This window comes from Dendropsophus ebraccatus, chromosome 10, assembly GCF_027789765.1.
Source record: "Dendropsophus ebraccatus isolate aDenEbr1 chromosome 10, aDenEbr1.pat, whole genome shotgun sequence".
NCBI lineage: Eukaryota > Metazoa > Chordata > Amphibia > Anura > Hylidae > Dendropsophus > Dendropsophus ebraccatus.
Window position 1 is genome coordinate 72,772,770 of NC_091463.1, and position 144,179 is coordinate 72,916,948.

Below are 144,179 nucleotides of genomic sequence, written 5' to 3' on the forward strand. Positions count from 1 at the left end.
ACGTAAACCTCCCCCCGAGCCGCATCCCCCAGTCTCACATATTCTCCTTCCCCATCCACCTCCGCATCCCTACCCTGGGTACCGGTCAACCCCCCTCCGCCCCCAGAGGCTGGCGCCTCCCCAATTGCCCCACATCCACTAGGCCCGGCCACACAAGCTGACACCCCTGGAGCCCCCCTCCATGCAGGTAGTGGCGATCCTCCCCCGCCCCCTCCCGTACCAAAAGCAGACAATAGCCCTTGCAGCCCATACAACAATGTCCCCAAGCCCCCCAGCTGCGCGTTCCCCAGTCCCCCCAACGCAGGCGCTGTTACTGCCGCAGGCGCTGCAACCGCTGCACACTCACCCGGCTGTCTGGGACCGGCGGGCCCAACAGCGGCCGCTCCTGGGTCCGGCTGCACTGCTTCCCTTCTCTCCTGGACCTCCGGTCTGCGTCGGCTGGCTTCCGGCGCCGCTTGATGACCTACTTCCGGTGACCTCTGACGGGCGACTTCCGGTGGCTGACGCAGGGGCACTTCCGGCTGAGGCTGATGACGTCGCCCTTCGTCGTCATTCCTGCGACGCTCCGAACCTGCACGGCTCCGCCCCCTCACCTCCGCCGGCGAGTGGCGCCGATCCTCGTGAGCCTGACCCTGGCTGCTGGCGTCCGAACCAGGGGAACCCTGCTCGCCGTCCTCACCACGCCGAGAGGCCGCCGGCTGCGGCCCCCGCCTCCTTCCCCTGCTGCTTCTCACCGCAGCGGTCCCACGCCGAGCTGGTGCTCTTCTCCCGGCAGGCCTCGATGCACCAGCCGCTCCGGACCCCGATCCACCCGCGACGACATCAGAAGGAGGGGAGAGGACATCTCCCCTCAGCTGCGGGTCCCGCCTGGCAGAGGGATTCCTCCCGGATCCTGCACGCCGGGCGGAAGTGGCCCTGCCCGCGGCAGCACCCGGAGGTCCCTGGAGGGGCTCCCAATTCGGCGCCGGACCCGGGGGGTCACTTCTGGGCTAAGGCGCTCAGGAGGACGGGTCCTCCTAGTCCGTCTCGGAGGGGAAGAAGCTGGCGGCGCCGCTTCCCCGGACCCCAGCAGACCTTGGAGTTGGGTCTGCAGCCATTCCTGGCCCCGCTCATCGGCCATTCTCCTCAGCCTCTCCATCAGCACCTCGGCAGACATGAGGTAATGTATACAGCACAGCAGTACAGGTAAGACGATCTCTGCCTGCTAAAACCGCAAATGGGTGACCACCCCCCCTTAAGACTAACTTTTTATACCCTGGCTCCTAAACTACTCCCCCCACTACCTCCTAACCAACCCCCTCTTCTGTTTATCATTCCACACTCCACTGATCTCCTCCCCCCCTTGTACACGAGCTCCCCTCCTGCTCACCCTGAGCCTGTTGCCCTCTATCTGACCTGCTACTGGTCTGTCAATCCCTGTCATGAGGGACTCCCTTTAAGCTGTGCTTTTGTCCGTCCCCACTTGATTGTTGCGTTTCAACATGTTAAAAGACCATGATCGGCGGGCATGTCGGCTTATCCTGGTCTTTTAACATTGTTGGCTGAAACGTCCGGTAATCGTTCAAGTACAGATGACAACAGTGTCCACAAGATGTATATATCAGGAGAAGACCCCAACATCCGCTGTATACTTATAACAGACGCCATTTTGTGGGATTCAGCTTAATGCAGTGTGAAAATCAGTCAAATAAGGCCTATTCTGAAGTAAAAACATCAATATGAGATTGGCAGGGGTCCAAGTCCCAGCACCACTATCGGTATATAGATAGTGCAAGGTGACACACTGTTGCCCTGTTCATTTGAATGGAACAATACAGCAGTACTTTGCATCACCACTACGACCAGGAATGAACGCTAGTAAACACTGAAGCCCTAAAACAGCTGTTCAATGGGCCTACGAGAACTTTTGTTTTATTTTATTTTAAAATAACTCAATTTCAATTTATATTTGTAATTTACTTCTATTAAAAAATGTCAAGCCTTCTAATACTTATCAGTTGCTGTATGTTCTGCTAGAAGTGGAGTATTCTTTTCACTCTGGAGAGCAGGAGAGGTTTTCTATGGGGATTTGCTACTGCTCTGGACCGTTCCTGTCACAAACAGAGGAAGCAGCAGAGAGCACTGTTTCAGACTGGAAAAAATACATCACTTCCGGCAGGACATACATAAGCTAATAAGTACTGGAATACCTGAGATTTTTTTAATAGACGTAAATTACAAATCTCTGCCACCAGTTCATTTTTTTTTTTGCTAGAGTACTCCTTTAACTGCTAGAACAAAACTGAAACAAAAAAATCAAAGTGCTGAAACATTTTCTTTATTTGAATTCTGCTTTACCTCCATATCATCATCATCAACAACAGCATAAAACAGCAGCATGATCTTAAAGGTCTAGCAAACAGGTTGCCAAAGCGATATCATAAATATATGTAAATATAGATGTTAATGTAGATGTTAATTCTTTGGCCCTATCTATCTTCCACTTTCCTGGATGCAAACATATCGCTCATGTGCAGCGTCTGGTCTCTAGCACCAATGAACCCAGCATTTCCAGATAAAACAAGTCGGTTTTTATAGCAGATAGAATTTTAAATAAAAATAGTTACAAAAAAATAAATTTTCATGCAGGCCTTATACAAAAAAAAAAAAGAAATGGAAAAAAATATTCTTTATGGTAATGCTTGAAGTTTGAACCAAGATGCAGACGAAAATGCATTCAGTATTAGCCTGGAGTTTGGGCCAGTTAACACAAAGCAAAAGTGGCAGAATTCAGTCTGCCACAGCGTGTCAATGGGGGGCTCGCGTGCCTCCACTTTCGTCGCTCTCCGCTTTAAGAATTGACATGTCAATTCATTGAGTGGAGAGACGACGGAAGCAGAGGCATGCAAGTCCATCCCATGGCCGAGATCTCCGCCGCGGAATTCCGACGCTTTTGCTCCATAGGAACTGGGCCTTAGACTAGGAGATGGAAGGTTGAGATGAAAATCAGAAACACGTACTACAACCACAGGATGGTAGCGTCTTATGTGTCCTCCATGTATGGAGTCTAAGAAAGAAGGGGCTTTCATAGCCGGTTATTGTCTAGTGTGTTTTCTCAAGCATCACAGGTGTGATTTGTGCAGTTTTGGTATGGAATGAAGTCATGCCCATTGGGCACAATATGACCGCTGTGGTGGGCAATGGTCTTCTACGCTTCAGTAGACAAGCCTCCTAGCGGCGTACAACATCATAAGTGATGTTCATTATTCTAGTATACATGGTTAAGACTGCATCACAGATCAGGTCAAGACCAGAAACAAAAAAAGAACAAAGAGGGAGTCAACCATATTGCTTGGAATGACTATGAAGAAGGATCAAAGACACAAGAGGTCCAAGTCTGAATGCATTTTGGTGTGATCTTGACAGTTCAGCTTGGAAAGAGAGCACTTGAGGCGTACAGCGCTTCTTCCTGAGGACTGGGAGGTTTCTAATGTTGCAAAGCAAATCTTGCCACTGTCAAAAAAAAGTTCTTAACAGTGCGAAAAGGCCCCGAACTGTCAGGATTTGTAAGCCATACACCCTGGGTGGGTGTCACACTCCTCCTCCATATTACACCCTCTTCATTCCTCGACCCATCAAGCAGGCAAACACGGTCATAACCATTTTGGGCTTCACTTCCACAAGGTCATCTGGCAAGGCGTATACTCTCGCTCCGATTCTTCTGGCCATTGATACAGCGTACCTGGAGAAGGAGCAAAGAATTGATGTAAGAATTAACAGACCGCAAAATGGTGGAAAGGGTTCTCGATAAGTATACTGTCAGGACATTGATTCTGATACTTTTAGACAATAATATATGTAATTTTTTTAAAGAGGTACTCCGCAGGGAAGAAAATGTTTTCAAATCAACTGGTGTCAAAATTATACAGATATTTAAATTACTTCCAATACTTATCAGCAGCTATATGCCCTGCAGGAAGTGGAGTTTGACACAGTGCTCTCTGCTGCCACCACTGTCCAGAGCAGGAGAGGTTTTCTATGGGGATTTGCTACTGCTCTTGACAGGAACTGTCACGGACAGAGGTGGCAGCAGAGAGCACTGTGTCAGACTGAACAGAACACACCACTTCCTGCAAGACATACAGCAACTGATAAGAATTGGAAGACTTAAATATTTTAAACAGAAGTAATTTTTTTCTTCAGAGTACCCCTTTTATGTGATAAAATATCTTAACGGGGTTATAGGATACCTGAAAAAATGAGGGAGTCTTTCAGGTGTTTTCCACGACTAGGATAAAAGCATGCAAGGCTAGATAGATAGATAGATAGATAGATAGATAGATAGATAGATAGATAGATAGATAGATAGATAGATAGATAGATATGTAAATTTTTCAATGCTGGAATGCAGCTATCATGACCATCCACCAAGCTACAGTACATATAAACTGCTTTACCCCCTTACCACTGCAAGTTAAAGGGCAAAGCTAACATAATCGATTGTATTAAACATGAAACAATATAATATTAGAAGGTACTAATTACTCTCAGACATTTCTCACATCCATCACCAAAGACTTACGTGGCATTCTCATGTTTTTCGTCATCGGAAAGTGTACCAGACTTCACCAGGTCATAGTTAATACTGCCAGGTTGGATGGCATCGATTAGATCCACTACAGGAAGACTAGTGCTGATCGCTTTGTCCTGAAAAATATACATAGAAGGTGGTAAGCGGCTGAACTGCACATACAGACTTGAGGTGGAACTTACATATTAATATTTAAAATCCACTTAGGTAATGTTACTAGGATCTGCTTAGTGTCTCTCCAAACACAGATATAGAAGGCAAAAATAATGGTCTTTCCACTTCACTAGTGGAGAATGCACTACCTCAATATCTATATTAATTTTCCCCGGCTCTGTGACCCTTGGCTGGATGTCTACACAATACCACTAAAATATGCACAAGTCAAAAAGACAGAAATGGCTGCACATCGCACCCATGGTTGACACAAGAGCTTGTTCAGCTACATTAAAAACCAACATCAGAAGTTAGTATATAATTTGATCAAACCATATTGCCTCATGTACCACATGCAGGTCTCTGATACACAAGTCCCTAACCAAAAAACAAGACTGCGCCGGTCAGCGAGCGCAAACTCCGCAAAGCGTGCGCAAGCAGGGAAGGGGGGCCACAAAACGGCCCTGCAACCCCAATGTCACAGGACCAAACCCCAAGGGCCCCCCTGAACGCTGCAGGTGCCGACACAGTACAGCCTTCAGTACGACCGGTACTCGGGAATAACAATAGGAAGAATCACGGCACTCACCAAAAATTAATTATGGGTGTTTATTTAATGCAAAACATCATAGGGTACAGGAGGACGCGTTACGGCATATAGCCGTCATAAGCTACTCCAAGGAGCTGATGTTGGCTGTGCCGAACATTCATGTGTATGGGGTGACAGGGGATATAACAGTCTGACCTATTATTAGGTTATAATGCACAGTGTACATGGGCAATACCTTAAAGCTCTGAATAGAGGAGGACTTGCCAGCATCTGCAAGAGTTCTGTTCACCCAGTTGACAATGATGTCATCATTAACCTTCTGTCCATCTCCAAGGTCCTCCAGAACATTGAGGGTATACCTAGTGATACAACACAAAACAAATAAATAAATCTCATATACGTGGATAAATATTTCTATAAAAAAAATTTCTAGAACCGCCAGCAATCAGACAATCTGCAGCAGAATCTGGCAGAAAGTGTTAATTTTCCCTGCATGGCCACCACAGGAGAAATTCAACATCACATGGTACTCATTGAAACACGTCTTTAGCAGTGGAGAACTTGACATGTCTGTACATTACACAAATTGTTCTACCTAATAGTGTCTTTAACAAGAAACCCAATATCAATCCACAATACCCTAAACAGAATACAGTGGTGCCTTGGATTACGAGCTTAACTCGTTCCGGGACCGTGCTTGTAACCCACATCACTCTTAATCCAAAGCAAATTTTCCTATAAGAAATTACTGATATGCATGAATTGGTTCCACACCAAAAATAATGATTTTTTTTTTTTTTTTTTTTTATTCTGAATAAAATGTAAAACAAATTAAACAAACATTTAGAAACAGTAGTGTAGTACAACAGGCTAGAATAGAGAAGTAGTGCTGCTGTGAGAGGTCTGTGTGGTCACATGATAGCAATAGGGAAGGGGTGTGTTCAGCATGGACCAATCAGGAATAGAGAATCACAGAGCTGTGCAGAAGGAAAGAGACAAAAACTTTCAATACAGCAGTGTGAATGGCTGAGTGTAAGTGCAAGCACATTATAGCAGCAGTGTGTATAGCAGAGTGTGAGTGCAGGCACATTATAGCAGCAGTGTGTATAGCTGAGTGTGAGTGCAGGAACATTATAGCTGGAATGGAGAGGATGGGAAACACAAGGGCTGACACTGACAGAGACTGCAGGGAGAATGAAGGAATGAGCAGGGCATATGAGGGCACATAAATGCAGCACTCTCTGTCCAGGTAGAGAGGGGTTACAGCTATGAAGAGATTACCTGTCCTGTCCCCTGATGCAAGCCTCAGCCTAAAAAGGATCTGCCATGATTTGGAAGGTGAGGGAGACTTCCTCAGAGTACAGTGTTGTACTCCACACTATGCAGACCATGCCCCTCCCCCACTTGCCCTCCCACCCAGTATAGGGAGCTCGTAAACCAACAATTTTAAAAAAACTGTGAGCTCTTCTTGCAAAACGCTCTCAATCCAAGTTACTCTTAAACCAAGGTACCACTGTAGCTGAAATTTTTTTTTTCTAAATAAGATAATCTCTTTAAGGGATAGACTCGCACTTACCTTCTCATCAGTTGCCAGACTAGCGCAAGGGTCAGTGTTGAATTGCCATCATTCAGGTCCTGCCCACCAATGCCCACCAGGGAGAACTTGGCAGTGTTTTTTCCCAAGTCCACTGCATAATTACAATTCTCAAGCTAAAAAAACCCAAGAAAGCCAGTTACATAAGGATAACATAGTACTGGTGCATGCCTGACCATAAGCTTTTATTTACCTTTTTCATGTTTGCCCCAAGTTTAGGATATGGCGGCTTGTTTACTTTGCTCCAATCAACTGCCACTTTAATCTTTTCATAGAGCTGTAAAATTACTAGGGCGTCCTGTAGATCACTGAAGAAAAAAAAAAAATACCATTAAAAAAATGTTGGCTCTATCAGCAGGATTCCAATTAAACATAAAAAAAAAAAAAAACTTGCCAATTTTGGCAGGACTGGCCAAAATTATATGTAAAGTGTATATAGTGTATGTGTATGGTGGCTTCACAGCTTCTCCTCGGGAACAGTAGGATCGGGTATGTAGGACTTTTACAGCCAAATCACACAGGCACACCACTCCATTTACTGCCTAAGTTAGCTGTAGCAATATGCATATGCTGTGTATGGCCTCTAGGGGTCTCACTACTTATATAGGTTCACTGTACAAATCACAGTACAGTTGACCTATATGAACAATATAAGTAGTGAGACCTCTAGAGGCCATACACAGCATATACATATTGCTACAGTAGCTGAGCATTTTACTCTCTTTGGCAGCTCTATGGGCAGCTAATGCAGTGGCAGTGTACATGCCCAATGAGGAGGTCAGAAAGGTGCCCCAATGGTTGGACACCCCTTCGACCGGACACTTCTCTAATATCCTATGGAAAGGGGATATTTTTTTTTTTTCAGCCGTACTAACTATGTAACTAAGAATGTATTTGTTTTATAATAATTTCTCATATCAATTTGTGTTGTTTCTCTGTTATTGGTCCTGGAAGTGTATGAATAAACGGACAATGTTACCACGTTGGATACATAACCTGGCTGATATAGGATGATTAAATCCATACATCACTAATTTTCCTGTACACATCAGCGAGCCATGATCTTTTTGCTCCCAACTTTTAGATAAAGATTTAAAACTCTTTAAAATACATCTATGTGTTTGGTATCTGGCATCTGGACGTTCATAGAAGGCACGAGATACATACTTGTACATATGGTTAACATGGGGATTCACACCAAGTGAGTTCATCCAGTTACGGAATGTTCTTTCCTCTCTGGTTTCTCCTGGAGAAAAAAAATAAATAAATTGACAGGTTGAAAATTAAAAAAAAAAAAATCTATTCATTTACTTTCACATTGATGTTAGTTGTGATTTTATTTGTTTTTTCATAAATATTTACATTTCTAGAACTACTGACTTCTAAGCTACAGGATAATCAATGCACATGGGGTTTTGTCTGATCAGAATTAGTGAGATGCAGTACACACAAACTTCCTATAGATGGCAGTGAAAGGCAAGCTTGTGTTAAGGATTTTCCACACCAATAGGCCAACTAATCATTTCAGGAGTGACAGTCCATTACATTTTGTGTGCATGTTCTAACTTTTCCAGGATTTATTTAAGCCCTTACTGGCTATCCTTAGGACCCAGCATGAGGGGGCAGCAGCCCTTGCTGGAGTATACATCTCCTTCACTTTGGTACCAAGCGATGCTGGTATTGGTGGAGCTCAGTACCTCAGTAAAAGCGCTGCTGCCTCTTTATTTTGCTGATTGATGACAGTCCAGGGGGCTGTACTCTAACCTACCATACATTATTGGCTACATTAAAAGGCAACTCCAGTGATTATTTTTTTTCCTTTTAAATCAACTGGTATCCAGAAAGTGCCAGAGATTTGTAATTTTATTCTATTAAAAAATCTCCAGTCTTCCAGTACTTATCAGCTGACGTATATCCTGCAGAAAGTGGAGTATTCTCTCTAGTCGTACACTGTTCTCTGCTGCCACCTCTGTTGATGTCAGGAACTGCCCAGAGCAGGAGCAAATCCCCATAGAATCCTGCTCTGGCCAGTTCCTGACATGGACAGAGGTGGCAGCAGAGAGTACTATGTCAAACTGTAAAGAATACATCACTTCCTTCAGGACATACAGCAGCTAATAGGTACTGGAAGACTGAAGATTTTTTTTTTTAATAGAAGTAAACTACAAATCTCTGACTTTTTGACACCAGTTGATTTGAAAGAAGTTTTTTTTCGCCGGAGTTGTCCTTTAGGGACTGACCATTAGGGTCATGACGCCTGGTGCAGGTATCACATGTAAGAGAGACCCTGTCTGCATATTATTGTATTCTTTACATATCTAGTGCCAAAAAAATGGTCTGTCCTGATTAGAGGGATCATCTTAAGACAATATTATTATTAGTAATAATAATAATAGTAATAATAATAATAATAGTAATAATAATAATAATAGTAATAATAATAATAATAATAATAATAATAATAATAATAATAATAATAATAATAATGTATATATATATATATATATATATATATATATATATATATATATATATATATACATACACACACACATATATATATATATACACATATACACACACACACCACACATACACCTATATATACATACATACATATTCTGCTGAAAACTTAAAGCATTGCTCACCTTCGAGCAGTGACCAATCAATGTCCTGGTTGTCGGGCTTAGTAAGTGCTGGGTATTTATTGAACAAGTTTGCCACAAAGGCCAAGTTCAGTTTAGGATTGCCACTGACAACATCAGCAGGTGTAACAAATTGCCTGCAGCCGAGTCTATCCGCCTGCTGGAGCATGTACTCTGCCCTCTTCAGATCATCCTTCTCCTGTTGGAACAAGCATGACAAATAATATGCAATGTTAAAGGTGCAGCAGGCCTCTCCATGATCAAACAGGTAAAGTATTGCTAAACCATCTGGGTACACTGACTGTTACTACAGTGACAACTAGACTTGTCACCCACGTACTCTACAGAAGTGAATGTCAAACCTTCCTAGTTATAGAGTAATATAGGGGCTACCTGTGTATATCAGATTGTCCATCAGTACTGTAGTGAAGGCTAAGAACCCCTGCTGGGGCTGTCCTTATATCTATGGCCCTAATGCTGAAACATTCCAACATTACTTTATTGTAGATCTCAAGTAACTCAGATATCTGCATTTTACCTCTTTGTGACATTTCACATTTAACCCTTAGAGGGGAACTCTGGCGAAATTTTTTATTTATTTTTTTTACTTTTTTCAGATCAGCTGGTACAAAAAAGTTATACAAATTTGTAAATTACTTCTATTTAAAAATGTCAAGTATTCCATTACTTATCAGCTGCTGTATGTTCTGCAGGAAGTGGTATTCTCTGTAATCTGATACAGTGCCCTCTGCTGCCACCTCTGTCCATGTCAGGAACTGTCCAGAGCAGTAGAGTTTTTTTGGGGGGGATCTGCTGCTGCTCTGGACAGTTCCTGACATGGACAGCTGTGGCAGCAGAGAGCACTGTATCAGATTAGAGAGAATACCACTTACTGCAGGACATACAGCAGCTGGAAGACTTGAGATGTTTTAATTTCTTACACTTGATTTGAAGGGGAAAAAAAATTGGGGAAAAAAAATTGCTGGAGTACCCCTTTAAGCCATTCATAAATGACTAACTGCTCTTTAGACAGGGCCAGCAATGAGTAAGAATAACCACATCCCCTAGACTCAAGAAAGCAACAAGGAATGAACATTAGTACTGACAAAGGGGGATTTCAGGGAGATGGACATGGTATTAGTAAGATTTCACATCTTATAATGCTCCAAGGAATATGTCATGGAAACTGCTAGTTCAGAGGCTGGTGCACATTAATAATAGCATGGCCCGGCCTGTGCTGCATACACTGCGGAGGAGACTTACACTGAAGCCAGACATGTTAATATCTATCTTCTCTTCACCTTCTTTCTGCCCTTTAGGTGCAATCTGGTTGAGCAGATGGAAATAGGCTTTGGAGTCCTGTAGTGAGAAAACACAAGAATTCTATTAGACTTCAACAATCTACAGTATAATAAAGCATAAGTAATAGGCAGGTCATATCGTCTCCTCACTAGTAATGATTCCGCACCGCCGAACCTTCATTTGTCATACTGACATTTTAGCACTTAGCACGATTTTACTTAACAAACACATTACTAAAATTTAGACTTCCAGCTAATGCCTCCCGTCCTCTGACAGATCTATCTATCTATGTTCCGGGACTGTGCTTGTAATCCAAATCCACTCTTAAACCAAAGCAAATTTTCCCAACAGAAATCATAGAAATGTAGACAATTGGTTCCACACCCCAAAAATAATGATTTATTATTCTGAATAACATGTAAAACTAACAAAACAAACGATGAGAAATAGCAGAATATGTGATATTATAAGTTACTGTACAGTAATGGAGAGGATGGGAAACACAAGGGCGGACAGAGACTGCAGGGAGCAGGGAGGAATGAGCAGGGGAGATGTGGGCACATACATGCAGCACTCTCTGTCTGGGGAGAGAGGGGTTACAGTTATGGAGAGATTACCTCCACAGTCCTGTCCCCTGATGTAAGCCCCAGCCTGAAGTGGATCTGCTATGATTTGGAAGGTGAGGGAGACTTTCTGGGTCAGAGTACAGGGCTGTAGACCCCGCTATGCAGGCAATGCCCCTCCCCCTTCCACCCAGTACAGGGAGCTCTTAAACCAAGTCACAACGTTAAACCAAAACGCTCTTAAACCAAGGTACCACTGTGTGTGTGTGTGTGTATATGTGTATATATATATATATATATATATATATATATATATATATATATATATATATGTGTATATATATATATATATATATGATCTGGCATGGGAAATATGTACCTTAACAGAGTTACCAAAGTCAGTAAGCTGAAGCGCAGAAGAGATAGATGCAAGAATCCATATGAAGCATTCAGGGAGAGACAGATAGAATGAGGTTAGACATCTATAAAGCGGTAACTAGCAGAGCATCTCGGTCACGCTGGCAGTAATGCAGGAAGTATTAGCATCTGGAAGCTCAGCCAATGCATGTACCTTAATATACCAATGACTCGGCTTTCCATCAGTGCGGGAATCAGTTCTCCTTACTAGGAAAATGCTATCTGCTTGTGGTGTAATATTAAAAATCCTCCACCATTACAGCCACTCCTCTACTTCTGTAATTGGCTAATATAAAATCTATTACCCAGACATCATCCCAATGCTCTTATAATAGACTGGATTGCAAAACGGGCACATCAGCTGTACATACCTATACAAGCTCATTGCCTTCAAATTACAGTATGGTATCTGGTTTGGTACATCACCGCAGCCAGTGATTGGCTGAGCGGGCTGTCACTGCCAAGACGAGTGTCTCGGAAATGGAGGCAGTATTGTTCAGTGGGACACAGGAACAATTGGGGAGAGCAGATAGGTAAGCGTACGCTGTTTGTTATGTTATCTCCGTAGGAAGATCAGAGATATTTTTAAGCGGACTACCCCTTTAAGCTTGTTTCACATAGGTTTTTTTTTCTCTATTCTTAAAGGGGTATTCCTATATTATAGCCGGGTGAAGAGTACTAGTACTCACTTTAATTCCTGACTGATCACCCAATCCAACAGGAGGAGATGGGCTCCATTATAAGTCTATGGGGCCCTAACTCCTGTAATCATTTAGAAGGGGTGGAAAGTCATCAGGTGAACCTTGAGGCTTCAGGTTCACATAACTTATGACTCAGGACTGAGATCTGGTGCAATCTTGACTTTTGCCACATTTGAAAGACATGTCAAACGCTCTTACAAATGAGAACAACACTACCACAGTCCGAAGCATTATCCACAGCAGAAAACCCACACATCTTGATGAGGATTTTTTTCTGTGGATCCAGGTGCGGACATGCTGGCCGTTATATCTGTGGCCGTAGCCTAATGGTAGAATACTGACATCGGTCAGGCTGAGTTAACACTGCGTTTTTGCAGTCCGTTTAATGGATCCTTTTTTTTTTTTTTTTTAACTTAATGGAAGTCAATGGAAAAACATATCCAAATGGATGCACAAAAATGCATCACTTTTTACATCCATTAAACGAATATGTTAAACGAACTGCAGTGTGAACCCGGCCCATGGCCAAACCTCTAGAAAACTGATGTTAAAGCCCATTTATATTGGCCAATTACTCATTTTCAAAGCAGAAGCCAATGTACACTTTTACTCAAGCAGAGCCTATAGAAGGCGAGAGAACCGAACAGAGAAGGCATAACAGTGCTGGAGATGGATAACCTCAAACATCCCATTTCATTTGGAACAATTGATCTCAGGTACTAGAACGCCTAAAAGACTGAGAATGAAAGTATACTGTAGATTTAGAGGCGGATGACAGATACATCATGAATGAAAGATCAGTAAAGAGGCCTCAATAACAATCCTGTGTAATGCCGCCTCTTCCCAGAGGACAGGGAGAGAACACATGATCCATTATTAAAGAGACCTCATCCTTCATGTTCTGTCACTCATCAATGTCGGCATTTGCTCTACCTTAATATCGGAGCTGAAGTTATTGATTTTCTGCCCGCCAGCCTTCTCCAGATGGAAGTTGGCCCATCTCAGGAGCAGCTCTTCTGGGGACAGTTTCATCATATCTTCAAGGGTTTCTCCATCACGAAGCAATGCAGCCAAGGCTAAAACACATCAGTCACAGGTTATGGTGAGTTGAACCTTAAAGGTTTTTTTTTTGTTGTTGTTGTTGTTGTTCTGTTACAGATTTTACTATTTAAAGGGTACGTTCACACATACCAGATCCGCAGCGGATTTCACGCTGCGAGTTTGCAGCGAAATCCGCTGTGGATTCAGTAGTGTGAAGGTGAATGGGTCCCATCCGCTGTGTGTATGGGACCCGGCCTCTTTAACCCAGCCACAGATTGCAGCCCAGGCCCCCTTAACCCCGCCGTCATCGGCCGCCTGCCTGCAGCCCCCAGCATACATTACCTGCTCGGCGCCGCGGCTGTATAAAGCTCCCAACTCCCCTCGCTCCTATTCAGCCAATCAGTGCACGGCAGCACTGATTGGCTGAAGAGGAGCGAGGGGAGCCGGGAGCCTCACACAGCCACGGTGCAGAGCAGGTAATGTATGCTGGGGGCTGCAGGCAGGCGGCCGATGACGGCGGGTTTAAGGGGGCCTGGGCTGCAAGCGGCAGCGGGGTAAAAGGGGCCGGGTCTCATACACCTTCACACTACTGAATCCGCAGCGGATTTCGCTGCAAACTCGCAACGTGAAATCCGCTGCGGATCCGATACTTGTTAACGTATCCTAAGGGTGCATTCACACATACAGAATCCGCAGATTTGACGCTGTGTTCAGTTATTTAGATCAAATCTGCTGCGGGTCTGCAGCATAAAAACCACTGCAATACCGTGTGTGTGAAGCTACTCTAAAAATAGAAAAAATATATATTTATTAGGAATACTCAGAAACCATAAGACCCTCGATCAGGGATGGGGAAACCTTCAGCTACACTTTACAGCTATACACTTATTGACAATAAAAAATTTAGAAAAAATTAAAGAATTTTAGGAATTGAAATAAAGTTTCTGTGTGTGACTGTATTGATAATTTATGTAAATATGAAAATAATATATTTTTAGTCGACACTTCTTACCTTCATTCCTGCTGAGCTCAATGTCTGCAAACAAACCAATCTTAATAGTCTGCCACAGGAGCCCCATAACCAAATGAGGTTTTCCAGCCTTAATATCTTCTGCGCCAATGTTAACCACATGGCATCCAATAGCGGACGCAGAGTTTAATGCCAAGTTCAGATTTTCCTATAAATAGTAAGATGAGATCATCAGTATAATGAATAAGCATTCGCAAATTGCTCAGCTTGGAAAGAGTCCCATACTATTACATATTATTAAAGAGGTTATCCAACGTAAATCTTTTTCTCTCAAGATTTAGAAAGTTATATGGATTTGTAATTTATTTCTATTTAAAATTTTAAATCTTCCCATACTTACCAGCTGCTGTATATCCTGCAGGAAGTGGTGTATTTTTTCTAGTCTGACACAGTGCTCTCTGCTGCCATCTCTGTCTGAGACAGGAACTGTCACATAAAAAACATTTCCTGCTCTGGACAGTTCCTGTCTCAGACAGAGATGGCAGCAGAGAGCACTGTGTCAGACTAAAAAGAATACACCACTTCCTGCAGGACATACAACAGCTGATAAGTATGGGAAGACTTGAGATTTTTTTAAATAGAAGTAAATTACAAATCTATATAACTTTCTGAAACCATTTGAATTGAAAAAAATATTTTCGCTTTAGGAGTGGTAAAAGTTTTTTTTTTTCTATATATACTTAAAAAAATTTTTGGGATAAGGATGAGGGGGGTAAATGAGTACGCTTCATTAGGCACTATCCTCATGTGGCATTACAACTTGTATTTCAAACAACTCTTCCACTTTTTTGCCCAACACTAAAATGAACAGTTTGGCTTCACTGAGAGATCGGCTTACACTACCCATAGGGGTCTATGGAGAGGGAAGGAGGAAAGAAAGTTTAGAAAGAAACACAAACTCTGCAGACTTGCTTCACAGAGTGTGCAGAATTTACAGATTAGACTGCTCTATAATGTCCTCCATGTTGCTGCTACTTCTGAGGGATTGCTATAAAACAGTTTTCTGTGTGTATATAGTGTAATGGAAAGATCATAGAAGCTAGTCTCCAAGCTGAGCTCCTGGAAAACTGCCACTTAGAGATGGAGACTGCAGGGTGGTAACCAGGGGGAAAATACAATATAGAAGTTAGATAATGGTCAGAAATAATGCATTTCCCTATTTATACACACACAGCTTATCCTGAAAAGGTCCCATAAATGACAACACTTAAACTACTACCTATAGCCGCTACTCATTAATAAACCAGTCTGCAGGAAGCTTCTAGGCGCCTCCTAGTGGTAGCTCTAGGCCACCAGAAACACAGGAGGTGACATTACTGCATTTAGACAGGCCCACACAAATACAAGAAACATGCAAATGCAGTAGATCTAAAAACATATAATCTAGAACACATCAATTTATGTTGCTGTGCAAGGACTTTGCAGGACAGAAAAGGGAAGCGTCTGACAATACAATATATGAAGCATATCTTCCAGTAAGCTCCCAGGGATTGTGTGCACATATGAATCCTCTATGTAACTCACCTGGGCAGTGAAGGGAGTCAGCTTCTTCTTGTTTATTGCTCTTTCATCAATGGTGCCCGGTACAGACAGGTTAATCATTTTACTGCAAAAAAAAAAAAGAAGTACTATCCCTTAAAGCAATTCTGTACCCACAATCTGACCCCCCCCCCCCCCAAACCACTTGTACCTTCGGATAGCTGCTTTTAATCCAAGATTTGTCCTGCGGTCTGTTCGGCAGGTGATGCAGTTATTGTCATAAAAAATTACTTTTAAAATTGCAGCCCCGTCCCTACGGGCGTATCTGTGCCCTGACTTTGCACCACCCCTCCTTCCCACCCTCTTCATCATTAGGAATGCCACTGGAACATTTACTCCTGTTTGAACACTGCACAGGTGTCTTAATGATCCAGCCCATGTGCTGTGGTAACACAGGTGGGGAATAGGAGGCAATCTGCCTGGAGCATTCCTAATGAGGAGGAGGGCAAGGAGGAGGGACGGAGGGGTGGTGCAAAGTCAGGGCACAGATACGCCCGTAGGGCACGGGGCTGCAAATTTAAAAGTAATTTTTTATGACAATAACTGCATCACCTGCCGAACGGACCGCAGGACAAATCTTGGATTAAAAGCAGCTATCTGAAGGTACAAGTGGTTTGGGGGGTCAGATTGTGGGTACAGAGTCGCTTTAAAACGATTCAGAGCAAACCCAAGAGGTGACCATGCCATAGGCTGAATCCATGTTTTCCTGGACCCCATCCAACTTCTTCTATCTCTTGTATTCAAATTCTGAATGATCAGACGCAAGCATGCTCATCTATAGTAACCAACCACCTAGCTGAGCTGACAGGCATAGTTAAAGTGAACCTGTCACATTAAAGGGGTTGTCCAGCGAAAATATTTTTCTTTCCAATTAACTGGTGCCAGAAAGTTATATAGATTTGTAATTTACTTCTATTAATTTTTGCTGGATAACCCCTTTAAATAAACAATCAATCAGTCTGATTCACCAGCATCATGGTATAGAGCAGAATGATATATAGTGTGGTCTAGAAAGATTCTGGGTCAGCTGTATTTTATTCATTTAAATCTATGCCTATTCTGTGCTTAGGAGTCTAGTGGGTGGTGTCTGTATCTCTGTTCATACAGGGAAGGACATCAATCACAGAGTAGGACCACCCACCGGACTCCTAAGGACAGAATGAGCAGGGAGGTCAATAAATAATTTACATGTTTTACTTAATCTTATTCCAAAAGATATATACTGTAATAATCTCTTTAGCTCCTATGACCCATGATGCTGGTAGACTGGACTGATTTTCATGGTATAAGATTCCCTTTAAGAATCTATGTATCTTTATAAAAAGAGAACAAATTGATTTCATTACATCTCCAAGATATTTTCAGCATTGACATGTCGAATTTTTCCACCCATGGAATGAATTCAGACACACTAATACATTCTATTAGTGAAGCCTAGTAAACATGCAACAGGTGACCATAAGGAACCCTTCCTATTATTATTTAGCGGTCAGACTATCACTGCTACTTACCACAGCACAATGCCATCGGCTACAGCTCGGAATAAGTCATTGGTGTTGGGATTCATAGGCACTACATGCTTGCAGTCTTTGTCGTTCTCCAAAGCCTTATTTATCCAGTTGACAAAGGCATACTTTTCCTCCTCTAAAATAAAAAAATTTAATATTTGTAAAAAATATATATATATTTAATAGCAATCTGCTCACTGAATGAACTTAGAGAGGTTAAAGTTCAACTGGTCATCGGAACAATAGGCATTCTAAAGTATTTCCTGCAACACTTGGCAAACATTATGGAAGTGCTTCCAGATCTAATAGGGCTGTGGACTTGGCTGAGTGAAAGAAAACATGGCAAGAGAGGTGTCAAGTGAAACCATGGAAAGGAACTTCTCTGATTTGTGTAGTTAGGGGGCGAGACTGTTTTACATTGATGGGTATGTATGCCCAATATATAACCCGACTGCATAATCCCACCCGTTCATGCCCATCTGACTATTAAAGAAATGTATAAAAGAAATGGCACCAATTCCTCCTCTTCAATAATGCCAGCTTCAGATATTTTAGTGACAATTTCAAGTGATTGCTGTTTGTCCATTACACCATTATCTTTCCGCAGACTTGCCTGAATAGGAGTGCTGGGTGCCCTCACTGGACAGTTCGGAGGTGCCTCCAATGGCGCAGATCCCCTCTTTGCGGTTGATTGCTTTCCGGAAGGTTTTGGCAATGTCACTACTTTTCAACTCTTGTACAAGCTGCAGGGAAAAAATAATGGATGAAAGGACTGAACTGTAAGAATAAAAAGGAAAGTAGCGTAGCATGTTAGCGGGGACTAATGGAGAGTGCATCAACCTCTATATCACTTAAGGCTCCACTATTAATTCCTTTCAAAAGTATCCTGTCTGTATAAGCTCTGCTATAGGAAAAAAAGAGCCAAAGGCCAAACATTTCCATCCCGTACGAGACTGGTATTCAACCCCAAACATTGCAAGTAGACAAGAAGTACAAACAACCAAGGAGAGAAAAAACATATAGGGAAAACAGATAATTTTATTATATCCTGTTTAAAAATACATAAAAACATACAAACAAAAGAGTGATGAAAATAACAATAGAGCCTGATGGCAGCAGAATAAACATAACTGGGGGACCTCTTATGTAAGGGGACTGCATGTAGCAGCACAGAGGGGTAGAGAAAGTAGGCCAAAATGGATGGACCAAAAGGCAGTAAAAACCGTCCCCTTTGGAGGAGATTTATCAAACATGGTGTAAAGTGAAACTGTCTCAGTTGCCCCTAGCAACCAATCAGATTCCACCTTTCATTTTCCAAAGAGTCTGTGAGGAATGAAAGGTGGAATCTGATTGGTTGCTAGGGGCAACTGGGCCAGTTTCACTTTACACCATGTTTGATAAATCTCCCCCATAGTCCCTATTCACAACACACTGCACAAGGTATTACTGTGAACAAATGCATTGGAGACTAGTAAAAGGATATATGGAATCTGGGCCTAGGCATATGATAACTATAAGGCCTACTCCAGGGCTCAACCAAATTTAGTGGAAAACAGCCAAGACACCAAAAACACCAACAAAGTAAATCTAAAGACAGGAAGAAACCCCAGCCAGCCCTTGCACATAGTAGCTGTGTGAACCCAACATTAAATGGGCAAAGTCACTACAACCACACAATGTCTAATAGCGACACAGAGTCTTTGATGATCGCAGCTTAGACCTGCCCCTCCATATCTCAGAAAGTATGAGGTAGTTTCAGCACCAGGTAGCACAGGGCTTTAGACAATTTCTGCTCCCCACCAGACTACCCCTTTAAGCCTGGAACCACACACAGTGTTCTTGGAACAGTTTTTGCACCAAAGCTAAGATTATCTTCAAAAGGAACTGGAAATGTGTTGGAAGGATTTATCTCCAATCCCACTGGGTCTTTCCCCATTTTGGCCTCCCCAAAAAACTGCATGAAAGACTCCACCACAAACTACATCGGAAACTGCATGTGTGTTTTCAGCCTTAGGCCCCTTTCACACATCTGTATTGTGGCCGGCGACTGCAGACCCCGCGACCACGGACTGCAGTACAAATGTGCATCGGTAAAGCACTGAGCACTACATCGAAGATAGCGATCCATGCTGCAAAGTCAGGTCTGCACTAGGACTTTTGCAGCCTCCTACACATGTATGGACGTGTGAACGGGGCCACTGCAATCCACAACTACCGACAACTACCGACAGAACCAAGGAAGTGTCAATAGGGCTTTAAAAGTATTGTCTGTTTTTACAGAACCTTTCTGAAAAAGGAAGGGGGGTCCTGCTTAGAGAACCCTTAGCAAGCTGCTGTATTCTGTGGCATAACTGATAGCAAGTGTTTATTCTCCCTGCAGTGCCCCCACAGGAGAAATGAAGCATGACATAGTGTTTATTGAAATCAGAGGGCATCTTGTGTGATGCATTATCATGCACACTAAACCACTCTCTCTGGTTTGGATCATGGAGCCATGCTATGGTTTGGATAAGTGATTGCGATAATCCAGGAGTGAGTACACCTGCCAACCAAGAAATGGCTGAAACAAATGGTGCGGAGCGATAATTCGCCCCAATCGAATGATTAACAATTTCGAAGTAACAATGTGTTTTATATGACGATCAGCATTCAGACAGAACGATATATCATTTGAAAAAATCGTTATTGCGATTGTTTTAAGACCACTTAAGCCTCTCTCACACGTAGGGTAAATCGGTGAAAGACTGTTTACACAAAGCGATCTGCGATTTTTTAGCGAACGACCAACGACTATTCGAAAACATGTTGACAGATGACAATGAACGATTTCTTGCTCGTCGCTTGAATGTTCGCTGTGTTTATCAGAGCAGATTATCGCTCAAATGCAATCGTTAACACGAAAATTCGAACGATAATCGTTCCGTGTAAGCACACCATTACCTTCAACCTAAAAAAACTCTTAAGCAATGAGGATGAATAATAAGCAGGAATATATTTTATCAGTGATATAATGATGGTACGTGGATAAATTATTATTTGTTTTGATGGCTTGTGCTTCCTCGAAAACTACTATGAAAGTAAACAGAAATCTATTCCTTTCTGAAAACCAACAAGTTCTGTGTTTGTTTTCATCCGAGGCTTAACAGGAGACAAAGGTCGCTCATTCCATGGAATATTCCACAGGCACTGCAGGCAAAGACCATGCTTATACAGTCAGCAAAAGCACAATGGCAGCTTATTGTCACTGCCGGCTGAGAGAAGCAACAAACCCTCTGAGCAATTCTGCTGCATGTGTCTAACATCTCTGCTCCCAGGAGGCTGAAGCCGATGGATTAGTGTACTGTACCTGCCATATGTGCCGCACTACTAAATCCACAGGTTACATTATTCACCACCTGGAACAAAAGGGAACATACTTTCCTTTTATTTAAGCTGCACATAATAGGATTGTGCTGGTTTATATGGTGCCAGTGCTGCGTGTCACTGTGGATTATTATAAGGTAGTACATATTATACCTGGCATTGGTTTTTAAATGTAGCCAAGAGGCAGTAGTGTCAGCCATAGGTGTGAGGTGCAGCGCTCCTTTCCCTCCATGTCCGTAGTACATATTATATATTGTATAGTTCTACTGCTTGTTAGTGCCTTACTTGTTTACGTAAGCTAAGGAGAATCCATGCTTGGTTGAGGGTGCCTCTATATGGGGGGATTAGGGAAGTGTTTGGCCAATGGCTATCTAATGTGTATGGCTAACTTAGTGGGGTATTCCCATCTTCAAAAGTTATCCCCTATCCTAATCGGAGGAGATCCAACTGTTCCTTGGCTCAACCCACTCTATGTATAAACATAATAGAAATGCGTCTTTTTCTCAACAGAGTTTGAATAATTAATAATAGAGATGGGCATGACCCGAGCACGCTCAATTTAGATTTGAATACTGGTGGCTAAATAAAATGGATGCAACCCCAGGGAGTCCTTGGGCCATAGGCTGTATCTATGTTTTCCACGACTAGGACGGCATCCAACTCCTTTAGCTACTGGTATTCAAATGCTGAGTGATCCGAATGGAGCATGCTCGAGTCACGCGCACCTCTAATAGTTAAAGGGATTGGCCACTTTATTGTAAAATTGCTCAGTGTACAGTATTAGTAAGCGTACTCACTGTATATACTGACAGCAGCTCCCTGTGTACCTCATACCGCTAAAATCAGACTCATCTCCATTCTATGCTGACCTGCTCTGTAGTGAGTCTGTCCATAAGATGGCGGACATGGAGCCCCCAGTGTCCTCCATGGGCATATACAAACTCTGTAGAGGACTGTGGGGGCGGGACATGGTCACATGCTCCTCCATGTTGGCCATCTTATGGACAGACTCACCACAGAGCAGGACAGCTCAGCCTGGAGGAGGGGAGTCTGATTTTAGCTCTATGAGGTACAGAGGGAGCTGCATACTGTACACTGAACAATTTTACTATAAAGCGGCAAACCCCTTGAATTCTCCCAAGACAATGTTCTTAGCGGATATCTCAGTAGTGCAGCCTCCGCTTTGGGCCTGATCATTTCATCAATCATATCTCAGCAGATGCTATAAAAAAGGTTTTGGTATACAACAATGACCAGTTCACATTGTCTTCTTTAAAAATAAGTGCCACTATATCCTCTCTCTGTGTGCTCGCAACAAACAGTGCAAAGCAGTGAAGAAACCCATTGTGATGCATACAAATAGAGACAATTCAGCAGACAAACCCTCCATTCAGGCAACAGACGTCTGTAAGCAATTCTTTACATCACATGCAATATTACATGCTCTGTGACAAAACCCAGACATGAGAGCACCAAACAATACCACAGGTGTGCATATGTCGGTCTCTAGTCCTGGGTACAATAAAACAAATACTAAAGGTGTTATCTACCCAGAACTATATAAAAGGTGTTACTATGAATATATCTTGTCTATCCAGAACTATATATAAGGAAAAAGAATGTATGTGTGTGTGTTTTTTCAATGAAAGAACCAATAGGACTTTGGTTCTTTTCTGATTTTTTCCCCCATTATTGATGACAGCCATGTTGCCTAAACTTTCTGCACAGTTTTTGGAGATACATGGCATGCTCAATGGACATAGGTACCTTAGCCTGGAGAAGACCCTGTTCTCTTGTATGGTAGAGTTTTCCAATGTGGGGAATAGGCTAATCTCAGACCATCATCTAATAGCCATATCCTGTTATCTATCCAGGATTCCTGTCTGTAGTGATAAGAGGAGGCTGCTGTAAAGTGATTTGTAAAGCATTGCAGCGACATGTGACACCAGTAGAGACAACAGCAGATTCCTGTGGAATGACCTTTTCAAAGGTCACAGAGCATGCTGAGTAATGTTTCACATTCACCTTAAGGGAGCAGACTCTGAGTCTTGCTGTAACGTATGTCACTAAATGCTGTTAAAAGGGGTACTCCAGCAAAAAGCTTTTTCACAGTAATTAAAACACATTACAAAGTTATATAACTTATAACCACCAGGAAGTGAAGGACACCAAGAGGGAGGTGGGTCTAAGCCCTGTTAAGCCCTGGAGCGATGGTAACACATTTCTAGGTACTTGTGCTAAAAATTACACAAAAATCTGCCTAATGCTATTTTCAGAAGGTTACGTAGAAAGGAATTCGCAGTTACACCCACTGGAGATGACAAATCTCTCAGTGACAGAGACACGGTGGGTGGAACAGGGCAGGTATGATCACATGTGGCAGATATGGTGGAGATTTCTGCCACTGAAAGTCTACTTAAAACGTGTGAAAATTTCTGCAAGGAGTCTGCAGTGTGCAAATATACACTTATAAGTGCTTAGTGTGCAAACACACACACACACGGATATACGCTTATAGGTGCTTAGTGTGGAAAAAAATACAAACACACAAAAAGGTGATCGTGCTGACCACACCAACTTACAAGGAAACCCAGAACTCAACCCCAGCAGGCGAGAACAGAATAAATAATCCAAAAGGAAATTTTAAAAAAATGGAGCTGGAGGAAAAAAAAAACACAAAGACAATAAATACATGAATTACAAGGCAATAAATAAGGAATATAAGAACACTATAATGAAAAAAAAAACACATGATAACAGTAGGGAGAAAAACATAGGTAATGGCTTAAATGTTTTAAAGTGTCCCAGTCATCTGCAGTCATTTAGACATATCAAAAGTTTTCATCAGTTTGGGTCTGTGGCTGTGTTCACACATAGTATTTCCATCAGTCTTTTTTCAACCAAAACCAGGAGAGTGTTAAAAACACAGGAGGAGTGCACATTTTTTCATTATAATTTTGCCCTGTCAGTTCCACTCCTGATTTTGATTAAAAACCCACTTATTATTTGGGAGGACGACAAACCATAGAATGAAGCCTATGGTAGCAGAGGAGATGTCCGTGGCCACCAGCGTCCGTGAGCTGGGGAATCCACGTGGTGTTGAGTCGGGATTCCGTAGTGTGAACATACCCTTAAAACAGAAATTGTAACAAGATGGTGAGCAAAGTGCACAGTTGTGCCCTTCACCCAGCTTGTTCTAATGATCGATGGTGGTCTGATAATGACTGATCAGAACTGTTGACGTGTCAAAAAGGACATTGATGGGGGCGCTTTAACATCCATGATCTAAAGGGTTGCCACACACCTCAAATAGCAGACAACTACTCGCTCCAACCACAACACATAAGAGTGTACAAGTGTTCCTAATCTTAAGGAGAGAACAAGCAGTTGCAAGACACATATGGTGGCAGCTTATCTCGACTAAGAGGAAAGGATAGGACATGTGGAAACCAAGGAACATTTATGCTCAACATTTGCCATCAGGAAACCACAACACACAAAGATGGCAGCTTGGTCAGTACTCATTGAACATCTTAGACTACCTTATTTGCTGGGTTATGTGACAAAGGAACACTCAGGGCCCTCAAATTAACTACTAGACTCTTGGCATGGGCCCCGTCCGAGTATAAAGCGTTAATCTTTGTAAGAACTATTTCCCAGCTCAATCCCGAATACTTGGCCATGATACAGATCTCCTGCAAGGTTTACTAACCCAGAAAATAAACTCCAGCATGTACTATAAGATTACCGGAGTACACATTACCTACACACGTCAGCCGTAACCACAACATGTAACTGGACATTAAAGGGGTTATCCAGCGCTACAAAAACACGGCCACTTTTCCCCCTCTCTTGTCTCCAGATTGGGTGGGGTTTCAAACTCCGTTCCATTGAAGTAAATGGAGCTTGATTGCAAACCACACCTAAACTGGAGACAAGAGAGGGGGAAAAGTAGCCATGTTTTTGTAGCGCTGGATAACCCCTTTAACCTAGCATTTCGAGAGATCAGAACTGTATTGAGACATTCAGCAGAACTGAAGGGTCCTCACACAAAAAAGTTTTGCTGCAAGAATGTTGTGGCAACTTTCTTTAATTACTTCTATGCTGAGCCGATAAAAAAAACAAAAAGACACCATGCTTACCCGCTCACGTTCCTCCGGCACATTGCAGTCTACATCTTTGATTACTGGCTCACCGACAGCCTGCTTTGCCGTCATTGAGCCGGGACCCAAAGAAGCAGATAGGAGCACGTCCAAGGAATGGGAGCAGGGTGAGCATGGTGTCTATATTTCTTACGGGCCCGGCATAGAAGTAACGAAAGTTGACACTACATGATTGCAGTAGAATTAAAATCCGCCGGCAGACTCTAATGGTAACAAGTATCGCAACATTAGGCTGGGTTCACACTAAGTTTTCAAAATCTGCTTTTTCATCCGTTTTTGCAGAAAAAACGGATGCATTTCTGAGAATCCTTTTTGATCAGTTTTTCCATTGACTTCCATTATTTAAAAAAAAAAAATTTTTTTAAAAAACGAACAAAACTGATCCTTTTTTTTTTTTTTTTTTTAACAGACACAGAAATGTTATTGACTACATTTTTGTGTAGGCTAAAAAAAAACGGATATGTTTTGATTAGTTTTTTTTTTTTTTTTTTTATGGAAGTCAATGGAAAAACAGATCAAAACAGGTAAGGTACACACAAATGCATCTGTTCTTTTCATCTTTTTTTTGCGAAAAAAAATAATAAAAATGTGCGTATGTGCGAGTCTACCCTCAATGTTAGAAAGATCGAAAAGCACAAAAATTGAAAAGGGGCCTGTGTCTTTAAAAAATAGTTTATACCAAACCAGTTAAGTTCCTTATTAAGACTAATAAACTCCAGAGGACATTAACACTTTCCAACAACGGTCCGTAAATATGGATGACGTGCTATCATCATTTATTCTGATGCCAGGAGCTCAAAACTGTTCAAATCTTTGCGCTACTGTACTGACACAGCATGTCAATGCCTCCTTAGTATTTGTTAGCCTTGGTTCCCAGCATTCATGACTAGTGATCTTCAACAATGAATGGTTTCCTATGCATCGCTTGCATGCAGATCCTACTTATAGTGCACAGTAGACCAGCACAGTCCTCTCTCCTTGACCAAATAAACAGGAGGAAGGTGCAGAGTAAAGACAATGCTCTGATATCAGGCAGATCCGTTAAACAGAAGGAAAGGCAGCGGGCGGCAATAACAACACAAAGAATGTAATATGTCATACTCACAAAAACAAACTCTTCAAAGCAGATCTTCCCATCTTTATTCTTATCGCCATCATTCATCAGCTTCTGGATGATCTCTCGCACTTTGTATCCGGGAAGAGGAAGGTTGGCTTCTTTAAATAGATCATGGAGCTCATAATCTGATATGTATCCATTGCTGTCCAGATCTACAAGAGCAGCAAACACAATAGATGAGAAAATACCCCCCAATGATGAGCACCTGAAAGGCACTGCGAGACGGACACGTTACCTAACCATATCAATTCTCATTAAAGGGTATTGGATACAATGTCATAGAAAAGTTGCAGGCAAGCTCTAACTTTTGGCAAGTGACCCAGCACCAATGCTTTGAGTTATTGTACAGATCAATATATCCTTCTGGAACATGGCGGTCTGTTATATCACAGGTAGTAAGACACAAGATGTGATGTACACAAAGGATACTGACTTTTAGAGACATCTAGGTATACAATCACATGTACATCGCTCCCATATGTTACCATGCTTCTCAATGTCTGGCAATATATCCTAGTTTATAGGTTGCAGATATAGGCAAGTCATAGTCTAGCTCAAACCCAAAACACTTTAGATCATCATCTTAAAGGGGTACTCCACTGATTTATTTATCTTTTATCAAAACATTACTTTCATAAAGTTATACAGTGGTACCTTGGTTTAAGTGTAACTTGTATTGAGAGCGTTTTGCAAGAAGAGCTCACAGTTTTTCAAAATTGTAACTTGGTTTAAGAACATTGCTTTGGTGTAAGAGCTGTACTGTACTGGTTGGAGGGGGAATGGGGGAGTAGCATAATCTGCATAATGTGGTCTACAGCCCTGTACTCTGACCCAGGAAGTCTCCCTCACTTTCCAAATCATAGCAGATCCACTTCAGGCTGGGGCCTCCATCAGCGGACAGGACTGTGGAGGTAATCTCTTCATAGCAGTAACGCCTCTCTCACTGGACAGAGTGCTACATGTATGTGCCCACATATGTTCTGCTCATTCCTTCATGTTTCCTGCAGTCTCTGTCAGTCCTTGCGTTTCCTATCCTCTAGTTTTCTGCTATAATCTGCCTGCACTCACACTCAGCTATACACACTGCTGCTATAATGTGCCTGCACTCACACTCAGCTATACACACTGCTGCTATAATGTGCCTGCACTCACACTCAGCTATACACACTGCTGCTATAATGTGCCTGCACTCACACTCAGCTATACACACTGCTGCTATAATATGCCTGCACTCACACTCAGCCATTAACATTGATGTATGGAATAGTTTATGTCACTGTCCCCCTGCACAGCTGACTGGTCCATGCTGAACACACCCTCTTCCCCACTGCAGTCCTGTTAGCTTTGACCTGTTACCGACAGTGTCTAAAGTGACAGGCCGCTCAGACAATCACAGGGACAGCACTGCAGCCAGTGATTGGCTGAACAGCCTGTCACTTCAGTCACTGCCGGAAGGGGGATGAAGCAAGCAGGAAGCCAGGGAGTGTGGAAAGGTATGCACAAGTTTTTAGTTTTATTTTACTACATGGACATCCCTAAAGATAATATATATATAATAATAATAATATATACACTCACCGGCCACTTTATTAGGTACACCATGCTAGTAACGGGTTGGACCCCCTTTTGCCTTCAGAACTGCCTCAATTCTTCGTGGCATAGATACAACAAGGTGCTGGAAGCATTCCTCAGAGATTTTGGTCCATATTGACATGATGACATCACACAGTTGCCGCAGATTTGTCGGCTGCACATCCATGATGCGAATCTCCCGTTCCACCACATCCCAAAGATGCTCTATTGGATTGAGATCTGGTGACTGTGGAGGCCATTTGAGTACAGTGAACTCATTGTCATGTTAAAGAAACCAGTCTGAGATGATTCTAGCTTTATGACATGGCGCATTATCCTGCTGAAAGTAGCCATCAGATGTTGGGTACATTGTGGTCATAAGGGATGGACATGGTCAGCAACAATACTCAGGTAGGCTGTGGCGTTGCAACGATGCTCAATTGGTACTAAGGGGCCCAAAGAGTGCCAAGAAAATATTCCCCACACCATGACACCACCACCACCAGCCTGAACCGTTGATACAAGGCAGGATGGATCCATGCTTTCATGTTGTTGACGCCAAATTCTGACCCTACCATCCGAATGTCGCAGCAGAAATCGAGACTCATCAGACCAGGCAACGTTTTTCCAATCTTCTACTGTCCAATTTCGATGAGCTTGTGCAAATTGTAGCCTCAGTTTCCTGTTCTTAGCTGAAAGGAGTGGCACCCGGTGTGGTCTTCTGCTGCTGTAGCCCATCTGCCTCAAAGTTGGACGTACTGTGCGTTCAGAGATGCTCTTCTGCCTACCTTGGTTGTAACGGTTGGCTATTTGAGTCACTGTTGCCTTTATATCAGCTCGAACCAGTCTGCCCATTCTCCTCTGACCTCTGGCATCAACAAGGCATTTCCGCCCACAGAACTGTCGCTCACTGGATGTTTTTTCTTTTTCGGACCATTCTCTGTAAACCCTAGAGATGGTTGTGCGTGAAAATCCCAGTAGATAAGCAGTTTCTGAAATACTCAGACCAGCCCTTCTGGCACCAACAACCAAGCCACGTTCAAAGGCCCTCAAATCACCTTTCTTCCCCATACTGATGCTCGGTTTGAACTGCAGGAGATTGTCTTGACCATGTCTACATGCCTAAATGCACTGAGTTGCCGCCACGTGATTGGCTGATTAGAAATTAAGTGGTAACGTGCAGTTGGACAGGTGTACCTAATAAAGTGGCCGGTGAGTGTATATATAATAATAATAATATTTATTTATTTAAAGAGCACCCTTAATTCCAGAGCGCTATACAAGGGGTAACGAGCAGAAAGACCACAAGATCAAAACACATTACATGAAGGCAAATGGCAGACTGGTACATGAGGTGAGAGGACCCTGCCCGCGAGGGCTTACAATCTATAAGGTACGGGGAGAGAAACAGGAGGTAAAGTGCAGCAGCCAGTCAAGTGTGATGCAGAATTATTATAGTTCTGAATTCTGATATTAATTAATTTTTTCACACTTAAATGGCTCACTTAGAATGGACAAATGACACATATATATATATATATATATATATATATATATATATATATATATATATATATATATATATACACACACACACACACACACACACACACACACACACAGCCCTTACTGCACGATTATCAGGCCATATATAGGCTCAGTAAGCGAGCACCAGTTAAGCAGATCGACGCTCGCTTACACAAAGTCATTGGGCTGTGTAATCCGGCCCTTACACTGGGGAACTGGGCCCACTTCCAGTGCATAAAACAGACCAAAGCGTACATGAACAAAAATAGCGCAGATCGCGGGAACCAGGCAGTGTTTTGAAAAATGGACAGCGCCACTGAGATCTCCAACCTGGCACCAACCAGGCAGTGTAAAAAAAATTAAGTAGGCAAATTGGTATAGAGAGAGACATAGAGAGAGACATAGAGAGAGACATAGAGAGAGACATAGAGAGAGACATAGAGAGAGATATATAGATAGATATATAGATAGATAGAACCAGCACCAACATCAACATCTATCATAGTTGTTACCTAGACAGCTACAAAATTGGCAACAGGACAGCTGTAACCTCCAGTCAATCACCAACATAAATGGGTTGAGATTAATATTTATAGGCTGCACTAAATTTTATCTGAAGTCTGTGAAAGGTTCCAAGAAAGTTTGTTTACACTAAACTACTCTAAGTAAATCGGCACGTGACCTCTGAACGTCTTGGAGGAAGAAGGGTTTACACTGGGTCAATCATGTACCTTCCTGAATGCAAACACATGTTCTTAGTCTAGGAAAATATTATCCCTGTCAGCCAAAAAAAATAAAAAATCTAGTCCACTCTGAGTGTCATACGCTGGGCGCTGTGTTGACATGATCACACGTTCTTCTTAGAACAGACAGGGTTAAAAGTCAAACTAGCCTGAAGGGGACCGGTACAGGTGGTAAGAAGAGGAAAACCATGGCTTGGCTTCCTCTGAAAATGTGCTTGAAATAGCCTAAAAACAGGATGTGAGAGGTTGTTCCATAAAAAAGATGTCCGTCCTGTGCCTGATTCAGCAATGTGCAGAATACATTATGTAAATAAATATTAGGCCAAAACTCCTGGTAATGTATTTTCCAGCGGTGGCGTCACCGAGCCGGCAAATCTCCTCACTAAACTGCTTTTTTTTTTTTTTTTTTTTTTTTTTTTTTAAAGCTAAGGTAATGTTCCAATTAAAGGTCTAGATCAGAGGTCTCAAACTCGCGGCCCTCCAGCTGTTGCCAAACTACAATTCCCATCATGCCTGGACAGCCAAAGCTTTAGCTTTGGCTGTCCAGGCATGATGGGAATTGTAGTTTGGCAACAGCTGGAGGGCCGCAAGTTTGAGACCCCTGGTCTAGATGGTCATCCTGGCGTGAACAATCAACACATTAAACATTTATGATCTCCAATGCAGAATGAAGACATAAGGTCTTAGACTGCTCTATTCTTGTGTTTGCAAATAATATGTATATTTTGTAAAGGGAATATAATAAACATCAATCGATCATCTCCTTTAGAACAAATCCCGTTTATTACAAAATGTGTGGCATCAACTGGCAGGTGCAAACATACTAATAGGGAGACAATCCGGCCCGCTATACTGCAGGGGGGCGTGTATTCAATCCCGTGGGTGGGGCCAAATATCCTAATTTGGGAAGTTTTTTATGTTGGTATGAATATGTTAAAGGGGTAGTCCAGAGAAAAAATAATGATACTACCGGTGGCAGACAGTTATACAGAATTGCTAATTATTTATACTTAAAAAACTTGAGCCTTCTAGTACTTATCCGCCAAACGCCCCAAACGAAGTTGTGTAGTTCTTTCCTGCTATCTAACACACTACTCTCTTCTGCCAACGCTGTATGTGTCAGGAACCGTGCAGACTAGAAGCAAAATCCCAGAGTATAACAGTTGCTGACATGGACAGAAGTGGCAGCAGAGAGCTCTGTGTCAGACTGGAAAAGATACACCACTTCCTGCAGGACATACAACAGCTGATAAGAACTAATCTATATAACTTTCTGCCTTTTTTTTTTATTTCTTTAAAATTGAATAATTTTTCTAGCTATACATGACTGCCCATCCACACTATGCAGTATACAAATGTACATCTATGAAATGTGGAGACTCACAATGATTGATTGGGAGGGATTTCTCAATGTATATAGTGCCCATAAAAGGTGCCCAGGACAGAGCTACCCGACCATTGCTATAAGAGCAGAGTGGTGGTCGGTAACCTAGACAATGAGCAATCAACAATGGGTAGGAAAGAGCAGCATATCAAGAGAAGGAGACAGGTTTGTTAAATTAATGAAGTCTGACTTCATTAATCAAAACTGGAATCCCCTTTAAATTTAAAAAGGTCTATGAGGTACATAAGCCACATAAATATAAGATAAGACAGCAGAGTATCTGCAGCTGCAGAGTTTCCTCCTTCAGTCATTCTTGGATCACCGCTGCTCCTGGCAGGCACTGCGCCATTTAGTGGATTACTAACAGACCACTTGATCCAGATCTTGATCCAGATGGCAGGAACTAAATAGAAGCACTTGGGTGATCACTGAAATTCTTCACCGTATTCTCACTGTACAATGAGATACAATGTGATACTCCTCTTCCTGAAGCCTTTCTGGTCTCTGAACAGTGGAAGAGACAGATATCAGCAGCCATTGGGGATTGCTGAGAATGGGGGAAGGGGGACTGTGGAAATACTGTAAAATAATTTATAGCTTCCTAAATTAATATTGCCAAGAAAATACAAAAAGCGGTCTCCTAAAGCATGCATAGCTTTCACCGCTGTATTTTCAGTAATATGAGGTTTGAGCTCTAAAATGCATATACTCTTAAAGGGGTGTTCTGTTTAGAAACTACGGGGGAGATTTATCAAACATGGTGTAAAGTGAAACTGGCTCTGTTGCCCCTAGCAACCAATCAGATTCCACCTTTCATTTTCCAAAGAGTCTGTGAGGAATGAAAGGTGGAATCTGATTGGTTGCTAAGGGCCAGTTTCACTTTACACCATGTTTAATAAATCTCCTCCTATTTTACTATACTCTGTTAGGCGAGTTTAAATGAAAGGAGTATTCCTATCTTGTTATCCTGTAAGACAAGTCAAGCTTAATATTCTTGCTAATACAGTCATTTACTAAACTTGTCTCCTCCTTATGACATGCTCCTCATTCCCTAGTATAGTTCACAGCTCTTTGTCTAGGTTACCAACCACCACTATGCTCTAAAAGCAGAAGTCAGACAGATTATATATATTGTGTAGATGTAAATAGATATAAGATAAGGCCCTATTCCACGGAACGATTATCGTTCATAAACTCGCTCCAACGACCGCTCGTTAACGATAATCGCTTTGTGGAATTGGTGTAAACGAGCGAACGACAAAGGCGAAATCGTTATACTGTCGTTCAAAATTGTTTTTCAGCATGTCGAAAAAAAGTCGTTGGTCTTTGAAAGATAATTTGCTAATCGGTTCGTAAAATTAGAAATCTTTCAGTCGTTCGTAAAAAGGTTTAAATAAAGTAGGTGTGTCTTATGGTCATGATGACCCCGGCGAACGTTTTAAACGACCATGTAATGATCGCAAAATAATCGTTACACTACATATATCGTTCACGTTATGTGTTATCGTTCGCTAAAAAAAAATTGTTTAGTGATCGTTAACGAGCGGTCGTTGGAGCGAGTTTATGCACGATAATCATTACGTGGAATAGGGCCTATAGATAGATAGATAGATAGACAGACCAGCCAGACCACTGGTTTTAGAGTAGAGTGGTAGTCTGTAACCTAGACATGGAGCTGTGAACTATAGGAGAAAATGAGCAGCATATCGAGTCGATCCGAACCCGTTGATTAGTGGGGGCTGCTGAACTTGGATAAAGCTCTAAGGTTTTCTGGAAAACATGGATACAGCCAATGACTATATCCATGATTTCCACATAGCCTTAGGGCTTTATCCAACTTCAGCAGCCACCGCTAATCAAATGCCGAAAGTTCGGGTTCGGATCGGCTCGAGCATGCTCCAGGTTCGCTCATCTCTAGTTATAAAGTGTATTTCTTGGTCTGGATGGTTTTGAAAAGTAATGTTAAATACATGTCTAATCCCACTTTTGGAGGCAGGCTGTGGTCCAAATGGATGGGAGACCCTGAAGCCCCACAACATTCCCTAAAAGGGTGTCATGATTTTAGAGTACAGCAATGGCGGGAATCACATCTAAAGCACAGCCATGCAGCTATATATGCCTTCTCGCTTCCTCCCACTCTCAGTTGCCTTAGGACGTCTGACAAGTGCCCTAAATGCTGGAATACCCCTTTAACTTAAAAGAAAAAAATCTAGATAAACCAGTAAGCTAAAGCTCTTTACTGGCTGCATATTTGTCTTATATACTCTAGTTTCTGAAATTGAAAGTGCGTTGGGGGCGCTAAACTTCAGCGACAAGTACAGAAATTTTTTTTTATTTTTTTTTTTGTTCTTTCTCCATTTCTGCCATTATAAATGAATAGAAGTGACATTTCTTTATAAGGGGAAAATACTTGATGGATCACATAGAGCATTAGCCAGATTTCTGGTAGAAGTATTGTACTAAGGTTGTGCCAAGCGAGTTCTCCAAGCGTCTTCTGGTGCCGTGATAGACCAGATACTTGCTGTTTCTTATTCCTTTTTGAGTCAGTTCCTGCCATGCCGCAAACTGCCTGCATGTGTTTTCGTTTAGGTTATATTCATCTCGCATTACACCCGTATTTTGTCCAAAGACAATGGAGGCAGCCTAAAAGAATGTTTGTGCAGAAAATGAATTTCCTATGCACAATGCACTATGAATGCTAAAGCAGCACCATGATTCCCTCTGACTTTAAACACAGGAAATGACAGAATTGTGACTCATCCCAAAAAAAAAAATGGGACAGATCTGCCGAAAGTTGCTCACAATACATATTATGGTCATACAAAGTATAATAGCTAATGAAGCCACCAATTCTCATCACCGGAAATTCTAAGTAAAATTTGCCATACAAGGTAAAGAGGTTTGGGTAACGGGATTGGAAAAAAAAAAAACACCTCCTTACCTTTAAAGGGGAAGTCCGGCAAAATTTTTTATCAAAGTATTGTATTGCCCCCCAAAAGTTATACAAATCCCCAATATATACTTATTATGGGGAAATGCTTATAAAGTGCTTTTTTCCCTGGACTTACTACTGCATCAAGGCTTCACTTCCTGGATACGTCACGACCCGACTCCCAGAGCTGTGCGGGCTGTGGCTGTCGGTGAGGATGATGACAGGGGGGACACTGAGGGACACTGAGCATCCCTCTGTCATCATCCTCTCCACAGCCTGCACAGCTCTGGGAGTCGGGTCGTGACATCACCATGTTATCCAGGAAGTGACATCACCAGTTAATCCAAGTGAAGTGAAGTGAAGCCTTGATGCAGTAGTAAGTGCAGGAAAAAGAGCACTTTATAGTCATTTCCTGAAATAAGTGTACTCTGGTAATTTGTATAACTTTTGGGGGGTAATGCAATACTTTAATAAAAATTTCCGCCGGACTTCACGACACGATGAAATACACTGCATTGACTTTGGTTATGAATACCTATATTACCTAGTTTGTACAGTTCTCTCCATACTTACTGACTGTGAAGTGGCTCATATCTATTTTTGACAGCTACTGTTAAAGAAGTAGGTAAAGGACTCTTTATACCAGAACAAGACTGGCATAGGCTTACCATAAGTATTCACCCAAAAATCCCTCACACATTTAAGGTTTTAGATCCACTGTATTTTCCAGAAGAAGCTAAACCAAGAAACTTGGGCAAGCCAAAGACCAAAGGTACCAGGATGCAGACAACGATTAGAGAACGATTGACGGTGATTTTATGGTCAGCTCAGAAGATGCGATCAACAAAATACCAACCACATTTTTTTTAGTCCTTTGATCGTTTCCTGCATACATACGAAAAGCCTATTGTGTAAAATCTGAACGATAGAACGTTTTTTCGGTGTAAAAGGGCCCTTAGACATAGCCATCAGGTTGGGATCAGAGGTCACCAGCTGAGACATCACAACAGGGAGAAACTTAGACCCAGAACAGAATGAAGGGTCAAAGCAAAGAACCGGTAATATCAGTGCTAGAGAAGGAACAAGGCAATGTGGCAGTGATCATCAGGAAAAGGAAGTGATGTCATCAGTGAGCGCCAGTTGCCATAACATGATGGGAACAATAGAAAGATAGCCATACAGAACTGGCATAGGAGAGCAGTAGCTACATCTACATAGGGGAAGATTTATCAAACATGGTGTAAAGTGGAACTGGCTCAGTTGCCCCTAGCAACCAATCAGATTCCACCTTTTATTTTCCAAAGAGTCTGTGAGGAATGAAAAGTGGAATCTGATTGGTTGCTAGGGGCAACTGAGCCAGTTTTACTTTACACCATGTTTGATAAATCTTCCCCAATAGCTCTTCTGAAGCTGACTGTCCAAACAAGCGGCACACTGAAAGAAATTATCCATCAAAATATGGTTTTCTTATCCTTCTGCCGTGACAAGGCAACCAAAAACATTGAAACTAGAAATAGTATAGTAGTCTATATCTACTGCTCACATGTTTACACATATAATATTGGTACTGGTTAAACTGGTGAGAAACCATTAACAGCTAGTACAATGGGAAGCGAGCCGCCTTTAGCGCTCCATGACATAACAGATACTAGATGCCCTGCTCAAGACTTAGCATCAACTTTCTGTAAATCAGACACAATGCCAGCACAAAGTCATCCAGTGCAGGTTGCTGGAGGACAGAGGCGCGCTTCTTGAAGTTATTGATGAATTTAGCACATAACATTTCAAGTGCGATCTGAAAAGGAATACCGACAAAGCAGAGACTGATATGAGAAGTTTAGATACTGCTATCATCTCAGTCTCAGAACGTTCTATTTCGGAATGTTATCAGACGTGAAGAGCTTCTGTGGCCCATTTCTAATTTAGATGAGGGGCTGATGTAAGAGAACAGGACACTTCAACATCAATAGTAGCAAAGATAAAAACAAGAACACAAACTACTCACCAACTTTAGCAAATGCTTCCTTTAACTCTTCTAGTTCGTCTTTAGAGATCTGTGTTGTGTTTGCCATTGTTGGTGGCTGCTGTTACCTACGAGATAAAACAAAAGTCAGAATCTGCAATAAATTTATTAAAGGGATGAAGTAGACTAGAAAAAGTAGCTTTTATCCCTGAACAAGTGCCACTCTTAGCCATGGGCTGTGCATGTTATTGCCAATCAGCTCTACTAGGGAAAATAACCACAGGTTAGAAGAATCTACATTCTCAGGACAGGAAATACTGAGGAACAAGCTAGTTTTCTTACCTTCATCCTCAATGCAAACTTGTACTTCAATAATATGGTAATTATGCAGTTTGGTGCACTGGGGAGGGGGGGTACTACTGCCCCTGGTACACCGTACACCAATCTGCCCTTGATGAATACTGAGGTGGTTTTGTGTGTGGAAGAGATGAGCATTTACTGTGTACACACATTACTGATTAATAAGGCTTGTGCACAGAACTTGATTAACTTCGAATGGTGGCCTCTGTAACCAGACTGCCAGGCACGGAAAAACATCTACTTAAAGAAGCATTCCACCTTTTTTTTTGGCCCCTCAGCAGCAGGCTGGCGCATATACTTACTAATGATGATCTGTGTCCCGCGCCAACGTTCAAATCCAGTGCGCAGTGACGTCACATCTCTTGTGACCGCTCTTCTTTTTCCAGGGCTATTTAAGGCCATAAGTTAGGGTCTCCTAGGCACTCTTATAAAGATGCCTTGGACATCCTGACTTCTGGCCTCCTTTGCTTCGGGACAGTCAGCAAAGAGGAGAGTCGGCAGTCAGGATTTGAACTGCACCACAGGAGCGGAATGAAGCCGCGCCGCGGGACAAATAAATAAGGTGGAAAACTTCTTAAAGCGTCATTAGCAAAAACGTTTGAGCTATCACAGAGACACGTGATCCAACATCACAGTTAGAAGTCTTTGTATGTAGAGATGCACGCTGGATAGACTGACAATCCCAAATGACTGCAAATGGACATGTAGAGGCAAAGGAATCCAACAGCATCCAGTAAATTTGCAAAAATCTAAAGACTTTACTGTATGTCTTTGATACAGTAGCGATGTTTTACCCAATCTTGGTCTTTATTATACGCTGAAACAGATATGCAGTAAAATCTTTGTATTTTTGCAAATTTACTGGATGATGTTGGATTTCTTTGCCTCTACAAGACACAGATACATGTCAAAAGTTTTGATCGGTCGGGTACGAGTGTTCACACCACAACACGACAGGAGAACTAGGAGAAAGGCATCTGTGCTGATATACGTTCTTCACCCTGCTCTGTCTGTGTGAGCTGGATAGCTCAAGGAAATGATCATGTGGTCATCTGAGTCTCGTAAGCCAGACCCGGGAGAGAACACACTGAGCTCGGACTTCTCCTCCTTCGTTCTCCCAACCAATAGCTGTCTAAACGCTCACATCCAGAAAATTCTAAACTTTTGACATATTTTGACAGGTACGCTTCAATTTGCCCAAAAAACAAACACGTACTGCCAAGGTTCCCCCACAGGTAGAAGGTGATCACTAGGGTTCCCAGCAGGGGTACACTTTGTGATGCTTACTGTCAAGATTCTCTTTTAAAGTAGCTAAATTACAGAGATTTTGAGGTCACTATACTCAAAAATCACATAAGAAACTTACCTGTGTGCAATGTCTTCTTATACAATGTTCCCTTCAGAATAGCTTTACACCTAGAAAGCAAGCGACAATGTATGAAAAACTTCATCACAAACAGACACTTTACACAAATCTATAGAATATTACACAAAGCTTCACATTTACATACAGGATTATAAAGCACCAAACTTTACAGAGAATGGAAACCACTTTAAAGTCTTTTTGTCTGCCATTTTACCATCTAAAGGCCGCATTCACACGTTCTGTGTTCCGCATGGAACATGGACGTGGAATGCCTGTAACGGAGTCCCCCCTGTCCGAGCAGCATCTGTGATAAGATGCTAGAAGTGAAATGTATGAATATGCGACGCGCTGTAATGAAGCAGTCATGCCGTGCTGTCATTACAGCATGGTGCATATTCATACATTTCCCCCGCTTTGGGTGACTCCATTACAGGCATTCCTTGTCCGTGTTCTGTGCGTAACATACCTAAGGCTATGTTCGCACAACGTATATTTTGCCTAAATCACGGCCGTTGTTGCAATTTGCAACAACAGCCATTTTTACAAAACATTTGTTGTATTGGAGTGAATATAGTACATATGAACACAGTATACGCTACAGCCAGGATTCCATCATTAAATGGCGGCAGCACAGGACATATCAGGACACGCCCGCACGCTCCTTTGTGTGCAGGGGTGATTTGGGATGCGGGCGCACATGGGTTCGCCAGCATGCGAATTCACCAGAAATAAACATCATTCGGCCGGTACTGCCGGTCACAGAACAGCCAGTGTTTCACACTGTGTGAACATCGCCTAAGGTGTTATCCAGAGAAATATTTCAACATAAAAATACAAAATAAACACACACACATAAGATAGAAGTTGGCCCATTTTCATGTGAGCAAACATGTTGGAATTTTTCGGCTATAACTAGACATGTATGGAATCGGAAAATTACAGCAAATCAATAGCCACTATATAAAAGTGGAGGCAATGCACTTTAAGGGCCCAAAGCATACATTACCTGCTTGGCGACGCAGCTGTGTGAATCTCCCAACTCCTGTCACTCCTCATCAGCCAATCAGTGTACGGCAGCACTGAAGAGCGATGGGAGCCGGGAGCTTCACACAGCTACGACGCCGTGCAGGTAATGTATGCTCTGGGCCGAGGCTGCGGGCGGCCAGGGGTTAAAGGGGTCGGGTCGCATATCTGCAGCGGAATTAATTTTCCGCTGCGGGTATGTGATCCCATAGGCCTTTATAGATCTGCAGCGGATTTTGCTGCAAACTCGCAGCGTGAAATCCGCTGTGGATCCGGTACATGTGAAGGCACCCTAAAAAGGCACCCTTTTTTCAGTCTAATATGTCGATTGAAAGACAACGATCAGTGGACATCGTGCATCTTGGCTAAAAGTTGCCTTTTACTGCACAAAGCGATTATCGGCCAAATATGGATGATAAATCGCTTTGTGTAATAGGGCCTTAACCCAAATCTTATATGTATTGCCAGCTATAAACTTCTGTCACACCCATGTGTGCAGCCAAATAGTTTATAAGTAGTCATTCTCCCGAATCCACCGCAGGGCGATTTAAAGCATAAACAAGTAGGTAGAAGAAAATTTTTTTACAAAACTCTGCATAAGAAAACTACCCACCCACACAGATACTGACTACCCAGGGGAGGATAAGCATTGTCTACCTGCCAAACCATTCCCATGTAAAGGTCTATTCCAGGCGGTGGACAATAATTACCAGTATCTTCCATTTCTGTCCCTTTTTAGCTCTCTCTCCACATAGTAACTATCAATTTAGTCCCTGATTATAGCCGTGACCAGTAAGAGTCCCAGATCTCTGAAAGATTAGGAGATTTCAGCTCATTTTAAGAATGCAACAATCTACCATGACAATCAGGATGTACCTACTTCTGGAAACATGTATCTTCAAGCTCAGGCTTACATAACACACATTCCAAACATCAAGAACTGTATGTGAAAGTCACACACACACCTACTACTATGAGGATACAAGGGTGTATGGGCCAAATTAAAGGACAAAAATATAGATATTAGAAGGTGCACAGGCCATATCTTTGGTCACTGTTACATTTACAAGCCGCTTAGTATTTCGCACATAATACAGTAAAAGATATCTGTTGTCCAGAATAAATTATAATATAAAAGTTTTAAAAATTCTTCTAAAAAAATCTTTACATGGTGTTTTTATGGTTGGTTTAGTTGTCATTTTTCTCTCAGTCACCTACATACAAGTATGGATAAAAACATTCCCATATTCTGTACTCCCCCCAAGTCAAGGGCATCACTCAGATAGTAACACCCCATACCCACAGGGCCTATTTGGATTAGCTCACATGACAGGCCACATTCACATTAGGGGTAAAAAAAACAAAAAAAAAAAAAAAACTTTTCCCAGCCTGGATAAAAACAATGTACCCTTAGGCACCGGAAGAGACAGCAGATAAAGGAGGAAAATTCAGTACACATCATCTACTTCCTGCACAGTAGTAGCATATCAATAAAATGGAGTATGGCTACTTTATAAGCATTCATGTCTTAGGGACCAGTCACATGACAATTTTGGGGTGCATATAACGGCAAGGTACCCTGAAAAAACAATGTGAACACAGTCCTAAACTCCAACTGTGCTACTGTGTAATTACACAGTATACATCTGTAGGGAATACTTATTCCACAATGCAAGAAAGTACACTGACACATAGAATCCCAAAGGATATTCTTGCAGTATATTCCCCATGTGAACAGTGTCTAATTTGAACACATTTAGAACTACATCAAGCAAGTTTCCCAGCAAATATGACAACTCTTGGCTAGAACTATACTGTAATTATAGAGTAATCATGGCACGCTCGATCCCAACTGGTGATCATTAAACCAAACGAAAGCCAAATAAAAAAAAAAGGTAAATTTTTAATTATAGAAAAATTTGTGCCACATCTTATCTATCCAGTTTTGTTCACACCATCACGGTTTCCTTTTTTTTTTTTTTTTTTTTTTACAGAATCAACATGACCTATCAGTTATGATCTGGTAGCTCCACAACCCATTTGTTTTGGAAATGTTTTTTCTCGCTGGATGGACTACACCATTCCGAACATCTCACTGGATGGACTACACCATTCCGAACATCTCACTGGATGGACTACACCATTCCGAACATCTCACTGGATGGACTACACCATTCCGAACATCTCACTGGATGGACTACACCATTCCGAACATCTCACTGGATGGACTACACCATTCCGAACATCTCACTGGATGGACTACACCACTACGAAGATGTCACTGGATGGACTACACCATTACAAAGATCACACCACAATGGAAAAGCACATCGCCAACCATACTGTACTCTTTCCCTTAAAATATACACATACTATGAGTTATTGGCAAATACATTACATGAGTAGGGCTGAAAAGTACCACTAATATACTGACATACACACCCAAATGCCCAGGTAACAAACAACATTCTACGTATAAGCAGTAAACAAGCTGTAGGTTACCCCCTGGTACCCAGTAAGTAGAAGGACAAAGAGGTCTGGGAACATATAGCATATGTAATATTGTGGTCTATAAGGGGTTGCAGATAGACCAACTAGGGGGGGGTCCTCTAATATACTGTAAAAGTTATAGTTAGTAAATCAATGTAAGACTCCATTCATTTAGCTCAAGACATTCTGAAGACAGAACAACAGAACATACAGCAATATAACAGAGCACTATACTTAACCAGCAAAGAAATTACAGGGAAGCATTGAGCATACAAGATAAAATCTACATGTATTTTCTTGATTCTGACAAGTTGTGCCCCTATATACCCCTTCTAAGCAATGACACAAGCATACCTGACTGTAGGACAGGAGTGGCTGCTTCTCCACCTTCACCAGTAAGGAATGAAGCAAATGACATATTTAGCAGAAATGCACATGGTTAGCCCAGGGTGTGTCCTACGTGAGATCACAGCACAGAACAAACTAGACTGGAAATGCAGAAAATTCAGCTGAAGCTAAAGGTCTGTAGGCGACAAGCTACAACATGGTGCACCGTGATGTGGGATGATCCAGATGAACCACCAATCCTATTACACAACACATGCATTCTGTATAGGTGTACTATTAGGGAATTCTGAGCTTATAGAGGCAGGTACAATGATAGTCACTCTCTCTATAGAAACCACAACAGATGGGGAAGGTGAATTGTCACTTTAAGCTAAAACACGTACAAAGGTGTGTCTGTTTATCCCTACAATAGTAGTAAGTGCCCGGAAGGATGTACTCGAGTCGCAGAAGGACAAGCTTTGTGCCTTATGATTTCTGCTCTGGGGAGCTTAGATATGTTTTATACTGACTCAGCCTTTCTTTTCATCTTAAGAAGTGTTCTTATTTATTTATATATATATATATATATATATATATATATATATATATATATATATATATATAGTATCAGGCGGTCTAAGGAAAGTATAAAAGTATACACTATAAATTCACAGTCCTTCTCCTGTAGAGTACTAGACACCAACCATATATTATCTGATTAGGTTAGAATACATATATACCAATGGATGAGAGGCCGCACATACTGTAGGAGCTTTGCTTGCCTATAAGCTGAAAGGAGGGGAAAACATGACGTCATCAAAGCCCAATATGTACAGATGGTGGTCCATGCAGGAAATCTATCATCAGAATACAGAAAACTGGTTCTCAGGATCCATAGACCACCAGAGTTTGTAAAAGACAATGTTAAGTGTATGGGTGATCTTCACGAGACCCCCACCCCATTGTTGGAATTAGTAAAAGGCGCAGTGTTCAGACCCATATTGATCAATCTACGTTTATGGCAATATTAACTTGTTCATTAAATTTTAACACCCATCAAGAATCTATTCCACCCTAAATTTCTATAGCATATTCACAGGATATCATATTAACATCCATTAGGTTGGGACCTTGGCACTTTGACAGTCAAAGACCCTGTTTTTAAGACTAAAGGCCCTATTACAGGGGCCCATGGTGAGGAGCAAGCGAGCACGGTTATAGCCTTCACACCCTGTGTATTATTTTTGCGGATCCATGACAAGCTTCAATCACCTATTTGCAAATCAAGTCCCATGAGGTGTCACAGCTAATCCTCAATCTGACTCACAAATGTGCCAGCCGAGCCACTACAGCACACCGGCAGCAGAATTTACATGGGGACAGCTGATTTTCCTCAGTCCTTAATACAAGACCTGCTAACAAGCAAAAAACACAGTGAAATCACATCCCCCGCAAGCAGCTAAGGGACTATCAGATATCTACAAATGTCCATCGCATCAAACGTTAAGTGCCAGGAATGTAGTCAGTGCGTTCGGCCGGCTAGGGTATAAGGGCTCTTTTTATTGCTTGTTCACTTATCCAGATTAGAAGATACAAATTAGTAAGGTTTGGCAAGTATTTAAAGGAATACTCCACTCTTACCTCATTCTTCTAAAACAAACCTACATCTAGAGAGCAGATCGGAAAAATGTGGCTCCATGGACTGCACTGTGTATATGTATCCAGGACATGGCAAAAGTACATGTGTATATGCCATCTATGGACACAGGTATCAAAGCTGTTTTATGGGACGCGGCTTGTGTATGACTGCTGGGACCCCCAGTAATCACTAAAATGGGGGTCACCAACTACCTTGACTAAATGGACTAAGGGTAGTTTCACACCTACCGGATCCGCAGCAGATTTGACTAAATGAATAAACACGGCATTAAATCCGCATTGTAAAATCCGCTGCGGATCCAGTGTGTGTGAAAGCACCCTAAGGGTGCCTTCACACGTACCGTATCGCTGCGTATTTAACGCTGCGTTTATATCGCTGTGTGTTTGGTGCGATTTTTACATGTGAGTTTTGATTTTCACATGATTTTCACTAGGCTATCTGTCCCCTCAAACCACTTGTACCTTCGGATAGCTGCTTTTAATCAAAGATCTGTCCTAGGGTCCATTCGGCAGGTGATGCAGTTATTGTCCTAAAAAACTACTTTTAAACTTGCAACCCTGTGTCAAATTGGTGTGGCCTAGAGTGTCCGTGCCCTAGGCCTGCGACTTCTCTCTATCCCTCCTCCCCGCCCTCTTCACCATTAGGAATGCTCCAGGCAGGATTTCTCCTAATCATCACTTGTCTGAACACTGCACATGTGTCTTAATGATCCAACACAGGTGCAGTGTTCAGACAAGTGATGATCAGGAGAAATCCTGCCTGGGGCTTTCCTAATGGTGAAGGTGGCGGGGAAGAGGGACGAAGAGGGACGGAGAGGCGCTTCAAGCCTAGGGCGCAGATACTCTAGGCCACAGCAATTTGATGTAGGGCTGCAAGTTTACAAGTTGTTTTTTAGGACAATAACTGCATCACCTGCCGAACGGACCCCAGGACAGATCTTGGAATAAAAGCAGCTATCCGACGGTACAAGTGGTTTGGGGGGGGGGAACAGATTGTGGGTACAGAGTCACTTTAAGTCCTATACAGACTGCATAGAGTGCCTGTCAGCTCATTAGGAAGTGAACACTGGACCCCCATTTTCTTGATTTCGGGGTTGCCCAGAAGTTAGACCACCAGCAATCATACAACTTTTAGCTATTCTGTGCCACAGACTCCCCCTCATTCATGCAATCTGTAAATGCCCCCGCCACACCTGGCTCTTTATACTCATGGAATATCTGAATACCAGGGCATTAGCATTCTAACCAACAGTGCCCAGAACCCTACCAATGCCATCTTCTTACCAAAGATGTAGAAACTCACAGAACCCAATCACCTCTACATAGTCTGATGCAGACTTGTAGACGTTGTAGAAACTTCAGAGGCTATATTATCATATGCGGTGATAAAGTTACACCGCTGAATGCAGCAGCTTCCAGGAACAGAGCTTTTTCAGTACGTGCGGTAGCTGCTGGACACATCTGTAGTTACCGATAATCTGCCCTAAACTGTATTATAGCGGAGAGGAAGGAGTCATTAAAAATAGATCAGGAAATACAAGGCGTTCACCATCTCTGCTGTATGCCAGACAGACCAGCCATTGTCCAGAAGAAGGAAAGCCACCGATTTCTGGAGCTTTATGTATTACTGATACAGCACACAACTCTATCATTTAGTCTACATAAAACAGATATTGGGGTTTCCTGGGATTTTAACATTTAAGTTTCCCTTTCACGTGGAAAAACTTCTGACATATAACAGGGACATATCAGAAGTTCTGATCGGTTAGGAGACTCCCACTCATCAGCAGAACAAGCAGGAAGAAGTGCATGGTAGAGATCTTCACTCTGTTCCACTACACAGCCTCATTACAGGCCTATGGGGCAGTCCAGTTAAACAGGACTGAGATTGATGCAATTCAGCGTAGAACTTGCTACTAGGCGCTTCTTCTATCTTGTTCTGCTTAAAGGTGGGGGGGACCAAGACCAATCAAAACTTTTGACATTTTAAAGTTTTTCTAAGTGACAGGGACGCTTTAGAGGGGTACTTTCAAATCAACTGGTGCCAGAAAGTGCCAGAGATTTTCAATTTACTTCTATTATTAACTCTCCATTCCAGTACTTATCAGCTGTTGTAAGTCCTGCAGGAAGTAGTATTCTTTGTAGTATCTGGAGAGCAGGAGAGGTTTTCTATGGGGATTTGATACTGTTCGACTGTTCCTGTCACGGACAGAGGTGGCAGCAGAGAGCACTGTGTCAGACTGAAAAAAAAAGGGGCCCAAATGGGCGTCACGTCACACAACCACATTGTTTACATATGGCTACAGGATTTAGTAAAGATGCTTAGATGCAAAAGTTTGTGGCATCCATTGTGACCCAGGATAGTGCCAGATTGCCATACATATGTGAACCCAGCCTAGTATCCACCTGTACTGCCATGATGGTGCCTCTGGTCCCATGTACAAGTAGCACTCTTACAACAATTGCCTCCATTGTTTCAAACCTTCTCCAAATTGTGTAAGACCCAACACACTGTTCATCCTGTGCTTTCTGATTTACGAATAGGACAACACTGACGATTCCTAAAGCTACACTGCTAGGAATGCAAACCCTCTAATCTTCTTAACCCTTTCATCATCTGCAGACTGCAAGTTAGATTTGGTGCCAACAGGATGACAGCAGCACAACAAAGAATCCTCATATAGCTGGGGTTTAATTAGAAGCCGGGGATGTGATATAAAAGGCCCCCTCGTCTTCCTGTCTAAATTACATAGAGTTATGTGAAGGGGAGAGGAGAAAAAAAAAAAGTCTTAAGTACAGCATGTAACTCAAGTATGCCACTTTATTAATGTACCATGGGCGACCCGTGTGTTACTATAAATCACATCCCCTCCACGTGTCTTCAGCTGGCAGGGCAGCACTCTCTACACCTTGTCTGCTTACTTCATTCTCCTTCAAAGAATATCCCTCCAGGCCTATCAATGTCCAGTTGTGCTTTGTAAAAAATGAATAAAATTTTTTTTAAAAAATTATATATATACCATATATATATATATATATACACAAATATAATATAATATATTATATATATATATAATATATATATATATATATATATATATATATATAAATAAATTAATATATATTTCCATTCTATTAGGGTGCATTAACACTATGGAATTCGCAGATAAAATCCCACAGATTCCGCTATGAATGGTCCTCCATGTAATACATGGAGGGCTTCAGTCTGCCAGAATGGAAGCCACTTTTAGAGGGTCTCTATCCATTATGTTTTAGAAATGAGGCATTTCTAAGTGAGACAACCCATTTTAGGGTCTAGTGCTTCCTTTACAGTGACTACCTCCCCTGGAAAGGCTGTCAGCACATATCTATGTATACCCATGTACTGTATAAACCTGTGTCACCCATTACCCATGCGAAGCAGAGAAATCAGTACGGATAAGAGGTGCTGTAGCCATAGGATTTCTGTTCCAAGGATTGATTTTATTAACCAGTCTCTGAGCATGATCAAATGTGTTTAAAGGCTAAAAAGCTCCCATCCCCTGTTTGCCACTTCTGTTCATAAAATTGAAATGAATATTTGCTGGCATATGAGACCCTGTAATTTACTCCTAAAAAGAGATCTATTAGTTCACTTAGAGATAAGGTTACATGCTGCCTATACAAGTCTATGGAGAGGCTAGGAGAAGTAAGATGGGAGGGGGAGCGAGATCAAAGAGAACAGGCAGAGAGAAACTGCAGAGTGACTACACTGTAAAATAACATATCAAACCCTAAGACCACAGTCACACATTTGTAGTTTCGCACGTAGCCGCGGACCTGCAACTACGGGCAGGACTACGGATGTGCACCTGCAACCAGTCCAGGGTAGCACAGATCCCTTCATTAACAATAGGGTCAAACGCGGACCCATAACATGTACAGGTGTGTGTATGGGGCCAAAGAAATGGGTCTGCAAACATGTACAGAATTAATGGATGTGTGAAAGGGGACTTAGTGTTTAATTACTTAGCTTAGACTACTCACTATTTCTCCATAATATCATCCATGCTACTTCTACTTCTTATGGCATAAAACAACCGAAGAGCAGGATTAGTGCGTGAGTAGTGTATGGGAGACATTATAGAGGCTAGACTCTAGTCCCACTAGTCAGGGACAACCGAAAAGCATGTGGAAGGCAAAACTGCTAAAAAGCGCTATGTACAAGTTATAGAAAGACCAGAAATGGCACTACTATGACACACCTTATCCTAAATGGTACGCTTTAAAAACTGCAGCCGTCACCTAAAGGTAAAAACTGTATATTATTATATTACTTTTATAATACAAAATGAGGAATGGAGATCTGTGAACCTGTCCGAAATGCGTTAGAACTTATGCAATACTTCAATTTAAAGGGGTAGTGCAGCGTTTGAATTTTATTCACTGAATAACACACATTACAAAGTTGTAAAAACTTTGTAATGTGTGTTAAAGTCAATGGCCCCCTTCCCGGTGTTCCCCCCCAACCCGGAAGTGTTGGTGCATTATACTTACGTGTTCGCTGTCGTTCCCGCCATCTTGTGTCGACGACGTCATCTTCGGGAGGCTGGCCGAACCACTCCAAACGTCCCTCATGCCGCCCCCCCCCCTTGCCGCTTCTTCAGCTGCTCAGCCGCGATTGGCTGAGCACAGTTATGCTCAGCCAATCGCGGCTGAGCAGCTGATGATGCAGCAGAGGGGGGGGGGCTGGCATGAGGGACGGCTGGAGTGGTTCGGCCAGCCTCCCGAAGATTACGTCGTCGACACAATATGGCGGAAATGACAGCGAACACGTAAGTATAATGCACCAACACTTCTGGGGTGGGGAGAACACAGAGAAGGGGGCCATTCACTTAAATAACACACATTACAAAGTTGTATGACTTTGTAATGTATGTTATTCAGTGAATAAAAGTTAAACGCCGCACTACCCCTTTAATCTCAATAAAGTTGAACTATGTTTTTGTAGTACACTTAAAAAAATAAAAAAACACAGCCACGCCGGGACCTTATGCATGCACTAACAATCCTGCATTACACAGTTCTATATTACATGCTCAGCAGTCACCGTCTCTGCTCTTTGGGTTGCTTTGCAGAGCGGGTGGGGCGATTCACCTGTATACCTTCTATAGCATGGGCCTCTCAGACAAGAGACGTCACAAAGAGCACACTGGACCAATGGAGGACTCTCCTCACTAAGGCATGTGCAAAACAAACACCAGCATGAAAAGCCATGATAACAATGACCCTCAACAGTGCATGAAAAAAAAAAAACCTTGGCAGGCGTCCCTGCTGCCCTCCAACGCGTGTTATGGTTGGGGAAAGCAGTTTATTCTAAAGAAGCAGCAGATGATTCTGTTCAAGCCCAAACTGTGCAGCTGTCATCGAGTCCTAATATCGCTGTAATAACACAAGTCTAGACGGAGATTACCGCTTCACAGCGGTGTTACCTTTCTAGAAATGTAAGGTTTCGCTAAATAAAAGGAGCCTGTCCCTAAGTCTTCTTGCGCACAGAAGAGCCATGTGCAGAAGGGTTGTACAACGGCACCGTGTTATCTACCATGTTATGGCACCATGTTATTTCAGTCAGATTCACACGGGATATAAATTGTTGCCTATTCCATCCCTTGCCAATGGCTGACATATACCAACATACGTGGGAGTGAGAATAATAAAATATTCAATTAGAGAATAAGTGGAGCCACAATATTGTGTAATAAACCTGTCTGACTGTAATCATGGCCACCACACCTATGTACAGGAAGACGGGTTAAAAAAAAAATACTTATAAAGAACATTTGCAGCAGGTTTAGGCTGTCCTATCTCAGAGTAGCACAAGCTAGTGGCAAAGAAGCTGAACAGAATGATGTATCACTTATATTGTTCTGTGCAGCTGATCCAGAGATATCGTCCTGAATAACATGGACAAAAAGTAGCCCTCTCCATTATGTGCATGAGCCCAGTAGTCCTCAATATTCATGAGAAGCAGAAAACTCCACCCACCAGCTGCTGATTGGCAGTTATCTATCCATGCTGTGTACAGGCAGTCAACTGTGAATCAGCAGCTGGAGGGCAGGGGGAGGGGTGGGGCAAGACTCCTATTCTCCTGCATATTAGGAGAACGTCTGAACAAAATTATACAAGTAATACACCGATCTGTTCAGCATTTCTGTCACTGGTTTATGCTGCCCTCATTTAACGCGACATAAACCTAGTGACAGATTCCCTCTAAGTTGCAGTGTGGAATAAACAATAGGTAAATGGAATCTGTGTTGATAAGTCTCTGTTCACACGTCATTTAAATCCGCTGTGTATTTCTATGGCAGAAAACTAAGGCCGATGCTTGTATTTCTGCAGAACCTGTTGTCTATGCATGGGACAGGGACTGTCATGGGAACTGGCGTGGAGTTCAGCAAAGAATTCATGCCAAAAAGTCAGACGTGTAAATGATGGCCAGGACCTGGTCAAGGCATGGCGGATTTGTTGCAATTTACAATACATTTAGATAAGGTTTTTCAAACTTTCATCCACATGCAGTGAATTCCACATGGAAATCAAAACATGTCGTGGATTTCCACCATGGATTTTAAGCTTTACAATGCGTAGGGTAAAATTAACAATAACACATAGGCAATTTCAGTTTTGGCTGCATCTTGGCAACTTTGCAACAGCGAGGTGTAAACCTAGCTTTAGGCTGTGTTCCCACATTTGCAGTTTTGTTGTGTTTCTTAGCTTATTAGCGCCTAATTACTTACTTGGGCTTTGCCATGTGATCAGCATTATCAGTCTTCATTACAGGCGTTTTTCTTGTTATAAACGGATGTGACTCTTGGTAATGCTGATCACATGGCAAAACCCTCATAGACAATGCAGCGCCCATATAATCAGTTAGGGCATCATTATGTAAACAAAGCAGCATAAAACAACGGCATATGTGTGAACACAGCCTCACATGGACTGATGAATTAGTAATATCCTCAGGGCTAACCAACTGAAGAGGCAGATGCTGCACCTCCTTCTGCAATAGACACAGCCATTATCCACACAACGCCTTTATCGTTTCCAGAAGAAATCAATCATTGTAATCTGGTCATAAAAATAAGGAAGTCTGCTGGCTCACGTGTGACTGTTCATTTAGCCAACGACCATAGAAGATCTGACTGCACAGACTGGTGCACATGGCCAACACCTTGAAGAGCAGAGCAGCATAAGTATTCCGCAGTGCACCCTATCCTTCTCTGAGCTGGTGGCAGCACAGATGTGGGGATAGGGGGACTTGAAGCTCCTCCTGATTTTAAAGGAGATGCCCGGAAAATTATTAAAGTATTATATTGCCCCCCAAAAGTTATACAAATCCCCAATATACACTTATTACAGGAAATGCTTATAAAGTGCTTTTTTTCCTGCACTTACTACTGCATCAAGGCTTCACTTCCTCGATAACATGGTGATGTCACTTCCTTAATAACATGGTGATGTCACATCCTGACTCCCAGAGCTGTGCGGGCTGTGGCTGCTGGAGGGGATGATGGCAGAGGGACACTGAGGGACACAGGGCACTGGAGGGACACTGAGCATCCCTCTGCCCTCATCCTCTCCAGCCACAGCCCGCACAGCTCTGGGAGTAAGGTCGTGACATCACCATGTTATCCAGAAAGTGACATCACCATGTTATCCAGAAAGTGACATCACCATGTTATCCAGAAAGTGACATCACCATGTTATCCAGAAAGTGACATCACCATGTTATCCAGAAAGTGACATCACCATGTTATCCAGGAAGTGAAGCCTTGATGCAGTAGTAAGTGCAGGGAAAAAAACACTTTATTGGTGCGTTCACACCTACAGGATCTGCAGCTGATTTTCTGCAGCAGATTTCATTTAAATAACTGAACACAGCATCAAATCTGCTGCAGATCTGCTGCAGATCCTGTAGGTGTGAACGCACCCTATAAGCATTTTCTGTAATAAGTGTATATTGGTGATTTGTATAACTTTTGGGGGGCAATACAATACTTAAATAAAAATTTTCACTGGACTTCTCCAGTGCTTCAGTGCAGGACCACATAGACAGAAAGGATATTTCACTTTCTTTTCATGTTGCTCCATCTCACATGTAAAAACAACACAGGTTTTGCCCTGTGAACATTACTACTATTCTACTAGCTTTGTGTGAATGGCCATAAACCTCAGATATGTCATCTGGCCTCAGAGTGCACATTTATAATTCCAATACAGAGACAGGAAGCAGCTGATAAAAGACATTGACCATGGGTTCCAAAAAGCTCAATCCTTTTCTTGATTTTCATTTGATCCTATTAAAATTGTCAGGATCATCTGATCTAGCATTTATGGGCAGTTAAGGCCCTATTACACGAAACTATTATCGGCCGTATGTGGCCGATATCGGCTGTTATGGGCGATAATTGTTTGGTGTAATAGAAGGCAACGATCAGCCAACATTAACGATGTCGGCTGATTGTTGTCTGTCGTCGCCTTTCAACATTTTGAAAGAAAAACAACTAAGATAGCGACGATCTGCCGCTTCATGCTGCCATATCTTCTATGGGCTGCCGGGATGATCTAGCAATCACCTGGGCAGACCCCCGCAGCTTCCACTGACCCCACTCCGGCTCTTACCGATTCCCGCTCGCTGCCGGCGCTGTTAGACGGGTTGGCAGCGAGCGGGAAATGAGGAGCAAATGAGCACAGACACTGCTTGTTTGCTCCTCTACATCGGGGCTATGGTCATTATGGCCCCACTATATAACAGCATTAGCACTTCACCAGTAAAAGATCTGGTAATCTGGCTTGGCTTCCACAAACAGTTGCCCTAAAGTGCCACAGGTCCCCAAACAATCTACAGCCAGACTAAACAACAAGTCTTCCAACATGACCATAGGTCAATGCTAAGTTTACCAACAGACTAAAACGGAAGGGCCAAGAATAGGCCGTATGATTTCTAAGATTTCTAAGTACTTCTCTTTTGTACAGTGTAAAATTTATCTATTTTAAGGCACTGTACGCAGGGAGTGGCATGTATAATCCCACACTAGGGTGAGCCCTTACGGAAGTATCTTTTTTTGGAAACTATGGCTATAATAGTGAAGTAACATACCCAAGTGTCACAGCCCACTGTACTGCTAAAGATCTGTACTTTGCTCCCCTTTGGTATTATGTAGATGTGATTTTCTTATTTAAAAAGTCTTGTTACTTAAATATGCAAAAACAAAACACTAAAAAACATCTGAAATCTACTGATCCATGAGCATATTACTGCTGAGACCCCCTTGTGATCAGTAAAATGAGGGGGGCAGATAAGACTCGAGTGCTCTGCTGATCCTCGAAGTGAAAAGTAGTGTAAAGACTCGTAGAAAGCATATGAGCAGATACACCACTCTGTCCGCATCTGAAAAGAGCCAAGAAGAGAAGATCAAAGTCGAAGGTGTGTGTAGCACCAACCATTCAGTTGCTGCCCCTTCATTTTAGTTAACAGTACGGTACAGTACAGTACACTGTTAAGTCTTCCGGTTATTATTTCTACAAACTTTTGATAAACTGTCCAGGCACGTAAAAAGTTTAGATCGTACTTATTCACATAATCCGTACTTAATCTGCCCAATCTGACTGATGCACTCCACAGAATATAAAGGATCGCATCAGTTATATCAGGCGGCTGGGCAGAGAGTGACGTTCTCTACTGCGCATTTCATCTAGTTATAATTCACAATCAAGAACAAGACCCTATTATTTTAGTAAACGAGTGCCGATCGGCTAGATCGGTGCTTGTTTACTGGACCTATTAGACGGCCCTGATAATCAGGCAGTAAGAGCTGCATGGACATCGTTAGCAAACTCCTGACCCCTTACCTTTCCCTGCTCCCTGTCTTTTCTCCTGTGCTCTGCAGCTTCCCGGTCCCGGCAGCAACATTGTCTGAGTGGCCTCTCAGGTGCCAGGACCAGGAAGCTGCAGAGCACAGGGGAGAAGACCGGGAGCGGTAGAGGTTAAGGTATGAGGTGTTTGGGCAATCCCTAGCCGTTGGCCGTGCATTGCTATTACACGTAGCGATGCACAGTCTGTTCCCAACGATTTAAGGTCCAAACCTAAACCAACAATCATCCGATGATCGTTATCTCTATTACACAGAGAGATAATCCGATTTGGACGATTATCACTCCTGTAATAGAGCCCTAAGAGTACAGGATGTGAAACTGAGATTACAAGTTAGGAAAGGAATTTTGTTTTGATCCAATACCTTGGCTGAATGCCTACATCTTTAGACCTACAGAGATCTATTGGTAATTCCAAGGCATTAGTATAATAACGCACTAAAAACTGCAAGGAGATTGGGGTTTCTGGACGAGCAGCCATGTTGGTTATTCCTATACTTTATTTGAATTGTATAAAATGTAACATCTAAATAAAGAAAACATGAACATATCCCACAAGGACATGCAGCCAATATTACAGCATATAGCAACAGAGAAGCAGAGATCGAGCAGATAAATTATGAATATTTAGTCTAGTGCTGGGGTATCCATCTGGTGACCCTCCAGCTGTTATAAAACTATAATTGCCATAATGCCTAGGCAGCCAAAGCTTTATGTATACATTACATAAATGCTGTATGTGATCCTGCGGGACTGCTTGCCTGTGGTTATAGGCTATGTACTCTGCCAGAATAGTGTCGTTGAGAAGAGAATAAGAAGAAAATTCGTACTCACATACTTGACCGCCTAGAGCCCTACAGGGTTTCCGGTCCCAGTACAAGGCCCCAAGTCCCTGCGCTGGGTAAAGCAGTCTTACCGAATCCTTTTTAGGAGAGCAGTGCATTACGCAGTAGGATACGTAGGCTAGCTGCAGCTTTGTTCTACTGGGGTTAGTGCGCTGTACGGTGTTGAGAGTATCCCTGGCGTGGACAAGGTGATACTCAGAGGACGTCCTTTCCTCCCGAGAGGTCTAGCACTGCATGCTAGCAGACAAGAAACTAACCTCCCTTTAAAGGGTTTGCTTAGCTAGCCTGTTAAAGGTGGGGCAATGTAGTGCAAAAAAAAAAAAAAAAAATTAAGTGCGAGGATAGGATAGAAAAAAAAAAAGGAAAACAGACCTACCCCTGTAAAAGGAGGGTAAAAACATGTGACATAAAAGAGTTTAACCCAGTGTATCCTTCAGCTGTGTATAGAACAAGGCATACAAAAACACAGTAGTGACATCTAGTGGGGAAAACAGAACACCTCCAACCATATCCTACTGTGAGAACCTGATACACGTTACTTACCAAGGTGCAATAAAAAGTTAGTGGCACACCTGTACTAGGACCCTACCTATGTCCTGCAAGCAGTGGTGTATTCTTTGTATTCAGTCTGATATGATGCTTCCTACTGCCCTCTCTGCCCATGGAAGGAACTGTCCAGAGCAGGAGATGTTTTCTATGGGGATTTGATACTGCTCCAGACAGTTCCTGTCACAGACAGAGGTGGCAGCAGAGAGCACTGTGTCCAGGGTTTAAACCCCTAGACAACTAAGGACGTACCGATACGCCCTGAAGTCTGTGCCCGAACAAATCTGGGCGTACCGGTCTGTCCTTTAATAAGAAGCGCGCTCCAGAGCAGAGCGCGCTTCATAGAAGGTGGGGGCCAGCTGCAGTGAGCAGCCCGGCCCTCACTGTTAATGATAGGCTGCAGCGATCGCGCTGCAGAGTGTCATTAACCCCTTAAACACTGCAATCGTTTAAGTGTAAGTGACAGGGGCAGTCCCCCGTCACTTACTGATCGGGACCCCTGCAGTGTGACTGCGGTGGTCCCGATCGTTTTAATGCACCGACAGAGGTCTCTCACCTGTCTCCGTGCGGTCCGATCGGGGCTCCATTGATTAAAGGGGTCGTCCAACGAAAAATGTCTAGAGCAGCAGCAAATCCCCATAGAAAACCTCTCCTGCTTAGGACAGTTCCTGACTCGGCCAGAGATGTCAGCAGAGAGCACGGTTTCTGAATGTAAATAAACAACACTACCTGCAGTACATACAACAGTTTATAAGTATGGGAAGATTTTTAAATAGAAGTAAATTACAAATCTATATAAGCTTCTGACACTAGTATATTTGAAAGAAAAAAAATTTCACTGGACAACCCCTTTAAGTCTGCCATAGGCAGGCTCAATCAGCAGAGCACCTATAACACTGATCAATGCTATGCCTATTGCATAGCAATGATCAGTAAGTTTAATCAAAGTATTGAATATAAAAGTCCTCCAAGGGGACTTAAAATGTGTAAAAAAAAAAAAAAGCAAAAATGTCTTTATAATTGCCCCAAAGCCCCTCCCCCATAAAAGTTTAAATCACCCCCCTTTCCCATTATATAAATATAACATATAAAAATAAACATATAATATACCATAGCGTGCGTCATGGTCCGATCTATAAAAATATAACAATCGTCATCACTAACGGCAAACAGCGAAAAGAGGGGAAAAGGTGCCAGGATTACCAATTTTTTGTTACATTATATATAAATAAATAAAAAGTAATAAAAAGTGATCAAAATGTCCGATCTTCACAAATATGGTATTAATAAAAACTAGAGATCATGGCGGAAAAAAAATGACACCCCATACAACCTCGTAGGTGAAAAAATAAAACCGTTATAAGCATCACAATAGGCCCATTTTATTAAGAATTGCAAAAAGAAAAAGGATTTAATAAAAAATATATATATAACATAAGAGAATATGTGTAACCTGCATATGGTTGTGTTCGGACTGACCTAGAGAATAATAGTATCATGTCGCTGTTACCATATAGTGCATTACGTAGACACAGGAACCCCCCCAAATGTTACCTTATTGCATTCTTTTTTTACGATTTCATAAATTTATATCTTCATAAATAATATTTTTGGGGTTCCATCATACATGTTATGGTAAAATGAAAGACGCCATTACACAGTACAACTATTCCTGTAAAAACCAAGCCCTTACATGGCTTGTAGATAGAAAACTGAAATTGCTAGAGCTCTTAGAAGCGGAGGAGTAAAAAACGAAAACACAAAAATAAAAATTTGCGTGGTCCATTGGGTCATTTTGGGCCTGGTCCTCAAAGGGTTAAAACTGGACCGACAGTGATCAGCCAAATGACCTTGGTTCAAGAAAGGACTGTCGTCATGATGAGCTAACTCCATCCACACCCTGCATGTAGGGTGGATGAAAAAATCCTGTGTGGTGCATGAAATGCAAAAATATGAATAACCATAGCTAACAATACTCCAATAGTGTAAATAAGTTAATGATTAGCTGTCCGCCACCTCCATTCTACACTAATCCATCAATGCACTGTCTAATAAAGCCTTCCCCGGAGATCTGATGACACATTCATGCAGAGAAGTCAGCTAACATGACGACAGGTGTGCGGGTCTGCTCGGTGGAGACACTGACAACAGTCGCTGGGCAAACAATGAGCCAGGTACTTAACAAATGCAAAACCGCCTATAAACCTACACAGATTCCCTGTTGCCATCACAAACAGGTTAAACACAATGACACTGTGGCTGGGAAGAAGTCAGTTCTCAAAGATGAACCATTATCATATACAATATACAGGGTGGGCCAAAAGTAGGTGGATGGTATGTGTAATAGAGTTATGAATCATTGGGGGGAGATTTATCAAACATGGTGTAAAGTGAAACTGGCTCAGTTGCCCCTAGCAACCAATCAGATTCCACCTTTCATTTTCCAAAGAGTCTGCGAGGAATGAAAGGTGGAATCTGATTGGTTGCTAGGGGCAACTGAGCAAGTTTCAGTTTACACCATGTTTGATAAATCTTCCCCGAAATTCATAACCCTATTACACATACTGTGCACCTACTTTTGGACCACCCTGTGCATGTGTGTGTGACCTATTCTGAGAATCCACATTAGTTCATTAAATTAGAGCAGAAGTTAATGCTCAAGAGCTGATCTTCGTTTAAAATTTAAAACCCCAATCAGTCGTTATAGCGGAGCCTGGAGAAAGCAGTCCTTTGTGACCTGATCTCTTATACTATATACAAGTACAGTCTCTGCATATATTGCACAGGCGGAGAAATGACTGTAGGTGTCAGAAGATGATGTGTGTGGCTGAATATGAAGAACGTGCACAGACATCAATAAGAATGAATAAATATACAAGGTTCCTGCAGGAAAATCTGCATGCATTGGCTATACGACTCCTAGCTTTCTCTGACATAACCATGCAAATTCCTCCTCAGTTTTATTCAATGGAGGATACACCCTATACTGTACCGATAACCAATCATCACTATAATGCTAGCAGTGACATGACTGCATCACTTAGTAAAGTTATATGTAGCAGTAAAGTAATGTTTGCATAGAATAACCTTCCCACTATCCAGTTGCACTGGCTGAAATGACTGCACGATTCTGACAGCAAACCTGCAGTGCTCATCACCTCTGAGCACCAATGTCATGTAGCCTCGGATTTAGATAGTAGCATTGGAGTTTTCCCATATATTTAGGTAACAAATTCCGAAGCAGCACAAAATCAATAAAACAAGGTATTGGCATTGTTCTCGCTATTCAATAAACTCCAAGTACGGACTCATATAAGGGATGTTACTTCAAGTTGGTACATGACGTGAGGTATTTTTGACTACTCAACCAAAAACATTTTCTCCTCCAATGTTTTTACAGGTAAAAAACACATTTGTTTTATGTGCATGGCTGTTAACTACCCAATGGTATTTTTTGGGCAGGTTTTTATACATTCCCATAACTTTTTTCTTTTTTTGAGTGCTTTTTTGCTGTGAAGTTTGGTGGTAAATCCACATTTTTGAAATAACAGCATTAAACCAGTGCTGTGTCAGGATCGGTGTGTGTCCCAGGGGTTAGACCCCCACGGATCTTAAAGTGATGGCACAGCCTAGTGATTTAAGATCAGAAAAGCCATTTAAAACCTGCGGCGATCATCAGGTCATCGGCTGAACTAACCCCACAGGGAAACTGAATAAATGTACGATTTTAATTCATCTTAGAAGCCAAGCAGCAATTAACTGAAAGAAAGGCGACGGAACCGGCAGCGACTGCACAGCGGGGGCTTAGGCTGTACCGAGTCCAACCACTTAGTCTTTCTACTAATCTATAGATAAAACTCTTAGAAATTAATGGAGAGGCGAGCTGACTATTTATGTGCCGTATAAAGGTGACTAGATCACATATTTAGCCTGATTTGTAATAAAATTATAAGTATTTAGAAAAAGAAAAAATTGTATAAAAAAAGTAAGCATAGGCTAATAGTTAACCATGACTCATTACCACAATAGATGAGCCACCATTATATACATTATTCCCTTCTAGGCCTTATGCCCACTGCTGTATTCAAGACCAATACAATATGGATCTCATATATGGTGTCTATAAAGATTTCCTATGGCCATATTATACCTCCAACGCATCGTATTATAAAAGACGGACCCAGAAATCTACAATGAGATATTTCTCAAGGACATCTTACAAGCCACGTGGATATGGAAAAATATTCATCAACTTCCATGCGTCCTTCAGCGAAAGGCCGGTCAGGTAATAGAGGAAGGCTATAAGTAAAAAAAAAATACATGGAAAGATAAAATAAAGATTACAGGACTTTAGGGAGAGAATTTCATTGCTGGTTACAAAAAAAAAATTATGTAAGGATACAAGCCAAGTTGGATACATGTATTTTATAAGGGCATATGTAATTTGAGGCAGATGTCTGTAGATTTGGCATACTTTTCCCAAGTAACACCGATCTTCCCAGTCGACAGCCAAGCAGATAAAAAAAAAAAAATCAATCCATGGGTTCACAATTAGTATTTTTAACCAAAATGAAAAGTGAGTCCATAAGGGTATGTTCACACTAAGTAAAATCGTCGGAATTCTGTGGCGGAGCTCTCTGCCGCAAAATCCCGCCAGCCTCAGTGTCCCACAATGTCTCTATAGTAGAGCTTGTGCGCCTACGCTCCTGTTGCTCTCTGCGCAAAGAACTGACAAGTCAATTCTTTGAGTGGAGAGCATCAGAAGCGGAGGCACACAAGCTCTACCATAGAGACACTGTGGGACACTGAGGCTGGCGGGATTTTGCGGCGTGCAATTCTTTTCAATATAGTTTGTCTAAATTGGGCAAAATTACTGACCAAAATACTATGTATTATCCTGAGAATCTGTCACCAGGATTACTGCCAGATGGAGAATGGAAGCATGGCACATGGTCTTATCACCACAATCCCTCTGTGATGCCCTGATCATAACTCAACAGGCTTCCTCTTATTAACCAGCGCAGAAGCATAACGCTATCATCTGTCTTCATGGTTTGCATACAACTTGTAAAATGTTTAATCATTCACTAAGTTATAAAGCTAGGACATGACGGATTATGCGACTTTATTCTCCACAATTCTTTACCCACAGGCTATGATTCCAATCCACAAGGGACATCAGGGTCTCTGGTTAGCGGGGCAGGAATTACAAAAATGCAGCCACATTAGTAATCAAACACTATTCTGTAACCTGATCGTGTGGAGGCAGTAAAGGTAGCATAGTTATATGGAGGAGAAAGCCAGAGGCACAAGCAAAAAAGAGAGAGGATCTCTGGGAACTTCTAACCTAAAAAAAAATGCTCAGGCACCTCTAGATCACTAATGTTCTTTACTACACATGTTACAGGGCTGGATGATCACAGCTATTGTGGAGCAGGTACACAGCCTACAGCTTTAACTACAGAGTCCGTTTTGTGCAGAGATGAGTGAAAGAGAGAAAAGCGCTCCGCGAGCACTTCTCTCCTCTTGTTCTGGCGAGATGAGAGAAGATCCTGACCAATTAAATGGTGTCAAGAGTTGTTTATAAATGACACTTTAAATAAGACGGGCCCCAAAAAAACATTTCCTTGGGCCAGGAGGCATCTGCAAGGTATAGGGAATGATGGCCTCCCTTCACCAAAGCTTAGGAAGAACGCAACTTACTCCTAGCTTTCACCGGAGCCGAAACCGGCTGAGAAGCGCAAAACAAGTGACTCTCATCCAGCACCAAGAGAAATCTATAACTCCGATATATCTGCCCTTATGTGACTCATACTGTTGCCCCTGATTGGATGCATCTTTCCCATGAGTACGTCGACAAACAATTGTTGTTGCCAAACAAGCAAAGCAGTCAGGGAGGACTATGACAACAGCAATGGAAGCGACTGGAAATTAAAGGGGTTGTCCAGCGAGTAGAAAATGTCTCATGCCTTCTGCTTCCCACATCTCAAAAGTATGATTTCTAAAATGAGAGAGGGGGGGGGTGGAGTGAAACGCACACAATGTCGGATAGCTGCGTGACGTCGCCACCCTATAACACAAAGCAATTATCGGCTGTATCTGTCCGATACCCACCATTACATGTGATAATCGTTTTGCGTAATAGAAGACAACGTTCAACCGACATGCATGATGTCGGCTGATTGATGTCTTTCAACAGGCTGAAACGGCAACGATCTGCTGCCATCGCTCCAGCTCATACCTGCTCTGCTGGTCCGAAGATATAGCACTAGGGAGCAAACAAGAGAAATTCTGGTGACTTGATGAATATACCCACTTTTTATCACATATCCTAGCAATGGGCAAAGCCTTTAAAAAGAGTATTCCTAACATTAACAGGGGTATTCCTAACAGCACTCCTTGCAAACAGCAACAATTTTCCTCTGGCAGGGGTCCCAGTGGTCGAACCCAAATCCCTACCCCGCCCACCCCAATAATCAGCTAGCCATGCCCTAACCTGTGTATAGAGTATATACTTTTACGTTGGGAATTAGAGATGAGCCATAGGCTGTATCCTTGTGTTCCCGGACTCCCCAGGGCTGTATCCTACTTCTTCAGCCATTTGTAATCAAATGCTGAATGTTCTGGATTGGACAAACCCAAGCGTGCTCGAGGTTTGCTCATCTGTATCGGGCATCCATTTTCATGTTGGGCTGTGGTGACACAACCTCTGCATTATTTTACTTCTGTTCATGTATTCCTTGGATGTTTGCTCGTACGTTCCATCAGATTTTATGGGTAGAACAGCACGCAGTGCCCTCCTTCCCATCAAAATGACAGACATCACAACTAATGCAGCAATAAAAAGACTACTGAGTCACACCACCGTGCGATGGTTTGTTCGTGACTGTGCCCACATCCTGGACATTTACCTGCGCTGACCCTCCTCTGGGGCTTCTCGTGGTTCCTGTGACCCTTCTGGGACACTCTCCTGCAACTAATGCACATGACACCAAAGGACTCCATAAGTAAAGGGGGCAGTCTGGCACCACTATTATCTGGCTTGAATTAAAGAGTCACTGTCGTATTTTTTTTTTTTTTTTTTGCAGAAATCAATAGTCCAGGCGATTTTAAGAAACTTTGTAATTGGGTTTATTAGCCAAATCTGCCATTATCTGCATGTAAAAAGCCTTTTCCCAGGTCCCCCCCTCCTTCCTCTTTTTCATCCACTCTGAAAAATCTGAAAATTGTGACTTGTTGCAGGAGACGTCCCCTGTCTGGTCTAGGGAGAGGGGAGGGGGGAGGAGGAAGGAGGGAGTTAGCCGGCAGCAGAAAGCAGATAACAGAGGATTACAGGCACGGAGCTGGGTGACAGCTGTAATCCGAGCTCAGACAGGTCACTGGTGACTGTCACAGGAGATATCCCGTGAGGGATTTGTAGATTAACTCTTTGTTGTCCTGTTTTGGTCTTTTCTTTAGCTCTCTCCATAGGAGAACAATGAAGACAGGGGGGAGAGCTTCAAACTGCTTTTTCATGATAAAAATGCATTTTTCGGATAATAAACCCAATTACAAAGTTACTTAAAATCGCCTGGACTATTGATTTCTGCAAAAAAGAAATTCACGACAGTGACACCTTAAGTTTTTCGGGTCCTGTGACAAAAAACAAAACAAAAAACAGAATAGACAATGCAAAAAGAGTCACGGCAGCAGCCATTACAGAACACCTCAGGTGCAGTCAAATTTGTCAAACAATGCTAATGATGATGAGTACTACAGGCATCCAGGTATGTGGTCAACCTATCAAAATTCCAAGTTGCACTATGGTCTGACCACGATGATTCTTGCACTGTATTTTTATGCAGGTTGGAAACCTCCAGCTAAGCACTTCCAGACTGTAGCTGTCGCTCCCACCTTAGCCTTCTACATACGCCATGTACCAGACAGTCTTCTTTTCTGCCTTCCTTCAGCAGCAAACAGGAAGCCCGGCACACATTCCAGGGGGATTATGTAACGCCCCTTACAGTACTGCATTAGCAGACAAGGATTATTGTCCACTGTTATAAGTGGTGGTAGCAGAGCTTAAAGATCAAACCAAATACAATACATATATCCTAATAGCTTTAAAACGAACATTAATAGACACTGGCATCAGATCAGCACTGCCAGGGTCCTATAGGGGTTCTACTGGTAAAGATGTAGTAGCAATGCTTCTATAGGAGAATCAGTCTATATAGCTCATTTATGATTCTGGGTGTCGCCATTTACAGTACAGCCCCACAAACTTCTATTGACCATTATATTTATTAAACAGTCTGACCCAAAATTCTGCTACCTGCACAGCAAGAATTTTACCTTGTTCTGGAATACAAGAAATCCTATTCCAGCCATTGTAACCTTACAATCCAGGACACAGTCACAACACATTTACAGTCCCCATCATGGGTGCACATTGGATTCCCATTGAAAAGGCATCACAACGTAAAACACAGCATAGCCAAAGGCTTCAATGGAATAAAAATATTCCTCAAATAAAACAGTTACTGGAATAAAGCAGATCTAACAGTCACAAGACCAGGTTTCCGTTATTACTACAGGACATAACTGAATAACTTTGCTATAGTAAATCAAATAGGCACATGGTAATGTGAATAGAGTCCTGATATACCTGGAAAGTTGGCACATATTCCACCATGACATCACATAACTTATGGAAAGCTCCCAAAAGCAAAGAAGAATAGCATCAGAGCTATTGGTGAAACCAATGTTCCTGACCAAGGCCCACACACGCAATGGTTACTAGTCATTACTGCTTGGCTACTTATTCCTAGATTAATATTGTTCTATATTTTTTAAACACCTATTACACGGCCAGATCTTTACAGCAAGAGAGCGCTGACCTGTCAGATCAGTGCTCACTTGTTCCTCGTTCCCCCACCCGACTGCGAGTAGGTAAGATCAGAGGGGCCACAGGGATAGTTAGATCGTCCAGGCAGCCCATAGAAGATAGCGGCAATTACCCATCACACGGAGCACGGCAGCAGATAGTTGCCATCGTGGGCATTAGTCTGTCAACACGTTGAAAGACATTGACAGACAACAATCAGCCAAAATCGTGCTGATTGATGGCTTCTATAACGCAAACTGATTATCGTCCGTAATGGCGGATAATCGCTTTGTGTTATAGGGCCTATACTCAGACATGCAATATTGTATTTAATAACAATCATCCATGATTCCATAAAAACTCCACTGAGCAATAGTAAAGATGTCAAAGATGAACAATTGTGGAACTTTTGCAGACATCTCAAACATTTGTCTTTCCTAATATTTTGCAGATTTACTTTAGTAAAAGTACAAAATACAGAAAATGCTGGTCTTCATAGATGACGTGTCCCTTCAGATACTGCATACCTCCATAAGCAGAGAAACCATGGAGCTCAATGTTTGCCATGCTTGCGCAAATACATTCAAACTAATGTTTGTAGTCAAACATAAAACGTTCAGAGGCCTACTACCTACTGAACCACCAAAAAAACCCAACCACATACCCACATTTACGCCAGGCCAATTTTTTATCCAAATTTAAATTTTGGAGAAAGATTTGGATCAAGAACAATTTGCAGGTTCACATGCCACCAAGGATAACACCCTTAGAATGTGAGCCCCAATGGGACAGGAACCTTTGTATGGTGCTGAGGAACTATATAAAATAAAGGAAATATACTGTTATTTTGAGGCCAATTTCTCCCTTATAGCCACAGTCCATCGCAGTGTTGGGATCTTCTTAGATTGAAATTTTTATTAACTGTCCTATCGGTACGGTGGAGTGCAGGAGAAGCAAGAGAACAGTGTGCAGTCTAATCTAGCAGTACTCCTCCAGCCATCTTCTGAAATAACTAATGATGGAAATAAACCAGACTCTATTCACAATCCATGAAGCATACAGAGCAATGTTCATGTGTTGGTATAATTCTTTCAGGTTCAATGAACTCTATAGTTGGATCCAGTTCAATGCTATCCATCAGAGTAGAAGACATGTGGTTGAAGAGTCTTTAGGCTTACTTATAGAGAACCGGTCATCACTATCATGCTGCCTGAACCACTAGTCACTGGGAAGGTCCACCGTGTCTTCTCCCATTCCAACCAGCCTTGATTAATAGATCTCGTCATGTTTGAGATCTGAAGAAATCCACGAATCAAGCCCAGCTGGGCAAAAAGAAGAAACAACCACCTCCATGACCTCTGATTTAAGCCCCTATTACACGGGGCAATTAGAAGGAGCAAGCGAGCGCCGACCTGTCAAATCAGTGCTCACTTGCTCCTTAATCCCTGCTCGCTGATGGTGCAATTACACGCGCCGACAGCGAGCGGGTAAGTGCCCTGGTGATCGCTAGATCGTCCGAGCAGCCTATAGAAGATAGCAGCACCCCATTACACGGGGCGATGGCAGCAGATCGCTGCTATCTAGATCAATCATGATTCAACATGTTGGAAGACAACGATCAGCCGACATCGTGCATGTCAGCTGATCGTTGTCTTCTATTACACTAAACGATTATCAGCGGATATCGGCCAAATACGGACGATAATTGCCTTATGTAATAGGGCCTTTAGGCAGCATGAAAATTATAAGAGGATCCATATAACTTATCACCATGCACACAATGTCTTTCTAGGCCAGCTAACGGCAACACCAAAACTCTTCAAAAAGTACCATCAGGTCTTGCTTCTTTCTCCAAAATGGTGCCAGTCCCACCCCCCGAACCCTAGTGAATTAACTTGCCTAATGACAAGTCACATCCATTATTCATGTAACAACCCTTAAACTACTATATCAGCAAATAGTGACTATGAGTGTAGTTATAGATTAGCAAAAAAAAAAAAAAAGGGGGGAGAAAAGAAAAAAAAAAAATACAAGGTAATGTATTAATCCTGTCAGTGATAAGATAGGAATTTTGCGCTGACACAATCATTTGACATAACTTCACCTTTAGTTCACATGAAGCCACCACAATGTCACTCCATGGGCGGCTGCAGGCTGTATACACCATGAGTAAAGAAATTCCATGATAACAAACACTCTGGTGGTTTAACCATAAACGTGACTTAGAGAATGAGAGGAGGTTGAGAAGCGCAGAGGATAGGATGCCGGGTTACAGGAGGACTTTACGACCGGGATGAGATGACATTAATATGCGCTAATCAGCTTCCCGTTAATCTCATCAAAGCCTCTCGTAATTAAAGAACTGATATCATAATACAGGAGAGAACATGTGCGCACATAAGCTTCCAATATGACAACCTCTGCCAGCCGCAATTACGTTGTAAGGTCCAGCATTTATAGGGTTCTATACTAAATAACCTATCTTGTACCATTTCCCTGGTTTTTTTTCTTTCTTATCCGCTCTGGATGTGTAAAATCCTCTACTCTGGGTCCACTCTAACCACTTTCTGCTCCCTCTTCCCCCCTCCCTTTGTAGTCACAGGACATATGATGTCCTCTCTGGAGGCTGGGTTAGGGTCCATTTACACAGAAAGATTATCTGACAGATCATCTGCCAAAGATTTGAAGCTAAAGCCAGGAAGACTAAGATTTCTCCTCTTTTCAAATCCAGTCCTGGCTTTGGCTTCAAATCTATGGCAGATAATCTGTCAGATAATCTTTCTGTGTAAATGGACCCTAGGTCTATTGACTTGGTAACCCGACCCCCAGAAGACATTATCTGCATCATCTCAATGCACCTGTGCTGCTTCCATAGACTTACATGTATCCTCAAGCCTAGGTTTCTGTAATATGAAATGTTATAGTTCAATCTCTGCTTGCTGTCAATAAATGCCTGTCTTTGTGTCACAGCTCTGTATATTGTAAGCGTTATGGATGTTCTTAGAGTCTGGATGGAACTAGAATGTTTTTATTCACAGTCAGCAAGCAGAGATCTAAACCTACACTACACCCCCTGCAAAACAGTCCATTATGCAGAACATAGCTACACCATGCGCCCGTCAACTCTGCTACATCATCAGCTAGTATGGAATACCAACTGTGGTAATGTGACGTAAAATCAGTGAAAAAAAAAACAGTCCTGTGTTTACTGTTCAATATGAATGACAGCAGTGGGCAGTAAAGAAAGCTAAGGGGGTGAGTACACAAACGGATCAATCAGGGAGATGCATGATGGGAAATGTAATTTCCTATCTTGGATATAAATCTGCTTTTAGGAAAAACTTGTAACTCAGGAATGGCCACAGCTAGAAAGACAGAAGACGGCTCAAAATACTCAGGAGGACTATTTTTTATTTTTTCACTCTTAGGTTGATAACCCCTTTAATAGTTCAACAACCAGTAAGGCATTGACGGCATATCCTTTCAGCTGTCTGGTGAGAACGCTTAAAGTGTTCCTGTTGTTATAACTTTCAACATCTAAACCAAAAGTAGATGTGATATAAAGCAAGTTTGTAATTTACATTCATTGTCCCTGTTTTCTGACTCTTTTTTTCTCAAAGAGTCAGAAAACAGGAAGTACTGTGTATCTCAGGTCACCTGAGCGGTCACAGAGAGAAGGCAGTCATGTGACTGATGGACACATTGAGCCGTGACTCTCTGTACTGGCCGGAATTCCTGTGTTTTGTCTGCATTTTTCAACCAGCACAAGTAAGCAAATCTGCCTTCAGGAGACTGGACCTGGATTTCTGGTAAGTACGGCTTTGTTTTACAGCATAACAAAAAAATAATGAATGTATATTGCAAACTTGCTTTATTTCACATCTACGATCTATTTAGATTTTTTAAGTTATAAGTACAGTGACACTAAGTATTTCCTAGATGCATGTGTTTCATCCTTCAAAAAAGGAAAGTAAACCCATCCTTAATGTCACAGTTATAACTTTCAAAATCAAGATCAGTAGATGCGAAATAAAGCAAGTTTGCAATTTACATTCATTATTTTTTGTTGTTATCATGCTGTAAAACAAAGCTGAACTTACCAGAAATCCAGGTCCAATCTCCTGAAGGCAGATTTTCTGACTTGTGCTGGCTGAAAAAAAAAACAAAAAAAAAACTAAACACAGGACTAAAGACTAAACACAGGAATTCCCGCCAGTACAGAGAGTCACGGCTCAATGTGTCCATCAATCACATGACTGCCTTCTCTCTCTGTGAGCGTTCAGATGACTGGAACTTCCTGTGTTTAGTCTCTTCTTTTTTTTTCTTTAAAGAGTCTGAACACAGGGAGTCCTGTCTTTCCCATGATAACTAAAAAAAATAATCATTTAAATTGCAACAATGAGACTTTAAAGTGTCACTTTTGCTTTAAAAAAAAAAATCTGACATGTCATAGAGACATATCAAAAGGTTTTGATCGGTCAAACCCTTGTGTTCAAATCCTTACCGATCCATCCTCTTCCCACTGTGTGTAAAAAAAAAAAAATATCTGGCTCCATAGACTTACATTATGAGTCTGACTCTTTTCTAACCTAGAACCAGAGTGGATCACGCTGCAGCGCGTCCTCCCAATCTGTACGGGTCTGAACACTCAGACCCAAACCAACTTTTTAAATGACTCGATAACATGTCAAAGATTTTTGAAACGACAAGCACACTTTAAATACACCAACTATCCAATAAGATCAATTAATGGAATGTAGGTATGGATGAATGGATGGAGGGTTTCCGCACAAGTCTTCAACTATATAGAGCAGCAGAGGAGCATGCATCTGCTGCCGGGCCTCAAAGAAGGTCATAAGACTTTCCAGATGTCCTTCCATATCATTCCTGCTCATAAATGTTGGGAATTACACTTTGGATGGTGAACCTGCCCTTTAAACTCCCAGAAGAAGGTAGAGAGCAGCAAGTGATTAGATTACATGGGAAGAAGTCATTTTATAAGGTCAATGAAGTTTGCTGTACTGTCTAAAACCCATAGGTGTCAATCTGAAGTAAAGCGTTCATCATTTACCTGTATACACCCCCAAAGGATCCAAGCATAGGCAACCATAGGAAAGATGTTAACACGCAATGGAGCCCCCAATAGTGGCACAACTCCTAACACTAGAACATGACACAACATAAAACTCCTGCAAACATTTACGGACATCAATTACCACAAACCAAATGTTGCAAAATAACCATATTATCTAGAATAAAAGGGTCACCAACTGGACAATCCCATTCATGGCCATCTAAGATGGTAAGCTTCTACATCATAGGCTGGGTTCACACTACGTATATTTCAGTCAGTATTGTGGTCCTCATATTGCAACCAAAACCAGGAGTGGATTAAAAACACAGAAAGGCTCTGATCACACAATGGTGAAATTGAGTGGATGGCCGCCATTTAATGGAAAATATTTGCTGTTATTTTAAAACAACGTCTGTTATATTGAAATAATGGCCGTTATTTACGGTTATATGGCGGCCATCCACTCAATTTTAACATTATGTGAACAGAGCCTTTCTGTGTTTTTAATCCACTCCTGGTTTTGGTTGCAATATGAGGACCACAATACTGACTGAAATATACGTAGTGTGAACCCAGCCATAAAGTGCAAGGCCCTTTCATAAGCATGTATAAAGAGTAACCTAGTATTCCCTTTAACACTAAACATGGAAAAACTGTGAAAGACACGTGATACAAAGTGAAACTAGAACTGCATTTGTCCCGTTCAGATTCATCATCAATTCAATCCAGTAAAGTATTTACATGCGGAAGGTGTACCCAGTGTTGATGGTGCCATAGATCTCACTAGAGTAAGCCGACAGCTATCATAGCTCATAAATACCTTACTTTACTGGCTTAATCATTAACCAATAGTAGCTTATTTCATAACTGAAAGAGATTGAAAGCTGCAACTTTAAGGTGTGAAGATATCGGGTGTCTGTCATCATTACGTTACCGGCACTAAAGAATTGCTAACATGTGCCAAAGGTGGCTTTCTATAGTAAGTGGGTCACATGAGGCAACAGACACAAAAAAAAAAACCATAATACTATCTATATATATATATTTATATATATATATATTTTTTTTTACATCAAAAGTTATGGAATAGTCCACAAACTCTCCATTGATAAGAATATTTCCCATTGGCTTCTTTGGTGATGAAGCAAATATGGGCGGATAAAACTTTCATTGTGCCTCTCAATCATCATCTCCTATGGTCCTGAACGTTACGGAAATCAACTCGCATGTAACCAGGCCTTTTCCTTTGTATAGTTTTACCATTGCAGCTACATAAATACTCATGCCAGTCCAGTCCAGGCTACAACCACTCATCCGTCCACAAACTAAACGTGTGTGTTCTTGGCGGTTTTACAGCTACCGGTGGTAATGGGCCATTTGGGATTTATTATTCTTCCACCCGGCTATACAGCCACATCTCGCAAGTTTTGACAAACGCCAGGAACATGATATGCAGAGTCATGTGCGCTCCAGATCAGGGGCAGCCAGACAAAGGGATCTTTACTAACTTTCCCATATTAATTCAGGCTCATAGAAGCTATTGCACAATATAGGTAACAGTGGAGCGGGAACGGACAGAACTCAGCAGCCATTCCTCCTTATTTTAGTAGTCCCTATAAATTTATATTGAGAAAAGTTTGGAGCCATGGCAAAATTCTAGACATATTGGCTACTGGTCTCCTGGGATTAGGCCGACTTTGCCATAAGTGCAATATCTGCAATACACAACATGTAACAATGACTTATTTCTAAATACTCTTATTACTTTGGTGAGGCTCTGTGGGCGACCGACCATCCACATAGGCATCGTAAAGCCTCGCTGTGCACAAAGTGTCACACAGGAGCCATAAATAACATAAAAGGTGGATATACACAAATATTTAGATGTCATAAACACAACACATAACAATATACAGACAGTGGAGCCCATCACTCACATACAGTACTACTTACTCAGCCAAACTTGGTACTTATTTTTTTTTTATTTTTAAATCACATGACTGTTCACCTTAGCAACTGATGCATTGCACCTATAGGTATCTGCATTACTGGGGACTCCATGCAGACTCATCCAGGATCAGTGCCAGATATATAGGCAGCTTCCTCCAGGCTCTGCCATGTCCAGCCATGAAGCCAGCCACCCTGCCAGTAACACAAAGAAGGTCTGACTTACAGAAAGTGTGTCCTCCCTCTGCAGCCAGTCCCAGGTGTCCAGCTCCAGCCAGCCAGCACCCTGTCTCCAGCCTTCACCTCCTCTCCCCACAGCTCAGTGCACACAGCCCAGCACAGCTCCAGCCAGACTCCCAGCACGGCTAGCCCGCCCCCCGGCTCCCGGCACTGGCTGCCGGCTCACTCATCCCTGCGCTCTGATTGGCTGCTGCAGCTGTCACTCTGCCTCTCTGCGGCCGGTGATTGGACCCTTCCCCAGACTTCTCAGGGTGGAGGGCTGAGGATTTGTTGTATTGTTTGTGAGACATATAAGTGACTGGTAGATTATAATGTTTCTGTATAGAGGTGGCGGGTGTCCGGGTCACCTCACCGGGACGATTAGAACGGGCTCTGATCGGCGTTCATAATGTCTATAGTCGCTACTTCTGAATCCTGTATCAGTGTATGAGTGTATCCGTGTATGAGTATATCAGTGTATGAGTATATCAGTGTATCAGTGTATGAGTATATCAGTGTATGAGTATATCAGTATATGAGTATGAGTATATCAGTGTATCAGTGTATGAGTATATCAGTGTATGAGTGTATCAGTGTATGAGTGTAGAGTATATCAGTGTATGAGTATATCAGTGTATGAGTATATCAGTGTATGAGTGTAGGAGTAAATCAGTGTAGGAGTATATCACTGTATGAGTATATCAGTGTATGAGTATATCAGTGTATGAGTATATCAGTGTATGAGTATATCAGTATATGAGTATATCAGTGTATGAGTGTATCAGTGTATGAGTATATCAGTGTATGAGTGTATCAGTGTATGAGTGTAGGAGTAAATCAGTGTAGGAGTATATCACTGTATGAGTATATCAGTGTATGAATGTATGAGTATATCAGTATATGAGTGTATGAGTATATCAGTGTATGAGTGTATCAGTGTATGAATATATCAGTATATGAGTGTATCAGTGTATGAGTATATCAGTATATGAGTGTATCAGTGTATGAATGTATCAGTGTATGAATATATCAGTGTATGAGTGTATCAGTGTATGAGTATATCAGTGTATGAGTGTATCAGTGTATTAGTATATCAGTATATGAGTGTATCAGTGTATGAGTGTATCAGTGTATGAATGTATCAGTGTATGAGTGTATCAGTGTATGGGTGTATGAGTATATCAGTATATGAGTGTATCAGTGTATGAGTTTATCAGTGTATGAGTGTATCAGTGTATGGGTGTATCAGTGTATCAGTGTTTGAGTATATCAGTATATGAGTGTATCAGTGTATGAGTATATCAGTATATGAGTGTATGAGTATATTAGTGTATGACTGTATCAGTGTATGAATATATCAGTGTATGGGTGTATCAGTGTATGAGTATATCAGTATATCAGTGTATCAGTGTATGAGTATATCAGTGTATGGGTATATCAGTGTATGAGTGTAGGAGTATATGAGTGTATCAGTGTATGAGTATATCAGTGTATGAGTGTATCAGTGTATGAGTATATCAGTATATGAGTGTATGAGTATATCAGTGTATGAGTGTATCACTGTATGAGTGTATCAGTATATGAGTGTATCAGTGTATGAGTGTATCAGTGTATGAGTATATCAGTGTATGAGTGTATCAGTGTATGGCTGGGTTCACACTATGTATATTTCAGTCAGTATTGTGGTCGTCATATTGCAACCAAAACCAGGAGTGGATTAAAAACACAGAAAGGATCTGTTCACACAATGTTGAAATTGAGTGGATGGCCGCCATTTAATGGTAAATATTTGCTGTTATTTTAAAACAACGGCTGTTGTATTGAAATAATAGCAGTTATTTACTGTTACATGGTGGCCATCCACTCAATTTCAACATTGTGTGAACAGATCCTTTCTGTGTTTTTAATCCACTCCTGGTTTTGGTTGCAATATGAGGACCACAATACTGACTGAAATATACGTAGTGTGAACCCAGCCTGTGGGTGTATCAGTGTATGGGTATATCAGTGTATGAGTGTATCAGTGTATGAGTGTATAAGTGTAGGAGTATATCAGTATATGAGTGTATCAGTGTATGAGTATATCAGTGTATCAGTGTATGAGTGTATCAGTGTATGAGTATATCAGTGTATGGGTATATCAGTGTATGAGTGTATCAGTGTATGAGTGTATCAGTGTATGAGTGTAGGAGTATATCAGTATATGAGTGTATCAGTGTATGAGTATATCAGTGTATGAGTATATCAGTGTATGAGTGTATCAGTGTATGAGTATATCAGTATATGAGTGTATAAGTATATCAGTGTATGAGTGTATCAGTGTATGAGTATATCAGTGTATGAGTGTATCAGTGTATGGGTGTATCAGTGTATGGGTGTATCAGTGTATGGGTGTATCAGTGTATGAGTGTATCAGTGTATGAGTATATCAGTGTATGAGTATATCAGTGTATGAGTGTATCAGTGTATGAGTATATCAGTGTATGGGTATATCAGTGTATGGGTATATCAGTGTATGAGTATATCAGTGTATGAGTGTATGAGTATATCAGTATGAGTGTATTAGTGTATGAGTGTATCAGTGTATGAGTGTATCAGTGTATGAGTATATCAGTATATGAGTGTATGAGTATATCAGTGTATGAGTGTATCAGTGTATGAGTGTATCAGTGTATGGGTATATCAGTGTATGGGTATATCAGTGTATGGGTATATCAGTGTATGGGTATATCAGTGTATGAGTGTATGAGTATATCAGTATGAGTGTATCAGTGTATGAGTGTATCAGTGTATGAGTGTATCAGTGTATGAGTATATCAGTATATGAGTGTATCAGTATATGAGTGTATCAGTGTATGAGTATAGATCAGTATAAACTAATAAGAGGGTAACGGTTGCTTTGCAAACTGTAAACGATTCAAATAATGTGTTATATTGTATCCTGTCATAGTGTAAACATTCCGATATAGTGTAATAACAATAATAATAATAATAAATTTATTTGTATAGCGCCAACAGATTCCGCAGTGCAAATGTGTAAACATTCCATGCCAGGCGCTCAGGTGATCCCAGCTATGATGCCTGATCTGCTTCTGCTCCTTCTGATTAGGTCTAATGTTGTCACCCAATACTGATGCCAAAGGACGAGGAAAAAACCTATACATGTGAATAGAGTACTCTTCATTGTGGAGCCTACCATTAGATTTCGCAATCATACTTAGGACTGTTTGTTGTAAAATCATCCAAAGGTTTCCCTTAGACATAAATTTGGCAACACATTGGGGAATTTAAAAAAAAAAAAAAAGGAAAAAAATAGCTGTTTTTTTTTTTTTTTTTTTTTTTTTTTTGCTTCCCCCAGACACAAATTTTGTATGGCATTTTTGAGCCGTTTAAAAGATTACTGTCATTATTAAAAACATTCAACATGTCATAAAGACATGTCAAAAGTTTTGATCAGTCAAGATCTGAGTGCTCACACCCGTACCGATCGGTAGATAGAGTGGGGAGAAAACGTGCTGCATGGCGTCAGCTCTGCTCTGAATTACAAAGAGACTTTTTTTAACACTGCAGCTGTGGTCCCTTCCCCACTCCCTATCGGTACACTCAAGAACACTCAGATCCGGGCCAATCAAAACTTTTGACATGTGTCTGTGATGTGTCAAAAGTTTTTTATAATGACAAGTACACTTTTAGCCATGTCATATTTGTTATAGCAAAAAAACATCCTGTGGGTATTGTGTTTCATTTTTCCCCACTGTCTCCCAGTTAACATCTGACATCTGATGTTTTTTTCTTGCATTTTTACCCCCCTATAGAAGTCTATGGGGGGGAAACCTTGACAAAAAAAACACCAAATGTGATTTAAAGGGGTTATCCAGGGCTACAAAAACATGGCCACTTTTTCCCCTCTCTTGTCTCCAGGCCAGGTGTGGTTTGCAATTAGGCTCCATTTACTTCAATGGAACTGAGTTTTAAACCCCACCCAAACTGGAGACAACAGAGGGGGGAAAGTGGCCATGTTTTTGTAGCGCTGGATAACCCCTTTAACAAAACTAACAAAAAATAGGTGAGGAATTGAAGAGGAATCCGCTCTTAATTTCTACTTGAAATTCCTCCCGTAAAATATGAACAGAGCAATGTCCCCATGTTGTGCTCAATGGGATTTCCGTTCTGTTGTTCACACTGCAGAATTTCAGAGCAGAATTTTCCGCTGCAGATCCGCTTTGTCAATCCGACATGTCACTTCTTCGGGCGGATTCTGCAAGAGGAATCCTATAGAAGTCAATGGGGGCTTACATTCCCATTCTGAATAGGCAAGGAATTTCAAGCAGAAAACTTTCCTCTACAATTCCTCGAGAATTCCTCAGTGTGCACATAACCATAGGAAGTGACTCATTGGAAAAAAGAATGGTAACACCCAGATGTCAATTCATTCATACATTTCCAGGAACCACAAAACCACAATGGAGTTTGAAAACAATGCAGAGTTCTGGAAAACTCTCCATGCCTCTTTTCAAATACTTGTACTTGTTGTTGCTGGGTTTTATGGTAAAGAACAATTTCTTACTAATATCATAACAAACTCAGCATGATCAGCATTCGTTTGATAAGCCTGAGGCTCAGGACAAGGCTTGATCAGTTATGAGGCTGGGAGGGCAATCCCTGGGTGATTCATGTGACCCTTCACCTTATCATTGTCAGACGACAGCAACGATCAGCCGATATCGTTAATGTCGGCTGATCGTTGCCTTCTATTACACAAGTCGATTATCGGCCGATATCGACCAAATACGGCTGATAATCGTTTTGTATAATAGGGCCATAACAGTGTAGAAGCTAGGATCAGATACATTTTTGAGTTGTTCACTATATAGATATCTGCTTGCACTCTGGATGAAATCAGTTTACATCTAATACACTGCTAGGACTTTGCTGCTGATTTGTCTAGTCTAGGAAATCCTTTGTGATATAAAGGTCGGGATGTACTCTTGACTCATTCATTTCCTGCCCTGATATATTCTAGCATACTATCAGGTTGTAAAATTAATGCAATTGTAGCTCTCAGTCTACTGTTAAAGGGTGTTATCAAGAGTTGGAAAAAGCACAGCTACTTTCTCACAAAAACAGCGCCTCCCCTGTTTTCAGGGTGCGCTATTGCAGTTCAACTCATTCATTTCATTGGAACTGAGCTGCAAAACTTAGGAAACTGCTCTAGACTACTCAGCCAGACTGCTGTGGTATGGGGTGTCATACTACTTAGTCAGACTGCTGTGGTATGGGGTGTCATACTACTTAGCCAGACTGCTGTGGTATGGGGTGTCATACTACTTAGCCAGACTGCTGTGATATGGGGTGTCATACTACTTAGCCAGACTGCTGTGGTATGGGGTGTCATACTACTTAGCCACACTGCTGTGGTATGGGGTGTCATACTACTTAGCCAGACTGCTGTGATATGGGGTGTCATACTACTTAGCCAGACTGCTGTGATATGGGGTGTCATACTACTTAGCCAGACTGCTGTGATATGGGGTGTCATACTACTTAGCCAGACTGCTGTGATATGGGGTGTCATACTACTTAGCCAGACTGCTGTGATATGGGGTGTCATACTACTTAGCCAGACTGCTGTGATATGGGGTGTCATACTACTTAGCCAGACTGCTGTGATATGGGGTGTCATACTACTTAGCCAGACTGCTGTGATATGGGGTGTCATACTACTTAGCCAGACTGCTGTGATATGGGGTGTCATACTACTTAGCCAGACTGCTGTGATATGGGGTTTCATACTACTTAGCCAGACTGCTGTGATATGGGGTGTCATACTACTTAGCCAGACTGCTGTGATATGGGGTGTCATACTACTTAGCCAGACTGCTGTGATATGGGGTGTCATACTACTTAGCCAGACTGCTGTGATATGGGGTGTCATACTACTTAGCCAGACTGCTGTGATATGGGGTGTCATACTACTTAGCCAGACTGCTGTGGTATGGGGTGTCATACTACTTAGCCAGACTGCTGTGGTATGGGGTGTCATACTACTTAGCCAGACTGCTGTGGTATGGGGTTTCATACTACTTAGCCAGACTGCTGTGGTATGGGGTGTCATACTACTTAGCCAGACTGCTGTGGTATGGGGTGTCATACTACTTAGCCAGACTGCTGTGGTATGGGGTGTCATACTACTTAGCCAGACTGCTGTGGTATGGGGTGTCATACTACTTAGCCAGACTGCTGTGATATGGAGTGTCATACTACTTAGCCAGACTGCTGTGGTATGGGGTGTCATACTACTTAGTCAGACTGCTGTGGTATGGGGTGTCATACTACTTAGCCAGACTGCTGTGATATGGGGTGTCATACTACTTAGCCAGACTGCTGTGGTATGGGGTGTCATACTACTTAGCCAGACTGCTGTGATATGGGGTGTCATACTACTTAGCCAGACTGCTGTGATATGGGGTGTCATACTACTTAGCCAGACTGCTGTGATATGGGGTGTCATACTACTTAGCCAGACTGCTGTGGTATGGGGTGTCATACTACTTAGCCAGACTGCTGTGATATGGGGTGTCATACTACTTAGCCAGACTGCTGTGATATGGGGTGTCATACTACTTAGCCAGACTGCTGTGATATGGGGTGTCATACTACTTAGCCAGACTGCTGTGATATGGGGTGTCATACTACTTAGCCAGACTGCTGTGGTACTTACTACTTAGTATGTTAAAGGGGTTATCCACCTAAGAGCTACAAAATGAAATGCTATCTGGTATTTTGAGCCATCTCCTGTCTTTCTAGCTGCTGGCATTCCTGAGTTACAAGTTTTTCTAAAAGCCTATCTATAACCAAGATGGCGCTGGCCAGGAAGCTACATTTCCCATCATGCATCTCCCTGATTGGGCCATTTGCATACTTGCCCCCTTAGCTTTCTTCCCTGCCCATTGCTGTCATTACTATAGCACAGTAAACAGTGACACAAGTATGGTGTAGCTATGTGCTACATAACGGGCATCTGTTTACTAGGGGGTGGGGGTGTAGTGTAGCTTTAGATCTCCATCCATAACACTTCATTATACAAAGCTGTGACACAAAGACAGGTACATATGCCTGCATTCACTGACAGTGAGCAGAGATAAAACTATAACTTTTCATATTACAGAAACCTCGGTTCAGGGACACATGTAAGTCTATGGAAGCAGCACAGGTGCATGGGGATGACGCTGTCTCCTGGGGCTCAGGTTACCAAGTCAATAGACAGCTAACCCGTCCCCCAGAGAGGAGATGACATGTCCTGTGACAACAAAGGGACGAGGGAAGAGGGAGCTGAGCGTGGTCAGAGTGGACATAGAGAAGATGAATTTAGACATCCAGAGCGGGTAAATATGAGAAAAACAGGGAAAGGGTTCAAGATAGGTCATACATGTATATTAGACATAGGGTGGTAATAGGAAGGGGTATCATTTAGAATAGTGTTTTTGTTACCCGGATAACCCCTTTAACTAATAAGTTAAGCAGTGGGCCCGGCTAGTGACAGAGCTCACCGCTTCATGTGGTAGATGGGGGTCCCAGCAGAGGAAATCCCATCCCTTTGCCTGAATGTTATTGCAGTACAAGGAAAGTGACATTATTTAATTGGAAGTTCAAGGACAACTTTTATGGCCATACACAATTGTAAAACTGCTCATCCAGGGCTCCATTAAGCATCTCTTATTGATCTGTGCCAGGGCTTAGTTAAGAGATATCGTCATTACTTACTTTTCCACATGTAGATTACATTTTTCCGTGTTACATAGGATAATAACACAATAATCAGGAAATGAGTCAAGAAGACCATAACTCATGCATTGTTAACCCCTGCCGCGTATGCTGTGGTGTATTATTACTATTACAGAGCCTATTAGGGAAATTAATATGGCACCATCTGAGGGCACATCCGAGCACAAATACATGTAGAAAATGGTTTCCTCGTGCAATGGAACCAAGCTATGTTGGCTGGAGACTGGTTCATACTCCTTTGCTAAAGGTTATGAAATGTATATGTTGTGTCATGTGTATATATCGATGTAGGATTGTTCTTATTCAGCAAGTTTAAAAAATCATCGGCCAACTGCAGATTAAAGTGGTACTTTGGAGGACCCAGAGACACGGCAGCAAAACAGCAGGGGAGCGTGGAGAGGTAAGAATCACATGTTTATTATTTTGTATGTGTCCTTTTAACCCTGCATGATAATAGAGCTAATACGGCCCTTACATGCCTTGGCTGAGATGACTCCTTACAGAAACCAGCGAGCAGGGATCGGGAGACGACAGCATCTGTGGAGGATCGAGGCAGGTGAGTATTGCTTTTTTTTTTTTTTTATTGCACCCCCAGTCAAATGTAGAGCAAATGTGTGCTCCTGGATAACCCCCTTTAAGCATAAGCCTTGAACAGGACTATAAGTTCATTTTTATAATATATATATATATATATATACATATATATATATATATATATATATATGTCAAATATCATTTTAGTTACCCAGTTACATAGTAAACTGCTATTGTAGTCTGTGGTGAAAATGCCAGAAAGACTCCTGCATGGCGTCAGTAACAGCAATAAGCCAGGTTAAACATAACAGTGTTGAATTATAAGCCCTATTAAGAAAACTTGATTGATGAGGAGTGCACTGACTATAAACAAGCACTGAGGGGGGTGGTGAGCACTGACCATTAGGGAAGCATCTCAGGGCCTATGGTCAGAAGGGCGCGCTGGACTCCTCACATGGTCAACCATCAGGCAATACAACTTCTGATACAGTCACATGGTTGGGGGGGGGGGGTAGTAGTTAGACTCTCAGCAATCTAACTTTCATCAACTATCCAGTGCAGAACCAGTAGGTTTCTTTGGCTACAATTTTCTTTAGGGTACGTTCACATGTACTTAATCTGCTTTTTCCCATCACTTCTCCAATAAAGAAGAAAATGTAATTATATGTACCCCAAAATGTCACAATAAAAACTACTACGCAAAAAAAAACTTGTTTAAAAAGCAATTTAGTATTACTGCATTCGAGACGTAAAATAAAGTTAACATGTGATATTAACCACATGGTAAAGAGGAAAACAATGTTAAAAAAAATTGATATAAGCTAATCAATACATTCTATAAATAATAGAAAAATAAATTATATAAATAATGGAAAAATACAACTACTCCCACACAAAACAAGCCCTCATATGGCTACATCAATGGAAAAATCAGAGATAGTTATGGCTCCTCGAATGCAAGGTTAAAAAAAAAAAGTTAAAAAGAAATACAGCCCAAACAGGCCTGGCTATTAAATCTTTATTTTTAATGTTCACACATTCAAGTTTTTATTTGCAATTATTCTATACAAAAAAAAAAGAGAAAAAAAGAGAAGCCTCAGTCTTTCCATCTTACATTTATCATCCTTTACTGGCTTTGAAAATGCACTTAAAAATCTACATGTGTGAACAAATCTATAGACAACCCTATTTTATTTACCCTCTAAGGGTGCGTGCACACTACGGAATTGCTGCTTATAACCTGCGGCGTATTCGGTTGTTCGTCCCCGCTGCGGCGCGCATTTCCGCCCGTGCCATAGACACTATTCTATGCACGGGCGGATTACGCATTCCGCCGAAAGAAGTGACATGTCAATTCTTTCGGCGGAATGTGGGCAAGTTTATTAGGAGAGGAAAGGCAGATCAGGACACCTCTGTGTTATCTAATGCTACAACCAGAATAGCTCCTTGCATTAGGGAATCACTCAAACTTAACTTTTGATATGTTGCTGCCCATGGTGAGACTAACAGTTCCTTTCATACTTGTTATTATCTGTTCAGTCTCCTTTCCCCAGTTCTAAGCTGCTCCTTACTACTGAAAACACAAAAATCTGTGTGTTAGCTTTTCTCTCTGTCTACCCCCCTTCCTCCCCCTCCCTTTTAAGACAACTCTTGTAAACAAGTCCCTGACTGACTTTATCTGCAACATTGTAGCTTCTTTGTAATGCTGAGAGGGAACAGTGAGTTCATCAACAAACTGACCTTAGAACCCTCCCAGCACTACAAAGAAGCTACAAAGTTGCAGATACAGCTGGCCAGGGACTGTTGGATCAGCTGTTTCAGAAAGGAAAGGGAAGGAGGGGGAGACAGCAAGAAAAGCTCACACACAGATATTTGTGTCTTCAGTAGAAAGCAGCAGCTCAGAACTGGGAGAAGGAGACTGAATATATAATAACAAGTATGGAAGGAATCGTAAGTCTCACCATGGGCAGCATCAGATCAAAAGTTATGTTTGAGTGGACTACCCCTTTAAATCTTTTCTGGAACAGTATATACAGTATAAATGACAAGGTACCTAATAATTACACATTATTTTATGTTGTCAGCGTGTTTGTATCTTCAAAGAAAAGTATCATTACCTGCTACATGTAAACCCTCATTCAGCCAAACAGATTGTAGTGTGCTATCTGCCAGTAGTTGTTTGCTATGATCAAATGATATAACCCTAAGTGAGACATGTTCCAGACCTCTATAGCATCAAGGTTGGTACTTTGCATATTGATTTATGTCACAGCCATGGTTTATTGTTCCAGGAAACATCAGTGACCACAGCTGGCATATTATGTGGATTGCTGCCTTCCAGAATATTCCCAGGAGGACAGATCGTCAATAAGGATCATGCATTATCCAGGCAAGGCCATTGGTTCTGCGGACAGCTCTCCATTAGGAAACAGGTTTCTATGTAAGTGTGTTCACATAAGTTATGTATGTATATGAGCAATTATGATGCGTTTTCTTTCATTCCTGACTATAGTCTGTTATGTGGGAGGATGCAAATGCTATGTGCAAATATATATTTTATGTATAGTTCTCCGACACTTTCATGAAATTAATAGTGGATTGCTTAAAGAGACTGGGAAAACTAGAAATGTTTTAAATACCATAATGGGGAGACACTCCTGCCTAATAGGAGGACTACTGGACGTGGCTAATAGGAAACTACTTTCCTAATGGGGGACATACCATTCAACTGGGGGGGAATGCTTTCCTACTTGGGAGACATTTTTGTCTAATGAGGAGACACACCTGCCTACTTGGAGGACTACCTAGCTAATGGGGAACTAACTGCTTAATGGGGGTGACATAACGGCCCACTGTGGCCTAAATACCTGCCTACTTAGGGGACATACTTGTCTAAGGGAGGACATACCCGAGTACTAGGAGGACTGCATGCTTAAAGGGGGACATGCTTCCCTATGGGGGGAATGTCCTACCTAATGAAGGGGCATACCTGCCTAAGGGAGGCCTTCCTAACTGCTGTGGGGGACACATTTATTTAATGGGGGACCTACCCACCTAATGGGAGACCTACTTACCTCTGGATTTTCAGGGTACCAGGGTATCAGAGATCAATATTACCATTGAGAGAGCTATATATAGGGTGATTCTGTTGTATTCTACAGAAACCAGTCACAGTGGGAAGAAGTCATCATGGCGGTCTAAGCTAGGTGAAGAAGAGAAAGGAAAGAAAATTACTATAATTAGAGAATGTCAACTGTGGGCCACTGGATGTAACTGCACAATATTCATTTACAGTATAAGTCCTGTAGTGCTGGCATCTCCCGCTATATAGGGGAATATTGGTCTTTGTACAGTGGATTTATCAGTTTGGCAGTATTAGCCAGTCACTATGTAATGATAATGTGTTCTCCTGGTGTGCCAGTATTTTTAGCCTTTATATAGTGGTATTGTTTGTAATGTTATTCAGTCACTATGCATTGGTAGTATGTGGTTATAGTGTGGTGGTATTTTTATCCTCTGTGTAGTGGTGATATTAGGCTTATTATATATGTCATCTAATTAGTATGACAGTTATGTGTGTGGTTATAATATTTTCTACTTATATACCAGCATTATTTGGTAATTTTATGGCTACTATTTATATGGTATCATACGGAGGAAAAAAACCTTTTATAGCTATGTTGTCTTTGGTATATATATCTGTGTATGTGTGTGTGTGTGTTTTAGATACCTAAGTTATGTCTGGTTTCACAATGTGAAACTAATCTTTATCATGTAACGTTTTGCTTTTATTATTTAAAGAATCAGTTTTTGTTTCTACTTCTTCCCTTTTCCATTGGGAAGTACAGGACTGATACGTCTGTAAATCAAAAGGAGCCACTTCTTCTAAACCTGTAATTGCCGTCAGATGTTCTGCTTTTTTGATGTGATACTGCTAGTAGAATATGGGAGATCAGAGTAGGTTAGTTAATGATTCCCTGACTTCAGTACCTATTCCTCATCTACATTATTTCATCATCCAACTAGAAAACATCAATCTCATGCTATATATGTATATATTTACCCTATTTACTGGTTTAATGTGAAAATAGAAACTAGTGATTCGTTACATTTTAGGCTATGTTCACACTACGTAAAAGTACAGCCGTTGTTGCCATCGGCAACAACGGCCGTACTTTGTACGGTGCGGAACACAGCCTGTTCTTCTATGGGATCCCGTCCGGAGAGCATCGGCAACAACGGCCGTACTTTGTACGGTGCGGAACACAGCCTGTTCTTCTATGGGATCCCGTCCGGAGAGCATACACATAGTATACGCCCATGCGGCGCTGCAAAGAACTGACATGTCAGTTTTCTGTGGCCGCAATTTAGTGAATTGCGGCTGTAGAAACCCATGTCAGTTCACACAATGAAGTGAATGGCTCTGGCCGCTTGCTTCATTGTGCGCTATGGGAAGTTCTGATGCGGGCGCGCACTGATGCGCTCGCATCAGAACACTACGGCCATAAAAATCTTTGCAGAGACCGGCCGTTCCGTGACTCAGCCGGGTCACGGAACAGCCGGTCTCTTACGCAGTGTGCACATAGCCTAATAGTGGAGAGTTCTTTCACATCCGTTAAACCTATGAGAGTGGTGTATGGTTTTATACAAGGGAATAACCTGAGCATTTCTTCATCTATGAAGCCCCCATCTTTCATTGTTGCATTTATTCATTGGATCTATTAAAGTAGGTGATGTATTACTGTCAATAGGTGCAATACCAGTGTAGCAGCACTAACAGGAGTCAACCCAGTATTTTCCATGGAGGACTTTTTTCCCAATTTTTGTATTCGCTCGACCATATACCTTAGCTCCATTTGCCACATGTTCACATATATTGTGCTTCATCTAGCACCGCTTCTATAGCTGCCCTTACATCATGGAACTGTATTGAAGAATATATTTAGTTTATCGTAACACATGCTAATACACCATCCTAATATCAACTTTGTTATTCTTGAGTTATTTTTTTTTTTTTACTGTTTATTAATATCTCTAAGCTATAATAAAAATTTCTACAAGAATGGTGACTGACAAAGAATGACGATCTGTGACGAGCTATTCATAGTATGAGAGGAAATAAGTTACAGTTATATTTTTAAACGGGTTTTTCACCAAACATTTTTTTTTTCTAATCAACTGATGACAAAAAGTGCCAGAGATTTGTAATTTACTTCTATTATAAAAAAAAAAATCTCCAGTCTTCCAGGACTTATCAGCTTCTGTATGTCCTGCAAGAAGTTGTATGGCAGGAGAGGTTTTCAATGGGGATTTGCTACTGCTCTGGAAAGTTCCTGACATTAACAGAGGTGGCAGCAGAGAGCACTGTGTCAGACTGGAAAGAACACACCACTTCCTGCCGGACATACAGCAGCTGATAAGTACTCTAAATATTGAGATTTTTTAAATTAAAGTACATTACGAATCTCTGGCACTTGCTGGGACCAGTTGATCTGAAAGAAAATAAAAACATTTTAGTGAACTACCCCTTAAAAATTATATATATATATATATATATATATATATATATAATTATTATTATTATTATTATTATTATTATTATTATTATTATTATTTATATATATATATATATATATATATATATATATATATATATATATAGTTATTTCAACTTGAGTGGTCCCAGGCCTTGCTGCTTCTGGCTGTGAGTAAGGAAGTATTTCTGCCACATGTAAGCCGTGAGTCTGTGGTTGTGCATTATATGTGATTATATTAGATTTATAATACAATACAGAGAAGATTATATCCACATCAGTGCTGGCTTTTCTCTTTAGTTAAATCCCACTTATTTCTTCCACACACTTAGCTCAGTGACATTGCAGCCATGAGCCTGTTGTTAGGATGCCTTATAAAAAAACATAACGTTTAAAGATAACCCCTGTTCACATTCCCTGTGTCATAGAAGAGGTCTTGTGCTTAGGACCCAACTAAATACTTTTTGCGCAATAAATTTTTTATGAACATTTTCAGCCGTTTTTGGGCTAGAACAGGTATGGGGAACCTTTGGCCCTCCAGCTGGACAGGCATGATGGGAATTGTAGTTTTGCAACAGCTGGGGGGGGGGAGGTTCACCATCCCTGGCCGAGAACAAAAGCTATAGCCAAAAAATAACTCTTTGCAAATAAAACTTTGTTGGGACGGATATATTTTGGCATATAAACAGTCCATAAGAAGTACCTAGCACTTTATTCAGCCATAACAATTATGGAACTAAAATTAATCTGAGAGGAACTGAGGGACATTAAAAAAAAAAGTCAAGACAAAGCTATACTGGGTACAAAGCACTTTTCTGGAAATACATTTTGGTGTATATTTTTTTTTCTATATTAGTTGGTTACTTTATATATCCTGTCTCCTCCTATTTCATTACTTATCAGTTCGGCCTTATCTACATTGTTTATTCTACTATGAATGATGGCTGAGGTAGAGAGGTTGTGTTTCACTGCAGTTGTTATCCCATCCAGGCTGTAATAAAGCAGCTGTTCAGTGAGACCCGCAGAACACATGCTTCTTTCCGTGGTCGATACTCATGAGATAAGCCTCCCGGCACTCTTTGATGCTGGCCATAGACAAGTCATGTGCCGTATGAGTAGTTTGCAGTAACCAAGAAATCAGCTCAGCAAAAAATCTAGTTATATAGCAGCACATAATAATGTATTTCCATAGTGGGGAACTATCAGTCTTTCCTTGTACAGTCTGCTACTTATGATCAGAACATTGGATTAAAAAAACTGGACTGCAATACCACACAAAGCTTCTGTTAAAGTGACTCTGTACCCACAATCTGACCCCTCCCAAACCACTTGTACCTTCAGATAGCTGTTTTTAATACAAGATCTGTCCTGGGGTCCGTTCGGCAGGTGATGCAGTTATTGTCCTGAAAAACAACTTTTAAACTTGCAGCCCCGTGCCCAACGGGAGTATCTGTGCCCTAACTTTGCACCACCCCTCCGTCCCTCCTCCCCACCCTCTTCATCACTAGGAATGCCACTGGAATGCCACTCCAAATCATTTAGACCTATCATATCATATCATATCCTGCTCTCTTATAGGGCATCATATATCACCTGACAAGTCTGCTTTAAAGGGGAACTCCACATAAGGAAAACATTTTTCTATTAAAAGTACATTAAAAGTTATATAGATGTGTCTATACAATGTATTACTGTATCTGTACGGTTCTGCCACACTGATAGAAATCCAGTAAGTGAAAAACAATGGCCTCTGTGCCAATTCACATTGTCTCCTGCTCCCACTGCTCTCCCATTGCATTGCATTCTGGAACCAGTACTGCATTCTGGGAACTGCTCAACCAGGAAGTACAGAAACACAATACAGAACAAAAACCCCCAAAGCAAATGGCTTTTTGATAGTTTCAAAACTGGGATAGATATGTAAGTAATGCGTTATGCTTATTCAGAAGTTTACATTTTTTTAACCTCTACCTGGAGTTCCCCTTTAAAGAATTGTCTAAGAATTGAGTTTTATAATCAGAAATTCCTTTACTTTTCCATAGAGGTACCATGTCTTAATGGTATACCTTATAGATCTATATAATAGTATAATATATGAGACAAAGGTGTAAAAACATGGGGGTAGATTGGGTATTTGACTGTTGTATACACTTAGGCTAACCTTAGCTAACCTTCGGATAGACATACTACCCTATTAAAATTACATACGATACTATTACATATACTGTTTGGACAGCTGTTCATGTGCTAGAAAGTGGTCAATGTAGACAAAGCAGCAGTCATTAGGATGCCTGGAAAGCATGGATTTATGGCTGTATCATTGGACTACATGTAACCTATGAGTATGGATTAGCAGCAATAACCTCTGATAGAAAGCCCTAGGACAAGCCTATAACATAACTGCACATAAAACAGACATTGTATCTGTTTATTGTGAGTCGGCTTGTCAGTTTATGTTTTTGCAATTTTTTTTTTTTGCATTGACTTCAATGGGGAAACAAAATCCACAATAAATTAGCAAAAAAATAGCTGCTGTGAAATCTGCAACTATGGCAATTTAAATATTGATGTGAAAATCTGCAGAACTTCTTACTTGAGAGGTAATAACCCAATTGCCCCTGTCCCCTGATGACTTTTCAGTTGGACTGAAACATGTTGGGGAGGGAGGGGGCAACATTTTAAATTTTTGGAGAATCTAGTATTACCAGTGTTGAGGAGACAGACTACAGCTACCCCGTTCTTTTACTAATCCCAGCTTGGTGTACACCATGCATATACCATATACAGTTCCAGCAGTTTATATGGAAACTACTATCATAGATCCTTATGATGTAATTTCACCAATGTATGTTAATTATTAAAGGGGTATGCCTACAAAAACTTTACCTCTATCCACAGGATTGGGAAAAAGGAGGACATCATGGGGGGGGGGGGGGGGGGGGGGGGGGGGGGGGGGGGGGGGAATATCGATCTCTGTACCCCCCACCGATCTCCACATCTTCTTCCTTATTATGAATAAAGCCTACGATACGGCAGGTGACCCGCAGCTCTATTCATTCCTATGGAGCCGAGTATGCCGGAAGAGAGCTCTACTCGGCTCTTTCCATCGGCTCCATAGGAATAAATAGAGCCATGGGTCATGTGCCGGACCATAGGCTTTATTCATAATATAGAAGCCAGGGGCCCGATACGGAGATCGGCGGGGCGTACAGAAGTCTGATCTTCCCATGATCTCCTACTAAAAGTTGATTTTCTTGGAATACCTCTTTAAACTCAGGTTCACTTGTATATACACTTCATACTGTAACATTAACCTTTATTATTCAACAATAAAAGTTTTAGGGTGGGATTGTAAGAGTTTTTGTTGGCCCTTTTTTGTGGATGTGAATTAAACACCATACACCGACCTCTAGGATTCATTGGCTCTTCTGGGCCGTCAATAGTTGACTGTATTATTTGGTAGTGAAATGGAAGCCATAGTGCTTAGACATCAGAGAACCCTTAACTACTGTATGAATAAGGTAGAGCACACATGGAAAGTCTTCCCTTTGAAGTTATTGACATATTTCAGAGAACTTTCCCGTCCTGAGAAGAGAGGACGGCTATTGCTTCATTGGAAATAACTCTCATAATTAGAAACAGATAGAGATTTTACATCACAGCCGTGATTCATGCTCTTATTAGATTAAGAAGCTTTTAAAACATTATGAGAGGCTATGGCGGCTATGTACAATCCCATATGCTTCCACCATTCTCTAGCAGCGACACTTGTTCATCACATGCTGTTACTATGGCAGGAATGAATCAGTACCGATAAAATAAGGAAAACATTGTTCCATCATATAGGAGGATGAAAGGCGAGAACACGCTATTGGAAACGTGTGGTTTTACATGTTCCAGAGATATATAACAAGCACCGCCAAGCCCTATAACTAGACGCCTCTAACATACCAGACTTTACAGCGTCATAATGTAGTCAGTGTTTTTTCTCTTCATTGTCTTGGAAATGTAAGTTTTATTCTATAATAAGTAATAACTGAGACTTTGATAAACAGGAATATAGCAGAGATATGCATGTTGTCACCACCACCATTCTGGATTCTGACACACACTAGATAATTGATGGTAAAGGCCCTTTAATACCATATCGGGTAAATGAGTATTTCTAGGTCTGTGTGAAAGGCCTTTACCCCATACCCTTCACATAATGACCCTAAAGGGGTTGTCAAGGATTGGAAAGTCGTGGCTTATTTTCAATTACAGCGCCACACCTGTCCAGAGGTTGTGAATGGTATAGCAGCTTCAAGCCAATGGAGCTTAGCTTACTGGACACAGCCCATCGAAAGGAGTGGCGCTCATTTAGGTGTGTTTAAAGTGTCACTGTCTTATAAAAAAATCTTTTGATATGTCACAGAGACAAGCCCAACGTTCTAATCGGTCCTGGTCTGAGTGTTCAAACCCATTCCAATTGCAAGAACGAGTCAGGAGAAGACTATGCTCAGTGCGGTCCTCTGCCGCCTCTGTGTCATGTGATCAGTTGTAAGAGAAACAGATCACTGATCTCAGGGAGACCAGCCAAACAACAACACTGCCGGCTGCTAGGGAAAGCGCTCAAAGCAGTGAAGTCCTAGGTGCATTGCCCCCTGGGAAACATAAATATTCAAAAGAAGAGCCCGTGGAGCCTCATCAAAGAGTCTCGAAACACAGGACTAGCCAGATATCCCTCTGGGAAGGACCCAGCCAAGGGGTGGCTGCTGTAAGGAAACCACCACAACCACCATATTAAGAGGCCCTATAAGTCAATGAAATGACAAGGAAAAATCCAAGGCTAGGTAACCATCCACATACAGCTGTTTCGGGGTGTTGCCCCTCATCAGTATGTAGAAGGATTCTGGCTAGGTGGGAGCAATGCCTAGTAGAGCCATAAGAGAAACAGATCGCTGATCTCAGGGAGACCAGCCAAACCAGCATATTTATGTGATCAGTTGGGCTATAAAAGTCTATGGAGCCTGACTGATTTCACTGACACAGAGCAAGGCCTGAATCACGCCGCAGCTCAGTCCTCTCCCCACTTGTTCTCACGATCTGTATGGGTCTAAACACTCACACAAGTTTTTTTATGACAACAGTGACACTTTAATTCAGATGTTTTTCCCTTTGTAATGCTGTGAACAGTAGAAACCCTGCAGACTATCACCAATGCCTTTCATAACCAAAAGATCCATTTAACTTAGCATCCTAGTCTTGACAGCACAAAAATGGTTGTTGCCTTCCGAATTCACTTTGAAGTCAAGAAAACCTTGATAGAGCCACAGTGGAAATCAGGGCTTCACTTCTATATAGGCCTACTGGCCTGCCATTATTTGATCTATTGTATATGGGTAAATTGTAGATACTAAAGTATCTAAAAAACAACAGGAATCTTTCTGATCAAATCACTGCAGAACCAACACAGGATGATTTTAAATAATTCATAATTCATATTCAGACCTGTATTGATCAGGAGAACATGCGGGGAGAAGAACGGGTCAAGAACGTACAACATTTTTTATATGTCTTTATGACATGTCAAATTTTTTTGTAAAAACAGTGACACTTTAATATCAGCACCCGGTATATGGGCCAAACTTTGTGTTGGTATTATCCTAATGAGAATGAAATCTGTTATTATATGCAAGATAACCTTGAAAGAAAGTAAAGTAATCATAGTAAGGCATAAAGTTATCTCATTCAGTTTCAATGTTATCACTTTCAGAAAATCCCTGTTGTATCTGCAGACCAGGAAGCATACATCATATATGTATATAGTTTACTTTACTTTGTAAGTGACAGACAACAGCTGTGGGCGGGTGGTAATAGCAGAACCCAGATGTCATTGCCCTTCTGTCTCCAGCCCAGGGCAGGTGCTGACCCCTTTATCTTACTCACCATTTATCTCCATGAACTTACCCTTCAGCTGTCCCAGTCTAGTTCTACAATGTTTTAACTGTGAGTCTAATGTCACTAGCAAACCTTCTAAATATACCTAAGAATAAAGGAGATTGGGAATTATTATGTCTTAATTTTCTGGAATCTCAGAATTTTTATTTTTTGTAATTTTGGTCAAATATAACAGGAACGTTCCAATCACATATGGCATTGCATTCTCATTCTAGGCTTATAGATCAATGGGCATGGATATCCATTAGCTAGAGAATTTTTGGTTGGTGATGAGAACAGTGTTTTCTTGGAACCAGGAGAGAGTGTTTGGCTTGGCATAAAATCCCCAGTTTATGTTCTAAGGCTCCTTGACTGAGTGAGACTTGACTTGAAGGGACATCTCTTTGCTCAAGAGGTGTGAGAGCTATTTTGCATTTCCTTTCTTCCCAGAATTCTCAGCGGAGCAGCAATGGTCTGTAAGTCTACACACATCTTTATGACAAGCTCTCCTTAAGAAGAGTCACTACCCCTTTCACCCACGTCGATAGACCTCTCACTAGGCAGCCAACACCCTGCTCTGCACTGATGAGGGGCAAACCCCTGAAACAGCTGTCTGCAGATGGGAAATCTTTCCTTTTGGAGAGATTGTTTGGCTTGGCATAAAATCCCCAGTCAATGTTCTAAGGCTCCTTGACTGAGTGAGACTTGACTTGAAGGGACATCTCTTTGCTCAAGAGGTGTTAGAGCTATTGTGCATTTCCTTTCTTCCCAGAATTCTCAGTGGAGCAGCAATGGTCTGTAAGTCTCCACACGTCTTTATGACGAGTTCTCCTTAAGGAGAGTCACTACCCCTTTCACCCTCCTTGGAACCAGAACATTGTAACGATTCCCGTCATTTTTACATCTATGTTGGCAAACGTATTTCCACCTCAGCCAGTATGTAGTGCCAGCCGCCTGTCTCGGGTCTTCTATTACTGACAGTGTAAGCCATTCCAATCTGCTGGATAATGCAGAAAGCACATGGTTGACATAGTGCAGCATAAGCCTCATGACATAAGGGATACATACTCCGACTTCTTTTATGAGCTTCTGTATATGAACTTTACATCTGGTATAAGGGAGTACATCCAGCATCTTTATAAGGTCACTCACCCTACTTTGACTGTAATCCTGCAGTAAAGCCATGATATATAGAGAGGGGTCAGGTGTTTTCGAAATATTGGTGCACAATAAAACTGCTTTTTTCTGTCTATACACTTAGAAACTATGCTCTATTAGTCATACACCTGTAATGGATCTGGTTCTATTCAGACTTGGTGAGCTGTATTTCCTGTACTTGGTGTACTAGGAATGTCTTAATACGGAGATGAGATGACTGGCCCATAATATGAGCCATGACTAAGTGGCAGTAGTAGAGCACACTGCCCAGCATATAATAGATGTATAATGCTTCCTTACAAACCACTTCAGTACTGAAAGCCATGGTTTGCATCTCCCTTCCCAGCATCGTAGGATAGCTACCATATGTCTTAGGCTGGGGTCACACTACGTTTTTGCAATCTGTTTTTTCCATCTGTTTTTTCCAAGAAACGGATGAAAAAAACGGATTGCATTGTGTGCATCCGTTTTGATCTATTTTTCCATTGACTTTCATTATAAAAAAACACACCTTTTTTAACGTACACAAAACTGTAATACTTACTGTAATACTTGCCAGAAATTGGAGTAAAGTATTACATTTATGCCTGTTCTGATCTAAATCTGAAGGCGCATAGACATTTAAAGAAGTCAGACTTCCTGTGTCTGTTATAGGCTCTAGCCGGGATCTTACCCAACTCTGTCTCCCTTTCACTATACCTTCTTGACTATAACCCCACCCACTACACCCACAGGAGCCTCCCATGTAGTGAAAGGGGTGGATACAGTTGGCTAAAATCCTAGCTACAGTATAAAACAGGAGCATAAAGTCCGTTATAAGATGTACAACGGACAGGAAGTGGGGCAATGGCGATAACACAGAAATAAACATAACTTTATAAATAAGTAACTTTATTTATCAGTACATGTTTATTTATTGGACAGTTGACAATAGGTGTCATAAATAATAACAAAATAAAATAATATTAATAATAACGCTTCTGTTCTGCATCATGTAGCCATAGACACCCTATATGTAGCATTTTACAGGGGCTGGAGAATACCTTATAACCTTATAAATATTAAATCAGAGGGGAATGGAAGTACAGCAGAGCCTTGTAGACTTCCGCAGGATGAACGCCACATTATGGCTCCTTACAAGCTTGAAGGTTGTATGATGCTGTAATACAGTCACATGCATGAGCTCTTAGTAGAATTTTGGAGGATGAAGGGTCAACCTTGTATCAGGCAAAACTTCTCCCAAACATCCCCATAATGGTGTTTCTGCACTGCTCAGCATGTGGTAATAGGGAGGAGGTCCTGCTCTAAATCAACATGAAGGTTGCAGACTTGTCAGGAAGAGTTTTTGTTGCAGAACACTTGACTCATTCACACTCAGAAGCAGAGAATGTCATAGGAACTCAGATTACAGCTGGCTCAGCTTTTTTGGCCTGGTGAAGAGCTTTGGCTGTCTGAAGTGAGACGGTAATATTTTATTTTTTATGAAAATCAGGTTAACACTGGAGAATTTGGGAAGAAAAAAATATTTCTGGAAGTTTCATCTTTTGAATAATGACACTTTAATCCTACATCTGTCTTACTAGCCTCGAGATTGACGACATTCACACCAGTTCTAATCACACTATAAAAGATACTAAGCTTCACTAAAGTACCTTACAAAAGGAAAAAGTAGAGCAAAACCCACCAGATTAATAATATTGCTACTGCCCCTCCATACGTACCAGACAGATCAAAGCTTGGATTTCATGAATCCTTATACCTATATAGTGAGTACCAGATATGAGGTTTTTTTTTTATTTTATATATTACTCACAAAAGGCTTGCAGGTAAAATTTACAGAGAATGTAAAAAGTTCCCGCTGCAGTAATATTATATCATGGGGCATTTAAAGTGAGTTTACCATCAGGTTACTAGTAGTTAATACAGAACTGCCCTACACTTTGTGAATGGTACAGAGACAAGACCATACAAGCCCTGCGCTCACCCACAGTATTCACCCGTGGCTCACTCGTGGCCCACCTGTGGCCCCCAGTGCTTACCCGTGGCCCCCAGTGCTCACAGCACCGCCCCCCTGGCTCACCCGCGGCCAGCCCCCCGTGCTCATCTGTGCCCCCCCCCCCCGTGCTCATCTGCGCCCCCTACCCGACTCAACCGCCGCACCCCCCCCCCGGCTCACCTGCGGCCTCAACTATCTCAACTCCGCTATGTCACTGCCTCAACTCTGCTATGTCACTACCTTAACTCTGCTATCTCACTATCTCAACTCTGATATGTCTCTGCCTCAACTCTGCTATGTCGCTACCTTAACTCTGCTAGGTCACTGCCTCAACTCTGATATGTCACTACCTCAACTCTGCTATTCACTACCTCAAATCTACTACCTCAATTTTGCTGTATCAGCTCTGCTACATCATGGACTAATCAGGCAGAAGCAATGCATGATGGGAATTGGAGTTTCCTATCTTGGATATAGACCATGTTTTAGAAAAACGTGTAACTCAGAAATGGCAGCAGCTAGAAAGATGGGAGATGGCTCAAAATACTCAGGGGGACTTGGTGAGTAAGACCAGCAAGGTTTGAGGGCATTTCATTTTTTTTAGCTCTTGGGGGAATACCCCTTTAAATTCAGATTGATAACGATTTACGGACCTCCAGGGGATGATGTTAGAAAAGCTGGAAAGGGACAATGGAAGGAAGGAATAAAGGAAAAAAGTAGGGAAGGAATATTACTTTTTTATTCTATTCTATTCTATTGATCCTATTGCTTATCTAAATATACTTAGTTGAAAGTCTTCTCAGGCATAGATAAGAAATGAGAGTTTTTAATCTAAAAAAATGTATTTTATTTTGGAAGAAAGCCAGGGGATATAAAAATAGACTTTAGTACCTGAAGGGAACCTTACATAGGGAACCATAAGTCGCCAGAAACAGAGTAAGGTCATGTTCACACAACGTAAGTTTGCTAATAATCACGGTCATTGTTGCCGATTTGCAATAACGGCCGCGATTAATAGGAAACATATGTTGTGCTGCCTTGTATGGAATCGCGTCCGCAGTGTATACCCATAGTATACACTCCGGGCAGGATCGCTAGCGGCCACACAAGAAACTGACATTTCACTTTTGTGCGGCCGTTATTCATTAAATAGCCGCCGCACATCCCTGACAGGTCACACAATGGAGAGTGCGGCTCCGATTATGTTCAATAGTTGGGATGCGCCCGCATCCCAATTCAATAGAAATAAAAATCATACGGCCAGGATGATCTTCACTGACACCGTTTATTCTGTGACACGGCCAGGTCACAGAACGGCTGGTGTCATACGATGTGTGAACATGGCCTAAGGTAACATAAACTATGATTTAGTCTGATTTAGTATACAGTAGGTTTAAAAGCAGACAGGAACCGTATAGTCATTGGTTGGTCCCCAGTGGCTGCTTTTGACCTCACCAGCCTTAACAGACACATCTCTCCCTACTGGGTCTATTACACGGGACAATAAAAGCCTATACGGCCGATAATTGCCCTGTGTTGTAGGGTCAGCACAGCCCTTCTGGCAATAACCAAAGTCCAAGCGAAAGGAAGCCATATGGGTATAAGTGTAATGAACTGGCCTTTTCCCCTAAGCATCTACTTGGACCACAGTCATTACAGTACTAAAATATTCTTGCTGTGTAATTGCTGTTTGAATCACTTGTCCTTGCCTTTATCCTTGAGGTCTTGCATAAAGATGTTGTTTAAAACCACAGGAATGCAATTAACTGGATGTCTTCTACTTGTTGCACCATTCTTAGCACATAACAGAGGTTTTCTATGGCTATTTGCTATCGCTCTGGACAGTTCCTGACATGGACAGAGGTGGCAGCAGAGAGCACTGTGTCAGACTTCCTGCAGGGCATATAGTACTGGAAGACTGGACATTGTTTTAATAGAAGTAAATTACAAATCTGTATAATATTCTGAAACCAGTTATAAAGATTTTTACTGGAGAACCCCTTTAAGAGAACAAAAGTCAGGCTGAACTACCCCTTTCAAGACTTACTAAGAACTACTTGTTCAGTAGGCATAGTACTAGCTCCCTGCTTTCTGACAATTACAATCAAAATACTATTTTTAAGAATGTTGGGTGATGTTTTTCTAATATTTCTATTGTTTTACAATCTATAATGTGGGATCACAACCCCCCTTCCTCCCCCTCTCTGCTTGCTGACCCTTGCATAGGGCACAGAGCGTGTCTAGAAAACTCTTCTGTAGAAGAAATTAAAGCAAATGTACTGTACCAGCAGTACATTTGCTTTAAGTTTTTCACATGGATAGAACGGTGCCAGCGCAGAAAAGCCAGTGCCGTGGTCCTTTTTTTGACGCACCTCCATTAGAATCAATGGAGCCGTATCACAGAGGAGTGGGGGTTTCCCAGTTCTTTAGCCCAAGCTGGGGCCTAGGAATAGATGATCCTGGCATAGATGGTCCTTATTTTGATTACTAACAGTATAAAGAGTCTACAACCCGAAACATGAAAAGTGTCCCCTCTTGTTACGTTGAGGACTCCTTATCTAAAACCATTTGCTTTGAATTGCCCTTATGACTCAGTAAAATAAATTTGGGCATGTCTAGACTTAGAAAAACATTCCTTCATACTATTTATTGGACCCAATCCATTACATATCTATCCAAAAATTAGAAAGTTGGCTTTCTCTATTTAAGTAGACTTGCCAGGTCGTATAAAAATATTGCGGAAACAAAACACCCTGCAGAGATTTTTTGAGCAGTAGAAAGTTAAAGCGGAGTATGGAAACCAGCTGTTCTCTGGGTGTGATTATGCAGGAACATAAAAAAATGAAAATATTCACAGCATTTATAATTATGTGCAGTCAGATCAGAGATGACAAACCCGTGGCGCATGTTCTCCATGAGAATTTTGTTTGCATGGCAAAAACATGAGTGTGAGGTAAAGATGTTGGTAAAGATGGTATTTCCCTTGTCATGTCCTTAGACTTGTAATTGAGTCAGATATTGACTGAAAGGGACATTGGCTTTGCTGGAGAAGCCCTATAATATGGTGGTTTTGGTGGCCTTACAGGAGCCACCCAGGCTCGGACTGGAATACAGGGGAACAGGAGAAGTCCCCAATGGGCCCTACCCCTTGGTGGGCCCCTGGCAGGAGGTGGGCCTCTCTGTCTGACTCTTTCTACAAGACAATAAAAACAATTTCTATGCTATAGAAGCACAGACAAATATATGTAAGGTACCATGTGTATTCTTGACCTAACAGCATCTAACAGTGTCAGTAGTTTGGAACGAGAATTACAGCTGACAGAAGTCTCGTAACAAATGATAGTCAGGCAGTGGATTGTGGGAAGATAATAAAAAACTATACTCACCAGTCCCTGTGCCCCTGGACCGCGCTCTCTCCCACAGCTGCTGGAAGTTTTTCAGTCATTTTTGAACAGATTCTGTGTATGTCACGGCCCCAGCTCAATGTCACATACTCGCCTGATGGATTGCCTGCTCAGCCAGTCAGTGACTGCAGCGGTGTCCATCCCCAGTCAGTGATTGGCTGAGCGGGCACATTAAGGAAGAGCTTCGGGGGTCACAGGGATGGGTAAGTATACTTTCTTTATTATGTTCCTGCACCCCCCTGCCTACCTGAGATTTGTTAGTTTCATGGGACTTCTCCTTTCAAGAAACTTAAGTGGCGGGTTATGCTGTTCGCATAGACTGACTGAAGAGTTACTAGTAGTGAGCCAGCATCGCTGGTCACATACACAGTGCTGTGCAAGGTCACTATAGTAATGTGAAAGGTTTGGTGCTTATTATATGGTATGGTGTAAGGTATGGTGGGCCCCAAGAATCAAATTCCCAGGTGGGCCCAAGGTGGTGCTCCCCCTAAAATCCATAGGATAGGGGATGTCAAGCTAAGAAAAAAATCTTTCAAATCAACTGGTGTCACAAAGTTATATAGATTTTAAATTTATTTCTACTAAAAACCCTCAAGCCTTCCAGTACTTATCAGCTGCTGTATGTCCTGCAGGAAGTGATGTATTCTTTCCAGTCTGACACATTGCTCTCTGCTTCCACCTTTGTCCATGCCAGGAACTTACTTTGCAGATTGGAGATCGCTGCGGGGGGTCCCAACAAGCAGAGTGACCAGGAATATCAGGTGCTGACCGGCTGTCCGTTTGCTACTCCACAATGGATGATAGGAGACGTAGTTCAGGATAAAAGTATTTACTAGTAGATCTAAATACTAATAAATACTTTTATCCTGAACTACGTCTCCTATCATCCATTGGGGAGTAGCAAACGGACAGCCGGTCAGCGCCTGATATTCCTGGTCACACTGCTTGTTGGGACCTCCCGCAGCGATCTTCAATCTGCATTCTTCTACCGGTCATCCGGAGCTCCAGAACGGGCTGCAGACGGCTTCTACTAATCTGCGCAAGGCGGTGTCGGGCTCGGAGCTCGTCCGCCATAGGTGAGCGGCAACTTATGTGCCTTTTTATTATACAGTTTCAATACAGTATTACGCTATGTGGGCCCGCCGGTGCTCTCTGTCTTTCTAAGGAACTTACTTTGGACAGTTACTTACTTTGGCAGCAGATAATAATGTGTCAGACTGGAAAGGATAACCACTTCCTGCTGAACATACAGCAGCTAATAAGTACAGGAAGACTGGAGATTTTTTTTTGATAGAAGTAAAGTACAAATTTCTGGCACCTGTTTATTTGGAATAATTTTTTGATGGAGTACCGCTTTAATACTGTGGACTATTTTACTTTTAAACAACTTGACAGCCCCTTTTGTACAGCCACTGCAGTTTCTCCATTGATCAACTAATCGGGTGATCACCGATTTCCTATGACAGCCTGGGAAATGTAGTAATACTCTTTGGCTGCCCTTTCCACATACAACGAAATCAGATTGTCAGCTGTCTCATTCATGTTAACAAATCCGCCGTATATAACTGTATACAAGTGGTTTTCTAAACTGTGTATAGAAATGTCTGTGAACCACAAGTGTCCCTCCAAAAAGTTGGGAGATATGGAGGAAGGGCTGACTGCAAAGCATTATGGGGAAGCGTGATGTCATGTGTTTTCAGTCATCATTATCATCATAATAAGATTTTACAGCAATGGAGCAGCTTTATCAACCTGCCAGAGGCAAAACACAATCTGATTCACCTATAGCAACCAATCACAGATCACCTTTCATATATTAACAAGCGCTTATAAAATTAAAGCTGAGCTTTGATTGGTTGCTATGGGCAGATTAGACTGTTTAAATTGTGCATGGCAACCAATCACAGTTTAGCTTTTATTTTACCAAAGTAATTTGAGAAATGAAAGTTGAGCTGTGATTGGTTGCTATGGGCCACATCAAACCATATTATTTAGTGTTCTTAGTGTGGCCTAACCATAAGCAGTTTGCTTGGTCACAAGTGTGTTTAGTGACCTCTGCAGTAAAGGGCATCGCCAGTCATTAATGGGTTAATGCTTCAGATGTGTTTACCTGCAGTAACCATGGCAACCATGCACTGTGATGACAACCGCTTATGTCATAAAGAAGTTTCAATAAAGCAATTCACCGCGCCCTGATCAGTGCCATCTTGGATGCGCCAGAGGACCTTGAGCTTGACAACTTTACTGCCCCCTACCCTTGATGTAATTTGGAGGTTGTAGCAGGGGACCTGGATCTGTGAAGGAGAAGAGATACAGCCGCCTAGCCATCAATAAGGTGACAGATATTGCAGCATCATCTCTCTCACATCCAGTTTATTATACTTATAGTATGGTATTACCCTCTAAGCCCAGGGGAGGGGCAGCTCTCCAGCCATGGCTTCCTCGAGGTTTCCCCCACAGGGGGTTTTTCCTCGCCTGAGTGCTGGAGGGTGACTCTTCGTGAGTTGGGGGTCTGCCATTTTCAGTGTCATGTAATTTTAAATAAAATTGGGCCCCTTTGACACCTGATTTCAATGTGTTGTGTCTTTATTTTGCGTTCTTTGGTTTAACTTGGGGGAGTTGGGGATCCATCACATATTATAGAGTCATAAAGCTGGACATCCTCCCGCTACACAGATCTATCACCTGCACAATGCGCAAAAGTAGTATAGAGCGGTGGCTGGTGGAACTCCTGCTTGTATGTGCATATCCCTGGATTAAAGGAACACTCAAATCTTGAAGAAAAAACATGCATTACAAGGTTTATACCTACATCTACAAGGCTTGGCAAAAGGTTTTATCAAGGGACAGGGTCACACCAATCATAGCAACACAGACACCACCATAAATATACTATAAACTTTACACTAAAATGAGAACATGGCAGAAAAATTGCCAGAAAAAACACCAAAAAGCAGGAAGATGTGCAACAGTCTTAATCTTGGTTCACATTTGTAGTGAATTCAGTAGAATTAAATTGGTACTTTTTTCCTTTCAAATCAACTGGTGTATAAAGATTTGTATTTAACTTTTACTTATCAACTGCTGTATGTCCTGCAGGAAGTGGTGTATTCTCTCCAGTCTGACTCAGTGTTCTCTGCTGCCACCTCTGTTCATGACACAAACTGTCCAGAGTAGAAGAGGTTTTCTATGGGGATTTGCTACTGCTCTGGGGAGAGTTTCTGTCATGGACAGAGGTGGCAGCAGAGACTGTGCACTGTGTCAGCCTGGAAAGAACACAGCACTTCCTGCAGGACATACAGCAGCTGATAAGTACTGGAAGACTTTTAATTAGAAGTAATATACAAATCTATATAACTTTCAGACACTAGTTTGTTTGAGAAGAAAAAAGTTTTTGCCAGAGTACCTCTTTAAATAAAATAAAAAAAAATCAATTAGCTTGACAGTGGAAACTTAAACTAGACAGTGTAAAAATGCACCATATTAAGGTCTCGTTCACACCATGTTTAGTTCTTTTTGCTCCATGACCTCCATACCTTCCCATATAGTTATGATGGAGGCCACTTTATACCATGTGTTCTACATCGACTCCCAAAATTCATACTAAAATACCTCCTATTCTTGCTTTTTTTAAATCACCCCCCTTTTCCTATTTTTTGAATACAAATAAAAAAATAAACATATTTGGTATCGCTGCTTGCATATTCTCTCAAACTATTAAACGATCACATTCCTGATCATGCACAGTAAACAGCGTAAGTGCAAAAACATACGAGGGTACAGGTACGTATACTTTCGTTATTATGTTCTTGCCTGCCTTAGATTTGTCAGTTTAAAGGGAAACTCCAGATAATAAAAACTTGTTTTCTATTAAAAATACATTAAAAGTTAAATATATGTGTCTATACAATGTATTACTGTATCTGTACGGTTCTGCCACACTGGTAGCTGATAGAAATCCAGGAAGTGAAATCCAGGAAGTGCTACCCCCCCCCCCTTAGGAGACAAATCTTCCATGCTTCTGTCTCACATTGTGTGTGTTTGCTGAGATCAGGCTGATGATGCAGACAGGGGGCAGGGCATGATGTCACAGGAGGCTGGGCTGGATCCCCCAATCCCCTGAGTGATTCACCATCTCTGACTGGCCATAAGCAGGTGTTGCATGGATTTCTCTAATTGTGCAGAAGTGTGCAGTGAAATTAGGGCTGTGTTCACACATGTTGGAGTGTCATTGCAGTACTGCAGCGTATTCACAAAAATGATGCAGTAACACATGTAAATGATGCTAAACGGCAGAGAGGATCAGACCCTTATTGTGGGGCTCAATTTCAAAGATAAAAGATGCTTGATCATAATATGTGCTGGGAAATGAAAAGAAAGAAAAAACATTCAAAAAGTTCTTTATTCCAATAGCGTTACAGGTAGAGAATACAGTGTGCAGTGTGGTGTTACAGGTAGAGAATACAGCATGCTCTCTGGTGTTATAGGTAGAGAATACAGTGTGCTGTGTGGTGTTACAGGTAGAGAATACAGCGTGCTGTGTGGTGTTACAGGTAGAGAATACAGAGTGCTGTGTGGTGTTACAGGTAGAGAATACAGCGTGCTGTGTGGTGTTACAGGTAGAGAATACAGAGTGCTGTGTGGTGTTACAGGTAGAGAATACAGCGTGCTGTGTGGTGTTACAGGTAGAGAATACAGCGCACTGTGTGGTGTTACAGGTAGAGGATACAGCTTGCTGTGTGGTGTTACAGGTAGAGAATACAGCATGCTGTGTGGTGTTACAGGTAGAGAATACAGTGTGCTGTGTGGTGTTACAGGTAGAGAATACAGAGTGCTGTGTGGTGTTACAGGTAGAGAATACAGCGTGCTGTGTGGTGTTACAGGTAGAGAATACAGTGTGCTGTGTGGTGTTACAGGTAGAGAATACAGTGCTGTGTGATGTTACAGGTAGAGAATACAGTGTGCTGTGTGGTGTTACAGGTAGAGAATACAGCGTGCTGTGTGGTGTTACAGGTAGAGAATACAGCGTGCTGTGTGGTGTTACAGGTAGAAAATACAGTGTGCCGTGTGGTGTTACAGGTAGAGAATACAGGGTGCTGTGTGATGTTACAGGTAGAGAATACAGTGTGCTGTGTGGTGTTACAGGTAGAGAATACAGTGCTGTGTGGTGTTACAGGTAGAGAATACAGTGTGCTATGTGGTGTTACAGGTAGAGAATATAGTGTGTAGTGTGGTGTTACAGGTAGAGAATACAGTGTGCTGTGTGGTGTTACAGGTAGAGAATACAGCGTGCTGTGTGGTGTTACAGGTAGAAAATACAGTGTGCTGTGTGGTGTTACAGGTAGAGAATACAGCGTGCTGTGTGGTGTTACAGGTAGAGAATACAATGTGCTGTGTGGTGTTACAGGCAGGTCCATATTAACAGCTGCTGCTGCCCTAGGCACTAAACTTGGAGATGCCCCATCTTGCGTAGCGTGGAGGAGAGTGGTCTCGGCCACATGCATTTCTCTACATGAGGAAACATTGTCTGAATCATATTTTCATGGTTTTTAACTGCTTTAAAACATAAATTTCCACAATGAATCAATGATTAGAGCAGTCTGCATATTGTCTGAAGGAAATAGGTAGGTAATAGCTCCAGGCATCACAGCCATACCAGACCTGAACAACACCTCCACACCAGACCTGACCATACCTCCCCCCCTACCCCCCGCAAAAACACACCAGATTTACTGGCAAGTCTGAACAGGAGGTGGGAGACTTAAAAAAAAAGAAGTTGTTTTCTTCCCCCTGCTCCCTGGTGCTGCCCCCCTGGAAGGTGCTTCCCTAGGCACCGGACCACGGGTGCCTAGTGGTAAATACGGCCCTGGTTACAGGTAGAGAATACAGCGTGCTGTGTGGTGTTACAGGTAGAGAATCCAGCGTGCTGTGTGGTGTTACAGGCAGAGAATACAGCGTGCTGTGTGGTGTTACAGGTAGAGAATACAGTGTGCTGTGTGGTGTTACAGGTAGAGAATACAGAGTGCTGTGTGGTGTTACAGGTAGAGAATACAGAGTGCTGTGTGGTGTTACAGGTAGAGAATACAGCGTGCTGTGTGGTGTTACAGGTAGAGAATACAGCGCACTGTGTGGTGTTACAGGTAGAGGATACAGCTTGCTGTGTGGTGTTACAGGTAGAGAATACAGCATGCTGTGTGGTGTTACAGGTAGAGAATACAGTGTGCTGTGTGGTGTTACAGGTAGAGAATACAGAGTGCTGTGTGGTGTTACAGGTAGAGAATACAGCGTGCTGTGTGGTGTTACAGGTAGAGAATACAGTGTGCTGTGTGGTGTTACAGGTAGAGAATACAGTGCTGTGTGATGTTACAGGTAGAGAATACAGTGTGCTGTGTGGTGTTACAGGTAGAGAATACAGCGTGCTGTGTGGTGTTACAGGTAGAGAATACAGCGTGCTGTGTGGTGTTACAGGTAGAAAATACAGTGTGCCGTGTGGTGTTACAGGTAGAGAATACAGGGTGCTGTGTGATGTTACAGGTAGAGAATACAGTGTGCTGTGTGGTGTTACAGGTAGAGAATACAGGGTGCTGTGTGGTGTTACAGGTAGAAAATACAGTGTGCCGTGTGGTGTTACAGGTAGAGAATACAGGGTGCTGTGTGATGTTACAGGTAGAGAATACAGTGTGCTGTGTGGTGTTACAGGTAGAGAATACAGTGCTGTGTGGTGTTACAGGTAGAGAATACAGTGTGCTATGTGGTGTTACAGGTAGAGAATATAGTGTGTAGTGTGGTGTTACAGGTAGAGAATACAGTGTGCTGTGTGGTGTTACAGGTAGAGAATACAGCGTGCTGTGTGGTGTTACAGGTAGAAAATACAGTGTGCTGTGTGGTGTTACAGGTAGAGAATACAGCGTGCTGTGTGGTGTTACAGGTAGAGAATACAGTGTGCTGTGTGGTGTTACAGGCAGGTCCATATTAACAGCTGCTGCTGCCCTAGGCACTAAACTTGGAGATGCCCCATCTTGCGTAGCGTGGAGGAGAGTGGTCTCGGCCACATGCATTTCTCTACATGAGGAAACATTGTCTGAATCATATTTTCATGGTTTTTAACTGCTTTAAAACATAAATTTCCACAATGAATCAATGATTAGAGCAGTCTGCATATTGTCTGAAGGAAATAGGTAGGTAATAGCTCCAGGCATCACAGCCATACCAGACCTGAACAACACCTCCACACCAGACCTGACCATACCTCCCCCCCTACCCCCCTCAAAAACACACCAGATTTACTGGCAAGTCTGAACAGGAGGTGGGAGACTTAAAAAAAAAGAAGTTGTTTTCTTCCCCCTGCTCCCTGGTGCTGCCCCCCTGGAAGGTGCTTCCCTAGGCACCGGACCACGGGTGCCTAGTGGTAAATACGGCCCTGGTTACAGGTAGAGAATACAGCGTGCTGTGTGGTGTTACAGGTAGAGAATCCAGCGTGCTGTGTGGTGTTACAGGCAGAGAATACAGCGTGCTGTGTGGTGTTACAGGTAGAGAATACAGTGTGCTGTGTGGTGTTACAGGTAGAGAATACAGAGTGCTGTGTGGTGTTACAGGTAGAGAATACAGTGTGCTGTGTGGTGTTACAGGTAGAGAATACAGCGTGCTGTGTGGTTTTACAGGTAGAGAATACAGCGTGCTGTGTGGTGTTACAGGTAGAGAATACAGCGGGCTGTGTGGTGTTACAGGTAGAGAATACAGTGTACTGCGTGGTGTTACAGGTAGAGAATACAGCGTGCTGTGTGGTGTTAGAGGTAGAGAATACAGCGTGCTGTGTGGTGTTACAGGTAGAGAATACAGTGTGCTGTGTGGTGTTACAGGTAGAGAATACAGCGTGCTGTGTGGTGTTACAGGTAGAGAATACAGCGTGCTGTGCGGTGTTACAGGTAGAGAATACAGTGTGCTGTGTGGTGTTACAGGTAGAGAATACAGCGTGCTGTGTGGTGTTACAGGTAGAGAATACAGCGCTGTGTGGTGTTACAGGTAGAGAATACAGTGTGCTGTGTGGTGTTACAGGTAGAGAATACAGCGTGCTGTGTGGTGTTACAGGTAGAGAATACAGCGTGCTGTGTGGTGTTACAGATAGAGAATACAGGGTGCTGTGTGGTGATACAGGTAGAGAAAACAGTGTGCTGTGCGGTGTTACAGGTAGAGAATACAGCGTGCTGTGTGGTGTTACAGGTAGAGAATACAGCGTGCTGTGGGGTGTTACAGGTAGAGAATACAGTGTGCTGTGTGGTGTTACAGGTAGAGAATACAGTGCTGTGTAGTGTTACAGGTAGAGAATACAGTGTGCTGTGTGGTGTTACAGGTAGAGAATACAGCGTGCTGTGTGGTGTTACAGATAGAGAATACAGCGTGCTGTGTGGTGTTACAGGTAGAGAATACAGCGTGCTGTGTGGTGTTACAGGTAGAGAATACAGTGTGCTGTGTGTTGTTACAGGTAGAGAATACAGTGTGCTGTGTGGTGTTATAGGTAGAGAATACAGTGTGCTGTGTGGTGTTACAGGTAGAGAATACAGCGTGCTGTGTGGTGTTACAGGTAGAGAATACAGCGTGCTGTGTGGTGTTACAGATAGAGAATACAGGGTGCTGTGTGGTGATACAGGTAGAGAAAACAGTGTGCTGTGCGGTGTTACAGGTAGAGAATACAGCGTGCTGTGTGGTGTTACAGGTAGAGAATACAGCGTGCTGTGTGGTGTTACAGGTAGAGAATACAGTGTGCTGTGTGGTGTTACAGGTAGAGAATACAGTGCTGTGTAGTGTTACAGGTAGAGAATACAGTGTGCTGTGTGGTGTTACAGGTAGAGAATACAGCGTGCTGTGTGGTGTTACAGATAGAGAATACAGCGTGCTGTGTGGTGTTACAGGTAGAGAATACAGCGTGCTGTGTGGTGTTACAGGTAGAGAATACAGCGTGCTGTGTGGTGTTACAGATAGAGAATACAGTGTGCTGTGCGGTGTTACAGGTAGAGAATACAGCGTGCTGTGTGGGACCACAATGAAATCATAAATTACTGCAAATAATTCAGTAACACAATGAAACTGCAATGTGTGAACACAGCCTAGACATTCTGCAGCAGCTTTGGGCAGGGAATAGGCAGGGTGGAGGACTGTGATGAACAGCTGAGGGAGAGCATTGCATTCTGGAACCTGTAGTACTGTGTACAACTGATAAACCAGGAAGTGCAGAAAAACAAAACAGAACAACCCCCCCCCCCCACCCCCCCACCCCCAAAAAAAGAAAAAAACAAATGAATCTTTGGTAGTTTCAAAAATGGAATAGATAGGTAAGTAATGCTATATGCTTCTGCAGAAGTTTCATTTTTTTTTAACCTCTATCTGGAGTTCCCCTTTAATGGTACTTCTCCTTTCAAGATACTTATGTGGCATCCTATACTGTTTGCATAGAGTAATGCACCTAGGAATTCAGAGCTTTAACCAGCAGCCGACAGTGTTTTCTTTGGCTGGTCTCCCTGAGATCAGTGATCTGTTTACTAAATTGGTCTACTAGGCATTGCTTCCACCTAGCCAGAATCCTTTGTTACAACGCCCTGAAACATCTTTGTGGTTGGATACCAGGCTTTGGTATTTTGCTTGTCATATCCTTAGACTCATAATTGAGTTGGATATTGACTGAACTGGCCACAAAACATGGTGGTTTTGGTGGTCTCCATACAGAAGCCATCCCTTTGCTGCATCTTTCTCTGGAGGGATATCTAGCTGGTCCCATGTTTTTAGACTTATAACTGAGGCTCTACAGACTTTTTTGCAGGTAAGGATGTTGTCACACGTCACGTTGCTGTCTCCCCACCCTGGGTCTGACTTGGATTGAAATAGAAAGAAATGACATTACCTATGAAATGAATTGTTAACAGTGTTTTCATCTCCTGTTTTATACGTATCATAGCTTTCATGTATTAGGTCTGTAGCTCAAGAGACTTTTCAGGAATGCGACTTGGGTGCCAGGGGCATGTTACTTGCCTCGGACAGCAGTGGGACACCACCCCCCAATGGGAAGAAGTTCTTTAAAACAGAAGTCCGGCAAAAAATGTTATTAAGGTATTGTATTGCATCCCAAAAGTTTTACAAATCCCCAATATACACTTATTATGGGGAATGCTTATAAAGTGCTTTTTCCCTGCACTTACTGCTGCATCAAGGCTTCACTTCCTGGATAACATGGTGATGTCACTTCCTGGATAACATGGTGATGTCACGACCCGACTCCCAGAGCTGTGCGGGCTGTGGCTGCTGGAGAGCATAAAGGCAGGGGGACACTGATTCTGATATCAGCAGCTTGTCACTTTCCGAAAAGATAGAGTCATCCAATCTGGACTTCCTCCTCTCATGTGGGGTCTTTACCTTTTCCTTCTGCATTGTCCAGACCTAACCATACAGTGTGTGCAGGCATTCTTTTTGGACTCTTTGAATAGATTTCTTCCCTTTTGATAAGAACATTGCCACTTGGGAACTGCCTTATATTATTTGCTAAGAATTTATAAACTATAAATGGAATAAAGCAGTTTATTATACTGACTTACTTCTACAGTGACTCTTTATAGGTCAACCCCACTGGGTTATTCATAACCGATCATGATTAATGTAAGAAATTCTCTGTGGATAAGAGGATGTCCCAAAGCAATGGATTACGCTAAGGCTATGAACAGTAGTTGATAGAGTTAGGGTGATCTCATCATTTCAGGCCTACAGTTGACCCTTCTGCTTTACCCCGCACCCGTGATTACAGTACAGAAGATTTGTTCTGATGACTTGCTGTTTTTTAATGAAGATTCCAGTCTAACGTCTAGACTAAATGCTGGGGGGACTAGGAACGAGACAAGGAGCTGCTGCTGGAAAAGCAGGAAAGTTCGGCATATGAAATATTTTCAGACGTTCTTATCACCAAGAGCCATTTGTTATTCTTAGATTACTATACAAAACAGGAATAAAAGGACGCTGTCTACTTGTAGACATGTGCCAAGAAAAAATGTGCAAAGTAATTTACTCCCTGATTTGATAAGAGATACAATAATAGAACTTTAGCAAGTTCATAGAGGAAAGATGAGGGCACTCACCACTTATGTGATCTTTTTATTTCAATTCATCTCTTTGCGTGCATAACTTGTGCAGGGCATACTGGGCTTAGCGTGGACGCCAGACACCCACCGGATCGGGTGGGTGTCTGGCGTCCACGCTAAGCCCAGTATGCCCTGCACCAGTTATACACGCAAAGAGATGAATTGAAATAAAAAGAAGATCACATAAGCGGTGAGTGCCCTCATCTTTCCTCTATGAACTTGCTAAGGTTCTATATATCTATACTCTTAGTGAGCACCAACCAGTGATTGCTGACTTGTCTCTGTTCAACCGTGGGATCCGGGACCTCGTAAGCCTAGGTTTAGCAGTGTCGGTGGCTATTATTTACCAAGTGTAGAATAATAGAACTTTTTCATTCATTGATTTGCACAGTGTGACTGGCTTAGGCTATAGCAATGTATCAATATAGTACACATATGCCCACTGTTTGTAAAGGGGACTTAGCATCAATTCCTAATAGACTTTCAGTGTTAAAGTGGCTCCTGCACTTTCCATTTCAGGTTAAGAGCTCCTGCAAGCTCCATTGTGCGCACCCACAGGGTTTTCTGCGGCCGCTATTCAATAAATAGCGGTCGCAGAAAACCGACATGTCAGTTTCTCGCAGCGCCGCTAGGGATCCCGGCCGGATTGTATACTATGGGCCACATGTATCATCCGGCGAATGGATGATTTTCGGCGGAAAGTGCCGATTTGCGTCTTTTTTTAAGCAAAAATGGCGGATTTGCGAATAAAATATTCGCAAATCGGCACTTTCCGTCGAGTACGCCAGGGGGCGGAAAGGGGACGGAAAAGGGGCGGAGAGTGGGCGGAACGGAGGGCGCGGACTCAGAGTCCGCGCGATTTATCATCCGTTCCGCCAAAATGTACGCCGAAAACCTACTCCAGTCCTCAGCTGGCGTAGGTTTTCGGCGGTGCGCAACGACGCGCACGGGATTTATGTAGAGGCGGAGCTGCGGGGGCATTTTTACGTCCGGCGTAAAAAACGCCGGACTTAATAAATGCCTCCCTATGTGTATACACTCCAGTCGGGATTCCCTCAGCCTTCAGCACAACATAAGTTCCGTATTAATCACGGCTGTTGCAATAACGGCCTTTACGTTTGTGAACATAGCCTAAAACTGCACAGGAATGGCTTCATCCTCAGCGCCCCATGCTCTATAGGGAGATATCAGCAAGTCAGATTTATCTAACATACTGATAGTTCCCCTTTAAAAGTCTGTTTATCTATATACTCATTGTTTTTAGTTTGGATGTACGTCCATGTATATTTCCAGATGATTGTGGCCTGAGGATAGGTACAAGAACTAAGAAAGTTTAGGATGTTTAAACTTCAGACCCAGCACACACCAATCGCTATAACTAGAGGAAATCAACTTAATGGCATGTCACATTACCCAGTGAATGACACATGAGAAAACAACTCCACTCTTGTTTGTCACATGCAGACTCGTAATATTTTGTCTTGTGAAACGCCCATATCTACTGATTTACCACGCAATAATCATCATAATTCATCTCCACATCTACTCTGTCTGATGAAGATTGCAGTGCAATGTCTCCAGGCCATCTTCTTCTGAGTTTCACTAAAGTCATATGACTGATACACCATTTACCAGAAAATGATTGTAACTATTTTATATGGTTTGGCGAATACGTTAGGAGCGCGGTTCCTATTTCCTGTGAAATAATAGACAAAAGAGGTTTACTGTTTGTGAGTAAGTTCCTGGAATGTCAGTAACAACATAGACAACTATCCATTGTCTGTAAAATAAACTCCGCTCTGCGGCCTATTCAGGTGAACCAGTTGCTTAGGAAGCCACATGGTAAAAAAGTTACTTATTTGATGAGCTTAGTAAATCTTTCTTAATAGCAATGTTGTCGGTTGTTGAACAGTTTAATGTTTATCTGGTGGTCAAGTTTACTATTTTTTTTCATATTGGGCATTGTCAGGAATTCTTTACTAAGCTTGATATACACCTTCAGTTATCTCTCCCGTCTGGCCCCCGTCCTCCCCATACACAGGAATATTGAGCATGGATGAGTCCTGTGTTTTCTATAGGGAGAGACCTCCAACGTGTTTCTATTACATCATTATTCATGGTATCGTACAAGTATTGTAAATTTCTTATGATTTACCATCTGCAGTGTATAACGGTAGACTAGCATATTTTAAAGATCATTTATGTATTATCTTTTAAACAAATGTATTTATACTCATAATTTTTTTTTTTTTAAGCAGTGATCAGAAAACCTGACAACTCAGTATATTTTAACTTGGTCCCAAAGTCGAAATGTAACAGCAAACTGTGAAAGTGTTGTATTGCGCTGCACTTTGTGCATCTAGGCAGTTAGCAGTAACTTCTCGGACTCACTTTTTTTTCTATATGCATTGAAGATTCAGCACTAGAATGTCAGCCTCTTCCTAAATGTATGTATGATTAATAGAACTTCAGCCAATAGAGCAAAAGTTACCTAATGGACCTAGGGCAAAGTCAGCCAGTATCTTTAGTTACCTTAAAGAATATAGACCCTCTGTTATAATTGCTTTATTTATATAGCGCCAACTTATTCCGTAGTATTTTCAGTCCATGTCCCCATTAGGGCTTACAATCTAAATACCAAATTCGCCTATAGATATTGTTTGGAATTTTGGAAAGAGGGATATGCAAAGCAGCTCTGTGAGTCGTCTTTTGGAGGTAAATTTCTCTTCAAGTCAGTTGCATATCCGTCTCCTTCGAATTTCCAGTGGAGCATAAAAGGCCTATAAATCTTCACAAATCTTGATGACACTCTCCTGAAAAAAAAACATTACCCCTTTGGTCCCTCAAAGATGGGTCTCTTTGAAGCCAGCCAGCACCCTTGTACTGATGAGGAGCAATAAGCCCAAAACAGCTGTCTACAGATGGGTAACCATTACTTTTGGAGAGATAGCTGGCTTGGCTTAAAGTGTCACTGTTGTTATGAAAAACTTCTGACTTGTCATAGAGACTTGATCAGTCCAGGTCTGAGTGTTTAGACCCTGACTGATCGTGTGAAGGAACAGGGGGAGGACCATACTGCTGCATGCTCAGTTTCCCGCTCAGTGTCAGAGAAGAGTCAGGCTTATAGACATTCATTATAAGTCCAACTCATCACACGACATAGAGCCGGGAGAGGACCTCACTGAGCACAGCCGTCTCCCAAGTCATTCTCACGATCAGTCAGAGTTTGAACACTAAGACCCGGTCAGACCAACCAAAACTTTTTTTTTCATATTTCAGAAAGCTGCTTTGCATACCCTTCTTCCAACATAGTCTGACACTGTTCAAACACAATATATAGGGCAACAGTAATAGCTACTTGTAGGGTTATTCCTATATTTATAGAAGTAATAACAGAGGTATTACACAATGCAATTGCTCTAAATAAGGATGTTCCAGAATAGTTATGTCATTGGGATTATAATCATAATATATAACATTATAGAAGTAAGTGCTGCTCATCATATGTAGATAGAGAGATAAGATAGATAGAGAGATAAGATAGATAGATAGATATCAAAAGAAATTTCCGCAGCACACCAGCATGTAGTAAAAAAAGGGAGTGGTATTTATTGCATGTGGCAAAAAACACAAAACAGGGATTTTTTTTCTAGATAGATAGATAGATAGATAGAGAAATGCTCCATAGTCTCCATACATTACACAGCAGGCTATTTCTATAAACCTGTATGGAGCTGTGTGTTCTCCTTTTGATCAGTTTGATCTTTTGAACACAGTTATGTTAAAAAAAAAAACATCAAAGGTAGAAATTTGTGACACTTCATTTCTTAGCTCTTAAAAAAAGTTCCTGGAAGTAGAATCCCCTGTCAGAAGAAGCAGTGTCAGGTCTATCTTTACTGTTCCTGTAAAAGCACCAAAAGCATCTCGCTCCATTTCTGACCTTGCACAGAAAGGTGGCAATCAAGGTACCAGAACTAACTGCCCCCCCCCCCCCCACACACACACACACACAAATATACTGTATACCAGGCTATGAAATATGGGCATTGTTTCCAACATTGAGCGAATGCTGGTCACATGGAGGCATCAGCTGCTCCTCTTTGAAGCTCCAGCACAGACAAACTTAATGACAATCCTCCAAAGCGTCCCTAATTGCAGCCTTCTAGATTTCCATACATAGAATGGCCTTTTTCAGGCACACAGCTGAGACTTACAACAACTGGTCTATGCGGCTTTCACAATGGTTTGTCTATTATTATTATTGGCATCCAAGCAAGAACTGATTAGCTCTTTTGTTTAAGGAAAATAACAGAAAATAATTGCATGGAAATGACCCAGTTATCTAGAATGTGCTCATTGTAGAGTGAAGGCAATACAAGGTCCCATGGTAGGAAACACGTAGCACTATTATTATTGTCATCATTCTATATAGCACCATAATTTAGTATGTGCAGAATAATATCTAATGTCTCAGTTGTGCATATGGTTGTATTGCAACACAGAGCCATAATTGGGCACCCATAGGGTTGCATGGGTCTTTTGTGTGCCTTCAAGAAGGATTTCCTGTCATAAAAATGGTGGTATGCTGTATCCCTTGCCATATTTCATAGAGAATATGCCCAACAACACACAACAGATGAAGAAGCACCATATGGCAGCAGGTAGAGGTCCTGTGGTGCCATAGTATGGACCAGCCACCATACAGCTTTGGCTTTATGTAGTAGGCAGTGGCGTAACTACCAGGGTCGCAGCGGTCGCCGCTGCGACCCGGCCCGCCACAAGGGGCCCCTGAGGCCCCCCCTCATCAATCCCTCTTGTGACCGCAAGCAACATTGTGTTGCTTGCGGTCACAAGAGGCCGCCTCCGTCTGCCCCGCATCATGCGCTGCTGCCGGGGGTGTCGCGTCCTATCCCCGGCAGCGTGCGCATCATAGAGTTCCCTGTGTGCCTGTTACCTCCGGCACAGGGAGCGCACATTAGAGACGCTCCCTGTGCTGGAGGTCTCAGCACAGGGAACTCTATGATGCGCACGCTGCCGGGGATAGGACGCGACAACCCCGGCAGCAGCGCATGATGCGGGGGCAGACAGAGGCTGAAGAAGAAGATCGCCGGGGGAGGGCATTGATAGGTGAGTTGTGTGTGTTTTTTTTATTTGTTTTCATAAAGGAAATAGGGGGCTATCTATAGGAGGGAGGGGGAGAGGGGGACATTTATAAAGGGGGGGGAGGTGGCCATCTATAAAGGGGGGCAAGAGAGGGGACCATCTATAAGGGGGGGGAGGGGGCCATCTAAAGGGGGGAGGGGACCATCTATAAGGGGGGGGGAGAGGGGACCATCTATAAGGGGGGAAGAAGGGGACCATCTATAAGGGGGGGGGGGGGGGAGGGGGACCATCTATAAGGGGGGGAAGAGGGGGATCATCTATAAGGGGGGAAGAAGGGGACCATCTATAAGGAGGGGGGAGAGTGGGCCATCTATAAGGGGGGGAAGAGGGGGATCATCTATAAGGGGGGGGAAGAAGGGGACCATCTATAAGGAGGGGGGTTAGTGGGCCATCTATAAGGGGGGAAGGGCCAACTATAGCAGAGGGGGGCATCTATAAGGGGGGGGGAAGGGGCCATCTATAGGGGGGCAATATATATAAGGGGGGGAAGGGGCCATCTATAAGGGAGGCATATATAAGGGGGGGAAGGGGCCATCTATAAGGGGGGCATCTATAAGGGGGAGAGGGGGCAATCTATAAGGGGGGGGCAACATAGGGGGAGAGGGGGCCATCTATAAGGGGGTATACACAGAGGGGGCATCTATAAGGAGGCTACATAGTAGGAGGCATATACTATAAGGGGGGATACACAGAGGAGGACCATCTATAAGGAGGCTACATATAGGGCATAAACTATAAGGGGGTCACATAGAGTCAGCCTAACCACTAAATGAGGGCATAAAGGGGCCAATAAAAATGTGCAGTTTGTAGAGAGATGAGGATGGTGTCAGTGTGAGGAGCCTAATATGTCTGTCTGGCAGATTCTGTGGATTCGTGGCTCGGAGAAGTTCATGATGGCCCAGGATGGATGGAGAAGAAGATGAAAAGGGAAGAACTCCGATCAGAGAAGACGTCCCCTGTAAGTCACCGGATATAACTGCACTGTAATGTATATGGTGTATAGAGCCTGTGTGGAGCTGCGTCCACCTCTATATGACTGGATGCGGTGATATGTGTACAGTGGATGTTATTCAGTAGCAGCGGTGGTGTTAGTAGGTGGTGGTAATAGTCAGTAGCAGAGGTGGTGTTAGTCAGTATGTGGTGGTGTTAGTAGCAGCGTTGGTGTTAGTCAGTATGTGGTGGAATTATTTGTTACTTGTTATCTGGTACTGTGTTTTATTGGTCTTAGTATACAGGATTTGGTCAGTAACAATATGACGGTAATATGTATGGTGATAATATTTCTCTTCCTATCTTTCTTATATGCTGGTGTTATTGGTAATATCTGTCTCGGTGTATATATATATATATATATATATATATATATATATATATATATACACACCAATAGGGGGGGGGGGCCCAAGTTGACCTTTCGCACCAGGGCCCAGGAGTCATTAGCTACGCCCCTGGTAGTAGGAGTAATGATAATGTAGACATATATATTGGGTTGGGCTTAGAAGAACTTCTAAGAATTTAATATGTATGATGACCCCATTGACTTGACCCTGACAAATTATGTCTAGGGAGAAAAGGATTAGGCATTTGGATTTCAACTACCTGATCCTTTTGTTTTTTAGGGATGGGTGTCTATCAGCGACCTATTTCCCCCTTCCCTATGTAGAACACATGAAGGTTGAGGTGGCTTTAGGGTAAGGTGTATGGGTACCTTTAAAGTGAATGTACCAGCGGTACATTGCTTTTTGTTTTTACCATGAATAGACAATCGCCAGCACAGGGATGCCGGTGCCACGTTCCTTTTTCTGAACTGCAGCCCGGTTCCCGCGCACAGCGCCGATCTATTACCGAGCAACAGTCTGGCCTGAAGCACTGGAGGTAGGCCGCCACTCCCAGCAGGAAGAAACCACCACCTCTCTATGACGCAGATCCATTGATTCTAACAGGAACGGAAACCCTGAGCCAGTTACCCCCTTGCAGTGCAGCATCACAGCAAACAAGAGCGACAGGACTCATAGATTGGGGTCTGTGTTTCTTCATATACATCACGTCAGCTATGTCAGCTGCTTCTATGGTTTATACCAGGGGTAGGAAACCTTGGTTCTAAAGCTGTTGCTGCATTAGCTTTGGCTGTCCAAGCATGATGGGAGTTGTTATTTTGCAACAGCTGGAGGGCCAAGGTTCCCTTCCCCTGGTTTATGGCTATGCATACACAGCTGACCTTTACAAAGCTCCAGGAAATGTGACTGTAGAAGTTCTACAATACAACCAGACTGGGGGAGATTTATCAAACATGGTGTAAAGTGAAACTCAGCAACCAATCAGATTCCACCTTTCATTCCTCACAGACTCTTTGGAAAATGAAAGGTGGAATCTGATTGGTTGCTAGGGGCAACTGAGCCAGTTTCACTTTGATAAATCTCCCCCAGACATAAAGCTTGTGGGCTCCAATGCAAAGTTTGTAATAGGGCCCCTAACAATCATAGAGCCTTTATAATAGTGGCATCTTCTAATATAGCAGTAGCTGGCAATGCCCAGGTTTAGCTGTTACCCCTCATATAGCTACATCCCAAATAACATAGGAACCCTCAGCGGCATAATTCCATGATTCAATGATTGTTCACCATTGTGATGCTGCAGTAATATGATACAATCATCTAGAATTGTGTAACGTTGTAACGGCCCTATCACACTAGAGGATTTATTGTGCGAATTATCGTTATTTCGCTCAAATTTAAACAATAATGATTTAGTGTAGACGATCAAATGACCCATGAAAAATCGCTCATCGCTTATTTTGTGCTGACACCAAAATCATGGTTAATCGTTGGCTGTAATTCCGCTGTAATTCCGCTTTTGTTCACTAATCGTTCAGTGTAATTCCATATCTTTCCCTCATTTGCTGGGATCAGATGGAGTAAACGATTGTAGTAACATAACTAATGACTATTGTTCTGTGTAAAATAGTGAGCGATTTCAGGTTAACTATAAACAATCTCATATGCAATCATTCATAGTTAATCGTTATTATCGAGTCATCTAATAAGACTCCTAAGGTCCTATTACATGCTGAGGAGGAAGCAAGAACCGACCTGTCAGCAGTACTGTATTTATCACTAGGCACCCGTGGTCCGGGGCCTTGGGCAGCACCTTGCAGGAGGAAGGAAACAACTTTTTCTTTTTTTAAGTCTCCCACCTCCCATTCAGACTTGGCAGTAAATCTGGTGTCTTTTGGTGTGTGTGTGGGAAAGGGGGGAGGGGTTGGGGGAGGGGGTAATTGGTCAGGTCTGGTGTGGCGGTGTTATCCAGTCACAGTATGGTGGTATTGGTCAGGTCTTGTATGGCGGTGTTATCCAGTCACAGTATGGCGGTGTTGTTCAGGTCTGGTGTGGCTGTGTTATCCAGTCACAGTGTGGCGGTATTGGTCAGGTCTGGTATGGCGGTGTTATCCAGTCACAGTATGGTGGTATTAGTCAGGTCTGGTGGGGCGGTGTTATCCAGTCACATTATGGTGGTATAGGTCAGGTCTGGTATGGCGGTATTATCGAGTCACAGTATGTCGGTCTTGTTCAGGTCTGGTATAGCGGTGTTATCCAGTCACAGTATGGCGTTATTGGTCAGGTCAGGTGTGGCGTTGTTAAATGTGATACCTGGAGCTATCACCCACCAATTTACCAATCCTGTGGTGAGAATTCCCTCAGACAATATGCAGACGGCTCTAATCATTGATTCAATGTGGAAATTTGTTTATGTTTTAAGCAGTCAAAAACCATGAAAAACGTGATTCAGACAATGTTTCTACGTGTAGAGAAATGCATGTGAAACCACTCTCCCCCTCGCTCCCCAAGATGGGACGTCTTTAGGTTTAGTGCCTAGGGCAGCAACAACTGTTAATACGGCCCTACCTGTCAGGTCAACGCTCACTTTCTCCTTGACCCCGGTCACTGTCTGCGTTATTACAAGCACAGACATAGAGAGGGGAAGAGCTTTGGTGCTGCATTAAGCTGCAGGGAGGGGGGGGGGGCTGAATGATCTTAAGATTGTCCGGACGACCCATAGGAGAGAGCAGTGGTGTGCTGCTGCCGTTCCTATTACACTGTGCGACGCACAGAAGACTGTCGCTGTGCTGATCGTTTTGTTTCAGCATGTTGAAAGATCACAATCAGCCGACATCATGTATGTCGGCTGATCACAACCTTTCAAAAATCCTATTACACCAATCGATTATCAGCCGGGACGGTCGGTAATTGACCAAGTACGGCCAATAATCGCTTCTTGCAGTAGGGTCTTTAGTCTCTAGCCATGCTTGGGAAACAAAAACATTCTTTTCCTGATTTCAACTCTTTGCATTATTCAGTGTATAACTTCACCTCTACAAAGAAAACAGATCAAAGGATACTGCAAGAATATATCTGGTCCATAGCCAAACGCATGCTGAGGCGCACGCTAACCGTCACAGTCCTGCTGGGTCTTTTATCATCTGCTCATACTGGTGCTGTATTGTGAGCCAGTCAGTACCCGAAAATCTACTGCAAATTCATAAGGCTTTCGCCACAAAAAGAACTGTTTTTGTAAGCACCGCAGGTACGCGTAGATTCTTGAGAGTTTCTTTAGACTATCATACAACAAATAAACATATAAAGGATGAAAAAAATTAAGAAACAAGTATGTATCTTTAAATTAATCTTTTTCTTTCAAATAAACTTGTTTTAAAAAGTTATATAGATTTTTAATTTACTTCTTTTTAAAAATCCCAAGCTTTCCCATACTAATCAGCTGCTGTATGTCCTGCAGGAAGTGGTGTATTCTTATCAGTCTGACACAGTGCTCTTTGCTGCCACCTCTGTCCATGTCAGGAACTGTCCAGAGCAGGAGAGATTTTCTGTGGTGATTTGCTACTGCTCGGTACAGTTTCTGACATGGACAGAGGTGGCAGCAGAGAGCACTGTGTCAAATTGGAGAGAATACACCACTTTCTGCAGGACATACAGCAGCTGATAAGTACTGGAAGACTGGAGATTTTTAAATAGAAGTAATTTACAAACCAACTATAAACTTTCTGAAACCAGTTCATCTGAGAGAAAAAGAAGTTGTTAGAGTACCCCTTTAAAGAAGTCTGGCGTTTTAAAAAATTTGGCAGCCAGCAGGGCTATTTAATCCTGAAATCCTGAAAATAATCCTGAAATCTTGCAGTTTTTAGTCTGGCCTAATAATAAAATGACACTTCTGTACAGATCACTTTCCAGCAGTGTTTTCCTTATCACAGACAGGATTGCAGCGAAAGTTGAACCAGAATATAAATAAAATAGGACTTAAAATAAGACTTTTATAATAATGTTTCTTCAGAGCTCTGACTCCGCCCTCTCTGTATAGATCACAGAGCATGCCGATAAAACTCTCCCGTAACTAAGAAAATTACAGACCATACAGTATAACGCACATCATACTGCAAAAGCCAGGGAACTCTACTCTAAACAAGCCCAGTGCTCAGCAGTTATGATCCAGAGTAATAGATCAGCAATTACTCCCCAAAAGAAAATAGACAGCAGAAGACAGAATAGAAGGACAATTCCCACTACTCAAAACAATAGGATATTTACTGTGGTCTTAACCTTCCACTATCTTGTTCCTGCTGTTTCTGGCATATGTGAACAGACTCCAACTATAATCAGTCAGAAAAGGAAATGATTTTAAACAAGATCAATTGTGCTAAGAGAAAGAATAAAACAGGTTCCTGATGTGGTTGCTGGAATTGGTAACAGTGACAGGCTCTATATTACACTAGACAGAGGGATTCCTCTTAGTAAGCCATTGGGTAAAAAAGTATAAGGTATGTGGGAACATAATAACAGAAGTATACTTACCCAACCCCGTGCCCTCCTACCGCTTTCTTAACCCCTTAAGGACTGAGCCAATTTTTGTGCTTTCGTTTTTTTACTACTCATGTTTAAAAGGCCATAGCGCTTGCAATTGTTATTTATTAAATACATTTTTATGCCGCGCATGTTTGTGTCCTAATCCCATTCAGCGGCATACGTGTATTTTTATTTGATATTTTTGGCTGGTTCCGCTTTCATCTTATGAAGAAGTCTTCTTTTATTTGCCTGGTCCAGGTCGATGTCCCTGCTTGATTTGTAAAACACCAAACACATATCCTGCTGTGATTTCACAAAAAAAAAAACATAACAGTAAAATGTCCCATGGGTGTTGCGTTTCGCCATTGTCCACTGACTATGAGCTAACATCTGGTCACAGCGTTTTTGACCCCCAAAAATGCCATATTTCTGAAAAATGCCTAGTCTGAGTCCGGCCATATAGTACATGAGAACATACCCCTCTCCCAAAGTTATTCACAGGATAAGGGATAACAGGACCCATAGAGAATTAATGGAGCACCGTCCCCACTGTTTATTTGAGGGGGACACTTTCCCACATTCTCGTGACCACTCGTAGCCCCACCAATCAGCTTGAGTTCTACTATCCACTGCTCCATCCTACTTGCGCTCATTGTTCAGGTGATAGATCTGTGTACCAGGCAGATGTCCAGCTTTATGACTCTGCAATATGTGATGGAACCCCATCTCCCAAGCATAATAAGTTACATCAAAGAACGCAAAATAAAGACACAACACATTGAAATCAGGTGTCAAAGGGGCCCAATTTTAATTAAAATTACATGACACCGAAAATGGCAGACCCCCAACTCACGAAGAGTCAACCACCAGCACTCAGGCGAGAAAAAACCCCCTGTGGGGGAAACCTTGAGGGAGCCATGGCTGGAGAGTTGCCCCTCCCCTGGGCTTAGAGGGTAATACCATACTATAAATATAAGAAACTGGATGGGAGAGAAATCTTGCTGCAATGTCACCTCATTGATGGCCGGCGGATGTAGCTCTTCTCCCTCACAGATCCAGGTCCACTCGATGAAGGGGTAGTCTAAAGCAGACCACCCCTTTTCCCCTGCTAGAACCTCCAAATTACATCAAGGGTAGGGGGCAGTAAAGTAGTCAAGCTCAAGGTCCTCTGGCGCATCCAAGATGGCACTGATCAGGGCGCGGTGCATTGCTTTATGGAACCTTCTTTATGACATAAGCTGTTGTCATTACAGTGCATGGTTGCCGTGGTTACTGCAGGTAAACACATCTGAAGCATTAACCCATTAATGACTGGCAATGCACTTTACTGCAGGGGTCACTAAACACACTTGTGACCAAGCAAACAGCTTATGGTTAGGCCACACTAAGATCACTAAATAATATGTGGCCCATAGCAACCAATCACAGCTCAGCTTTCATTTCTCAAATTACTTTGGTAAAATAAAAGCTGAACTGTGATTGGTTGCCATGTGCATCTTAGACAGTCTATAGCAGCCCATAGCAACCAATCAAATCACAGCTTTAATTTTATAAGAACTTGTTAAGATATGAAAGGTGAGCTGTGATTGGTTGCCATAGGCAAATTAGACCGTGTTTGGTCTCTGGCAGATTGATAAAGCTGCTCCATTACTGTAAAAGTTTATGATTATGATAATGACTGAAAACACATGACATCAAGCTTCCCCATAATGCTTTGCAGTCAGCCCTTCCTCCATACAGTACATCCCAACTTTTTGGAGGGACACTTGTGGTTCACAGACATTTCTATACACTACAATTCCCAGCATTTCCGGTCACTTAGTTTAGAATCCACCAGTATATGGTTATATACAGCATATTTGGTAACATGAAGGAGACGGCTGACAATCTGATGTAATTGTATGTTTAAATGGCTGCCAAAGAGTATTATACATAAAGCTGTTGAGATGAATAGGGAAGGAGGGGATCGCTGCCTGGAAATCCTCCAGAGTATAGACAAGCAGTATGGGTGGCATGTAGCACTACATTTCCCAGGCTTTCATAGGAAATCGGTGATCTCCCGATTAGTTGATCACTGGAGAAACTGCACTGACTGTACAAAAGGGGTTGTTTAAAAGTAAAATAGTTCACAGTATTAAAGGGGTACTCCAGCAAAAATAATGTTTCAATAATTTGTAATTTACTTCTATAAAAAAAAAAATCTCTAGTCTATACTTATCAGCTGGTGTATGTCCTGCAGGTAGTGGTGTATTTTTTCCAGTCTGACACAGTGATCTCTGCTGCCACCTCTGTCCATGTCAGGAACTTTCCAGAGTAAGTTCCTGACATGGACAGAGGTGGCAGCATAGAGCACTGTGTCAGACTGGAAAGAATACACCACTGCCTGCATTTTTTAGGGGGATTTTAGGGGGAGCACAGGCCCAGCCAGTGTCAGACTGGGGTACCATTGACCCACCTGGGAATGCGATTCTTGGGGCCCACTCTACTTACAGATATAACAAGCACCAAACCTTTCACATTACTATAGTAACTCTGCACAGAGCTGTGTATGTGACCAGCAATGCTCGCTCACTGCTAGTAACTTGTCAGTCACTCTATGCAAACAGCATAAAGTGCCACGTCTCAAGGCAGCTCAGCCATTCAGCGGTCATAGCGGAGTCCCTCCTCGGCCGCTGAATCGCTGAGTGGCCTTGAGACGCCATGTTTCATGCCACAGCTCAGACCAGAAAGCGGCTGCAGGACGGGAGAACGGGGCGGCTCCATCCGGGACCCGGCGCTGGAACCGGGGAGGTAAGTGATCGGCGGCCTCTATATCCACCCCCTCCCTGGCCATACAGGGAAAATACACATAGCCCGGAGTACCCCTTTAAGTTTCTTGAAAGGAGAAGTCCCATGAAGCTAACAAATCTCAGGTAGGCAGGGGGGTGCAGAAACATAATAAAGAAAGTATACGTAACCATCCCTGTGCCCCAGTAGTTCTTATTTAATATTCTGATAATTGTAGCTCCCGCAGCTGCAACATCACATACTCGCCCATATGGATCACCCAATCAGCCAATCACCGACTGGGGATGGACACCGCTGCAGTGATTGACTGGCTAAGCAGACAATCCATCAGCCAAGTATGTGACATTGCAGCTAAAGGCTGTGCGAGAGAGCAGTGCAGGGGTACGGGGACTGGTGAGTATAGTTTCTTCATCATCTTCCCGCCCCCCCCCCCCCACCTGCCTGTCATTTGTTAGTTTCAGGAGACTTTTCCTTTAAAGGGGTTATCCAGCGCTACAAAAACATGGCCACTTTTCCCCTCTCTCTTGTCTCCAGTTCAGGCGCGGTTTGCAAATAAGCTCCATTTACTTCAATGGAACTGAGTTTGAAACCCCACCCAATCTGGAGACAAGAGAGGGGGGAAAGTGGCCATGTTTTTGTAGTGCTGGATAACCCCTTTAAAGAGGATGTACCACCAGGTACATCCTCTTTAACCTGAAGCCACGGATCGAACAGCGCCGGCACGGGGAAGCCGCTGCCGCGGTCCGTTTTCCGGTTTCCGTTCCGTGCACGGCGCCGTTCTATGCACCGGAACCGGACGGTCCTCAAGCACTGGAGGTAGGCCGGCCCGCCCCCAGTGGGAGGGAATTCCCTCCCCTCCATGACGCGGCTGCCTTAGAATGAATGGAGCCACGTCATAGAGGGGAGGGAATTCCCTCCCACTGGAGGCGGGCCGGCCTACCTCCAGTGCTTGAGCACCGGACGGTTCCGGTGCATAGAACGGCGCCAGCACGGGGAAGCCGATGCCGCAGCCAGTTTTCCGGAACGAGGCCTGATTCTATGCGTTCGATCCGTTAAAGAGGTTAAAGAGGATGTACCTAGTGGTACATCCTCTTTAAAGGAATCTGCTGACACTGTTAATTGCTGTTAGGTCAAGAAGACACATTGTACCTTAAAAATATTTGTCTGTGCTTCTATAGCATAGAAAATGTTTTTATTCTCTGGTACAAAGAGGCTTCTCCAAGCTCCTTAATAGCAAAAAGCTAGAAAGTCTCCCCTCTCCGCCCTCCCTGCTTCATTGACACCTGCTGGTTTAGGTATGGGAGGGGGAGTTATAGGTGCGTGCACATGACGTGTACATACATATTACATACAAATATGCACAATACATACACACCTCATACACAGAGAAAGAAATGCCCATTACCTATATGCATACATAGTACGCGCACTATACGCACATCTAAACAAATGCACATTACATATATGCATATACACAAACACACATGCACCATACACACAGACTTACATGATATACATACTTCATGTCCACACACCGATTTACCTCTGTTACAGGAAAGCAACAGGTACAGCTCACATGCTGTTAGATTTGCAGCTCCACTGTGCAGGCTGCAGCCCCTCTCCCTCCTCTCCTCCCGTGTCCCAACTGCCAGCAGCAGCATATAGAGCAGATGGGGGCAGCCTGAGAGGAGGAGGTGGTGGAGGATCCCAAGGGAGAAGAGAGGGGCTGCACTAAATCTGCACGCTACATGCTGCTGCCTGTCACCATATTCACTCCTTAGTCACACCCTAGTCACTCCCCTATATAATATGATGAAACCCCAAGTTACTTCATAGAGGCAATCAGTGACTAGGTGAAAGGCATGTGCTGGATATGTCATCCTGGAACTGCTGGACAGGGAGGCCCACCTCCTGCTCAGGGGCCCACCAAGTAAAAAGATGTGTGGTGAGCCCCCAGATGGTGTTATAGCAGTGGGACGTCTGGTCACTTGCTAGATGGAAGTGAGACGGCAGTCCTGTGGTGGATGGCTGAGATATAGCCATACCTTAGGGTTTTGTCACGTGACGCCGGTGCTTGTGAGCACACAGGTGTGATGGCGCCTGCTTTTAAGGTGTAAGGCTGGTTGTACCCTTTTCCCCTGTGGTCGGTGTCCTGTCGGGTTGCTGGCAGGATCCTTAGGATAGTGTAGTCACAGATGGCCAGAGCGGTATAATGACCCTCCCAGATAATAGGACCCGCCACCCACAGAAAGGGGAGATGTCCCAAGGTTGCGGTGTATATGCTGTGTAGGTGGTAGTGAATAATCACAGACTCCGTGAGAGTCTCAACCCAAGTAGTAATGTGCTCTGCCGGGATGTTGGAGTGTATAGAATACTTTTAAAAGAAGAAGAGTAAGAAACCTGTACCTGTGAATTGACCTTCCTAGAGTCTTCCCACCACCTTATGCCCACTAGCGCTGGCTGAACCGTACTAATAGGTGACACAGGCCCCAGACCTTGTAACTTGTGATGAGAAAAGTGCTGAGGGTTCCCTGGCTGACACTCGTGCTGCGAGATAAGGTTCATTGACTTTTATGTTAACTTTGCTCCACCTGGATCAGTTCCTAGCTCTTTGGCTCTTTAGTGGATACTGTCTTGGACTGTTGTTTCTCCGAGTTGAGGTGATCTTCTGACTAATCCTTTCCTGAGAGGTTTAAAGGGGTAGTGCGGCGCTAAACAATTATTCACAAAATAACACACATTACAAAGTTATACAACTTTGTAATGCGTGTTATGTATGTGAATGGCCCCCTTCCCCGTGTTTCCCCCACCCACGCTAGACCCAGAAGTGTGGTGCATTTGCGATGCCCTGGCCCCTGGGGGCCACTTCCGCAGTGCTGGTGTTATGAGCGGGCAATGACCGGGGCAGCTGCAGGGGTTATACTTGTCACGGTATAGGCCTGAGGGCGGCACAGCTGTAGGGCCGGTCTGAGGAATCTGCGGGTGATGATGGGCATGCGATTCTTCGCTGCACCTAGTCAGGGCACCAGTTAGTGGACACCAATGCCAGGGTTCAGTAACAGCGGTTTTATTATAGATGAGGTAACTAGTAGCAACAGTTCTGTCCGGATGCAACCGGGTATATAGCAGGCTTTGACAAATAAAGCAGGAGTGGTGCTGCATAGGCTGTGAGAATACGTGCCGGATGATGGGAGTTGGAGTATGAGAGAAATAGCGTTGCTGGGTGGATTAGCTTGAGAGTAATACTTGCTGTGAATCCTTGTAGCGATGAGGAGAGATATCGGAATGACACCCAGATGAGAGAGAAGACTCCGGACACTTGAGCAGGCAGATACAGCCGAAGACTGGTATATAGCAGCAGACTTAGTCACTCTTCTGTGGGAGAGGATAGAACCACACAACCTCCTTGCTTGGAAGCAGGGGCTGAACTGACTTGTCAGCAGGAAGTGGGAGGTCACATGGTTGCTCCTGGCCAGAGCTAGTCAGCCATTGGAGGGACCATGGTTACAGGTCACGTGATCAACAGCCTTGCATACCACTGTACACTGTAATAATACACAGGAATACATGAGAATACACATGAGAATGCACATTACCAGAGAATACTAGGGGAAAACCAGCAGCAGTTGCAGTGCAAACACTTACCAGAACAGGCATTGACACAGAAATAGAAATGGCCATAATAGGAGTAGTAGTCTGCATGTTCTGGGACACTGCATACCTCCCTAGCAAATTTGAGCCGACCTCGGCGAATCTAGAAGGCAGCAAACATGAATAGACTGGACAATCAAACAACAGGAATGAATGATGAGAGTGAGTGTGATGAAGTGTGTGTTTCCCACGCCCAAGGCACAGGTGAGAAGAGAGAGAGAATGAGAAACCCTAGTGGCAGGACTTCACCTAGGGGTGCCTAACGTACTCTGGCGACCAGGTAGCTAGTGCGTGAACCATCTGACGTGTAAGCCAGGACAACTTAACTGCTGGCGGGTGACCCTCAATATTCCAGCCAGTTAGACAGTAGGTTTTCTGTTAAATGTGTTACCCTACTGGAAAAGAGAACTGTGAAGACCTGTGTACTACCTTGGCGTGTCTGAGTAGTGTCTTGGATACCTGGAAGAGAAAAGAACAAAATAATAAAAGCAAACATACATGGGGAGCTCCCTTTCATACCACTCAATCACACACACAAGCACTCCACAGGCCAAACACACGAAAAGGTATCCAAGGTGCGATATGTATGGACCAGTGTGAAGGTTAGGTATGACTATGTGTGATAACTACTGTGTTGGGACAAGACAGAGGTAAACAAATACTGGAAACAAAAAGGAAGGGAAACACAACAGACAACAAATACTGCGAGGTCTTGAGGAGAACTGGCTCACATGAATCTGAATGAAAATCTGAGAAAAATCTGCATATGAACTGGCTCAACTAAATCTTTCCAGCTATAGATATGATAATAATACACAATAATGAGACTGGATGAGAAAATACACTCCTACATAAACTGGACTTTCTCTGAGGTATATGTAAACTGACTTCTCTTACTCAGAGGAGGAGCTTTCTGACTTAGGCAAAATACACTGGAAAATATACTGTTTTACAAAAGAGGCACTCTACTCTGAGGCAATCTATGTAACCTTGTGCTTACTCAGAGGAGGAAATACAAAGACTTCGATAACACTGGAATGCAATAGTAGAAAAAAAATGCAATAATGAAATAAGTGCAATAATACCCTGTGTGGAACACACAATCACAGGAAAGTGCATTAGGAAGGAATGGGTTAAGTGTCTCTGTTAGGTAGAGTCTCTTTTAGGCAATTAGAACATCGTCCATGTAAAAGGCTCTGGGACAGGCACTAGAGAACCTTTTGTTACTGTAAGTGTCCATCAGCTCATGGCTGGTTAGTACAGGGAACTTGGTCAGGAGGACCAGGCACGAACCTTAAACGTCGCATAGCAGGAACCTGAAACAAAACAGTTAGACAACAAAACAGTTTAAGGGCTCTGGTCTCTGTAGCGAAGTGGAGGAATTCCTCTGGTAGAGCGCTCAGACCGTCTCAGCGGAGGATCCTCTTCAACAGTGATTGGTGCAGGTACCGGTGGAAGATCACCCCCAGTGTCTGGTTGTAAAGATGGAGTCGTTGGAGGCACAATTGGAGGTGGAGAAACCGCTGAAACGGGTACAAGGAACGCTGGATAGCCTACGGCCATGAGGAACGGTTCAACTTGGAACATTTCTTCCAGAGAGAGAGGTTTAGCTGGAGCTGCTGGGGGAGCCGGAGGCGTGGATGCAGGTACCGGACACGGTGCTGTAAGGCCCTGTAGGTCCTCCTTAGTGCAACGTTTTATCCTATTCCGATGCACCGTCTGTGGGGCTAGCCCAGGCTTTTTGACTTCATACACATCAGTCTCTGGGTAAGGGATAGAGGAGATGACATAGGGCTCAGGCTCCCAAAGGCTTTCAAGTTTGTGAGAGCGATGATATTTCTTTAGCCAAACTTTATCCCCCACTTGTAGTGGTGTGGCATTCGCCCTTAGGTTGTAGGCATCCTCTTGGCGCTGCTGAGCCTCCCCCATCCTCCGGTCAACAATTTCCCGGGCATTCTGGATTCTCCTCTGATGTTCCCGAACCCAGTCCGTTTCAGGTAGGGGGTTGAGGGTGTCAGGAGCTTGGACTCCAAGAGCACGGTCCTGAGGAAGTTGGCCTTGGCGGCCGAACATCAGGTAGAACGGGGAGTAGCCAGTGGAACAATGAGTGGTATTGTTATAGATCTCCACTAGTTCATCCAACAAGTGGGGCCACTCTACTCTCTTGGTCACTGAAGCCGTTCGGAGCATGTTGATAAAGACCTGGTTAACTTTTTCACACAGACCATTCCCTTGAGGGTGATAGGCCGTGGTGCGGAGCTTCTTACATTCATGGTAGGCACACAGCTCCTGGAAAAGTTGCGACTCGAAGGCCGGACCCCGGTCCGTCAGCAGAGACTCTGGGCACCCATAGTGCTTTACATACTCCTTGTAAAAAGTAAGAGCAGTGGTCTTGGCGGTCAAGTCCCTGACAGGTACCACGACTACCCACTTGGAGTAGTGGTCAACCATGGTGAGGGCGTAGGTATACCCGCATCTTGTAGGGGCTAGCTTCACATGGTCCAGGGCGACTAGCTGATTCGGCCGGTGGGAGGTGATTGGATGCAAAGGGGCCCTGACTTCTCTTCCCCCAGCTTTGGAGATATTACAGGCAGGGCACTCAGCACACCAGTTCTCGATGTCAGCCCTCATCCCGATCCAGTAGAACCGCTGTCGGATAGTGGCCTCCGTCTTGTGTACCCCGAAATGACCGGACCGGTCATGGTAGGCATCTAGCACCATCTTAGCGTCTCGTCGGGGAATGAGGATCTGGTGGCACCTCTCCCCAGAGACCGGATCAAGAGAGTTTCGCAGGATCAGTCCCTTCTGTAAGAAGAGCCTCTTTCTTTGCCTCCAGAGTCGCCTGAGCTCGACATCAGGATAGGGCCTCTTTATCCGCATGGGGACCCGACCAGTAGAGAGGTAGTCATAGATCTCCCCCAGGACACGGGACTCTTCCTGGATGGTCTGCCACCTGGCCAAGTCTTGCGGGGCCCTAGGTGGAGGCGAAGGCGTTTCAGGCCCGGCTACATCAATAGCACTCTGGGTAGCGAACCTTTGATAGAAGGGAGGCATTTCTACGTCTTCCCAATCGCTGTCCTCTGGGGCCTCTTCGCCCTTGGATAGTCGGGACAGAAGGTCTGCATTGACGTTAGCCTTGCCACTGCGGTACTTAATTTCAAACTGGAAATTGGCCAGTCGAGAAGCCCACCGCTGCTCCAGGGCGCCCAGCCGAGCAGTGTTGAGATGCGCCAACGGGTTGTTATCCGTATAGATGGTAACAGGGGTGGCAGCCAGGTAGTCCTTGAACTTTTCAGTGACGGCCCACACTAGGGCTAGTAACTCCAACTTGAAGGAGCTATAATTGTTATCGTTCTTTTCAGCACCCCGAAGACTCCGGCTGGCATAAGCTACGACTCTCTCTTGGCCATCTTGAACCTGGGACAGCACAGCTCCCAGGCCTTGGAAGCTGGCGTCTGTGTAAAGCCGGAAAGGAAGGTTATAGTCCGGGTAGGCCAGGATAGGAGGCGTGGTCAACAGGCGTTTCAGGGTTTGAAAAGCAACCTCCTGCCGTTCGGACCACTCGACGGGGAGTCGTCGGTTGTAGCTTTCTCGAGGGCAACCCCGGAGTAACTCATTGAGGGGCTCGGCCACTTGGGCAAAGTGGGGAATGAAGCGGCGGTAATAGCCGGCAAATCCCAGAAAGCTTCTCACCTCCTTGACGGTCTTAGGGGTATCCCAGTGTTCCACAGCCGAGATCTTCTCTGGATCGGGTCGTATCCCCTCAGCACTCACAACGTGCCCCAGATAGTTCACTTGGGGTTTGAGAAGGTGGCACTTGGAAGGCTTGATTTTCAGGCCGTGATCGATTAGGACCTGGAACACTTCAGCCAGATGATGGACGTGATCTTCGTAGGTACGTGAATAGACAATCACATCATCTAGGTAGAGCAGGACACTCTGAAAGTTGAGATGGCCGAGACACCTTTCCATCAACCGCTGGAAGGTAGCGGGGGCGTTGCACAGACCGAAGGGCATGCTGGTGAATTCGAATAGTCCCATGGGGGTGGTGAAGGCCGTCTTCTCACGGTCTTCGGGTGCCATGGGCACCTGCCAGTACCCACTGGTGAGGTCCAAGGTGGAGAAGTAGGCGGCTGACCCCAAAGCAGCAATAGACTCCTCGATCCGGGGCAAAGGATAGGCATCCTTGTGGGTGATTGTGTTTATCTTCCTATAATCCACGCAGAACCGGATGTTACCGTCTTTCTTCCTCACGAGGACAATAGGGGCAGCCCACGGACTCTGACTCTCTTGGATAACGTTAGAGTCTTTCATCTCCTTGAGCAGTTTCTTGACCTGCTGATAGCTGGCAGGAGGGATTGGCCGATGTTTCTCTTTGATAGGCAGATGGTCCCCAGTGTTGATCCGATGCTGGACCAGGTTGGTCTTCCCGAAATCGAGGGAGTGTTTGCTGAAGGCCTCGTGATACCTTTTGGCCACCTTGAGGATGCCGTGGAGGTATTCAAGTGGGGTATTGGCATCGCCAATATGGAGTTCATCCCACCAAGGGGCGAGAGCCCTGTTTGAGTCCCTTTGAGTGCCACGGATGGAACTCTGATAGGCGATGGTCTCCTCACAGATGATGTCCTCAGGATCGAGTTGGTATAACATGGCCACGGTGGTGAACTTGGGTAGGTCAGCTGAGGAGTCTCCAAGGTTCACCAGACGGACAGGGACCTGACCATTGGAGACGGTCACCAGGCTCCTAGCGGCCCTGACAAGAGGTTGCCCCTCAATTTCAATAGCATCCAGAAGGGCCACATAATCAGCATTGTTGAGGCCTGGACGGACCCTGCACCAGATGAGGAACTCACTGTTAGCTGGGATGGTGATCGGACGAGCATCTCTAGTGCGGACACGGCAGATTTCTCCTCGAGGATTGGCAAATTTCCGCTGAGCGTCGAGCACCTTTATGGTCTTCTGAACGGCTTGCCTGTACTGAGGAGACATAGCACAAGACATAGAGGCATTCAAGGCATCCAACACTTCAGTGAATACATGGCGGATAATATTCATGCCTAATACCACGGTCCCACTATCTCCCTGAGCCTCAGTAACAATGATACCCTGACGCGCTAGCTCCCGCTTCCCTATGCAGACAGTGGGTTCCCAGTAACCTAGTTGCACAATAGGACGACCATTACTAGCAATAAGTTTCAGACGGTATTTCTCAACTGGACCTAGGGTTCTCAGATCCCAATGTTCTTCAAACACATGCCTCGGGATAGTGGTAACCTGGGAACCTGTATCTACCAGAGCCTCCAGGGGGACTCCGTCCACCCAGAGAGTCACATGCGGGCATTGTGAGAGGAACCTTGAGAACCACTGTGCTTCCTGCGGGCCTGGATCTCGACCTCCTGGGTGTTGGCCCTCGGACCCAGGGGTAGCCCGTTTAACTGATAGCACTGAGAGCGGTAGTGTCCATGTCGCCTACAGTGGCGGCAATAGGGGCGCTCAGGGGATCTAAGTCTCGGTGGAGGAGGCCGATCGGGAACTGAATACTCAGGGCAGGGGTCCTGTGGTGGTGGAGGTGTTGGATAGGCCCCTTGTAGCCCCCTCAGGGCTTGGCAGAGAGAGTCAACCACTTGCGTAAGGAGAGCAGGGATCGCTGGTGAATTAGCCGGGATAGACTGTTGGGCAGCTTGTATAGCGGAAACTGGTGGAACCATAGTGGGCACTGGAGGTGGGGGTATAGGTCCCACCGGATCCGGGCAATCCGAATCTGGAGTACAGCCGGCACAGGGATTGTCAATGCCAACCACCCTCAGAGCCAGAGTCTTGAAGTCCAGGAAAGGCATTGTAGGGTTTTGGGCAGCTAGCATACGCAGTTGGCTCTGGATGAGTCTAGAGTCCACCCCCTCTATGAAGCGGTCAGTGATCATACTCTCCACAGCTGAGGGGTCTATGGTATCAACCTGTCTCAGGGCCCGGTAGGCAGATTGGAGTGCTAGTGCATAGTCTCTGAGGGTCTCACCTGGCCTTTGTCGTCGGTCATAAAACTTAAGGCGGACCTCCGTGGGTGACTGTACCTCAAATTCTTTACTCAGCCGGGTCAAGATCTGTTGTACATTAGCTTTCTCCGTAGCTGGCCATGACCGCACCTCCTCGGCAGCGGGACCCTCAAGTTGTCCTAGCAGCAACTGCACCTGCTGAGTGGGAGAGAGTGAGACAAGTTCAAGGGTGCGGGAAATTTTTTCCTTGAAATCAGCCAACGTGTGGGGTTCTCCTTTATAACTGGGAAGATTGTTGGGCCCAATGAAGAATGGGACCGCTGCGGTAGCCATAGCAACGGGAGCCGCGGGAAGCCTTCTTCGGGCCGTCGGCGAACTGCCGGACCCGTCAGAGTCACTGTGATGGCCGGTGGACATGACGAGGGGTTCTGGTGTAAGGCGCCTGGAAGAAAGTAGGAGCGAGGAGAGCTTGCGGGAACAGCAGGCACCGATAGGCAGGGTGTCCGGGACCGGAGAGGAATAGGGCGGAAGTCAGCATCAACACTTCCGGCGGTCCGGGCACAATCTCCTTCCCTCCTGCAACAGAGGCTTGGATACTGCAGGGCCGGGGCGGAGCGCGCGCGCGCGCGAAGACAGTGCGTCACCGGCTGACTTGACCCCTTGGCAGGCCGCAGCGCGGCAATAGCAAAGCCTCTGGGGGGATTAGCAGTACAGTTCTGGGGGCACTGACAGTTGGCACAACACAGTCATTCAATCCTGTTCGTGACGCCAAAAATGCGATGCCCTGGCCCCTGGGGGCCACTTCCGCAGTGCTGGTGTTATGAGCGGGCAATGACCGGGGCAGCTGCAGGGGTTATACTTGTCACGGTATAGGCCTGAGGGCGGCACAGCTGTAGGGCCGGTCTGAGGAATCTGCGGGTGATGATGGGCATGCGATTCTTCGCTGCACCTAGTCAGGGCACCAGTTAGTGGACACCAATGCCAGGGTTCAGTAACAGCGGTTTTATTATAGATGAGGTAACTAGTAGCAACAGTTCTGTCCGGATGCAACCGGGTATATAGCAGGCTTTGACAAATAAAGCAGGAGTGGTGCTGCATAGGCTGTGAGAATACGTGCCGGATGATGGGAGTTGGAGTATGAGAGAAATAGCGTTGCTGGGTGGATTAGCTTGAGAGTAATACTTGCTGTGAATCCTTGTAGCGATGAGGAGAGATATCGGAATGACACCCAGATGAGAGAGAAGACTCCGGACACTTGAGCAGGCAGATACAGCCGAAGACTGGTATATAGCAGCAGACTTAGTCACTCTTCTGTGGGAGAGGATAGAACCACACAACCTCCTTGCTTGGAAGCAGGGGCTGAACTGACTTGTCAGCAGGAAGTGGGAGGTCACATGGTTGCTCCTGGCCAGAGCTAGTCAGCCATTGGAGGGACCATGGTTACAGGTCACGTGATCAACAGCCTTGCATACCACTGTACACTGTAATAATACACAGGAATACATGAGAATACACATGAGAATGCACATTACCAGAGAATACTAGGGGAAAACCAGCAGCAGTTGCAGTGCAAACACTTACCAGAACAGGCATTGACACAGAAATAGAAATGGCCATAATAGGAGTAGTAGTCTGCATGTTCTGGGACACTGCACATTATACTCACCGCATCTCGTGTCGACCCCCGGCTGCCATCTTGGGACAATGACGTAGTCTTGTATAACTTTGTAATGTGTGTTATTTTGTGAATAATTGCACTACCCCTTTAACACTGCATCATGCAGGGTATAGGCACTAAGGGAGAAGTTTGTAAAAGAGCACTGTCCTGCGTCCTGCCCATGCGAGGTACTGACTAAGACTACTCCTCTTCTTTACGGGGGGGGGGCCCGAGGCTCCGGAGGGGCCCATGCCCCGCCGCCCACATTATAATCCGCCACTGAGTCTTAGTCCCCCGGCTGATGCGCGGCTGCCGGAGGTGTCCCGTCCTATCCCCGGCAGCGAGCGCATCAGAGAGCTCCCCGTGCGTCTGTAGCTGTGACTTCCAGCGCACGGGGAGCTGTATGATGCGCGCGCTGCTGGGGATAGGACGGGACACCTCCGGCAGCCGCACATCAGCCGGAGGCTGTAGAGGGAGAGAGGCTTGACGGGGAATGGACGGCAGGTGAGTTGTGTTGTTTTTATTTTGGTTTGTTTTGTTTTATCTGCTGGGGGGGGGGGGCAATCTATAAGGGAGGGGGGAGAGGGGGACAATCTACAAGGGAGGGGGGAGAGGGGGACAATCTACAAGGGAGGGGGGAGAGGGGGACAATCTATAAGGGAGGGGGAAGAGGGGGGAATCTATAAGGGAGGGGGGAGAGGAGGACCATCTATAAGGGAGGGGGGAGAGGGGGACCATCTATAAGGGAGGGGGGAGATGGGGACCAATCTATAAGGGAGGGGGGAGAGGGGGACCAATCTATAAGGGAGGGGGGAGAGGGGGACCATCTATAAGGGAGGGGGGAGAGGAGGACCATCTATAAGGGAGGGGGGAGAGGAGGACCATCTATAAGGGAGGGGAGAGAGGAGGACCATCTATAAGGGGGGAAAGAGGGGGACCATCTCCTATAAGATCAACCCCCTCCTCTCCTGACATCCTCTGTGCTGCTGTGACCTCCCCTATAAGATCAGCCCCCTCCTCTCCTGACATCCTCTGTGCTGCTGGGACCTCCCCTATAAGATCAGCCCCCTCCTCTCCTAACATCCTCTGTGCTGCTCGGACCTCTCCTATAGATCAGCACCCTCCTCTCCTGACATTCTCTGTGCTGCTGTGACACTGTGTCCTCTCCTATAGGATCAGCACCCTCTTCTCCTGACATCCTCTGTGCTGCTATGACCTCCCCTATAGAGCAGCACCCCCCTCTCCTGACATCCTCTGTGCTGCTGTGACCTCCCCTATAGATCAGCACACTCCTCTCCTGACATCCTCTGTGCTGCTGGGACTTCTCCTATAGGATTAGCACCCTCCTCTCCTGACATCCTCTGTGCTGCTGGGACCTCTCCTATAGGATTAGCACCCTCATCTCCTGATATTCTCTGTGCTGCTGTGACCTCCCCTATAAGATCAGCCCCTCCTCTCCTGACATCCTCTGTGCTGCTGTGACCTCCCCTAGAAGATCAGCCCCTCCTCTCCTGACATCCTATGTGCAGCAAGGGACCAAACACTATGTTTATTGGGGACAGCATGGGGGGAGGGGGGGGGGGGAAAGTGGATTACAATGTGGGTGGATTGACCGGTGGGGGGGGGGGCGGCCCAGGTTGGGTGGACAGCCCGGGGCCCAGGGTACATTTAATCCGCCACTGATCAGGTCTGTGACCTTCCTCCACAGAATCTCGTCTAAGACCCCTCCTTAACCCAAGGGACTAACTTACTATCCAGCATGTAAGGTGCGCTGTGGTTGGGTGGAAGTCCCTACGGACTGCGACAGTAGCACAACCATTGACACTAGACAGTTTCTGTAGTGTAAGAGTAGTAACCACAACCATTACACATTAGGTATCCTTCACATTGTATGCAACTTTGCTAGTTTGTGTGGTGCAGCTGCTATGCAGTGGTCTGGTAACTGATATATTACTCTGGATCTGCTGTCCATGACTGCTTAGCACCTCAGAGCTTATTTAAAGCAGATCTCCTAAGTAAAGATTCCCAGCTTTGGCAGTAGGGTACATATTTAATAAATGTTCCTAGTTGCTTAGTTCCTTGATTCAGTTTCTGTTAAAGGTCCTTTTTATATGCACTAATGGCACTCGAGTGGCCTGGCCGAACAATCGATCTCTGTATTGTTTGTGTGCCCATTTTATTTCATTGCTATCAACCGCAGATATTTTGTTTACACAGGAACATATGTAGCCTGTAAACAATAATTTTAACACTGACACAACAAAAAAAGGCTTCTAGCAATTCCTGATAATCAGCCCGTATAATAGGGCCTTTAGTTTTGCCTTTGTTTCTGGGTCCTAGTGCCTGTTCATCATCTTTAGCTCCAGTTCCTGCCTACTATCCTTATAATTTATTTATGTCATTGTCGTCCATTCCTCATTGTTCGCTTACCATTGTCTATTGGTAAGTTGCTATTCCTTGTAGTCTTTCCTTCCAACATTAGTACAAGCTCTGCATGGTTTTTTCATGCCACTATCTGCTTATTATACAGTTTGGTCCTACTGTAAGGCCTGGGGGTATCTGAATATTGAAAGTCCAGTTCTGCCAAATAGTAATTAGTACAGAAAGATGAATAGAAATACAATATGCAATATTCCTTCTCTTTGTTTTTAAATCCAGGAAAATAAGTTAGATGACAATTCTGCTATACAGCAGCTCGGACATAGATAGACAGATAGATAGATAGATAGATAGATAGATAGATAGATAGATAGATAGATAGATAGATAGATAGATAGATATGTATATATATATATATATATATATATATATATATATATTATTTATTTTTTTATCATTATTTTTTTTCATATGACCTATTCAGTGCAGGGAGAGAATGTTTTCTTCACTCCATTTAGCCCCTTGAATGGTTGGGCCAGACTTGTGTTATTCCAGAAGATCCAACAAGCCAGACATCGAAATGTATTATATAAAGAGATAGCATTGAGGAAGTTTGCCTCCGCTGCCAAATTTCTATCTGTAAATGTCACCCTGCAGAATTATTCAGGAAATAGAAGCGGCATAATGTGGCAGAAGCAATGCTCCCTTTCATAGTTGCCTTTGTGCTTCTTACAAACTCTGGTGATCTGACTTTGAAGTCTGGGCTGTTAGAGGATCCTGCGTGGGCACTTCACTAATGTTACCGCATACATTTTACAATTTTTCTTTCTGGTCTGACCTCATATTCTCCAGCAGACTCCGAGTCATGATTAGCATTAGCAAAAGACTAAATTCTTTTCATTAGGTCTTTCTGTACTGTGCATATTTTACTATGGCTCCGAGCCAAGGCAACAATTAGACAGACTGGGTTGTCTTAGGCGGCGGAGTATAGAGGAGGGAGACGGCCATCAAGTCTAATTATATCATGTCTGAAATGGAGCGCAAAGAAAGGCCGGGGAGTTACCCGTAGTAACCAATTAGATATATGATTTGGGCTTTCACAAGGTTAGATCAATGGAGAGCTAGCCTCTAGGAAAGAGACAGTGTCTCATCCATGTAGGAGACTATAGGCAGAGCAAGTGCCTGAGTAGATAATGAAGGGGCCATGGCACTCACTGGGGGCATAACCTCTTTATTCTGGTGATGAGTGGGAGACACATAGTCTGTTTTGTATAAGGACATTAATGTCTTGGATGCCATATATAATATTCTTTATACACTGCTCAAAAAAGGGAACACTCAAATAACACATTCTAGTTCTGAATGAATGAAATATTCTCATTGAATACTTTGTTCTGTACAAAGTTGAATGTGATGACAACAAAATCACACAAAAGTCATCAATGGAAATCAAATTTATTAACCAATGGTGGCCTGGATTTGCAGTCAGACACAAAATTAAAGTGGAAAAACACACTGCAGGCTGATCCAACTTTGACGTAATGTCCTTAAAACAAGTCAAAATGAGGCTGAGTATTGTGTGTGGCCTCCACGTACCTGTATAACCTCCCTACAATGCCTGGCATGCTCCTGATGAGGTGGCGGATGATCTCCTGAGGGATCCCTTCCCAGACCTGGACTAAAGCATCCGCCAACCCCTGGACAGTCTGTGGTGCAACGTGACGTTGGTGGATGGAGCGAGACATGATGTCCCAGATGTGCTCAATGGGATTCAGGTCTGGGGAAGAGGCGGCCAGTCCATAGCTTCAATGCCTTCATCTTGCAGGAACTGCTGACACACCCCAGCCACATGAGGGCTAGCATTGTCCTGCATTAGGAGGAACCCTGGGCCAACAGCACCAGCATATGGTCTCACAAGGGGTCTGAGGATCTCATCTCGGTACCTAATGGCAGTCAGGCTACCTCTGGCAAGCACATGGAGGGCTGTTTGGTCGACCAAAGAAATGCCACCCCACAACATTACTAACCCACTGCCAAACCGGTCATGCTGCAGGATGTTGCAGGCAGCAGATCCCTCTCCACGGACTCTTCAGATTTTGTAATGTCTGTCATATGTGCTCAGCTTGAACCTACTTTCATCTGTGAAGAGCACAGGGCTCCAGTGGCGAATTTGCCAATCCTGGTGTTCCCTGGCATGTCGGTTTCTAACCGTTTGTGCAGACACATGCACATTTGTGGCCTGCTGGAGGTCATTTTGCAGGGTTCTGGCAGTGCTCCTCCTGTTCCTCCTTGCTCAAAGACGGAGGAAGCGGTCCTGCTGCTGGGTTGTTGCCCTCCTATGGCCTCCTCCAGTCTCTGGACACTACGTTGACAGACACAGCAAACCTTCTTGCCACATCTCACATTGATGTGCCATCCTGGATGAGCTGCACTACCTGAGCCACTTGTATGGGTAGTAGAGTCCGTCTCATGCTACAACAAGTGTGAAAGCACCACCAACATTTAAAAGTGACCAAAACATCAGCCAGAAAGCAATGGTACTGAGAAGGGGTCTGTGGTCCCTACCTGCAGAACCACTCCTTTATTGAGTGCGTCTTGCTAATTGCCAATTATTTCCACTTGTCTATTCCTTATTGTTATATTGTGTTGTTTAATTTCTATATATTGAAGTATGCTTGCCTTTTTTCTTTGCTCCTTAACACACATATCTATGTTTATTCTACAACCATATAGTTAGAGTATATAAACATACTAAAGCCATTCTACAACCATGGCAAAACTGCAAGTTGATTACATGAGGTATTACCAAGGTTTTATGTTTCTATAAGAAAAAATACCGAAAATAAGTTGCAGACCTGCTTGTATGGTAAACCACAAAGTAATTCCATGCCAATTTACATGTCATAGTTGCTGCCAGCAGGGAAAATATGATAGAAAACCACAATACAAATGCAGGGGTAAGGGAGTGACGTAAAAACTCAACCCATGTTCTACATGCCACATCTGTATTGTGTAAATTGATCTTGTTCCCTACAGCATTATGGAGCTACGGTATGTTAAAATACTACAGCTAAAACATAAGACATATACAAGAAGAGGTCCGGCTCCCTGCTTCACTGTCCCTCCTACCTAAATAAATACATTGCACAATTGTAGCCAACAGATGGGCATAGCTGCTATATTGTGGGCGTACAATGCTACATCCCATTGCAGATAAGATATTACCGCTGTCCGCATTAAACTCCTCCATGGTGTCATCCCAACACATGTTCTACAAGGGTTCATATATCTTTATGGCTGACAGGAAGAAAGAACAGAATGCGGTGAGATTAAAATGTGTATTGCTGCTGATATGAACCTGCTTGTGATTCTGCTGACTCCTTCCACATCGAGCCATTAATAATGTTCTTCTTTGTTGCTGCTTATTACAATGTTCTAGTATATGTTACAGTAACAGCACAGTGGTAGATCATCTGACCCCAATACTGACATAGTAATGATCCCTGAAGTCATTCACAAAAAGAAAAAGCTAGCAATATGCCTTCAATGCACAATGATAGCATACGTAGATATTTACCTGTGCTATATCTTCTATACATTCACCCACTTGTGACATTCTGTGGTTGGGATACATTAGGTGGCATGTAAACAGTCGGTTCTTAAGGTATACCAGTGTTTTCAACAGGTATACCTGTTCTTACTTGAGTAACGATTACGGGGACGATTATAAAGATCGGCATACTCATAGATTAAGCCCCGCCCCCATGCACCTGGCGGATTTACTAGGAGGCGCACGTGTGGTGTCCCACTAGGGGTGTTACTATTATTCACGCCCTTTGTAAAAGTCTTTACTTTTTGCCGTTGTATTGTATAGCTGAAGTATGGAAGCTGCATGGCTGAAGTGTCTCAAACAGTTATTGTATTTATGTGTACCAGATTCTGTGAACCAGTAGGATCCTTACTTTCTTCTATCCTATCACCTCTTCCCTTTCTACTCTTCTGTTGCACTCTTTCCACCCAACCACTGTGCACCTTACACACTGGATAGGAAGTTAGTCCCTTGGGTGAGGGAGGTGTAACGGTCTAGTGGTCTAGTCTGGGTTGGAGCCCAATAGCAATAACAACACTGGATGTAGACAAAAGTACAAGAGACTAACCTTGGTTAGTTGGAGGTCGCTACACAGGTTGCAGTGAAGTGGTGGAGACAAGCGTGGTCAGCAGTCAGCCAGAAGTCCATACACAGGTAGCAGCAATGTGTTTGGAGGTTTATACAAAGCGTAGTCAGATACTTAGCCAGAGTCCGGTGCACAGAGAGCAGCAATATAGTTGGAGGATAAGGCAGAATCGGAGTCAGATAACTAGCCAGAGTTCGGTACACAGGTAAGTAACAACAGCAGAGCAGAGGAAGGAGTAGCTTGATTAAGGGCAAAAGCACAATAATCTCACAAGGAGGAAGTGGAAAGGCTGGGTTTATATAGGAAGTCCAGGGGTGGAGCCAATTAAGGATTCAAGACTGGGAACTAAAGAAACATGATCTTGACCAATATATTCAGAACTGGAGCTGTCCAGCAAGGTTCAGTGGCTCAGTGAGTAGAGCTGCAGCCTGGAGTGCAGGAGTCACTAGGTTCAAATCCTGACAGTAGTCCCCTCCTTCCAAGATGGCCTCTGGACATCCTAGGAGCTGGTTTTTCAGGATGCTGTTGGTGAAATGCTTTTGTTAACCTAGGAGCATGGACATTTTCCTCTGGCTCCCAGGAATTTTCTTCTGGCTCATATCCCTTCCATTGAATGAGATATTGCAATTTGTTTCTAAAAATTCTAGAGTCCAGAATCTTGTCAACAATAAATTCTTCTTCCCCTTGAACATTTACAGGTGGAGGAGGTGGCTGGTTTCTTCCTGGAAAAGGATTTTCATTAAATGGTTTAAGCAGAGATACATGAAATACAGGATGAATTTTCAGTTTGTTTGGAAGTTCTAAACGAAAAGCAACTTCATTGATTTTTGCAGAAATCTTAAAAGGACCAATGAATTTTTGCCCCAATTTAGGAGATGGTACATGAGCCTTCAAATTCTTTGTGGACAACCAGACCTGATCACCAACCTGAAATGTAGGTGGAGCTTTGCGATGTTTATCCGCTGCTTTCTTGTAGTTCTTTTGGGCTTCTTGTAACATCTCTACTAGTTTTTTGTGAGATTTTTGCAACATTGATAATCTTTCAGTAACAGCAGGAATTGGAGTATTGAGTGGGAGGTTAGGAATGAACACAGGATGCAAGCCATAATTAGCATAGAATGGACTTTGAGAGGTAGAACTATGTTCAGAGTTGTTGTATGCAAATTCTGCTGTTGGTAGATAATCTACCCAATCATCTTGAAGATATGAAATAAAGCAGCGAAGGTACTGTTCAAGAGTCTGGTTGGTCCTTTCAGTCTGACCATTAGATTGTGGATGAAAGGCCGAAGACAAATTAACAGTTACTCCTAAGGCTGTACAGAAACTTTTCCAAAATCTTGAAGTAAATTGTACACCTCTGTCTGAAACCACACTATCAGGAATTCCATGTAGTCTAAATATTTCTTTGATTATTAATTCTGCAGTTTGCTCAGCAGTTGGAATCCCTTTAGTTGGAATAAAATGAGCCATTTTTGTAAGTCGGTCCACCACCACGAGGACAGCAGTCATTTCTTTAGAAGAGGGAAGATCAACAATAAAATCCATGGAAATTGAGCCCCAAGGCCTGGATGGAATTGGAAGTGGTTGAAGAAGTCCTAAAGAGGGGTATCGTGGGGTCTTGTTTCGTGCACATGTTAAACAAGAGGATACATATTTTTTAACATCTTTCTTGCAGTTAGGCCACCAAAATGAACGGAGTAGTAATTCATTAGTTTTATTGATTCCAAGATGTCCAGCAAGTTTGGAATCATGGACCAACTTGAGGATTTCAAGTCGAACAGATTCGGGGACATATAGCCTATGTTCTTGCATCCAAAACCCCTCCTTAAAAAAGAGATCCACATCATTAGGAGGATGATTAAGGAAAGAATCATCTTGGTAGCCATCTTTAAGCATTGTCAAAAATTCTTTAAAGTCAAGTATTCCTAGAAAGTTTTTAGGAGACAAAATGGTACCCTCTGACTTGTATCTCTCTTGAGACTCAGTAAAAGTCCTGGACAAGGCGTCGGCTTTGCCGTTTCTTGAACCTGGCCGATAAGAGATGATGAAGTTAAATCTAGAGAAGAATAAGGCCCATCGTGCTTGTCTTGCAGATAGCCTTTTTGCAGTACGTATGAATTCTAAATTTTTGTGGTCTGTAAGGACTGTTACTGGATGATTAGCTCCCTCCAAGAGATGTCTCCATTCTGAGAAGGCAACCTTTATGGCTAAAAGTTCTTTATTTCCAATGTCATAGTTTCTTTCTGCAGATGACATTTTATGAGAAAGAAATGCACACGGATGAAGCTGCATCTTGTCACCGATTCGTTGGGATAATACTGCTCCCACTGCAGATTCTGAGGCATCAACCTCAACAATAAAAGGTAATTCCGGATTTGGATGAACTAGTAAGGGTGCCGAAGTGAAAAGAGTCTTTAGTTTCTCAAATGCAACCTGTGCTTCTGGAGACCAATTAAATGTTTTTGCTTTCTTTGTGAGATGAGTGATTGGCAAAATGATTTTTGAAAAATTTTTTACAAATTTTCTGTAAAAATTTGCAAATCCAATAAAACGCTGAACTTCTTTTAAATTGCTTGGAGTAGGCCAATCAACGACAGCCTTGACTTTACTGGGATCCATAGTCAGACCTTCTGGGGAAATTATATATCCAAGAAACTGAATCTGAGTTTGTTCAAATTCACATTTTTCCAGTTTGATATAAAGGTGATTTTTTTGTAGACGTTCCAAGACTAAATTTACATGTCTACGATGCTCATCCAAGCTATCAGAAAATATGAGGATGTCGTCAAGATAAGCAATAACAAATTGATCCAAGAAATCTCGAAACACATCATTGATAAAATGCTGAAAAGTGGCAGGAGCATTACAGAGGCCAAATGGCATTACCAGATATTCATAATGTCCATATCTAGTTCTAAATGCAGTTTTCCACTCATCCCCTGGGCGAACGCGTATAAGATTATAGGCCCCTCTTAGATCTAGTTTGGTAAAGATCTTTGCAGAGCGGAGTCTTTCCAACAGCTCAGGAATTAAGGGGAGAGGGTAGCGATTTTTCACAGTTATCTTATTTAGCTCCCTGTAGTCAATGCATGGTCGTAGGGTTGAGTCTTTCTTTTCTACAAAGAATATAGGTGCCCCAGCTGGAGATGTAGAAGGTCGAATGAAGCCTTTGTTAAGATTTTCATCTAAGTATTCTCTGAGTGCTTTTAATTCAGGTTCAGAGAGGTTATAAATTCTCCCAAAAGGAATGGCTGCTCCAGGTAGTAACTCAATAGGACAATCATAAGGGCGATGAGGTGGTAGTTGGTCAGCATTCTTCTTGCTGCAGACATCGTTAAACTGCTGGTATTGAGGTGGCAGCTTAGTACAATCCTGTTGAGAAATCTCAGCCACCTTGATGAATTCAGAAACATTTTTCTGACAGCTGTTCTTACAGTACTCAGAGGGAAAAGAAATTGTCCTTGATTCCCAGTTGATAGATGGGTTGTGGATAGAAAACCAGGGAATTCCTAGAATAACCGGAAATTTAGGAGAAGAAATCAGATGGAAACTAATGGTTTCTTGATGGTCTGGTTCAATATAGATCTGAAGTTCAACAGTCTCATGGGTTACAGGCCCAGATGATAAGGCTGATCCATCTACGGTTTCCATATCAATAGGCATGGCTTTATTTCTCCTCTCAATGCTGTGGTTAAGTGCAAATTCCAAGTCCATGAAATTTCCTCCTGCCCCAGAATCCAACATGGCTGAAGACTGCACCTTATAATTTCCAATGGTGATTTGTATCGGAATGATAAAGTGAGAAGATGGTGAACATGCCTTCACATTATCTACAGTTATAGAGGAAATAGGATATGCAACATAGTCCAGATGTTCAAGATCAGGGTTACTTACAGACTTGGCACCAGTAAAGGCTATGGTCCTTTGGACTTTGTTAGGACAGTTGATTGCATAATGACCTTTACTCCCACAATAGAGACACAAGTTTTCGGTACGACGCCTCTCTTTTTCTGCTGTAGAAAGGGGTCTCCGGATGGCATCAATTTGCATGGGTTCAGGTGCAC

The 144,179-nt window shown here is 43.0% G+C and overlaps 1 protein-coding gene across 3 annotated transcripts; it reads right to left on the reverse strand.

Annotated features, from left to right (window-relative positions):
• Positions 1-2,301: 2,301 nt before the first annotated feature.
• Positions 2,302-71,126, reverse strand: PLS3 (plastin 3). 3 transcript variants are annotated; one of them, XM_069943273.1, is made up of 17 exons: positions 71,019-71,126; positions 38,104-38,153; positions 36,420-36,505; positions 26,245-26,408; positions 18,227-18,356; positions 17,617-17,749; positions 16,091-16,172; positions 14,549-14,714; positions 13,429-13,571; positions 10,776-10,871; positions 9,516-9,711; positions 8,035-8,113; positions 7,061-7,175; positions 6,850-6,983; positions 5,509-5,632; positions 4,562-4,686; positions 2,302-3,721 (listed from the first exon to the last, which is right to left on the reverse strand). In XM_069943273.1, exons 3-17 carry the CDS (start codon positions 36,484-36,486, stop codon positions 3,589-3,591), a joined length of 1,887 nt encoding a protein of 628 aa, XP_069799374.1. In that variant the 5' UTR covers positions 36,487-36,505; positions 38,104-38,153; positions 71,019-71,126; the 3' UTR covers positions 2,302-3,588. The 3 variants fall into 3 exon arrangements, with proteins under 3 accessions (XP_069799374.1, XP_069799376.1, XP_069799375.1); XM_069943275.1 differs by lacking the exon at positions 71,019-71,126 and adding an exon at positions 70,854-70,926; XM_069943274.1 differs by lacking the exon at positions 71,019-71,126 and adding an exon at positions 41,971-42,060.
• Between the last annotated feature and the right edge of the window lie 73,053 nt (positions 71,127-144,179).

Bases quoted from the DNA above. Each gene is read 5' to 3' on its own strand.
- PLS3 (XM_069943273.1), bottom strand. From the start codon at position 36,486: ATGGCAAACACAACACAGATCTCTAAAGACGAACTAGAAGAGTTAAAG. The intron at 18,357-26,244 runs GTGAGTATGACA...TTTTCCCTGCAG, and splicing joins GCTTTGAAGAGTTTGTTTTT to CTTGTACAAGAGTTGAAAAG. The intron at 14,715-16,090 runs GTGAGTTACATA...TACTATTTATAG, and splicing joins TGACTCCCTTCACTGCCCAG to GAAAATCTGAACTTGGCATT.